This window comes from Acipenser ruthenus, chromosome 37, assembly GCF_902713425.1.
Source record: "Acipenser ruthenus chromosome 37, fAciRut3.2 maternal haplotype, whole genome shotgun sequence".
Taxonomy (NCBI): Eukaryota; Metazoa; Chordata; class Actinopteri; order Acipenseriformes; family Acipenseridae; genus Acipenser; species Acipenser ruthenus.
Genome location: NC_081225.1, coordinates 8508998 through 8630893, shown reverse-complemented (window position 1 = coordinate 8630893; position 121896 = coordinate 8508998). Strand labels below are relative to the sequence as shown.

Here is a 121896-nt window from a genome sequence, read left to right as displayed (position 1 = left end):
CGATGTTAACAACATTTTTGGGGTTAAAAAACGACGAGCCACATTGACCAAGCTTTGTGCTATAGCAGTAGGAGCAGAAAACAATTTGGGGAACTTGTTAATAAAAGTTAGCAGCCTGCTAAAAGCTTCTGCTGTTTTTGTTGCAACGTTTATTTTACAATAGGGATACTTTTAGGACTAAGATTCTTACTTGCATGCATTAATGTTGTAAAACTGATTTCTGGACTACCTACATTGCTACTGACAATTTAGATTACATTTATTAACACTGATGTTCTTGTTTAAAAAAAAAAAAAAAAACAGAATGCATTACTAGGAGCTGTCATGTTTTACTAGGCATCTCTAACAGAGCTCTTCTGCTCCTGTAGCTGGGGGAACCAGCTTGACTCTTTGTGTACAGAAATGATCTGCTTCCTTGAGGTGACTCTTACCTGTTCTCTGACCTCCAAAGGACCTAAACAGAGGGCTGTCCTGCAATCTTTCGGCACATCTTTTGGCTTTTAATTCCCCCCCCCCCCCCCCTCTGCCTCTCTCTCGCTCTCAAAACAGATTCTACCTTAATCTTGTGCCTTATCTACCAACCCAGGCTAAACTCCCAATCAGTGTTTTCATTGCAACAGACCGTTTTATAGAAGAATTGGGCCAGCTTGGGTTTCAGACCCCCTTTTTCCGCAACCCATCAGAAAAAGATATTTAGGCATATAATTACAAAAGCAAACAAGATAAAAGGAAGACACACTGGGACATCAAACCAGGGGTCTGCACTGACCTACAATTTGTTTTTTGAAAGTTTGTTTTTTAAGCAAAGAGAAACAAATTATATTTAAGGATTTTTTTTTTACACAGAGAGCCACATACCAAAACCTTATAAGAAAAATGACTTTCATTGGTAAATGCAAAGCAGAAGAAAGAAATCCAGTGATGGTGCTTATTTTAACAATGGCGTATTTATATCAGACACTGATTAGACCAATTCAATACAAATATCAGAAACTATTATTACAATAGACAGGCACATGGAGAGTGGAAACTGTGTGTTTGCACATAATGTAGGTTTACATGTATTATATTTACAGAAAAATCTGTTTAGAAATTTACTACACCAAAACTATCACAAATGATGCGATGATTTTTTTTCTTCCTAGATTGATATATTAAAAGGTTATAAGAAATATTAGCATCTTTCAAATTCAAGTTAGTTTTGGTTTGCATACGAAGTAGCGGAAATGTATTAATTTTTTTGTGTGATTTCTGAGGAGTCAAAAGCTTACAATTGTGTTCACGATCGCACACAGAGTAATGGATGTAATTGGCTTGCCTTTGATGGTGCGGGAAGGTCAGAGGGGTCAGGGATGGAGGGCAGAGTAACTAGACACCTCCAGAGACAGCACTTAAACACTTAAGCAAATAAAGTCCAGCTCCTGTTTCCACTCACCTGCACACACTGACTGTCACCAGGTTCCAAAGCAGGTCATTACAGCAGCCATCTCCTTTGTCACGCCAAAGACATTTAACTAGATTGAGGGGGGGAGAAGAAAATGTCACTAGCTTTCATAATTGTTTCAATGCCTTTTATCTTATTACTTCACAAATAAGGGATTGTTCTAGTTACATTTTTCGCATACATCTTAGACGTTTTGTACATTACTCCTATGAAATCCAGTTGGATTTGCTTGTAGAATGAAATAAGCCATGCTGGTTCATATAGAGAAATCCTGCAAAGCACTGACACTGAATTCGATGAATTTTCTTTTGGTATTTCTAAATTGACCTTTCGTATGAAGTGTGGAATTCGCATGGCATTTGAGGTAAGTTTTACATTTGTTTTACGTTCTTGGATCACTCATGTTTCTTATTTACATCAATGACTTAGATCAGGGGATAATTAGCAAACTTGTCAAATTTTCAGATGACACAAAGCTTGGGGGAGTAGCAGACCTGCTTACAGCTACCCTGGAAATCCAAACAGATTTGAATCACATACAGAACTGGGCAGAAACGTGGCAAATTAAATTCAAATGTCAACAAATGTAAAGTGTTACATACCGGTAACAAAAATGTAAGATCCAAATACCACATTTGGGGATAGATCTAGAACAGTCTCACCAAGAGCAAGACCTTGGTGTGGTAATAGACTCATTGCTGTCACCAACCACACAGTGCGGGGAAGCCATCAAAAAGGCAAACAGAATGCTTGGGTATAGAACCAAAAGCGTAGGGTACAAATCCAAGGAGGTTATGATGAGGTTGTATAATGCACTGGTGAGACTGTACTGAGAATACTGTGTCCAGTTCTGGTCACCACAGCACCTAAGGGACATTGTGGCCTTGGAGAGAGTCCAAAAAACAGCAACCAGACTAATTACAGGACACACAGGACGGAGCTACAAAGAAATGCTGAAACAGAAGTTATTTAGCCTGGAACAAAGAAGATTGAGGGAGGACATGATTGAAGTCTTTAAAATCTTAAAAGAAGTTGACATAGTTAACCCAAACCAATACCAAAGGACACAGTTGAAAATGAAGTGGAGATAGACTGAAGGGAAGGAGACACTTCTTCACACAGAGAGTGGTATGGAATGGGCTATTTAGTTTTTTCGGAGACAGAAACACTTGGGATCCTTTAAGACTCAACTTGACAAAGTTCCAAGATCAATCGGCTACTACGAACCGGACAAGCTTAGATGGACAGAATGGCCTCCTCTCGTTGGTAAATTTTCTTATGTTTTTATTCAGTTAATTTATTAGCTTTACATCTTACATCAAAGCACTTATGATTTAAAATAACGTTCCCAAAATGTATCTCATCTACCACCTGTTATATGACTAAGAGGTTGATTTAATTAATATAAACCCTTTAGGATAACCATGGCTTGATTAATATTTTTTTTTACGGTATCAGGGAATCCCCGACTTATTTTTAATGGTAATCCTGGCAAACAAGAATATGTGTTTTGAGCTACAAATCTAGCTGCGGTTTAACAAATCAACCAATCATGAACGGCTGTTGTTAAAGCTTGTAGCTGTTTCTTAAAGAGTACTTGATAAAATGGAGTGAGGTCACCAATCAGACAGTAAATGAGACATTCTTAGCTGCAGTCCAAGGCCGTTGGTGCGCGTGGCTGTGTGTGGAGGGGGAGCCCATTGCAGATAGTTACTGTAAGCTGCGGTTGGTTGTTTTTGCAAAACTGGTGCAGCTGTGTCTGTGCAGGAGTTTGCCTCAAGCAAAGATAAGTGTATTCTGATCAGGGGTCTGTTGTGTAAAAAAAACGAAACCTACTTTTATTTTCTGTCTGCTGTCTTACAGGTAATTGGCCAGTCGCTTATTTTTCTGGCTTCTCTCTTTTAGGAAAATGCAATCTTTACTTGTAATAATAATAACCAACGACTGTCTTGTACTCAGTCAGAGCAAGCCATAATATTCGTCTAATAAAATATACCATGAAGGTTTACCACGGTGAAAACTTAGTAAAGTGTAGGGGAGCATAGTGATGAGTAAGGTATAGCGTTGTAAAAAAATACGGTCAAACAAAGTATATTAAATGTGTATTATAAGGATATAATAAACATTTATAAGCATATGTTAATAAACATTTATAAGCATATGTGCAAGTACATATCCGAGACCAGGAAACTAAGTTCATCTGTGCTACCAGAAGCTGACTCCAGCCCATGCTGCCCAAGTTAATGCTAGTAAAGTAACCCATTACACCACCCAGCATCCCTGATTTGATTTTGGACATATCAAAGTTGCATATCCAATCTGCAAAGACTCAGAAGTTTTCACACCTAGTTTTGTACAGTTTAATAAGACTATTCCTAATAGCTGGGGTGAAATAGTTCATTCCAGAGAGAAAGGGCTAATTATTAAAAGTCATTTTGGATACACTAACAGGTACATTAACCACACTGCTTACACTTTTGTTACATTATTTACAATATGATCGGGACAATAACATGTTAATGTATGGAGTTCCAACCTCACAATCACAGAACTGTCGGCTAAAGGAACTATCAGTGGATAGTAACCACAGTCTAACTACATGTTGTTAGTGTATCTGTATTTTGAAGTGTATCCTAAATACAGTAAATATTAAATTTAGTTTGAAATATCATAAACATTCTGCTAGGAGACTGTCGGCTGTGCAAGGTTCTAACTAACATTGCAACTTTACTGAAACACCCTCTCCCTCCTCTTCCCATATCTGTCAGATGGCAGTTCAGCTTAAGTTGAGGGGTCCACAGCAGGGATAAACACAGGCTGTCTATCACAGTGCTTTGCCAAGCCCTTGGTGGTCACTGTCACATTCCTATTAAAACAGCAGCCGTGTTAATGGACGCAGGCAGGGCAATCACAAGAAGAGGGGTCCAGGGATCCTCTCATCTACATAAACCAACACAGGCTCCCCCAGACCCCGGATAAACTGGAGCTTTAGATGAACTGTAATCCAGTGGGCAGTATATATGAACTGAATAGGGAGCCATTTGGAATCCCAGTGCAACATCATTAAGCCTTTGTGAGCATATGAGAGCTATTCTGAAAAATATTCCAGATCACAAGAGGCTTCCCAGAACCCAACTGAAAGCAAAGCCCATCTATACTGGACCATCCTCTATAGTCGTGTAACTGACCCTACTTTCTTTGTGATTGTTGGACAATTTAGTATAGTGGAGCTAGAGTACACTGTTATTACACATGCTGACGATATCAATGGTATACTGTAAAGATATTATTGGGATACGTTTTTAATTACATGAAAAGATTTCAAAGTTTACTAAAATACATCCAAAGAACGCATTACATCTGCATCTGAAACCTTCCATGGACATGGTACATTTGTTACACTGATGAGTCATCAATATCAGACGAGTGGTCAATTTCCAATAATTAGTTTGAGGGAGAAATGTACTTCTCCAAAGATTTCATATAGATTTCTGTGACAGTTTTTGCACGGCTTATCCAGTAACACTAAAATAAACTTTCTTTTATTATTGCTATATTTACTACCATGGAGTGTCTTTATAAGACACTCAGTAGTAGGGTTGCCACCTGGCCCCTTAATTCCGGAACCCTTTGGGACGGGACAGGGTTTTTAAGTTGCCCTTAAACTGAAAGCAATAAACACTTGAATTGAGCGCAAAACACTCGCTTCATACATACTGCTTCTTAATTATCCAAATCATTGTGATAATACAAATCTTACAAAATAAAAAAGCCTCTTTAATAAACATGTGTGTGGGTTTATTCAAGATATGTTTTTTTGTTTTGTAAAATTAGCATTTCTGTTATCAATATTTAAAAGTTGTTATTTATATCCTGGTAATTAGGAATATATAGCCCATAATTTACACTCTCCCAATTCAATAATAACACTGATCATGTGTACACGCTGTCAGTATTAATGGTTTGAGTAGGAGAAACTATGAAGAAACTTTAAAATATATATTTTTAAAACTATTAATAAAATAAATAAATATTGATGATTATTATTATTTATTTCTTAGCAGACACCCTTACCCAGGGCAACTTACAATTGTTACAAGATATGACATTATTTTTACATACAATTACCCATTTATACAGTTGGGTTTTTACTGGAGCAATCTAGGTAAAGTATCCCCCCATCTGGGATTGAACCCAGGACCCTCCGGTCAAGAGTCCAGAGCCCTAACCACTCTCTGTATGTCACTGCTGATGGTAGTTATTTATGTATTTAATTTGTTAAAAGCTATTATTGTATTGTCATGCTGCCTCGAGATAATTAATCAACAGAATCAATTTAGCAAATTATAGCACTCAATTCAAGTGTTGATTTCCTTCAGTTTATAAGCAACTTCAAAACCCTGTCCTGTCCCCATTATGGGGCCAGGTGGCAACCCTAGTAGTAGTATATATAATGATGGATTAACTATCTTAAACATTCATTTCCTTAAAATGGTCCATTAAGAATACTTGCCTTTTCTATATTCTTTTGAGGAGGCGGGGGTGGTAATCTTTGTTCATTCCCTTATGTTAAGAAGTCGTGTTTCCCACTATAGATAGTCAGATTCCCCCAAATGATGTTTTTTTAACAACCAAAATTACAAGAGAGCAGAGAAAAGGTAAATGTGAACACTATAGTTGTACATGATTAATATTTGGTAACTCAGTATGAATATAATGTATTTGTTATTTTTTTTATTTCAAAATAAAGTATAATAATAGTTTATAAATGTTGGCCAGTTACGTAACAGGAACTTTTCCATGGATTTATTTCTTGAGCGACATCCTAGTTGCTTTTTAAAATTTTCTTCTGGGCTAAATATCTTATAACCAAATGAAACAAAAACTATGATAAAGTGATTTTTTTAAATGCAGTTTTTATTATGCGTGTTCTCATTAAACAATTGCAAACAGAAATCATAGTTTTGGTAATTTGTTACATTTTTTTAAATAGTTATAGCGATAAAATGTAATCCAAGCATAAGTGTTTATTTATTATTTTAAGTGAATAATAATAATAATAATAATAATAATAATAGTGTTTACATATTACCTTCATATCAAAGACAGAACAGCTATTAAGGGTAGTTTTAACCCATGATAATGTTTTTCTTTAAGCAAATAAATAAGCAAACAAATAACAAAACAGCAAAGAACCCCTGCAAGGCTCTTTTTTAAAACTCTTCCAGCGGACACTTTGTTATTCTCCAATACACACTGCAAATCCACAAGACACCTGTACTGTGAAAGGAAGGTGACAATTAAGTCCAGTTTAAGGCATTCGACATAACTAACCACCCAGTGGTCATCCACGGAGAGACACTCCTCCCCCAATCTGTCTCACTCTGTGAGCAAAAGTGTAAATCTGAATAGGAAACAACAGGGCCTATTCAAAGCCCTGTTAAAAACAATGAGCTCCTAGTGGCATGGTTTTGATGCCTGGCTAATTGTTTGCTGGTATTTAACACAGGTTTGGGCAGTGTGAGGTGGCTATGCAGCTGTGAGTAGCCTGAGGGAATACAGCTGCAGACAATAACTAGCTTTGCTGTGCATTCAGGTGCTACAATGTAGGTACACTCAAGAGGATTATTAATTCTACAGGCACTTTCAAACTGAGGGCTGGACCAGCCTTTTCTCATTGAAAGGTGCTTGATGAAAACAGTTTCAGGTATTCCCAGACTGGCGACAAAGGAAAGGGCAATTTCCTAAATTATAACTTTGAAAACCACAGAATTAGACGTTGGCTGGCTGGTTGGCTTTTACTTTTGTCCCCAAAGTAACTTGATCTTTTTCACCCGGCTCACCGGCCTTTGTTTCTTGCACACTATAATTTAGTATTATCTTTTTTTTTTTTTTTTTTTTAAATCAACCAACTTAAAATTGTGCAATCTTTCCATTATCCAGTGTGCTGTACCTATACCAACACATAATGATATATTTAAAAAAAAAAAAAAAACACAAAATTACGGCGCACCCTACTTTTTATTTGTCAATACTTGTTGGTCTCTACGTACTTTGCACGGATAATCAATAATGTTAGTCTGCTGAGATTTCTATATTTTCCAAAATGTTATTCAAAAACGGCAATACGGTGGCACTACAGTAGGTATGCATTAGTCCAGCATTAAGTGGCAATGCTGCCATTGAAAAGCAATAGCAGTTGGACCAGTGGAATGGTCCCACAGTGGCGGTATACTGCATTTCATTTTTTGACTTGCCAGTGGTGTTCTAATAATGAACCATTGCACTCCGATGATGCCTTGAAGTGCTGTGGTATTGTATCAGGACTGATGTACTGCCTTTGCGTTGGAAACGCTTTGGGCTGCTGATGTTTCGGAGAGTGTTTTTTTAGGGTAATACACTGGGTATTATATTTGGATACCAATTTTAGTTATTGTAGTATTCTCAAACACATATGCGGGATTGACCCCTGTTTCTCTTCTCAAGCTTTTGTCTTGCTTGAAGGTGTGCAAACCGATCCTTTAAATAAAGGTACGTACTCTTGTTAGCGTTTATAATGGTCCCGCTTATCCTGCAGTTATGTGAATATTTTAAAATGCAACACTATATATAAACTGTTGCATTCTGCTACCTTTGGTTTTGTTCTGAGTGTAGCTGAACTGCTGGAGTTTGAACATGATGAAAGGATTAGGTGCCAAAAAGCATCTTTTCTATAGCGTTTGTATCTGCATGTTGCAAACTGAAGCATACAACCAAAGAACTACAAAAATTCTACTACAGCAGAAAAAGGGGGGACCAGTGATACTACAGCTGATACCAATAAGAACATGGATTTTAAAACCTTGGTTTGGCATTCCTTTAAGTGGTTAATAAAATATTTTGAGGAGCAAAGAGTTCACATCAAAGGCTGAACAGCCAGAGTGTAACAGTGGTGAAGCACAGACAAATGTACGTGCTGTAAAATTTAACAAGGTGTGAATGCCCTCCAATTGCCCTGTCTCTGCAGGGCACAGGCTGTTCAACTTATCAACAGGGGCACACTGAAAGGGACAGGGCGCCAAACCTGGGAGGTTTTGAGACCGTTTCGAAACTCTTTTCATGTTTTGAAAGGAAACATCAGGTGCTTGCATTGAACACTCCTGCTTTATTATCCACTTTATTTTATGATCTATATTTTTAACCCCTTAACCTCCAGCCATTTGTGCCATAGCCGACGGCCAACACAACTGTTATCAACACAAAAGTATCCTGCGTCTGCCTTCTGTGCATCGACTTTGAATAGAAAAAAAAAAAAAGAACTCGCCTCTTGCTGATCCTCTGTTTTCCAGACTTTCAATTTGACTCTGCGAGGTCGTTTCCTGAGTTACAGAGAATTACACTCCACCTGTGCCTTGCACTGGTGTATCGTACTGCACATAGGGGGGTCATGATGTTATATGCAACACAGGAGGTGAAGTCATTACAGCAGAGTAAATGGGCTTCGTCCGAGTCAAAGCAAGAAACAGAAGAAAAGACAGCAGTCATGAGATTGCTAGGTGAACGAGTGTTAACAAATTATTTTTAAAGCCTTGGCTGTTACACATTAAATGACTGCACGAGTGTGTTGGAAGGTTCTGGTGTGCACAGTTCTAAAGATTAAAAAGGAGAGCACTAATAGACTAGCTTAACCACATTTCAGAATCAATGTTCTTACTGTGTTCTCCTCCCACAGACCTTCACCTATAATCCTGGGAGGACGGGAACCCAACCTCGATGAATCTGTCACGGGTAGCACAAGCCAACAGTGTAATACAGGCAAGATTGCAGACTACTTTATGCAAACGACTCAACTGGGAGTCTTGACAATGGATCATTCATCCGGAACTTCAAGCACTTAATTGCAAGATTAGTGCTAAAAAATAAATAACATAAAACAATACAATTAGACCATATGTTATATTTGTTTTATTACCAAGTTTTTTTTTATTTTTTATGTCTACTGAAAATATATTGTAAGAAGTCATTTCAACTTATCGAAGAATCTGTTTCCCCGGAGATGCAGAGCTGGGATGTGCACAACATCTCAATGTGTCCCTGGCAGCTATGGCAGATGGGCACTACTCTACCAGTGGCTCATGCTATTGCCCATTACACCCTTGTGATGTGTACATTCATTACTGGTGATGTGCTTATATATGAAACACCAATACATAAAGAAAAGTGTTCTATCCACAAAGCTTTAACTTACAAGTTTTTTTTTTTTTTTTTTTTTTTGTAATAGTTAAATAATTTTGGATGTTTATGAAATTATACTAACTAGACCATGAACTTTAACTAACTTGGTTTCTGTCTTGCTTATCAAATTTTAATTAATTATTCCATCAAAACAACATTGTATATAGGGCCCAATATTGGGTGCATGAAAAAAAAAGAAAAAGTCTGGAAAACTAAAATCTACAACAGGGTCTTGCATGAAAGAGCTGACAACGCTTTAATTTCTGGTTTGTTCCTGTAGTGCCAAAAGTACGCATTTGGTTACTTACTGGAGAATTACAAAATTGTTTGCAAAAGCAGCAAGGGCTAATTTAATACAGCATTTTCTTAACTCCACTGTGAGCTTTGCACACCAACAGCAGATTAGTAACAGATCCTGTCCACATAGGGCTTGCTTTAAAAATCATGCATGCCACCTCCTCCAGCACTGCGATATGAAGAGATCGAGTTCTGGCAGGCTGCAGTTTTATCTGGGTCTGTCACGAGCCCCAGTCGAATGGGATTTGATTTCAGTCTGCTGTTGATGGAAACAAACTGGACTGATTTCAAACTGCAAATAGAAGCATATCAATTTCACACAAATACGCACATTTAGAAGGCGTGCTCTTTGTGACGCACAGAACTTTCGGCATCACTACCTGTTTAATACATACAATTTAATATTTTGGTTCGCACGTCAAGTAACCACAAAACACTCACTAACTCTGTGCTGTCTCCTCAGTAAAAGATAAACCCTTGTCTGCTAGGCCCCTGGTGTTAGCACCAGCTTGCTGTGGACATTATTTTCTTAACCCTGAAAAATGTTAACAGGGTAGACTGCGTCTTTATGGGGATTTTCCGTGAGTGTCCCTAGACGCCTGTCACTGTCAGACTGTGGCCTGTCATCAGCCCGCAGCTCCCCTTTAAACAAGCCCCATTCGGTGCCACCATGAACGCCCAGCAGGCCCACTGTTCTTCTGATAACAGGTATGAGCGAGAAGGGGGGGGGAACGGGTTTAGGGACCACCCTCTCGGCTTCATTCCACACCCCACAGGGGACTTGTTTTTGTCCCAGGCCACACAGGAGCAGAATAGAAAAAGACTAAAACCAGATAAGACAGACAAGTTAAGATACTACACATAGAATGTGAGTGACTGCTGAAATTGTCTGGGGCTTGCCAAGATCAAGGCTCTGGTTCAGGAAGGACTGATGTCTACACTAGGCAAACTGGCATGGTGAATAGAGGCATAACTTTAAATCAGTTAAAAACTCACCTTTGGAGATTTCAGAATTAAGGCAACTTTAGCAACATAAAATATCAGTGATATGATGCAACATATCACTAATAAAAAGGTATTTATCATACAGAAATGGCTACGTAGCTACATTAAGAGTTATACACATACTATATGGGGCTGCAAGATGCCAGCTTGTGTTATGCAGAACACTGTATATCCTATATGGTGAGCAACTTAAACAGGAGTACATTTGCAACCCTCCTCAAATGTTATATAAGACGACATAAGAATAAAATTTTCCAATTTTCACAGAAGTAGAAGCAATGTTACAACAGCCAAGTAAGACAAGGATAAAACTGTATTGCTTTGACTTAATTGTCACCCCATTAAATCATTAACAACTCCACCAGTGCCCTCTGCAGTGCCAAGATGGAACATCAGGGAAAGTTAAATGAAACACAGTAAACTTTGTATCGTCAGCAGAAAACAGACACAGTCATGTTACTACAAACTCAATATCGTTAACGGCACAATATAATTTGAAGAGATGTATGTTCAGTTCCAGTAAGACATGCATGTTTGTGGAATTCCAGATGCAGTTTGTAATTAAGAGAAAACAAACACCCCATTTAACAAGATGATACTTTTATTACTCTTTTTTTTTGGTTAACAACTTAACACATGGAAAACATGCTCAGCAAAAGAGCTGTACAATACTATTAAATGGAATTAGAATTACTGGATAGCAAGACTAGAAAACAATTGAAACATACAAAAGTCAGCCGGGGGGGGGGGGGGGGGGGCTCACTGTAGAATAATTTACAGAACAACAAGTTATGTTCCTGGTCATCTTCCATGCAATTTGCAGTACCTATTTCATAAGAAAAGGAAAGATATGTTTATAAAAATCTATAGAATGACACTGTAAATGTAAATAATGTATACCGTTGTATGTAGTTATGTGGTTGACAGTGCCAATAAAAAAGTACTAGATCTACCTTGCTTGACAGGTCTGAAAACTATTTTTAATGCGTGTGTTTCCCGTGCCAATAGCATGCTGCTGTTGCAAGAGACAGACGAGTACCTGAAAGACTCAGCAACTACTTCTTCACAGCTGGTTTCCTTCCTCTTCCTTTGCCCTAAAACATTCAAAAATAAGTTATCTTCTGCGATACACAAGAGACACAGCAAGGCTTATTACAGCCAATGCAAACTGAGGCACGGAGGCCTTTACAATTGGTATTCAAGTATAAAGCAAGGTTTTTAAAAAAAAAAAAAAAAAAAAAAAAACAGCTTATTGTGCTAGGATATGGTTTACGTAGACAGAGAGTTCAATCAGGTCAGGTGCATCAGATGCATCAAAAGACTAATTGTTAAACTGTGCAAAGATTCATATTCTCTATAGATCAGTAACGTACAGATTGCTGGTCTTACCTTTTTAGGTGGGCTTTCTTCGTCCTCCGAAACCATTCTTCATTATGCAAAGAACAATTCAATGTGTCAAGCCAGTGGGAACCATAAAATATACGTTGATCATAGCACATGTACAAACTCCTACATTTAGCTTGATTAAAATATTTCAACAATCAAGCCTACATGTGCATACTTACACACACACACACACACACACTACACTGCCCAAAAGTATACAAGACACAATGTTAAAATATCTGCAAAAATTATTTGATAGATGGAGGTGGTCCCTTCTAAAAACTCGGTATCTCCTTTGCCATTAGGCTGCTGAACTTGAACTAATTAAACCTATGACCAGCTCTGACCTAAACTTACCTCTGATTTTGTGAGATCATATCTGGGATTGATAAATCTATTTCTCCTAGATACACACATGCTTTGTGGTAGTATCCCAGAATCAAAAGGCAAAGCTTTATTTATAATGAATTACAGTGCTGGAGTAAGCTTTATTAAATCTCCTCCCTCATGCAAATACAATACTTGTACCAATACAAAACATGTAAAATCCAAACACGTGTTAACATTGGGTCTGATGAAGACAGTCCCTCCCCAACAAATACTTACTCCTCTTCCTCCTCATCATCTTCCTCCTCCTTCTCATCAGTCTTCTTTCTCTGAGGGGGGGACGGGGGACGGGGGACGGACAATGTCCAGACAAATGACATTTATGTGAATAAATGAAGCCCTACAGGATTTACCACTTGATTAGATTAATTCGAGCAAAATAAGTATTAAATCTTCAAATCCGATGAATAAATAACATGAGACATGCTAATAAGCGTTTGTGAACTTTGTGGGACCACACAGTTGTAACTTGGGGTGGGGGAGGAGATATAGGGAGAGATGACATCACAAAGTGACAAAATCCCAGGGTTCAAAAACTCTACAGCTGCATAAACAGCTTTTGCAAAGGAATTCATTCAGACCTTGGCTGGTGCAGATTTTTTATTGGAAGCTGCCCTCTTTACTGGTTTGGGAGGACTTTCCTCAATTTCCTCTTCCTCTACTTCATCCTCCTCTTCACCATCCTCTTCATCAAAGGATAAATCTTCCTCCACTGCAAACGCAAGTTCAAATGCATTAAAATACTGCACCACACACAAAACACGACAATGTACTGTGATGAAACTAACAATTCTCTCAAGGACAAGTGGAGAACCATCCACCATATTCTAAAGCAAAACACAATGTACACTGTAAAATATCAAGATCCTGGACTTGGAAACAAAAAATAAAACCCCACATATTAAAAGGAGGGACAGGATGCGGAGGTACAGGATACGGTGATGGAAATGTGCAAATACCTGATAGGCTATGAGCTGGTTGGTTTACATACACACCAATATATATAATGGACTGGAGAGGAGGACTATAGTGGAAAATTACTGACCCAACGGAAGGCTTGTTACCGACAGGGGGCGAAAATGCCCAAAGCTGCAGTATTTATTTAATATGTCAGTCAAAATAATGAGAGGCGCAAGGTTGAATAGGAAATATGACCAAATACTGTAAAGCTGCAAACATTTTTGGCACGAATATTAGTGCTGTACATATAAGTAATATACCACTACTACCAGAGCAACAGGTAGCCAACATTTCTGGAGCAAAATAGGTTTTATTGTTGTGATTCAAATATTTTGGTTGCAAATATTTAAGGCTTTACAGTATTTTGTTTAAATATAGCCGACACAGCATAATTAAATAATACATAAATAACAGAAAATGATTTTGAAGTTCATAACGCACGTTTTTTTCTTTTGTGGTATGTTTTGTAAATAATTTTCCATTCAGCAGCTTTTCTTTCAGCCATTTTATCTTGTTGTTTAGGAGTGGAGGTACAGGGCATTCCTTTGAAAAGGGACGGGACTGACAGTGATGTGAACCAATCACACGACAGACATAAGAAAGTTTACAAACAGGAGGAGGCCTTTCGGCCCATCTTGCTCGTTTGGTTGTTAGTAGCTTATTGTCCCAGAATCTCATCAAGCAGCTTCTTGAAGGATCCCAGGGTGTCGGCTTCAACAACATTACTGGGGAATTGGTTCCAGACCCTCACAATTCTCTGTGTAAAAAAGTGCCTCCTACAGATACTATTTAATAAAATCTATTTTTGCTCCTATGGTGAGGTTAACCAATTACAGGCCAGAATTTCCAAGCACCAATTAATTATATATATATATATATATATATATATATATATGTATATATTACTGGGACGAGCGCAGGAATTTCACTTTCGGATATTCCCTCAATTTAAAAATATTGGTTTGGATATTCATTAGTTTTTCAAAATAAAAAAAGCCATTATATTGCTCAGAACGCAGGCAGAGACAGCGTAGCAGCAGGGGCAGGGGGGCGTGGCCCGTGTGTGTGTATTTTACAGCAAGACCTTAGACTATGTAACATGTTAGAATAGAACATCCCACAAGTAAATAATAAGTTGTAATGGACTTACTTTACCCCAGTGAATTAACTACAAAACAAAAGGATGCCAAATAGCTATATATGATCTATACAGTCCATATAAAAATCACTACACAACATTTTCAGGTAGTTGGGTACTGTTTAAGCAAGGCATTTCAGAATGACCTGCTTGCCTTTCTGTCCCATGGGATTCTGTCTTGCTCTAAAGCAGCACAATGCATTTTTGTCCCAGATGGCTTTCCACAGAGATCACTATGAGTGCATGCACATAACCTAGTTTGTTTACTTTTTGCTGTCTAAAACTTTTAAATATAGGCTCAAGAGCTGCTGTGTTGATTAAATTAAAATATAAATAAATAAATAAATAATATATATATATATATATAATTTTAATCTGAGCTCTTTTTCATTTGCCATTTTTTAAAACTGTTGCGTAAATTCTGAGGCAGTAAAAATACAAACATTTGACTTCTGTATCCAAATGTGTCAAAAAAATATTCGTTCGAATATTTGGACACTTGTCCCAGCACTAATATATAAATATATATCCCAACTCAAAACACAAATAAATAAAACACAAACTTTCTATAAGAGAGATATCAAATTCCAAACACACTTACAGATATGTTGTCCACTGATATAGACCGGGCCCGAACCTGCTTTAAGTCTAAATGTAACCTGAGGGGGGAGTTCAATTCCTGATATAGTCACCTGCAAAAAACAAACAGAGAGAGAGAGAGAGAGAGAGAGAGAGAGAGAGAGAGAGAGAGAGAGAGAGAGAGAGAGAGAGAGAGAGAGAGAGAGAGAGAGAGAGAGAGAGAGAGAGAGAGAGAGAGAGAGAGAGAGAGAGAGAGAGAGAGAGAGAGAGAGAGAGAGAGAGAGAGAGAGAGAGAGAGAGAGAGAGAGAGAGAGATCATTAAAAGACAGTTTAATAAAACTAAGGGTAACTGACAGGGACAGAGCTGCACATGTTTAACACGCCTTACCGTTGGCATTACCGAACTCTTCAATGTTGCAAGGGGGACTGGCTTCGCATCCGCACCCTCTCCCTCGTCTGGCACGATTTCTACAACATTGAATTCGTCTTTGGCTTCTGCGCCTAAGCAGATCTGTAGCGAAAGAACAGAGTTGTGTGTCGTAGCTTAAACACGTTACGCTACATTAAAATAAAATACGTTTACAAGTTTCGTGGGTATTTGGCCTACAGACGTACTCTTTGCAAAAACCGTCACAGATTATGTTGTGGTAAAATAATAAATTATATATATATATATATATATATATATATATATATATAATTTAAACCATACCGTCCTCAAAGCCAGTTGGTGTTGATATTTTGTATCATCGGATACAAAGGTAGCCGTCTTGTTTTTTTCATTCAATTCGCACCCTATGGAATTGAGAATATTGTTGATATACCACACACACACACACACGCTACAAAATTGTGAAAACAACCGACAAAAAAGTTAACTCCCAAAGTTGTGTTTGAACACAGCGACCTTACAATTACTTTGCTAAAATATTTGTTTGCGCCGCCACACCAAAAAAAAACAAAACAAACACATTGCATGTCCAACTCCAAGCTTATTCAACAATTCCTATCCGCCTACCCCATATCAGAGAAAGAGGTTTTTCAATTTTGCTGGTGTTTGACGTCATTATCCTCGAGGTAACTGCAATGCAAAACAAAACGATGTTTAAAAAACACAGCGTGCGATTTACTGTTCCATTAATAAATAACTCAGTGTAACAATGCAACTGAACAATTAACATGTGGGTTTAAACGGAGGGAAAACAACCTGAATAAATGCAGACGTTGTATCAGAACTTGGCAAACACAAACGTGTTCCTTACACTGCAGCTGGCAAGAAAAAAACACACGTTGACGCTAATTGGGGGTCAGTCTAATTAGCCCAGAATCGGCGGGAAACTTTTTTTTTTTTTTAGTGACTTATGCAAAAAAGAATTGCGGTGTGTCTCTATAATCTGCTATAATACGTGTTACAGATTTAAATAAATAAATAAATGTATTGCATACTTTACAATAGCTACAGATTGTGTACCTGCATCACGACATTTACACAGTATTTCGGTCTGAGAAGCCTGTGTCTTGAATGTGGGTTTATCAATCGGCTGTTGACATTTGACAAAGTTATTTGCGTCGATGTTAACGCCAGGAAGCGCCGGCACCCAGTGATTCTCCTCTGGGACAGTACAGACAGGCTTGTCCTCATAAGCGTCGCAAGCAAAATCTTCGTCTTTGATAACGCGTCGAACGACATCTTGGTCTGAAATAGACGGGCTCGAAACCACCTTTGTGTCGATGCTACTGAGCTTCAGTTTCAAATTATATATATCCTTGGCTGTGATGCATTTGCCGGTCAGTGAATTCAAGTAATCCTTCACTTTTGCTGGAGAAAGATTGAGTCGCAATAGTTCCTCTGCTTTTTCCTTTTCGGTCTGGCTTAGCCGACGAGACTGCAGACAAAAAAAACAAAAAACAAAAAAAACAAACAGTATTTAAGAAAACCTTTGGGTCGCAGAGAGCATACATTGTTGACACGTTTGTTTACGTCCTCCAAGGTCGTTTTTAACCCATGGGTGTCCAAAGTTGGTTCTTCCATCACTCCTGGTCTTTGTTCCAACCTGGTATAGTGTTAGAAAGTGGTACATCGTCAGAATGTGGTACGGGTACCAAAACTTGACCCGTGTAATGTCAGAAAGCAGTACATTGTCAAATTGAAAGTGGTGCGCTGTCAGATTTTGGTACAGGTACAATCAATTGCGATCTGATGGGTGTTTTCCTGTTGTCAAACAGAGGTACATTAACCATTGCACAAGATAAATATTTGCATACTGTTTTCATAATGGTGGAAAAATATGATACATTACATTAACAATGATGTAAAAGACTGGAAAAATATGATAAATAAATAAAAAAAAAGATGTAAAAAACCGAAAACAGCATAAGGTACCAAATTTGAGTGGACGCTTCCCTGCTTTCTTAGCGGAAGTTGTTTAGGCATGCACAGTGAGCTGCGTACCACTTTTTACCTTATACCTGAAAATAACACTATACCGGTTCTAAATTGATTAATCGAACCAATTAAACTCCCACCCAGACCCTGAAATAGTTAATTATACAATTTTTACCTGTCAAACCTGGAGTGGAATGACCCTCCAGGGTCGTGATTGGACACCTCTGTTTTAACCATCATGCTTACCTCAGGATACTGGTTGTAAGCATCTGCACTGACGTCATGGTTGTGAGTAAGACAAGATTTGGAGATCACGAAGCAGTCCTTGTGTCTGTCAGCATAGGCCAGCACACGGGCAGGGCAATCCAATTTAAAAGACCTTGAATAAAGCAATTCAAACATGAGGTACACTGTGCAGACACCTGGGGTTAAAGTGCTTCAGCAAACAAAACACTCGAAACCGTACCTGGTGTGCACTTCCATTCGTGGAATCAGTCTCAGCGTGTGCAGGTTTCACACAGACACATTAAGGGTTATATAAACATGCCATATCTAGTGCACTCTTGTGAAAATGGGCTGACCCTGACGTTATTGATTAATGTGTTAAGCAAATTACAGCTATGGCATTTGCTTATTTGCTAAACTAAACTATTGAGCATGGTGTGTGTGTGTCTATTACCTGCAGAGCAACATGGGAGGCACTCTATATGTTGTTCAGTGATGTCCACTGCTCCGCTCACTCCACTGGCTCCAGTTCAAGACTCTTGTACTCGCCTACCGATGCCTTGACCAGACTATACCCAGTTTCCTCCAGACCCCCATCTCTTCCTACACCCCCACCCAAACTCTCCGCTCCGCCTGCACTAGAAGACTGGCTGCACCTCCGCTACGCTCACCCGCCTCCAGAGCCCGCCCCCCGCAGTGGTGGAACGACCTTCCTACGGATGTCAAGACTGCCCAGTCCCGGACCACCTTCCGGAGCCTCCTCAAGACACACCTCTTCAGACAACACCTGTAAAACTCATCTCCAGCACCTGCCTTTAATGCACTTCAACTTGCACTTATCTGCTCCCTAGTTTACTGTATTTAATCCTGTACTTAACCCAATCCGTAGTACCTTGTATTTCACTTGCACTCTTATCTAACCCTGATGTATCTATCAACACTTATCTGCTCTCGAACTGCCCCGATATCAAATCGTACTGTGTTTTGTATTTGCTCTTATTAGGACTGAAGTCACTGTATTTTGTATGTTGCTCTTTTATTATTATTTGTTTATTTAGCAGACGCCTTTATCCAAGGCGACTTACAGAGACTAGGGTGTGTGAACTATGCATCAGCTGCAGAGTCACTTACAACTACGTCTCACCCGAAAGACGGAGCACAAGGAGGTTAAGTGACTTGCTCAGGGTCACACAATGAGTCAGTGGCTGAGGTGGGATTTGAACTGGGGACCTCCTGGTTACAAACCTGTTTCTTTAACCACTGGACCACACAGCCTCATACACTGCTCTTAATTGTACTGCAATTCTTTATGTATTTTTTGTATACAACTGTAAGTCGCCCTGGGTAAGGGCGTCTATAATAATAATAATAATAATAATAATAATAATAATAATAATAATGTTCTAAACATGAATACAAATTATAAGGGGGGGGGGGATACCCGTTGTTGATCTTTTGCTGCCCTCTTGTGGTCATTTGGCAGTGATGCGCCACATTACCATATGCAAATACGGTTTAAAAACATAGATATAGACAAGGCAATCTGGAGATAATTACTACAAATAGTTTAACTTGTGTTTAAGCAACTGTAGTTAAAATACTGTGATCTCAGATTACAATACACCCGATGTGGCTTAAAAAGCCTAGGCTTTTAAAAAATGCGTGTATTGTATGTACTGGTTGGTATTACCTGTAAAATGTTATTATTAGCATGCAACAAAGTTAATTAAAAAGACAATTATACTTTTTTTTTTTTTTTTTTTTTACATTTGTGTTCTGTTTCTTGAGCTATAACATGCCTTGGAATGGGCATTTAAGCAGCAGAAGCAGAATACCTCAGACTAAAACTACCGTTATGAAACGCGAACAGACTGACACAGCGTAAAACTGATCTGAACGGTGTAGGGGTGCAACTTACTGCGACTGCAACATGTCCAACAGCACATGTCAGTTATAAAAAATGATTAATTATGATTCAATGCAAAACTATGGGCGTGCGTGTTTCCCAGAAACGAATGCGCTCACCCGTTGACGAGGCTGCTGCTGTATTTGTAAATCAGTTATATTTAAAACAAAACACACACACGCAAAAAAATCCCCAAAACAAACTAAAAAAAAAAAAAAACCCTACCTTTGATTTGGCCGAACGCCGAGGCCTGGTCTTTTTCTCGCTTGGCCATAGTGTTTGCAGGCAAAAGATACGCTGGTATAAACGAACTTGGGGTGATACGCAATATTCTTCATGGATAACGTCTTATTTCTCGATTCAGCCTTCCTGCTTGAACCAATGACGAATTTCGCATGGGTCTCTGCTTCCAATTGTCTAATTGCGTTTTGAAGCTCGTTAAAATCGCTAAATTGTTGCCCAACTATTAGTATGTTTTCCATTGTGAAAATACTACTGTTGAGATAAGTTTAAAATTAATATCGGTTCTTTCCTCATGCAAAAGTACACACCTTTTATTTTCATTTGAGGTAGACTATCCCGAAGATTGGTAAGTTTCACCGTGCGAATAAGGAAAACAAATGCACATTATTATTGGCACGTCAGATGAATTTTATCGACACGACAGCGAGCCTGTGAATAGAAGCTCAACACCAAGCAACAGCGCCCCCTATTTCAATGAACTGTAGTTGCTACTTATTTTGGCACTTCCGGTGTTGCTAACACTAGTGTGCAGAATTTACGAAAACTACAGCTTAGTTTTGACAAATGTGACCGTTTGCGTACAAACACAGCGATTTAAAGTTCTACACACCCGTGTGATCACATTAAATTGCAGGATTTCTTTTTTTTTTTTACACCGGAAATAGTAACATTTTTAACCGGTGAAAGTTGAAAGGAGAAAGTTGAACGTTATGGATTTGGAAGGACTGCTTGGATCTTTGGTGAGAGAAAAAAAACATACAATTATTAATAATGAAAAATTCTGTTGCTTTTGGCTGTGGACGATCCTAATACATACATTTGGCAACGCCCGCGTTTGTTTGTTTTTTCGTTTGGTTTCTAATTAAAACTCAATGTGGGATACGAATTAGCCCACGTGTCGTATCTGTGTGAAGGATTCTCTATTTGATCATTAAAGATAGCACATATTGTTATGGAGTGCGTAGTATATTTCATCCTATAAAATCCAACACACAAACATCTGGACAAGTTGTTTATATTTGACACTGGCAGTCAGTGATCACATATTCCCCCCCCCCCTCCCCTGTGATTCTTTAAGTTTGCTGTCCTAAGGGAAAATTAAAACTAGTGCATGTGTTTTTTATTCGTAGGATGCCGGCGGGGCAGTGTCTGCTGCCGGTGCACTGTCGCTGCCTGCAGAATCCTATGGGAATGATGTAAGTATTTATGTATTTGGCATTATAAATTACATCCTTTATATTTTATGCACGACGAGAACCCATTGACATGGTGCATGCAGTGCAAGGTGTAGGCAGAACACGAGAGGTTGTTTTATTTTTAGTTTATTTTTCAGACGCCTTTATCCAAGGCGACTTGCAGGTGTTACAGTGCAAAACCCCCAATATTTAAATACAGTGTAGTTTACAGTAAGTGCAAATACTTCTACAATACAACTTGAGATAAGAAGTAGCAATTCAGGGTTAAAACAATTTGTATCTACAATGACATAATAGTGCACCAGCTCAGCATCCAGTAACGTGGTGCTGAGGTCAGACAAGTCCAGTGCAGGAGGGGTAGATAAAGAGATCTACAAACGCAGCCTAAACAGGTGGGTCTTCTGCAGAAGGCAGTGAGAGACGGAGAACGGTAGCTGGTTCCACCACAGAGGGGTCTAAGGAAGACAAGGAATACTGTATCACGAACAAAAGCAAAGTTTTTGATGTAAGAAAATCTTATTTTTATTAATTTATTTTTTAACAATGTGACCCGTTTTCAGCCTCAACTGGAAATGATGTGGGCTAAGAAGGCATACGATCACGCTGAAATCTATTTTAATGTAAGTTAAATCATTTATTTTATCATTGGATACAAATTAAGACGTGCAATATATGATAAAATGCTTACGGTATTTTAGTGTAAGTTAGACCCACGGTGTGGGCAGTGGAGGCAACTGTAGAGAACTAATGATCCAATTGTGTTAAAAACTTGGTATGGACATTCCTTAGCACAATTCTTTGGAGGGTATATTAGTGACCTGCTGTTCTAGCTTCCGATTGGTTGGGCTGATCATTGTCTTCCCATCAACTGAGGCATTGTGCCTTAAGCAATTTTACAGCTCACTGTTCATCCTGTGTTTTGTACTAACCTTGAGGAACCTGCACATGGTATTTATTGGATTATTTTCCAGGTGCAGTGACGTAGGGTACGTGGGCCTGTCTGTATTGGGATTCTAACACCTGTTATGGGCAGGTCCACAAATTAGGCAACCTCAGAGTCAACATTTCAAAATGATCCTAATAATGCATTTAGGGTGTCATTTTGAAGGCAATGATTTAGTGTTTTGTGATCTGGGTTATTTTTGTAAGAATATACAATAGTTACAATCAAGGAGGTAGACTGCTTCTGTTGTAGTGTATTGATAAGGGTCTGATCTAAGTACACGTAGAAACAATTGTACATAAGTCCTCAAACATCAGATATTTTGATACCATCCCAGCGTGGATGAAAAAGTCAATTCGTCCGAGTACGTCTGACACCATGGTATTTTATGAACATTTCTCCCTTATCAAGAAAGGTGGACAAATTATTTCTATCTGAATTAGTCCTGATCCATTGATATACTGTGCCCAAGTGAAAAGCCGTGATTATAATAATCAGAAATGTGCGTCAGCAATTGTGGAACTGCCCATATGTTACTTACTTACATACAGTTGCATGTTTTATTTTAATTTGCAGCTCATCTCATCAGTTGATCCCAAATTCCTTAAGCTCACAAAAGTCGACGACCAGATCTTCACTGAATTCAAGAAGACCTTCGGTGACATGAACATCAACGTCTTGAACCCAGAAGATCTCAAATCAGAAGAAGCCAAACAGGTGAGGTTTCCAGTGTCGCTAATCTTTAAACCATTACAGTAAGCTTGTGGACATGACATGTGGTGCAGAGATTTTAAAAGTACGTTTCATTTGCTTTCTGTAGAAGTGGAGGCCATTCTGTCTGCAGTTTGATGGAATCGTAGAAGACTACAACTACGGCACACTGCTGCGGCTGGACTGCCAAAAAGATTATACAGAGGAGAACACAATTTTTGGTAAGCAGCCCTGAGTGTGTGTGTAGAGCTTCAGCGATCTGGTTCATTACTTTCTGAGCAGGCTTTGCTAAAGAGGCCTGTGCTGATCTAGGATTAGTTCAGGACACATGCAGGGACTACAGTTCCAATACAGCATGATGGCTAAGGGAACAGGATTTACAATCGTCAACTGTGGAATGGAAACTAGTAAGAAGATTAACGATTCTTAAACTCCACGTCTGTGCAAACTGTCTGTGTTAGTTAGTAACGTACATCCCTCTGCCCCACGTCTGTAAATGAAAAATCGGAGCGATCAGTATTTTGAAAAAGATGACCTAGATCCTCCACAGGCAGTTGTACAAATAGTACAAGCACGGATGATAAGGGTCGATCGTAAGTTGTCTCCAATAAGTCACGGGTGAGATGGGCTCGTATGCAGCTATGGTGAAAAGTTTTGCATCACCCTATAGAATTAACTAATTTAGCTTCATAAAGCCTAATGAAAATTATGTTAAATACAATATCTAAATTATGTTCATATAGTTTTTTTTTATAATTCTCTCAGGACTACAATTCTAGGTAATGCAAAACCTTTGGCCACAGCTGTACACGGAAGCCTTTTTTTAAATAAAGATGTGGGGGCAAAGATATTTAAAAATCTCTGCATTACTACACAACAGCAGAGTAAATTGTGCTCGTAACATTGATAAAGACCTCGACATTTTTTGATAGATTTTTTTTCTTTCTCTGCAGCATTTTCTAAAATAGAAACACATGCTCTATTTCATGTACCTGTTTGCCCTGTTATACTACAGTTCAGCTTGTCCGAAATAATTAAGAATCGTAATTAAAAGCAAGTTTCTTTTCAGCCACCAGGATCCAGTTCTTTGCAGTTGAAATCTCCAGGAACAGAGAGGGCTACAACAACGCTGTGTATGAATCCACTTCCAAAAGCAAGAACCAGAAAAAGAGCTGATCCCATCCTCGAGAGGAGAACTTTTCTCAAGTGACCTTTTTGATAAAGACATTTCTAGTTCATTCTGAAAGAAGCCGGTATAATGCTTTGCACGAAATCCCCGAGTTGCTAATTAGTATCTTTGCATTTCTTTTCAAAATCAGCGGGCTGTATTCACAAAGCATTTACCGCCATGCCAAGTTAAATGTTTTTTTTTTCTTCTAGAAAGAAAACAAAACATTGTTAGAAACTTTAAGTTGTTAACTCACACTAGCCCTACACCCAGACATGTTTTACAACTCCCCTTCTTTTGTATATTATTGAAATGATCAGGCAAATCTATGAACTGATCACACTTCTCATCGCATGGTGAATAAGTCTCACCTGAATAAGTTTACTGTTAGAAGTTGTTTATGCAGCTTTATTTAATCTGATCACACTTGTTCAAATAATATATAATAATAAATAATATGAACTCTTAAGTGCACCTTGGTTGTTTTACAAAAAGGATGCAGATTTAGCTCAGTAATCATTTGATTCGTTGGACACATTTAACACTTCTCTCCATGCCTCAATGCTTCATAAGTGAATCAAGAGCATTTTTTTTAAATCAACTGTAAAAGACCTTGAAACATATTAAATGTCCAATTGAACAATTTGAATAAATGATGTTAATTGAGAGTTTAAGTTGGAATAAAAACCAGAAGACCCTGCAGCCCTCGAGGACTGGAGTCTGACACCCCTGCTCTAAGATCTTGCGTGCCGCTAGACACGTCGGTCATATTATGCAGTTTAATGCAATGTGTTATAAAGGCCCTGGGGTGGTTGGGCTACAATACAGATACACCTCGTTTGGTGAAATCAACAAAACAAAGGAAAAAAATCGTTAGCTTGAGAGCAAAGACTTTGTAACTAACAGATATGATAGTTTTGTGATATGCAAGTCAAAGACTTAATATAAAAACATGTTTCTTCTGTCTCTGGTTATTAAAGTAGTTATAATGTTCTTGCCCTCAGCCAGTGAAATTTAAATTACAAGGAAGACAGTACTTTGCATATCTTATAATAAGTGACAGTGTCTTTAACTTACAGCAGAGGTCACTGTGGTGTTAAAAAGAATAGTGAAACAAGGTGTACAATACAATTATCTATAACAAATGATGCCATGTTAAAACTTACCAGCTGGTGGTTATTAACTTTACATAATAACATTATAAACCTAATCAAGACTACAGCTGCACCAAACCATGATGCATCCAACAGTGAGAACATCAGATGTCAACGTGACACAGCTCTGTTGTCCTAATAAGAATACATTAAAAAAGTTTAAAACTTTGTCAAAACTGTAGTGTAATTATTAACATTTTTAGGGTCTTTCAGAAAAAAAGGACAGCCTTTCATATCCGTCGCACTCTACATGATGAATTTTAACTGACTTGATTTTTGCACTAAACCTTTATTAGACACTCCTAGCCTTCTATTGCTGTTTCAGAATGCATTGGTCTATAATCTGATAGAACTTTTATACAGATGTGCTTAACCTTTGAGTTACTGCGTGATTACTATGAGATTATAAAAGGACCCTCTGTATGTCTGTGCAAAGCCACCTTTCCCTAATGACATGCACACACACAAATTTAATTTCAGTACAAACCATCAGCGTTTATTTGCAGTCACAATGCTTACACTATATGCAGCAGACACCCATACAAATCAGCCAGCTATCTGTTCACTCAATGGATCCACCAACACACAATCAACCAAGACAGACATTCACATCAGGGAACCAAAAAAAAAAAAAAAAAAAAAAAAATACCCATGAGTGTTGACATGGTTAGGAGGTGAGCTAGTCTTCACAAACAATTAGCAGCAACAGTTCTGGAGAATGGTACAAGTTGCTAATATCATTCTTTCCTTGTTCTTAGATCTACCTTAATTCTCTTTTTCAGAAATATGCATTCAGTAATTCAAAGTGTGATTTGTATTTATTTTTTATTTGTATTTAAGATTTAAATAAAAGTACCAGTGACTTCTTGTTAGAAAGATCTTTAGTAAGACCCTCAAGTCTCTCTTCTGGTTAAAACAGATGGACATGTGAATTGAGGGTCCAAGGCCTGAGTTAATGGAAGCTCTCCCTAACAAATTCAGCTGTACTTCAACTGTAAGGGTACTACAGGTTAACATTTTGAAATGCATTATTTTTTTTTAATCCCTCCCTCCTCCTCCACCACCCCCCCCCCCCCCCCATGTCTCTATCCAATTTCACTCATTCTCAATTCCAACATCAAACCTTATTCATCTTCATATTCTTCACACACATACATAACCCCTCACTTAAGCATTGTTGAACTACTAGACTCTGTAAAAATTTCAATCACACTTTTTCTTCCTTTTTTTGTTTTTTTCAAATTGAAATTATTATAAACATTGTTCAAAATGTTATGAAAAAATGTACACATTTTTACAAGGCAGGCGACAGCAGGGCACTATTCCACCTCAGTCCGTGGACCCCAAAGAACAAAAGCACCCTGCCCTTTTCTGGGGGGGGGTGGAGGGAGGAATAAGGGGAAGAGGGAGAGAGGTTTGACCTCTTTGGGTAGCGGAGCAGCGCTTAACACCCTGACCTCTGAAGTCCGACTTTAAGAGAAAAAGGCGGGGTTGGAGATCAGAAGTGAACGCTTTGGAAACGTGCCCGTCCCTTCTCAGCCAAGCCAAAGAAACACTGCTCTGTACAGACAGGATCTGGGGAATGTCAGCTCATCATATCGTTGCTGTTTACACCGTACGTCGAATTCTTCATGGAGTCGTTTACTTCTCTTCTAAATACTGAAAGGTTCTGTGTAAACCTGGGAAAAAAATAAATAAGGCTTAGGTTCGGGAGGAAAGAGTGCCCCCTAAACACATAATACATCCTCTAAATTAGAGACCACAGTCAAGCGAGAACGTACCACTTGGAGGAAGTGATTGCACAGTGAACTGGCAGGGTAAATACATTTACAAAAAATATAATAAAAAGACCACTTGCTCAAAAATAACATGCATCAGTACATTTTCTAGGACTAATACTTTAATAGATGCATTCTACTACACCTATTCATTTGTCAAAGAAGACACATTTAAAACATATTTTACTATATAAAGATGGCAATGGCCTTTTCAAGGTGTATCGGCTGAATTAGAATTGGGATTAGGCAGGCACAACTCAACGCGTTGCAATCAGCCTTTAAATAATCCACACACACACAGCTTTTACGTTTTATTAGGTTTATTCTTCCTTTCCCTTAACTTTTATTAAGTTTTGTTTTTAGCAATAACTCAAAACATTATTTTTTGTAATAGTCTGTGTTAAGGGGCTTTTGAAGTCTGGGAGCTGCTCTTTGGTTCTCCTTGCCTGCTTTAGACACCTGTAAATGTACACAAGTTCAGCTAAAAAGTGTCTTTACACAGTGTAAGTAAGCGTTAGCACCATCTAGTGCACAGCAGTGTATTGCCAGCAAAACAAAAGATCACTGGGTGGTGCTGGCTCTCACTTCTCTACAGACCCAGCTCTAGCCTGTGTTATATATACAGGCAACTAGAACTGAGGAGAAAGCACCTTAGACTTACCAAAGGAATTTAAGCAACACAGTATGAACAATTGCTAAAACGAACCACTTTATCACAAACATCATACAAAAGTAATAATTTAATATGAAGCAGCTTACTTAAAACTCCATAAACTTAAAAGGTAAGTAGTACAGACCTGTCTCTGTTTTTTGTCAGTAAGTTGCGTTCAATGCCTTCCATAAGATTTTCAAAACATAAATGCATGGCTTGCTGCTTTTCTGGAGGTTGGCTGTTCACTATACTGTTTCTCAAATCAGCAAAATACTAGAAATGCATACAAAAACAAAAAACCAAGGTTAGTACAAAATGCTTCTCGACAGCCAATTCTGTCTGCTTCTACGTTCAAGTGTTCGTAGCTACACAAAATCATTGTATTAAATCTGTTGTGCACTTCCATTTGGTCTTGAGTGTGCAGTTCTGAAAGTTCTGTAATAGTAAACCTGCAGTTTCATTTGGAAACGTATCTGCTACTACAGTAGTGCATCTCTGTTTGCAAGCCATGCTTTCAGTAAGCTTTGCCCTTCTTTGGTCATTTCTCCTGGAGGGTGAAATGAGGTCTCCATCCCTTCAACGGTTTCGTTCCTGTCATTATGCAACTGGCTGCTTCCTCTATTGACTGACATGCTTCCAGTAGCTTGCCACATTTACTGACATGATTTGAGGTGAAATGACCTAATAAGTGTAACAGATTTGAGTTTTCGTTAACCCAATATAGCATCGGATGTTTTCAAATTAAATGTTTGCTTGTGTTTCTTTTAAAAACTTCAGATTTGAGACCTGTATAGATTAATGGAAGTGCAAAAAAGATGCACGATGGGATCATTTTGTTAGCTACAGTCACTTTTACCCAAAGTAACACATCTTTATGCCGTCCATACAGAAGCTTAAATACTGATGAAAGCATGCTTAGGGCAGTATTAAAAAAACAAAAAACAAAACACAAATCAGATGGCTATTCACATCTGATAACATTAGCAGTCCATTTAAAAGTGCCGCAGCCCCACAAAACTGAAATCTTGTTTTTGCGTTGAATTTAAACAAATATTCTAACAGTCGATCATTCTGAATCAGCTGGAATTCGTTCCATATTACAATATAAAATCTCTCGGGAGTAAAAGAAAAAAACACCTGATACCCCATCAAAATGACCCCATTAAAGAAAGGAAAGATAGTGTATATCATTTTGTATGGTAAAATGCATGTTATTTTTTCAGATGTCATTTAAGCATTGGTTTACTTTGCAGGATATCTTTTTCACAGAACGGATATGAACAGGGCCATTTTTACCCAGTACATTTCAAGCAGTGCTTGACTGTCTATTTGAATGATTGTCCCAGCACTGTGGACAGGTGCATGTCTTCCAGGGCAGCAGTGTGGAATAGTGGTTAGGGCTCTGGACTCTTGACCGGAAGGTCGTGGGTTCAATCCCAGGTGGGGGACACTGCTGCTGTACCCTTGAGCAAGGTACTTTACCTAGATTGCTCCAGTAAAAACCCAACTGTATAAATTGGTAATTGTATGTAAAAATAATGTGTAAAAAATAAATGTATGTAAAAATAATGTGGTATCTTGTAACAATTGTATGTCGCCCTGGATAAGGGCGTCTGCTAAGAAATAAATAATAATAATACTCCACAGCTGTGGAATTGTATCCCTTCATGGAAAAACAACATATGTAATGATTACACTTCTGTGCTGGTTGAAACAGTGTTTTTATTATTATTATTATTATTATTATTATTATTATTATTATTTATTTCTTAGCAGACACCCTTATCCAGGGCAACTTACAATTACCCACCATACAGTTGGGTTTTTACTGGAGCAATCTAGGTAAAGTACCTTGCTCAAGGGTCCAGCAGCAGTGTCCCCCACCTGGGATTGAACCCACAACCCTCCGGTCAAGAGTCCAGAGCCACTACTCCACACTTTTAACAGTGAACCAGGTTTCAAACCTCAAAGGAATGCAGAGATAGATTACCTTCTCGTTTAGCAGAATCAAACCAAGCAATGGACGAGACATTGACCACTGATTTCTGCAGTCCTCGAATATTATAATATTGAGTACAGTTGACAGCATCTGAAATGAATAAAAAATGTGATTGTACACTATTTCAGCAATATACAAAAACGGAAGAAATAAACAAAGTCACTGTTAAGGATTTGTCGAACTTCCAGTACATCTTACGTCCATAGAACATAGGGCACAACATACTAGTTCCAGAGGTAAAATCTTCATTTTTATAATAAATAAACTAAATAAAGTGTGATTATAGCGCTGAATAACTATCAACCAAATGCAAAGGAAAAGAAAGTGGATTTTCTTGGTTTAAAAATAAATAGGCGGAGTTTGAGAACTTCAGTGCTCTTTAGTATACTTCATTTGTTTTTCATTTCTCCAGTAATATGGGACCGACAGCTCCGACAAAATAAGGTTAAACAAATAAACCAAAAAAAGTGCCGTCTTCCTCCTGACCTGCTGTATCATTTCTGGGTGCTGTTGCATGATGTGCAGGAACCTGTCGCTCTCCTGTGCCATTGGGGTTGACCTCTTCTTTGTGCTGCGTGACAGCTGCTTAAATAAATATGTAACTATATGGTCTAAACTGGAGCAGCACCCTGTGCATACCATTGTGTCTAATGAGAAAGAAAGAAAGAAAGCAAGCAAGCAGTACGATTAACACAGTATTTCTATTACAATAACATGTCGCCATGTTACAGGCGTCAATACCGTGAAAAAAAGAGGTTCGCCAACAAATGAATAGTTCCATTCAAATGATAGTCGACCCCAATATAGTCGTTGACATCCAAAAATGTTTTGACACTATGAATAAGCAAGTGCTAACTAAAGGCTTTAAAAGCCTTACCTCTTATTAGCATTAGCAACACTGTCACATCTTTTTAGTTTTTTTAATGTTTTAATTCAAATACAACACCATGGTAAAAGCTGTTGCTGTTTCCTGTTACCTACCTACTTCCTGTGCTGTAGGTAAATATCACTCTGAAGGTTTTGCTACAATGTTGGCAACAGCAGAGGAAGTGATTAGGTACAAGGAAAAAGACATTTTTATTTATTTGCATCTATTTAGAGTGTTCAAAAAACACACAAGCACGATTTAAAAAAAATAAAATAAAATGGGCAGCAGTGTAGAATAGTGGTTAGGGCTTTGGACTCTTGACCGGAGGGTTGTGGGTTCAATCCCCAGTGGGGGACACTGCTGTTGTACCCTTGAGCAAGGTACTTTACCTAGATTGCTCCAGTAAAAACCCAACTGTATAAATGGGTAATTGTATGTAAAAATAATGTGATATCTTGTAACAATTGTAAGTCGCCCTGGATAAGGGCGTCTGCTAAGAAATAATTAATAATAATAATAAAATACAATACATCGCAATTATAGGGGACCAGTGATAAACATGTCTAAGTATAGCAATACAATGTTTTTAAAGCCTTGGTTATCTCTCCTTCTAACAGCATGTCTATGACTGGTATGTGGGATTCATTGTAATTACCAAGTGCCGCGAGTCCTTCAGAGATGGAGGAGAGAATGTACATGATTACATGGGGCTCCAGGCTGGCAATGAAGTTCATGTGGTCCTGGGTGAGAACTTCCAGCAGGGAATAGTACGACTGGCTGAGTTTGGGGTAATCCTAGATCGGAGGGAACAGCACATTACACTTCAAAACCTTCCTGTCTTTTAAAGCCTAAAAATGTAGGGCTGGGTTCATCTGCATTTTAAAAATATTTTTAAATTATATCTATTATTAATAGATATAATTACTAAACTAAATAAAAAAGAAGTATATATAGCTGTGTTCGGAAATTATTAAATCTTGCACCAGTTTAAAAAAACAAAAAATCACTGATAACACGTACCCCACCGTACAATAGCTGTAAATAAAACATTAGAGCCATCAGTACATTGATAAAGTAAATCACCATGAACTACACTAATCACATGTAAAAATGTAATATTCCCCATGTTTCATTACAATTGGATAAGCAGTTCTCTAGACAAGTAAAAATGTGACAAACAGGCAGCCTCCATATACTCCCTGACTCTGATACTAACTTGTGCTAAAGAACGCTTCATTGCAATTGGATAAGCGGTTCTGTATATTTTTGTTAAAACACAAGTGTGACATACAGACAGACAGTCGCCTTACCACGTTTCACCCCAATAGGATAGGCAGGTCTCAAAATACACACGTACGACTCTGAAGCGTGACATACATGCTTAACCAGCGGGGGAATAAACACGCTTCTCATCATACTCACCAGTAAGTCACTGTGAGGGATTGATAGGAGGAGCTTAATAAACGTCTGTAAGGCGTTATCTAGTGCGTCGTCCCCGTAAAGCCGAAAAACGCCAAAGTTCACGTAATTGCCACTTAGCACGGCTTTTAACATGGAGAAGCAGATAGAGATTCCTTTGAGTTTTAGTGCATACACTTGATCCTTCGGCACTTCTCCTAGTGTTAAAATACGATTGCCTAAGAAAAATAAATTTTACATAAAGAACAGTTAGGCTATGTGAAAGGGTTAAGAATACATTAAGCTTACAATTATGTGATATAAAAATAACTATGAAATATTTGATTAGTGATGTTAAACACCCCCCAGAAATAATTTATTAATTACATTAATCCTAAAACTGATTTTTTTTTGGTGTATAAATAATGCAAATATATGACACAATTATCAAACACATCCAGCATTTACAACAGTGTGTGCGAGTCTGAGTTTGAGTGAAAGACTTACCATACATAGTAATTATCTTGCTGGTTTCCCTAAAAAGGAGGATTCCATTGGGAGATGATACATCAAATTGTAATCTTTGAGACCTGCAAATAACACACACAATGATGTCAGTACCATGCATCCCGCCACGGCAGTAAATTAGAGCCATTAGTGTGATGAAAACGTTGATGACCGTGACATATCAACAGGATGTACAGCACAGTATAGAAGAATTACAAACGAAATGTTTCATTTGAGAAGTGATTCTCCAGATCTATGCAAAAATGAAAGCGTGACATACATACAGACGGTCCATTTATACTTCATGTGTCAGGTTCCAACTGATTTTATATGAAAAAATAACATTACACAACATGCACTGTTTAAATTGAATACATTTTATTCACAGTAAAAGCTGGTTTAAAAGGCACTGCATAGCAACGTGACACTCGGCAGTGCGTCTCCAGCCCTGCCCCACCCTTTCTTCGCTGTATTAATCACATACATCTGAGTCGTACATACTGATACATCCATCTCCTGATCACTCCCTTTATTCACTCCTCAATAATGACATCCTAGTCATTACTTTATTCCTTTAACATCTCAAAAAAGCTTGGCAAACGTCCGCGATTTTCTTTGAGTGCTGGATGTGTCTGTGGTGAAGGGACGATGCGTATTGCTCAGATCCTGTGAATGACACCTTTTTCATGGTCGGACCTGGTCCGACATAGGACCACAAAGAGCTAATGGGGCAGTTAAGAGCAGTTTCAGTATAGCTGCAGACACACACACACACACACACACACACACACACACACACACACTTACCTGTTGTGAACCAGCTCTGCCATTAGCTTAAGAACAGGTGTAGTGCAAGCTGGGTCATGGTACCACAGTTCGATAGCTCTTTGCAGTATCGGCATGTAGGCTGGATAGCTACAGGGCAGAAGCTAAGGAAAACTGAGTGAACGGACAAAGAGGCCAGACAATGTCCCTCGATATGCTGCTGATAACAGTACGGAGAAAATATCCATTGTGTGACACACAAGTCCCTTCAAAATATCCCCCCCGATTACGATCCCCTTAACCTCTTCAGCTCCAGGACATACGCATTGTACGTCAAGACAGAGCACCTGCAGTACCTTGCCATACCTGCGTACGTCAAGGTTTGCCATCTATTCTGTGGGGCTTCTTTCAGCTTGTCAGTATGCGTGCTGTATTGGCTGTGGTGGTGCTGTGGAATGTTAGTTTTGCAGTCCGGGGGGGTGGGGGGGTGGGGGGGAATTAGGGGTGTGTCCGGTGACGTTTTTATCCAATCGCATTTCGCACAAACATACCTTGCATCTGTGAGTGCAAAACTGTTAAGACAATACAGCAGCAAACCGTCGGCGATCTAGAAGTGTATATATTGTACTTACTTTAATTTTGGTACAGTTTATTTGCAATATTACTGGTTTACTTTTCTTTATATTGGTACAACCTGCTTGCTGTTATTCCAAATAAAAAAAAACGTTAACATACAAGATTGATTGAGCCACTGTAAGTAAAGAGTTTGATGCATGATCTAATTAATAGTATTTACAGCAATTTCAGGAGTAAAAATAGCAATTCAAATTGTTTCAAAATCTGGTACGTGGCATTCACATTCCTTTTTACATCTTGAGTTGAAGGGGTTAATAGCTTATGATCAGAAAGCTGTACGTTTTTGCACAACCGGATAAGCGGTTCTCTAGAATAAAGTTGTTTTGCTTTCTGAAATTTTGCCCGACTATTAAAACAGTATGAAGGATACATCCAGTCAAAGAGCATCATGAAGCTGGTCTTGGCGTTGAAAGCAAAGGCGATTCCTCTTAAATCTCTCACCAGACCCACCAATGTACTCTGTAAAAGAATGAAGCAAATCAGCAATCAGCCTATGCTCAGGGGCAGGCGATGTTATTACATCTTGTGCTTTTATACAAGAGATCACATATAAATAGATAATTGATAATTTAATAAGAGACGCCCTACACACAATGTACTACCTTATTATAAATCACTAATGCTGTAGGCAAGACCTACTACTTTGTACACAGAATAATATGTATTGGAATTTGGACAAATTATTGGTTGGTTGATTCTCTCAGGCGTGGTTTATAATTGTGTAGCCATGCAATTTTTCTTTCTAATTTACAATAAGTAAATCCGCTATGCTGCACAGTTGGAGCAGCCGAAGACAATGTAGTTGGGCATTGTCTTAGATGTCACTTACTTTTGCTTCTTGTTCGTTGAATGTGTTGGTACTAAACATCTGGGCCACAGTTTCGAACGCTGCCGTTAAAGGAAGCATGAACTGTTCAAATTGATCCTCATCTTCTCCTGCAGTTCAAGAACATATAGGAGAGACAGCAACAAACACTAAGAAACACTGTTACTAAGAGAATACTACAGCATAAACTGGTTGAGATACAAAACCGAAATTCGCAACCCATTCACCAAATCCCAGATAGCACTCGAGTATTCTGCCCTATAGATGATTTGCATGCTTTTGCCAAGTCCAACTGGATAAATTCAATGAATTGGCTGGGTCCAGATACATTTCATTATATTTTAATATAAGCTGAAATGATTGCATTTAAAATCAATGTTAAACAAAACAAACCACAATTTTAAAAACAAAATTAAATATATACTACAGCAACGTTGTACTTGCAATGCATGTAAGATCTATGATGATGTTAATTTAAATGGTACAAGTATGCCAGTAACGTACATTAAACAATCTAAATTAGAGCCATCATTAGGATGAAAGAGATGACATACCAACAGCATGTACAAAACAGTATAACATAAAATAAAAAAAGACTTAGCCACAGATGTAGCTTTTCATTAAAACATCCAATAATTAATAAAAATAGTAAATTTAAAAGTCAGTTACCGTTACCTAAATCCACCATGAGCAGCCTTCCCAAGGCTGTGTAGAAGGTGGTGCGGCAGCGCATGTCACTCAAGTTTGATTGATTGTTAATGCCCAGAAATGAGAAGTGCTCACTCTGACGAGAAAAAAAAAAAAAAAAAAAATGTTACTCCGAGACAAGAACCGACCCAGGTTAGAAAATAGTTTACAGAAAATATCACTTTTAATGCCCCCCACCCCTACCCCACTTTTTACGATTTTATAAATAAAATCTCATCCATCTGATATACAGTATATATAAAAGAAACCAGTTAATTCAGACAGGCATACTATAACATGATAGATTGTCTAAATTTATAACCAACGTTTTTATATATATATAATATATATATATATATATATTATATATATATAAATAAATAAATAAATAAATCTGCTTCATTTTAGAACTTTTTTAATCATTTGCTTGGGCACCCCCATTATTAACAGTCAATACTGTTACTTCAATAGCCAAACACTGAAACAGTTCCGTTCAATAAGGTTCACTTAACACAGTCCTGTAGTGTAAAGCACTACATTTTTGTTAGTTCTTCAGTATTTAAAATGGTAAAGACGTGTAGATACTTACAGTGTGGTTATTCAGCATGAACTGAACGGCGCTGAGTTTCACTAGTTTTCTAACACTGCTATAAGTGCAAAGAAAGTCAAGGAAAAGGGCAAAACAGAATGCAATACAATGCTGAAACAAAACAAGCCTAAACAAAAAAAACAAAGGGAACAAAATTTCAACTCTATCCTAAAACTTACAGAATCTCACTAAGGTTCATGAAGACATTTTGCATGAAGGAATCCTCAAGCCTGTCATGTATTTGTATATAGAGGACACCGGCAACTACGAACACTCAATAGTGCTGAATTAAAAAAAATACATAAATAAACTTAATAAATGCAATGGCAAATATTGAGACAAAAGTCTTTGGAGTCTTTGGAGTGTGGAGTAGTGGTTAGGGCTCTGGACTCTTGACCGGAGGGTTGTGGGTTCAATCCCCAGTGGGGGACACTGCTGTTGTACCCTTGAGCAAGGTACTTTACCTAGATTGCTCCAGTAAAAACCCAACTGTATAAATGGGTAATTGTATGTAAAATAATGTGATATCTGTATAATGTGAAATAATGTATAATGTGATATCTTGTAACAATTGTAAGTCACCCTGGATAAGGGCGTCTGCTAAGAAATAAATAATAATAATAATAATAATAATAATAATAATAATAATAATAATAATAATAATAATAATGTCTTTATGTATACAGACTACACCCTGTGCAGTTTATATTTCATGGACGACGGTAATGGATTTAGAAGAAAAGGATTGTTTTTTTTAATAAAGGATATCCAATAGACAGATCATTGAGAAGCTGCAGAGTCTTGGAGGTGATAGGTTCACATCGTCCCCAATATTTCAGGTTGGTGATTCTTGAGGAAAAAAAAAACCAAAACAGTTATTTTACAAAACATTTATAAAAGGCATTTTAAAACAAAAACTGTGCAGGTTTTACATAGCTATCCATGCCAAAGAAACTGTAGGGATCATTTATAAAAAGACATATTTAAGGTATAGTAACCTGCTCTTATAATTAAGTTACATTTTTAATTTCTAATGTTTTTCATTTTGAAACATTTATTTTTTTAGGGCTACACAGCTATGGCCAAAAATTTTGCATCACCTAGAATTTTATGACTGAGAAATAAAAAATGAAAAACTCTAGTTATTTTTAGTTAACATCCTGAATTCAAATACAACTACAAAATTATATTGCTAAAAGTCTATCCAAAGCAATAATAGTAGTACAGTATTTGAGGTTAGATTTAGAAATGTCACATTTTAGAATTTTTTTCAGTTTTTCATTAGGCATATTGAAAACTACAAAACGGTATGTAATTTCAATCCATTAACGTAACATTATTCAGCAGGTTTCATTAAACTTTATGAAGCAAAATGAGTTAATTAACATGATGCAAAACCTTCGTCTATAGTGTAGAACTGACATATCCTTACATGAAAGATGTAAAGTGTAGCATAGCAATACCTGCAAGGGCAGATCAATACCTGTTCTTATAAAATTACCATTAACAAATTCCCCTTTACCATAAGCACATAGGACAATGCGAGCCATACATATTGGGTACGATCTTCTTACTTTATACCTAGAGACTACACCTTTAAAAACAGGCCAAGTTCAGTGTTACAGCTAAAGCAATAGAATAATAAATCCATCAAGAAAAGCAGCACTTCGCAGCAGGTTGCTTTCTTGCCTGTGAGATCAAATCCTACGTACATTTTCCCAATGAACACACTCAGGACCATCGTCTCGTCATTCAGCCCCAGAACCTCAGACAGACGCCGATAAAGCTGCAGAATAAAACACAAAAATACACGAAAAACAAATTCAACATTGATGAAAGCTAACTCAGGGATGGAAATAAGACTACCATTACATAGCGCTTTGATTTATTCTGGGTTTTACTATGAGCTTATTAAGACACACATGAGCTTGTGACCTATACACTGTTGCTGGTATTAAAACCTGGAATGGGTGAAACTGCTAAGCCATACAAGTCTTATTTCCATCCCTGTAACTGCTGTTTAAATCACATACTTGTGTCAAGCACAGTCAACACCAGTTAATTAAGGCGATCTAACTAAAATTTCTACTTTTTAGGAGAACAATGACAAAGTTAGCAAACAAAGCTATGATGAAATTGACCAAAAAAAAAAAAAAAAAAAGGTAAAATGGAACACTAGAGTTACACTGTATATTTCAAACCACTTATCTTGTTAGTCACACTGTCAAGGACTCTGCACAGTATAAAGGAAAGTTAAATTAAATTCAGACAATATTTCCAATATACAAAGTGCAAAAAGATTGCAAATTTGTAAAAAAAAAATAATAATAATTACAAGGAAATTTCAGCTCAGTTTCCATTGAATCAAACAAATAACTAGAAGAGCTGTAATTGATTTGCAAAACAGTTGTTCCATTTTGTCGAAACACCAATATGTTCTGCTGTTGTTTTTGGGAAATGTATAGGCGTGTGTGCTTATAATTGGTTATATCACAGATGTTTGAATGATATTGTTATAATATAATATCAGAGCATGTTAAAGTGTGGACACCATCCTAGGAAAAAGCAAGCAGGCAAACGCGCCATTCCAGCTGATGCACTTTCTTTGCGTAGAGAAGCCCAGGGTAGGTGGTACTACACAAAGCGGCATATTTTCTTACTCCAAATATTTTAGATTCAGATTAATTGAGCAAAATTTAATTGCTGAAGCACTAATTTCAATGCAGGTGGAGAGACCAATCATTTACATGGGATTCATTTATAACAACTTGAGAATCCCTGAAGGAATAAATGCTTGTTTTAAAAACAAAATCAATTTACTAGCATATACCAGACTATACTTTTAATAATAGTTAAAAAAAAAATAGTGTAGCCAATCTTAAGGTGGCATCATTTCATATGATACCAATGATCTAATACCACTATCTGATACAAAGAAATATGGCTGTATGACATCAGTAGCAGGGTCTACTATATTACATATGGTACAATGAAACATAATGCTCATGTGTTACTATGAGCAAAGATAATGATACATTGTTATAATAATGGTGCAGATGGAAACAAGGCATTCTTTCCTACACTGCCTGTCAATTTGCCTGTTCACAGCAGTCTTTCTATCACAGACTGCTGACAGCACTAAATTACCTTAGAGGATTTTTGCACCTGGTCTCCGATGTAAATTTTCCGGAACTGTTCGAAAAAGCTGAGCATGGCCAGTTCCAGTTTTTCATTTCCTGCCTGAGCAAGACGAGAGTCTGTCAGATTCATCAGCTGCAGTACTCTGAAAATGAAAACGTTCACAGGGTGAGGGTTGGGGCACTACTTCTGTTACAGGTAATGAATGCAGCTTTGAAACCGTGCACACCTCTGTGGTTCAATTCACATGGCAAGACAACAAGGTTATACTTTTTTTTTTTCAGCACAAGCATTATTATGGCTTATCACCATTTTTATACCTTTTGTTTCTTTCTTTAACTGAGATATTTCAGGTACCTAATCATGTTACAGTTAAAAAGGGATCCGTTTAAGGTCCCACAAATGAGATAGAAAATGAATTTGAAAGCTTCGTTTTAGCACTACTTTAATATGTGTTGACAATTCCAACGATTATATACATTGCATCGGACACATATATGTTTAAAAATAAATCCAGTAATATAGCCTGCCTGTATTCTACAAGGTAAACTAAAGCCTTCCTCACACCAGACTATTTTTATATAAATGTGAAATGGATCTTTCTCTCTCGCTCACTTTCATGTGGAAACTGCAATGCACGAGGAGGTAGTCATTGTTGCGTTTGGTGTTACTCCTTGAGTAGAGGCAATTCCTTGTGCTATACGTCCAGTGTGAGGAGGGCTTAAGCTGGTTACTGTGGGTAAAAAAGTAAGCAGGTTCCTATTCTTCAGCCTCTGGAACACTTACCGACAGACAAGCTCTCCATCCATTGCATCTTGTTCATCAGTACTCGCAAAAGAAACTCTCCCTCCGATCACAGCGCCGATGATGTACACCAACCAGGTCAATCGCCCTGAGCATATTGAGAGAAAAAACAATACAAGCATTAACTACTTTAGACTGGCTGCTGTTAACTTTGTGATATTTAAAGGAATAGTGCTTCCCAAGAATGGCATGCACCAGAGAACAGAAACACAAGAGAACAGAACCACAGCTTAAAATACTGAGCCATCAAACATGCAAAGGTCTGCAACTTTGATTCCATCCCACAAGCTGTGTATGTAACTTTACACAGTACTGTACACAGGTGAAAGCACCTTAACACAGAAAGAAAAAGCACAGTAATTGAGTGACTACAACATGAACCACCCAGAATAACTGGAAACTTTGCGATTCACATACTGACACTACCCAGATGCAGCAAGCCTTGCACTGCCCTTACCTTCCTGCACTGCAATGTCCATCGCGCTGGCGTTACTCGACTGCAGTAACTCCTGATACGACTGCGCTGACTGGTCAAAGAGCTGCACCAGCAGAGCACACGTCTTCTCGTACTCGCAGCGGCCGATGGTGGACAACTGATCCAGCTGCTGCTGGACGAGGCCAGTGTCATCCAGGGGATCCTCCAGGCCATCTCTGGAACAGATACCCGCCGCCAAGCCATTATTAACAGAAGTCTATCAAAGTGTGCGTTCCTTGTAAAAGGTATGACCAAGTAGCTTCCAATGTGACTTAAATCGCTTTCTAACATTCCTTTTTTGCATCATTCTGCTCCAATATCAAGTTACCATTTTATCTAAACTGCCTTTGGATTTACAGGTTGGACCTCAAAGAAAATAATAATACAAAGAGATTATTCACGTATACAATGATGATAACGATGCATTAAGATGTCCGGTGTCCCCCTTACCGCAGTATGATGTGCACAGACTCCAGTCGAGAGGTGATGTATGCTTTAGTGACCTCGGGCGTGTATGTCTCGAGCAGGTGCGGTTCTGTTGCTTTCACGTATGGCACGGAGGCTGCCAGCCGCTGCCAGAGGCTCAAAAGGTAATGCACGCTGTTTGGGGCAAACTCCCAGTGCTGAAACAAATAAGAAACTTCTTAAAAGGAGTTTTAAGGATATATATTTTTTAAAAATCACTGGTCTCCCTTTTTTCTGTTGAAGATCTTTTTGCTGTTATATACATCGATATGGAAGATTTTGATATTTTAAAAAAACAATGTTACAGGTAAAGTTTCTGCTGCTACCTGGTGCCTCCCTACACCCCCTCCACTCTTCTACAGGTCAACTGGTCATTCCTACACTCCACTCTACATCCTTCTTTGCCCGCTCCTTCTCTTCCCCAGCCCCTGTGGTGGAACCAGCTACCAGAGGACTTCAGGACTGCTCTGTCTCTCACTGCTTTCCACCGCCTCCTCAAGACCCAGCTGTTTAGACTGCACTTGTAGATCTCGATCTACCCCTCCTGCTATGGACTTGCCTGATCTACGCACCACGTTACTGGAGCCTCAACTGCTGCTGCACTATCGTTGCACTATTGAACTACTAATATGTAATTGTAGATTTAATAACTTGTTGTAATCCTGTAGTTTAAGACTTTATAACATAAACAAATTACATTGTGATTAGTTGCAATTATGTGCTAGTAATTAGTCCTGCTTGTGCAATTTTTCCTGACCAAGTCTGCCTGGTTAACGAATGGTCAAACAAATTGCATTAATTCATGTAAATAAGGTAGACAAGAAGCCACATTTTCTGTCCATTAGACTCAAAAGTTTGTGCTTCATTTTCTTCCCATTTTTCCTAGATCACAGGCTATTGAACGCCTACCTGCAAGCTGGTCACTGTGAAGTTTGCTATTAATCGAATGACCTCGGGGTAGTTCTCCACCTTGACCAGCTCTCCCAGCTGGTAGTTGCTTTTCAGTCTGGCCAGCAGCCTGCAGAACTCGTGGTAATTGTTGGGATCCGACAAGCTCTGAAAAAGAAATTTACTGTAGGCGGAAAACAGCTTGCAGGACATCCTTGAAAATGATGAGATGATCTCAAGAACACCTAATCATGATATTAAAATAAATAATTGAACTGATACAGGCAAGGTTAGCTGATGAATCATGCATTTGCTCAATCCACAGAAAAGGCTAAAATGTGGTGTTTTAAAAGAAACACATTATAGAAAACATGTAATTTCATTTTACAACACTAGGTTAAAGAAAGTTCTCAGTTTGTTTGTCTTATTTGCAAGGAATCTATTACTTCCTAGGTCATTTCACCTGTCATCGAGGTCAAAGCAAGTCAGTCATCACGGGGAGCGGCAGCAGATTGATTAATAGACAGGAAATAAGGCTCTGAAGGGGTGAAGACAATTTCACTCTCTATTCAAATGGCTGAGGAAATGCAAGAATACCTGAAAGCAGGGCTTGCAAATAGATTTCTTGTGTAGTACCAGATATCATGTTTTAAAATGAAAAGACATGTTTCTTTCAAAATTGCATATCTGAGACATTTATTTTGTTTGCTGAAACCACTTCAAAAAGGTACCTCTGTCATCATCACAGACTACCTTACACACAAGACTTACCTGGGGGTTTTCCAGTATCCTTTTGACTCCGTCTACTAGATGCGACAGGAATTTAGCTCTCTCCGCATTGTTGAACAGAGATCTTCGAACTGAAGCGATTTGCACCAAGCAAGACAAGACCTGAGAAGCCCAAAAAACAACAATGTTCATTTTTTAATATATCCATTTACTAATGAAAAATATAAAGCTTGGGACAATCTATACAAAGTAAAAAAAAAAAAAAAAAAAAAAAAAAGATTTAATTTGCCGAGAAAGATATCAGCAAATCATATTTATATTTTACTACAGCGATAGAAAAATGCTCTAATGTGGACGGGCGGCATGGGATAATAATAATGAATTATTGCAAACTCACCAGGGGTGAAAGCGAGGGAGGAATGGAATGATACAAATCAAAAAAGAGCTGCAGCGTTGAAGAATCCAAAAATGCTGCAACAAGACAAATAAAAAAAAAAAAATTAAAACACACACACTAAACCAGTTTTTAAATACTAAAAAAATGACTAAAAACATTTGCTTATTACGATGTGCTCAATATTCTTCCGGATCTTTGTTGCACATTAATGCTGAGATTTTCTGGTTTAAATACAACACCATGGATGAAAAGAACACTCCCACTGCACAGCTGTTTGATCCATTCCTGGCTTTACTATGAGTTTAGTAGGACACACCTGAGTTTGTTACCTATAGACTATGACTAATCAAGCTCGTAGTAAAACCTGGCATGGGTGAAACTGTTATGCTATAGAAGTCTTATTTCCAGCCTTGCAACACTAAAGGTGTAATTAATACTTCCTAGTACACTACCTAATCACTTTCTATATTGTAGAGAAATCTTACTGGCATAAGCCACCCCTAAATTTGTACACAGCATTTTACATCACTAGTGAATTTCCCCCACATTCCATCAGCTACCCATGTTCAGGAGGAATCCGGGAATAGCGGTGGATCCTCAGGGTATAGGCTGAATCAACACCCAAGTACTACAACTTAGCAGGAAAAATTAGTGCTCAATACATGCAAAACACTTAAAATTGCCAATGTCAATTTGTCAAACAAGTTATTTATTTTGTACACAATTAATAATGAATTTAACAAGCACATCAAAAAGTTATTTCTTTAACTATATTAATAGTGGGGATACGACATGTTGCTGACTATTAACAAAGCATGACTGAACAGCAGAAGGAATTCATCCTCACCTGATCTCCAGCTGGTTGGAATTTGTACCGTGCACAAGTCATCTGATGACTCATCGGTTGAAGTGCCAATGAAGTCGAAGTTCAGACAGTTGTGGGAGAGTTTGAGAAGCTGCATGAGGAGACCATGCTGGCTCTCGTCATTCAAATTCAGGTTCTTGCCCGATGCCTGGAATCATATTACACAAGATTAAAGCTGCCGGAGTCAGATTGTATACCCTTTTCACTCCACCCTTTGACTACAGAACCCTACTTAACAAGTTCTACTCTACAACAAGGGGCTAAAGAGTTAAACCCAATAAAGCATAATTTCTACCCCTGAACAGAATTTTTAAATTAGGTTAAACACGACTTCCCCTGCAAATGGTGTAAAAAACGTGTTACAGAGTAGCTGTTTAACCTGACAGATCCCTTTACTGATCGATTATAAATCAGTGACACTTTAAATCTTTTTTGCAATCAATAGAAGTATATTAAGATGATGTTTTATTTGTTATGACACACTATAACCTGATTGGCATCTAATCTATATCTGTATTCGCAGAATAAAAGCCTGATTAAACAGAACTCAGTACTATGCAGTAGCAGGGTTGGCGATTTTTTAAAAAAAATCAGATTTGATTAAAATAATAATTATTATTATTATTTTTTAATTATGGATTTTTTTTTTTGTAGTACCGTGAGTTACATTGCACTGTGATCACAATACAGCTCTAACAGTTTTAGTTTATAGACAGTAAGAGTTTAAGAGGTTTGTGTTAATAAAAGATTTTTAAAACATACTTTTCATGTCTTTTCCTTGAGAAACTATATAAAATAGGTAGTAAATGAAACAATGATTTTAAATCAATGATTTTATGAAAAAAATCAAGTGATTTAAACCATGGCAAACCCTGTGCAGTAGTGACTCAAAAATATTCACTCCTGTTAGATTGTGGTGCATACAGAGGTTTCACGTTAATGCTGTACCAGTTCTATTGTGGAGGTAAAATGAAGAACAGATCTAGTCATTTTGTAATGGAAGTAAATTAATTTGGGGTGCTCCTGCACTTGTGGGATAAAATGCTCTATTCGGAAATACCGAGATAGTGGCAGTTTGATGTTAACCCATCACACACATTGCTTATTTTGCAGAGCCCTGATTAACAACACTTACCTGTTTTAATAAATTGCATGACAGTGTAAAGATATCAAAGAGCGAGGAGTCTCTGAATGAGGAGGCAATCTTCCTATGCTTTGTGAGGGGGTGTGTTGTGTCCGCCTAGAAAACAGAGAAAATAAAACCCAGCACAACAATAAAAGTTAACCTGGTTTTGCAAACCATTTTTTATTACTCCATTTAGTTTTACAGTGAACTCTCAATTCTCCATGGGCAGATAAATGTGCTTGCAAAAAAGGAACACAAATACAGGTGTGCGGTAATACTTTACCCATTGTTTAGGCATGCACTGGTTCTATTATTAGGTCAGTGACTCTGTGCCATTGTGACTGCACACGTCAGCAAGTAAACGCAAATGTGTTGCTTACTGACGGTGACATTGTGAAGCGTGTCCAAGGACAGACAACTGAGTCGAGTGAAAGTGAAGGGGAGGGGGAAGAGACGATTCGGGAGGATTGCATTTCTCACAGTACAGGCCCGCACCCTGCCTTCAAACACTGCTTGATTACTTCGAGCAGAAAGATGACTAATCGTTGAACGACTAATTATTTCCACGCACACTACAGATAAATATTTGAAAAAAGGAAAGCCAAATCGATGAAACAATCCAGGATGACCGACTACTTTAAGAAACTATAAAGTACAGTGTTTTTTTTTTTGTTTTTTTTTTTTTAACAGGTTTTGCATTATCCATGTTTTAGTTTTATCCAGCCCTTCCATAACCCTGGATAATAGAGAGTTGACTGCACTATTACAGTGATGCATTCTTTGGTTCATACTGGGTAACTCACAAACCACAGGGAATTAAAACAAAAAACATTATTACAGAACATAGGGTCTATATTCAGTTGACCTAAACTGAAGCTGATCTAAATAAGGCATTTGACTTCAAACAACGGCATGAAGTTAAAGTCGCTTCAGACTTCCATATTTTTAATACTATTTTAAATGATGGCAGTATTTAGATCTGTCACTGTCGAGATCACTTGAACTGAAACAGTCTTTTTCATTTCATTAAAGTCACGGCACACAGGAACACATGCTGTGCTGTTAAATATCTTTGGTTTGTCTGGATCACAGAAGGCCTCTGCTATGAGCAAGCACTGCCCATGACTTGCTAAACATGAAGCACACACGCTGATCATGTGCTTCTGTTTGTAAAGAAAGAAAAATATGTTCTGTAATAAGCGTTTTATTCCCAGGTGAACTATGCAACACTGCATAAACAATAAGGCATATTAATGGGATGCTGTATATGGGGGTGAAATTCTTGTTTTGTAATGGTAGACTTTTCAAATCCTCAGATTCCAGGTAAACACACACAACGGCAATATCTCCTTAGCTCTGTATATTTGCTATTCACAGACTTTAAATAATGTTTATATAACAGGGGCGACTGAATACGGGACACTGTCCTTGTCTTTTTTTTTTTTTTTTTTTTTAATCACAAGAAAAGTGCTGCAGTAATTCTATGCTAAATTGAATTAGGAAGACTGCTCTGAAAAATGACAAAGTAGCAGAACGTGATTATGTTTGATCTAAAGATTCAAGCCACAATGCATTATATCCTGCAACACTATAGTTCATAACTTAAAAAACAAACAGACAGAAAGCCCACTTGTGAGTAGCCCCTTGTGTAAACCTAGACTTTTTGTATCACAGACACCTTCATTTTTTTTAGTTTACTTATTGATTTATTTTTAAAACAGTGCAACACACTGACTTAACCATACAGTACTCACTGTATACACAGTGTGCATATTTTATTTTCAAAAAGGCCATATGCAGATGCTGAGCAGTCATGAAAAAAGTATTTGTGTGCTGAATGGCATGATTAAAAAAATAAAAATAAAATAAAAAAAACACACACATTCAAGTATCTAAATCTTACCTTGGCCTTTCTCTTTATTCAGGTAGGTCAAAGTGACTCTCACAAGAGAACCTGGGCTCAGTCTCATTACTTAGGTGTCATCTGGAGCAAACAGCAGAATGCAGTTTGAAATTATACTGTCAAAGCCCCCAAAAAAAAAAAAAAAAAAAAAATAGAACTGGGGAAGGCAATTGCCCCACTTTCTCTTGTCTACAAAAATAAAAATAAAAAAAGTCTGTTCTATTTGCTTCAGATGGCAGGATGAATTCTGCATGCATGTTTGATTGGGCTTTAAATAGTAAACAGCTTTGATGTGCCATGTGTTTTTTTTTTTTTCCTTCCTATTTCCATTTGTACTAGTTACTCAGCGTTTTGCATTTCTCCAATATTTCAGGCCTTTTTAATATCCTTAGATCAAGAATATCATGCAAGTTTTTGACCTTTCAACTCTGCCTTTATAACTTCACATGACGTTCTGTAATGAGGAAATCGAAGGCAGTGAGCTCCACGAAGGGACCCCAATTGAATGACCCTTTTTACCACCCCTAGGAAAAAGCACTTCTGTAAGTTTACATAATAAAAAAAGGGAGGAATATTTACTATGATTTAGCCATCACACCACTGTCCCAGTCTGCAGTAATAAAATAGAGGCAGCATGTAGATCTGCCACTGTTTAGATCATTAAAATAAGACATAATAGGCCTAAGGTTGGTGGTAGTCTTTGGAGAGCCGGTAATTCACACCCTTGCCATCCAAACTATCCAATAACGTAAAATCATTTGCAGAAAGCGATCGTGTCATAAAACTATGCTACCTCTTCCAAACTCACAGCACAGCCCTTAATTAGAAGGCTCAAAGCCTACAGATGATTAAAAATACCAGATATACATCTGAATGGGATGGTATAGAAAGAAATGTATACATTTGGAAGCCCCTGTGATATAAGACATTACAGTATGCTGTCTATAAAGGAGATTTAAAAAAAAAAAAAGATTCCAAAACATAATGCATTGCCACCATGTTGCATGTTTAAGTACTACATCTTTGGAAATGCAAGCATTTTAATGTGACAGCTACATCAGAATTTGGGAATCCAACTGTAACGTACGCATTTCAGACAAAATGATTTGACGAGAAGTGATGTTGCCACCACACACACACACATTACCTCATGGACTTAGGATTTGCTGGCAATGCATGTTCATTTTTTCAAATACTCTATATATCAATTTCTGTTAACACACTGTTGCGCCACTTTTTGCACAGCTGGCAATTCACACAATGCAATTATTAGATGTAGCCAAGTTAGTGAAAAAGTCCTTTACTTCTTAATTTGTCCAAACACTATTGGCAGTGCATTGTAACGTAAAACTACAGGTCACATGCTGTCTTTACATAGAAAAAAGGAACCATTTGCACTGCCACCGATGGAAATAAGACTCCAATACGGGCTTGATTAGCTACAGCGTATAGGTAACAAGCTCAGGTGTGCCTTATTAAATCCAGGACTGGATCAAACTGCTATACAATGGGTGTCTTATTTCCATCTCTGATTGACCCTTATCCTATATTTGTGGTAGCCTGCCTTATACTGTATGTTCATAAAAGGTCATGGTTATGATTGTATTATCTGATGGTTGCTTTTTTCCCTAACAACAACTTCCATAGAAATTAATCACTTGTTGACTCATAGTTTCCAAAGATTTGGTTTAAATGTATTTTGTGAAAAAAACAAACAAAAAAAAAAAACGATGGTGATGAAGTTCAGCCTCTCTCTAATTCCTATACAGAGAATTCATTTTGTTTTGGGGAACTAACTAAAATTAAGTAAGCAATGCCCACCACCCCTCACACTTTAGGGATAGAGGGAGGTGTTATATGCTATGTAATTAAACTGACCATCGGAAAATTACTTCAATTAATCCCCCCTTCTGTTGTGGGAGAGCACAGTGATATGGCTTTATATTTAAAAGCCAACAAGCAAACAGTAGACCGATAAAGAAAAGCGTGTGTGAGAAAGAGAGAACTAGGGATAAAAAGTCATCAATTATGGGAGTTAAATTACGTTTTAAGTGATAACTGAACTATAAACTGATACTAAAAAACTTTTTTGCATGTGTTTTGGTAAAATTTCTCAACATTATTTAAACAGTGTCATTGATTTGGCCATTGCTTTTATAGTTTGAGCAATGACAGGAAAATTAGTGAGCTGCAAAGCAACTATTCAAGTACTCTTTGGAAAAAGAAATTTAAAAAGCCCTTACCCACAAAGCAGGCCAGCAAACACAAGCACACACGAAAACCACAAGAGAAAATGAAAATGAGACACTTACTTCACTGAAGAACGCTGAAGCACTTACTTGGTTTATTTCATTAGTTAACTGAGACAGAATCGTTACTCCTATGATGCAGTGTTCAACACTGTCCTGAAAATGCAGAGAGCGCACAGTTAATGATGTATAATAAATGATCCATGGGACGCAGTGGTTTTATACACTTGTTTTTCAGCTCTGGAGAACAGTTTTGCTTAGGTGACATGATGGGAAGAAAGCCTGGTGGACTTCACATCACGCAACATACACCGGCCCAGGCCCACAGCTGAAAAGCAGAGTTGATGGATATTGATTCAGTCCTACAGGATTAAACAGGGCACAGATTTATGAAGCAAAGACGTTTCTGTGGCTCCCCAGAGACTGCTGGGTGTAAAACTTCTATTCGTCAGCAGGTTCACTTTCAACAGTTTGTAAGCAGGCATGCACAGAGAAAAATATGTATATATGTATACTCTGGTTATTGTTGTAGAACTATAAAATGTCTATTTATTAGTGCTGGAACAAACACAGGATTTTCATGTTCGCTTAATTTAAATAAGTGTTTGTTTTCAAAAAGTAACCAAAGTCATTATATTACTCAGAACGCAGCCAGAGACCTCATAGCAGCAGGGGCAGGGGGGTGTGGCCCCTGTGTGTGTGTGTGCCTTTATTTTAAAGCAAGACGTTGCACTATGTAAAACGTTAAAGTAAAAAAAAATATCCTAGGAGTAAAGAATATGTTGTGTAGGCCTTACATTACCCCAGTGAATTAACTACAAAACAAAGGATGCCAAATAGCAGTTTACGTTAAACGTTGTTTTGTTTCTTCACAAAATAGTACATAAAGTTGACACTGCATTTTACTTTTTTTTCATTCCTTGCCATTGCCATTTCTTCACAGTAAACAGAGGCCATCGTAATGTTTTCAGAAAGTAACAACATGAGGTTTCCTTGTGCCTTTTTGTAGCTGAACAAGCAAACTAAAATTGAAATTTAACTTTAAACACTTCGAATAAAACAAAACGTGGAAATGGCGTTGTAAAATGAAGGTTAAAAAAAAACTCACCGTTTTGGTTCTTGTTTATTACATTCCACATAAGTTGCAACAAAAAATATATAATGTATACAATCTATATAAAAATCACTACACAATATTTCCAGCAAATTGGGCACTGTTTAATCAATGCATTTCAGAATGACGTGCTTACCTTTTTTCTGTCCCATGAGATTATGACTCGCTCTAAAGCAACACAGCGTTTTTTTGACCCAGATGGTCTTCCATAGAGATCACTATGCGTGCACGCGTATTATCTGGTTTATTTACTAGTCTAAAACTTTTAAATAGAGGCTCGAGCTCCTGTGTTGATCCTGTGTTTTCCAAAATAATCATCTTTGGTCACGGCTATACATATTGTAATAAAAAAAAAGAAACACTGCACCATTGAACCTCAATATGAAATGAACAAAGGGGGAGAAGCTGAGCTTCTAAGTTTTCCAACGATACCGCCCGTTTCAGTCTAGCTGCTATGGAGCAATAGACTCAAAACAAAACCTAAGCTGTGAACTCTGTCACATGATGAGAGGCTTAACTTCAGGCAGTCGTAGTTCCGGCTAGAAATACCGCTTACACACACTGAATACGTCTTTGCAAAGCCCCAAGTCTGTCATTTTAAACAAGCCATGAACCAGGTAGGTGGTTTTTACGGTGCCTAAGTAATATGTGCGTAACCTTCGGTGCGCTGGAGCCACAAAATGAATGGGGCTGTGTTTTAAGAGTTAAAGCGAAAGTCACCGCTTGCAAAACACCTAGATAGACTTAATATCGTATTTTTTTTTCAAAACTGTTTACTTACTGCGGTGCGCAGAGTTTCTATAATGCTTAAAGATAGCGGCCGAGAATCACGTACGAGAGAATAAAGTCTTGCGGCACTTAAAATATCCAGCACTACTTTGATTTATTTATTTATTTTAACCAGAACTACTCAGAATGCGGCTCATAGTGCTTTCGTCACTGACACCCACTTCCTTAGAGACTGTTGTAGCGTTTCAGGCATTCTGAACTGGGTGAAAAATACAGTAGCTTGGTGTCTTAAAATATCTCTGCAGGATTTTCCCACACTGAAAGCTGCAGATATGCGGGAGCAATTTGGAAAATGCACGATTCTCGTGATCCCACTCTGAAATTCAAGCCCTGCTACCCTCTGTTCAGATCTTGTACTCCGCCTCCAGTCATGCCCTTTTGTCTGACTCGCTTAGCCAAGATGAAGCAACTGCAATGTATATTTCAATACCATGTTGAAAACTCATCTACCTGGAGGAATCTTGTCACGTCCACGATGACATTCCTGAAGACGTAATCTTCTTTCTGGCAGTCGAACCAGCCCAGCTTGGTAATTCTGGCATACAACTGGATAAGAGCCTGCGTTACAAAGGCTGCCAACTTCGGCCTGGTCGCAAGATAATTAAGAACATAATTCCCTGCAAAGAGAAGGAGAAAGAGAGAAAGAAAGAGAGAGAGAAAGAAAGAAAGAAAGAAAGAAAGAAAGAGAGAGAGAAGCAACACATAGTAAATTCAGGCATTCGAATAGCATGCCTTGAAAATAACACAAGCACTGCACCTGGTCCTGGGTTTCAGAACTCAATACATTATTTGAATGATATAGCTGCATGAAGAACTTCTGTAAGTAAACCTACAGACAGATTTATTAATGCTGTGATAAGTGCAATCAGTACAGAGCACATTTAAACTTCAATAATATTCCGAAACAAAGTTCCCCTGGAATAAGGAACTGTAAAATACAATACAATTATGTGTTCAGTTTAAACCAAGGAACTTTCAACAAAAACTCAACACCCAATAGCAAGGATATACAGTACGCATGTATTATGTATTATTTATTTTGTTTACTTACGAATGTCAACGCGGTGTTCCAGGGGCAGAGGATTGCTTGTGCGTGAAATGAGTTTGGAAAGACAAGTGGCTGCCAACAGCTGTGAGTAAGATGACTGCAAGAAAAAACAATAAATAAATCATCACCACACTGCAGACAACTTATGATACTGGGGCTTCATGGATTACAAATAAAAAAGCTGGTATATATTTTGCAATTACAAGATCCACGTTTTGGCATCTGAGGATCTCAACCTACTGTTCAGTATACAGTAGTGTGAACCACAACACAAAACCACATCTCAGATATTTGCCAACCACACCCACCTCGTTTTAAAAGAGAGAGCAGGAATTGGATAGTCGGATTCAAAGCCTGAAGGTGGATCTACACTGGAAGAGAGCTATGCGAGCGAATAACATAGAAGTGACTGGAATGTATTGGGTGTGTTCTGTTTTTCCCACCAGTCACAGTGACTAGCGTGAAACAGACCAATCAGAAGCAAAGCCAGTTCCCAACCCACTCGCAAAACCACACCCAGGAACAGCTTGAGCCCCATTTCCAGGCACAGCCCCAGGGTCAGTCCTAATCCCTGTCCCAATCCCTGCCCCAGTTCCAGGATAAGACCACCTGCAACAGCTTTAATTCAGTATGGACTGTAGGGACTGTGGGAGAGGGAGGACGAGAAGGGGAAGTTATGTAAATAGTTGTTTGTGTACTGTTTTGTGGACGCTGGGGGTATTTTGTGTTGTACTATTGCGAGCGTGGTTGTGTATGTTTTACCTCTTCCCCCGTCAGCAGGACCTCTCTCTCTCCTGGGGGTGTGGCGACTTTGCTCTCTCTTTGGTGTGTGCTGGCTTTGCTTGCTTGTTCTGTAGTCTATATGCTGTGCGAGTGGTGTTGCACTTTCTTGTTCTGTAGTCTACATGCTGCGTGAGTGGTGTTGTGAATGGGCCACCTGTGTCTTGTGTGGGATTGGGTGGGAAAACAGCAAGAGGGATAAGGACAGGGTCACGTGACAGTTTCTGCTAAAATATTTGCTTTTGATGATTTAAAATTTGTTCGCATAGCTCGCTTCCAGTGCAGATCCACCTTGAGAATCTCCACTTGCTGATCACCATCACCCCTCATGGTGAATGAGAACCTCAAGTACTTCTGTAAGCGGAGTCTTGGGAGAACACAGTAGCCAAAGCACAAGTTACCTGTCACATCTACAGCTATCGCCAAAAGTTTTGCATCACTCTATAGAAGTAACATACTTCACAAGACTTTTGGCCATAGCTGTATGTTGTGAAGAATCTGCGGCAGGAAACTTTAAACTTCAAGCAAACATTAACACTGCATAAAAGTGAAATGTTCTGAGGTGAAAAGTAGCTTGATGGGAATTGGTAGATAAACGCAACATTGTAAAATCAGACATTAAACCACAGATTATCAAATTGCTGATTTTTTTGGTGTATAAAATATGGAACTGGGTTCTGCTAAGATTACTTAGAGCATTGTACAGAACCAGGAAATCCACCCGGATTGAATTAACTATAAGGGATAATCGGGGGGATACCATGGATAGATACTAAAATTCAGATAGTAAAGACTATAGATACAGTGTGGATTTCCACAGGAGGACTTCAGTGTCCAGAGGCTTCCACAAAGAAAGAAGAGAAATTTCCGAGGCAGAAAGTAAACTTACACTTCCTCTTTCTAGCAGTAGCTGGCATTTACTGAGGCAGTCGGGGTTGTTGGTAAACTCCACCAGAGCCTTTTCTGCCTGCAGTCGTGTAGTTGAGTCAGTTGTTTCGTAAAGTTGCTTGCACAGGATCTCTAGCTGGGCTAGGCTCTGCAAAACAAACGTGTGCTTAAAACAGATCAGCAGCCTTGTGGACACACACAGGAGGGACCCTACGCAAATCAAATACAAATGTCCAAGGCACATTTTCAGGGAGGAACAGAATAATATATATATATTTTTTTATAAATTTAGTCGTTGCCAATTATTTTTATTATTTTCTCCCAATTTGGAATGGCCAATTATTATTTGAAGCTCAGCTCACCGCTACCACCCCTGCGCTGACTCGGGAGGGCGAAGACAAACACACACTGTCCTCTGAAGCGTGTGCCGTCAGTCGACCGCTTTTTTTCACACTGCGGACTCACCATGCAGCCACCCAAGAGCTACAGCGTCGGAGGACAACGCAGCTCTCGGGCAGCTTACAGGCAAGCCCGCAGGCACCCGGCCAGACTACAGGGGTTGCTGGTGTGCGGTGAGCCGAGGACACCCTGGCCGACCTAACCCTCCCTCCCCACTGGCGACACTCGGCCAATTGTGCACCGCCCCCTAGGAGCTCCCGTCCACGGTCGGCTGTGGAATAGCCTGGACTCGAACTCGCGACGTCCAGACTATAGAGTGCATCCTGCACTCCATGTGGAGCACCTTTACTGGATGCACCACTCGGGCGCCCCCTGAACAGAATAATTCTAACAGTATATACTGTAGCAAGTGTCTTCCCAGAAAAATAATTCAACTGGTTTTCCTGCAACAACGTTGTTATTTTAGTTTCACTCCCTTTTCACTTGCTTCAGAGCCCAGCTAATCGTTTAGTAAGAAAATGGAAGCGTGCACCAAAACAAAATAGAAATCAATAATAAGCCAGGCTTCACAATTAGATTTCGCAAAACTTATAAAACTGCTGAAGCAACGGGAGTCTTATTTCAGAAATTCTTACAGTATGCAAAACTTCTCATGAAGTAGCTTCAAATGTCATTGTAATTACATTACATATAGCAGAGAGAGAGAGAGAGAGAGAGAGAGAGAGAGAGAGAGAGAGAGAGAGAGAGAGAGAGAGAGATGGGTCTGGCAGCGTGGAAGGGCCATAGTGTTACATAATTAGTATGGAACAAGGAAGGCTGTCCCAGGCAGTTAAATACAGATTTAAAGAATAACGATATTGGAGCAACAGAGCCCAGAACCACTCAGAATAAGTGCAACCACCATGACATTTGAAGCTACATCTAAGTTAACAAAACACATCTGTTACTGCTATGCTACTTTAATACACTGGATGAGAGTATTTGACCTCCTCTCTGTGAAAGATATAGTGGTGTTAACGCTACAAAAAACAGTAAAGCACAACCACATAAAATGGTCATCTGGCCTAATACAATAAGTACTGTGTGCTACAGCAGACAGATATGCTGCAGAGGACATTGTACAATTCTAAAAGTAGCCCGTAGCAACCCTGTCGGCTCTATCTTAAATGGGGACTGTGCTAACCTGAATATGAACCTGTGTGTGCTACATAGCACTCCAAACCAGAGAGGGTGGAGACCAGCAACAGGCTCACTTTTTAAACCACAGAGATAACTGCACTACTAGAGTGCGCTGCCCATGTGAGATAAGGGCATTGCCTCTGTTATAGGACAGGGCATTTTACCACAATTTGGTAGCTCTTTAAAATGACAGAGTTCCTGAAATATCTTCCAAGCAATAAAATACAGCAGTTTGTCAAATAATTTAAAAGCAATCTCTCTATTTTAGCAAATGCGGCTCCCTGATATCCGGTTGGTGTTTACAATTATATATGTCAATTCTTATAAAATACTCAAGTTAGGTCTTTGGGGAGAAAACAAAAAAAAAAAGGATTAGGGTTCTTGAAAATGTTGCAGCGATGCCATACTAGCGAGTGAATTAATCTGAAGCGTGGAAGATGTCTACGAGTGGACCCTCCTAATACATGCTGTCTAAACAAGCCTTGGGGGCATCTGTTAGCTCAGGTAATGGAGACACATGTCCTCTGAAGCAACGCAGGCTACGATCAACCAACACTCTTATCTGCTTAAAAAGAAAGAACCACGAAATTAAATAAATTGCCTCTTTCAATGACAAGTGCATGTGTTCAGTATTCTGACATATATTATAACTTTACTTTGACACTTAAAAGCCAAAAGTTATAACAGCAACCCTCCCAGAGGGTACAGCACACTTAAAACTTAAACGACGCAATACCACAACACATATCTCGATACATATTTTAATGGACTACTGTTTCATATCATGTGTGTTTCTTTCACATAAATATGAGACTGATGAAGTGGCATTATTCATATTATTTAATATTACTAATTAAGTGATTTGATGATGGACTATTTTGTTAAAAGTCTTAACTGAAATGAGAAATAGCAAGTACTGTATATAGTAACCCTGGTTTCCTCGGCTTCAGCAAGGAATGGACTTCTGCTGCTAAGCTAAATTTCAGCAAGTCATGCCATGCACTTTTAAAATAACACTTATCTGGTATCCACACACTGCCACTTTCCAGGAATCCAGCCTAAATCTCGAGTTCCTAAAATGCAGCTCTTAATCCAATTCCATAATAAAATCAATATGTTGTTTTTATTGTAAATAAATAAACAAAAAAATTGGCCCAATATTTTTTGTTGTTGTTGTACTTAAGTTGCTCATGTCAAACAACATTGTATATGTACCGTAAAAAATAAAAATCATATGGAAATAAATGTATATTTTGCTTTCTGAGCTGAAGCTGGAAGCCTTGTGTGGAGTATAACCTGCTCTACTGCTGTTGACAGCAGCAGCTAGTTCACTCACAGAGAGCAACATAAGCCCCTTAAACACTGGCACGCTCGACCCGGGTCAGGACCTGGTGTCATGTGGGTCGGCCACGCGATTTCACACTGCTTTTGTTAAAGCAGGGTTGACCTGGGTGACAGATGCAAGTACACAATGCGTGTATCAATGCCCTGGAAGCATTTTGTTACGGATGCTTCCATCCAAGCTTCTCTGGATTGCACCGTCGGCCCAAAATATTGATTAGAGCAAATGTTTCTTCATCCCTGCTGCAATCTAGCTCATAGTGTGCCTCAATCAACAAAAATATGGCTAAACAAAATAAACAGAAATGTTCCCTGCGGAAGTGAAACCTTCACGCAGGCGTGGCTGTTTGCTATTTCATCGGATTACGAACGGCCGTCGTGCATTTTGTCTCACTCAACCCGGGTCAAAGCGTGTCGACCCACATCCTGAGGTGGATCGCTGCGACCCGGGTACGACCCAGGTATGTTGTTTCACACTACGCAGGATTGTGGCCTGGGTAGCCAGAACCAGTGTGAAAGGGGCTATAAGGGCATGAATTTTTTAAGAGGAGGGAGGAAGCAGGGTCCTTACAGCGCAATCTACCCATGAGGAATGCCCTGAATGCATGCACAACATAGTAATCAATTTGCCTAAGTCTTTCATGATTGTGTGGGACAAATGAATGCAAACATCACAGCTTCCTTCACAGTTCCGAGTTAAATATTACATCTGCACTTTCTGTCCAGCACAGAGAGAAATGGGGACTCTATTACAGAGTATTGCCAAGCAAGCACTGAAAATGAAACAATAACATCAATGGAAGGTTACTGACGCATGTATGTATGTATGTATGTATGTATGTATTATTATTATTATTATTTATTTCTTAGCAGACGCCCTTATCCAGGGCGACTTACAATTGTTAAAAGATACCACATTATTTTTACATACCATTACTCATTTATACAGTTGGGTTTTTACTGGAGCAATCTAGGTAAAGTACCTTGCTCAAGGGTACAGCAGTGATGTCCCCCACCTGGGACTGAACCCACGACCTTCCGGTCAAGTGTCCAGAGCTCTAACCACTACTCCTTATGTATAAGGGAAGGGAAATTGATTTTCAATCCATATGACTAATGACAGAAAATACAAATACATTAAGGGTAAGAACCTAATCCAATCACTTTACATAACTTCTAAGGTTTGTCTTAATGACTTGAGTGGTATACATTTCAACATAGACAAGCTAAGAGCAGTCAAAACAATAGGTTTTACTGTACTGCTCCCTGTGATATTATTGTTTTTGTGAAGGTTTTCTTGGTAGTGCATTAGCCTAACTGCTACTCAGTTTATATCAGTGTAACTGCTGGACTGCATAATATTTATGTGCATTAACACTACGGAAATATCTGAATATATGTTTAATTTTTACATCATTTTGCTGTGTCCTTATTTAACTGGGATCTCTTTGACCTTACTCGCTGTCTTACAGTCTTGCTAACGGTGAGGATAAAAATTGCTTCATGTAGACTACATATATATGTGTATATATATATATATATATATATATATATATATATATATATATATATATATATATATATAATGTGTATATATATGTGTATATATATATATATATATATATATATATATATATATATATGTGTGTGTATATATATATAAAAATAAATAAATAAATAAATAAATAAATAATCTCTTAAACAAAGTGTTGAATTCTGACAGCATTAACATATAGCCTATACTATAACATTTAATACAACTTAAAGTTTAAGATTTAGGGGTGGTTTTTTGGTTTCATTTTTGTAAAATATAAAATTTCAAGAGCTTTTATATTCATAATGACACATTGAAGGCGACGGTTGTACAGTAGTGATACAATCCACTCTAACGCTGAACGACGCCAGCACAACCCACGCCTTCTCGAATCTTACTGCTCACCTATTTTTATCCAAACAAGACTAGACGTTTAGTTCCGAAAAAAATAAATAAATAAAAACGTATTGTACTAAGCATAGCTGTCCGTTTTTTTTAACTATATAAGAACCTAATAACATACAATCCATATTATTATTACGCAATCGTGTTTGATCACTGTTTGAGCACCTGTCTGTGGTAGTGTAACAATTATCTCGATCACCATACTTTCACTTACATATGTTTGCATAGCATCATTTTTATTATTTGAATACCTAAATCCAATATTTAAATGTTCATTATTACTAGAGAGCTAGCGCTAGTAGGTGCTACAGTCTAGCAGCATCACTAGGCTCAAGCGATATGAGTAACTTTTCTATATGAAATAATATGCTCATGTTAAAAACTTAATTTCTTAAAATAAATAACTAAATAAACATTGCATTAATTACGATGCAAGGACGTTTTGTAATATCCTATATACTGTACTGTATATGGCGGGAGATACAGACCACAAGTTCTCCAACAGTTCAGTCTGAACCGAAACTGAATTGAGTGAGATAATTAAAACGCGCCGTATCCACACATCATCATCATCATCGGCGCATTTTTTCTTTTTTTTTTAAATAACGTAGACGAAATAGTTGAAAGCCGTACAGTATTATTTTATCCAAAAGTAGAAAAGTTTAAACAAAAAAAGAGAGTGAGAGAATACCCCAAATGTCCAGCAGGCCAAACCTGGCTATGTCTGTTGTTTACTTGCAGAATCGATTTCTCTGGCTGCACAACTCGCTTGGCTTAACGTCCCAATCAGAATAGCATAGCCGTGTTAAACATTGGAACTAATTTAGAAATACTTTGCTTTCTTTGAATTCCCTCACTCTCAAGTGAAAACATGCACTGATCATGATTTGACAGGCCACAAGTCAACATTCCCGTAGTAATCCTAATCGCATCCACAACAAAACATGTAAACGACACCGGATATCTGTTTCCCGAATGCACTAAGAAATATTTTTCGCATTACATCCTCCTGCGTTCAAAAAAAAACCCTGAATGAACTAATTGCATCGTTAAAGATCTGTTTTCGTAATTCCAAAACATAAACCCGGGTTACCTGCACATGATCCGCCATTTTGCTCCATTCATGCTCCCCTCACTCCCCCAGACACAGAGCATGCGCGTAATTGCCCGAATTCTATACAACACTTACGCATTTCCCGCGTCTGGTTCGCCATCGTTGTCAAAGGAACCGGGAACTGCGTATTGTTCCAGAATAGCAGATCCAACTACTTTCTCACCAAAGCCAACAGCGGGGCTTTGTTTACACGATTCTTAAAGTGAAAGTACACCCCTGCAAAGAGCAGGAAGAAAAACTTCACTTTCATAACATGTTTTCCTAATTTAAGTAACGTATTACTTTATTGCAACCCCGTATCCGATAAGTAATTAGGCATGATATCGGTAATCTAAACAGAAAACACGTTTATAGGCACTGCGTTTGGTTTATTTACAAGACTTCAATTAAAAAACATGTTCTAATGTGTGCTTTACGCCGTACTGTGCATGTAACCTTCAAAAGGGTTGCCTAGGTCTGTTTGTATTGTTATTTACAAATGTATGCGCCCTGTGTTAATGCAGCTGTATTGCCATTAAAGCTGAGCTGTGTATTTTAAGCCCAGTATTGCCCTTACACACAGAGCAGGCCTCACAACAATGGATCTGTTGAATGCCAAATGCTGTGTTAACAGCATAGCATAAATGAAACGACGTGCATGGTACATTCTAGACACATCTATAGTTCTTGGAGCAGGCATTTTATACATGTGACTCATGGAGCGCCAGATGAGTCACATTATTATTATTATTATTATTATTATTATTATTATTATTATTATTATTATTATTATTATTTATTAGCAGACGCAGTTATCCAGGGCGACTTACAATTGTTACAAGATATCACATTATTTTTTACATACAATTACCCATTTATACAGTTGGGTTTTTACTGGAACAATCTATGTAAAGTACCTTGCTCAAGGGTACAGCAGCAGTGTCCCCCACCTGGGATTGAACCCACGACCCTCCGGTCAAGAGTCCAGAGCCCCTATTATTTGTTTATTTAGCAGACTTACAGAGACTAGGGTGTGTGAACTATGCATCAGCTGCAGAGTCACTTACAATTATTTTATATATAGTCTAAAATGTGTTAAATGGTCATTAAAACTAAAAGGACATTATATAGTGTGCTTTCATCTATTGTGTTATAAGTAGCTATAGAAGTGTGAGTGAAGTTTTGTAAGATAATTCTATCTTCCACGACCCTTCCCGTCCTATTAACTCCATTCCATTTGCTGCCAGAGTCACTATTTACACTGGGTAATATTTAAGGGATTAAACTGTATTCAATTAATTGATCCCACTTGAGACCACAGTGTTCAATTCCTGAACTACTACTGCCACCTCGTGGCGCAATGCTGTAAGGGAAATACACTGCGCACGTTTACAGATGTAAAATCTGTTGTTATTATCAACCCCCCCCCCCCCCCCCCCCCCGTAAATTAAAATCTGTATATAGCCTACCCTCGTGCATTGATTTGATTTACAAATATGCAAAATATAATAATAATAATAATAATAATAATAATAATAATAATAATAATAATAATAATAATAATGTAGCCGTCTAAAACTATACTGAATAAATACTGGTATGAACGCTATAATAATAATAAATATATTTTCGCAATAAACTATACACTTAATGATTTTACAATTTACTTTTATTACACCTCTACTAACCATCTGTTTCACTTCTTGAATTACTGGTTAGTGTTTGTTTGTTGCTTGGCCATTTCGCATTCTCTTAAAAGTGAAAGATGTTTGTCAAGTCAAGAGATAAGCCTACAGAAAAAAAGAACAAATGTTTACAACTGACTACACAGACATGTGCATCACAGCTTTCTAAAACTCTCAGCAGTTGGGGGTAAATTATCTACACCGCCTTTACCTGGCCGCACCACAAGTTGTGAGACGGCTGAAACAGTTAAACGTGAGGCCCTACAGGCAAGCAAATGCTGAAGCCGCAGCTGGATACCAACGAGGGCTGTTCTCAATCATTTTGTCTATTAAAACATACCAGCATTTATCAACTCAAGATGCACTACCTGGGAAAGCGGCGGTTTCAAAGGACCTGAAGCCTGATCTGTGTGGGATTAGCTTCACTACTGTCTACAGCACGGTATGATTGGAAGACCCCTTCTGGCATTTCTCACATGCGCGTCTCTCTCAGTTTTCTAAAGTTACCTTGCTTTAGACAACAGCATGAAATGAAGCGAAGGAGAATACCTGGAGCAAGAAACGTCGGAGAATGAGCAGAGGAATTCATTCTGAAACATAGAGAGAGCAGGCTGTTGGCTACAATGGTTTATTGCAGACTGTTGTTTTTTCTGGTTTGTATCTGTCACGGAGACAGTTTCCCTAACCCCGGACAGGGCGATGGCTTTGCTGTAGTCGGTGCTGAACAAGATGATGCCACAGATTGCCACCCGTGTACCCTGGAGCTTTGCCCAGCAGCTGTAGACTGCAGGGCTGGGCTCGTATTGGACCGCTGTGGTTGTTGCATGGAGTGCGGTAATATCGAGGCTCAGCCGTGTGATTTGGACAGCACCAATAGTTTTTACGGCCTTTGCGGGGACAACCTCGAGTGCAGGATGGACATCTCGGTCCTGGAGCACGGGGAGGTGCCCGAGCCGCAGTGTGTGTGTGTATCTCAGGAGGCGGTGTGCGGGTCAGATGGCAGGACCTACGAGAACTTCTGTAAATTTAAAGAAGCGGCACTCGGGCAGACGAGCGTTGTACGCACCGGGCCATGTTTCACAGGTAAGCGGTACTGTTTAAATACATGTTATAGACACCACTGCAAACTAAATAATAATAATAATAATAATAATAATAATAATAATAATAATAATAATAATAATAATAATAATAATAATAATAATAATAATAATGCTGTACGGTCCAGTGGTTAAAGAAAAGGACTTGTAATCAGGAGGTCCCCGGTTCAAATCCCACCTCAGCCACTGACTCATTGTGTGACCCTGAGCAAGTCACTTAACCTCCTTGTGCTCCGTCTTTCGGGTGAGATGTAATTGTAAGTGACTCTGCAGCTGATGCATAGTTCACACACCCTAGTCTCTGCAAGTCGCCTTGGAGAAAGGCGTTCGCCAAATCAACATATAATAATAATTTAAACATTTGCAAAAAAAGTTGATGCATCTCATCCAAAGTGAAAAAAAAAACATTTATACAACAAAGACAACATCACTTATTTTCAACAGTCCTAGTGTCTAGATTGTTGTTGTTGTTGCAAAAAGCTCAATCAGTTATGTATGTATTTATTTTAGAAAAAAAAAAATGTAATAATTAATTAATGTTATTGTCAAGCATGATGGTATAGATTAGCATGTGCATTATTGTGTCACTGGACTGGAGTATTTCACAACTAAAAACATATGTGCTTAAGTTTTGCCCAGATTTGAATTAGTGTCACTAATTGATTCCATCTGGCGTTGGAATCTCTAACAGGATGTGCAGGTATTTACTTCTGATTCAAAACACTCAGTCTCTGAATTCAATTGCAATTCAGGGGGTCCTGGAAGACAGCAACAATACACAGTCACACACCATCTGTTATGAAAAAGATGAACTATTCACTAAATGATAAAGAAAACATATATAATAAACCTTGGGGCAAGATTACATGTACTGCAAACAAATCCAATCCAATTCCCCTTCATACTGTTGGATGCTTGTACATATCTTTCTCAAGGGAGCCTGTGTTTGAATCAAAATGTTGGAGGTATTTATAGGTTTTTGACGGCATGACAACTGCTTGTTATTGTTTATATTCAAATCCATGATTTATTCATACATGATGTAATGGTGTTCTATATATTGCGACATCATTTTTACTTATATCTTTAAGTCTGTATTAATTCTAATTAACATTACTTTATATAAACTTATATTTATATTATCATGCAATGCTGGCTCTGAGGATCAGCCTTGATTTGGCCTCCCCAGCGCATCAGCACGCACAACTTTTGAATGAATTTTGTTTTTTTATTTATTTAAATGTTATATATTTATTGAAGTTAATTAGTTCATTGTTTTCTGCTGGCATAATCGTGTTCAGTCTATTTATCCATTTACTTTCTTTTATTCTTCTGTATGTCACATTGTCTAATTTGTTCTAATACTACATACTTTACATCATTTATGTCATGTCCTTGACTGGTGAAGTGCTGTACTATTGGTTCACTCATTTTTTTATTTCTAATTAATAAAAGGTGGTTCTGAATTCTTTCACAGGCTATTCCATACATATAAACAAATGGCAATTCCATTAATTAATTCAAGTTAATTCTCTATATAAGTAGGATGAATTACAGAAACTGTTTGGTATATTATCATAACTCCCCAAACTTGCTGGTAATTGCATTTCTTGTTGTTGTCATTTTTAATGCCTAACCAATCATTTTTTTCTTCTTCACAATTGTTTTAGAAGTTTCTGTGAAAAAATGTGCTCTTTTATTAAACATCATATAATCAAAGAAACTACAGAATGATATCGGAAAAGTCTACCAGAAGCCATAACAGTAGTACGGTATTTCATGTTAGATTTCGAAATGTCACATTCTTACATTTTCTGTTATGTATATGGAAAACTGCAAAGCAGTATGCCATTTAATATATTAACATTACTCAGCAGGTTTCATTCAGCTTTTATATAATTCTATAGGATGATGCAAAAATTTTGGCCATAGCTGTACATTTGCACATCAACTAAACATGTGGATAATTTGAGTAAAAAGAATTACCGTAGAAAGGAAATACTGCATCACCATTTACATAATCTAATGAGGTCCTTTCTGTATCCTACCATGGTTTTGAAAAACAACACCCACTACATAGTGCATAAGAGTCGGTCCCTAGTGTCACTTTGCAAAACACCTGCAAGGCTTTCATTTTAATGATGTAAACCGTTAAGACCATTAAAGTGGGGGCCCAATGTGTTCTGCAGTATACATCCGCTCAGCACTTACATAACACAGTCCAGGCAGGCAGACATTTCCTGTTGCTGACCAAAGTAATAAAACAAACCTCAGTCTGTGTCAGGTTATACGCTGCAGCTCTGCAATGCTGCTTGGTCATTTCCTGCGAGCTTACCACTGCCTGTGTCCAGCAAGGGCCCTTTTCTCATGTGTCTGATGTATCTTATCAGAACTGATCCAGACTGAATCATTACAGCGTCCACGGGGGACTGCAGCTTGGATTACAGGAACGATAGGTATTATATAAAATGATAATACGTACGTTTCATATTTACTGTATGAAACATGTCAGTGCGTACGCAGAATGTATGTTTTATTTTTAATGCATAACTTCAAAAACATTTTATCCAAAATGATAGGTATAACAGACAGACAAGGATCTTTTATGTGTTCTAACTTAAAACGACCACATCATACAATATGATGAATGGGTGAGTGTTTAGTGCATTCTATCATAGTTTAGCATACACTGAGAAATCAGGCTTTGTCGTTTTACCAGTTTGTTTGAATTACCTAAGGTAGTTTTAGCAGCAGATATACTTTCTCTTTACTTTAAGCTTTCTGGACACTGAACTGTAACAATGTAACAATTTTTATTATTTGTTTATTTAGCAGACGCCTTTATCCAAGGCGACTTACAGAGACTAGGGTGGGTGAACTATGCATCAGCTGCAGAGTCACTTACAATTACGTCTCACCCGAAAGACGGAGCACAAGGATGTTAAGTGACTTGCTCAGGATCACACAATGAGTCAGTGGCTGAGGTGGGATTTGAACGGGAGACCTCCTGGTTACAAGCCCTTTTCTTTAACCACTGGACCACACAGCCTCCTACAATGATTCAGATGTGCCAGAATATATTTCTGGTGACCACAACAGATTTCATTTGAAATGTTTGGACATAAATAAACATTCAAAGGAGCTGGATAAAAACAATAGAAACAGCATTGATGATAGGATGTTATTCTGGAGGTATACATTCCTCAATGATTACCGCCTCTAGTTTCTTCAGGGACCATGTGGCTCACAGAATGGCACACAGTGGCGTTGATTCGGAAGCACCTACCATCCAAGCACATGCAATGCCTTTAGTGTGTCAAACATGGAAGTGCAATTTGTATGCATTACAGAATACCTGAATCTGTAATTATCTATGTCCGAAAAGTGTGTGCAGGATGCTGCAGGTGTTTCCAATTATGTGTATTGCTATCTGACTCAATCATATTGCTGGGAAACTTGCTGGCTTATTTAAAACAGTGATTATCAAGTCAATTAAGCTTAGTGCAATCTGCAGATCATTAATCTTCCTTCCAAGCATATGGTGGGGTCAGTTTAAGGAAACTTGGTAGCTAGGCAACTTGGCAGAGATAACTAGGATCATTAGTACTGTCAATCCAGCCCCTTTCAGAAACATTGGAAAAAAAATGGGACATTTACTTTGAACTCAGTCCGGTGCGTAAGAAATTAACCAAACTGCTGTATTTTTTTCTTCTTTTCTTCCCAACTCCTGTTTCTAAAGTGCCCCGTATAGAGCATCCACCCCAGGACCATGTGAACGTGACAGGCAGTGACATCATCTTCCTGTGTGAAGTCTTTGCGTTTCCCATGGCCGTGATAGAATGGAGAAAGGATGGCGACGACAGCAGTCTCCCTGGCGATGATCCTCACATCTCTGTGCAGGTACACAAAAGTATCTTTGGAAGTATAAACAGATTTTCCGTATTCCATTGGTGCTTTCGATCCTTGTTCGCGAGGGGAGTTATGGGATCTCCATAGAAGTGCATTGTAAATTAGTTAAAAATCCATCTAAAAAGCAATTTTTTAAAATTCCACACAGCATGTTTTGTTGGTTGCACCTTGTTAAATATTGGTAAATATTGTATTACATTTCAAGTTATATTTGTATAATGTATAGTCGACCATCTTGTTGTTAGATATAAAATCTCTGGCCTAGACCATTATATATATAATGGGGCAGACAATACACATATCACGCTTTAGAGTTTTTACTGAGACTATCAGAATCCGGGGAGACAAGGAGATGCCTGTCAGTCTGTCTTGAACACGCCGGAACACTGGAATACACCGGAACATCGTTCCGATACTTTTTTCTATAGGCAGACCTTGTCTCTAGAATTAACTTAATAATCTTTACCAATTTGTTATGAAAATGTTTATATGGTGCCCGACCGGTCTAATTTCGGTGCCTTGCCACCACTGAAGCAATCTATTTTCCACGGGAAATCAAATTAGTATTTCCATCAAATAGGCACTAGGAACAAAAAAAATCAGTGTCTGTTTCCCTACATACCAGTTTTGATGGTACACTCCGTATGGGAGTCTCTGATACCAGTGTATATTTTAAATGTTTTTCAGAGTCATGAGTCACACACACTCAAAAAGATATTGAGGATCAGGAAAAATTGAAATATTGTATAAGAACATAAGAAAGTTTACAGATGAGAGGAGACCATTCGGCCCATCTTGCTCGTTTGGTTGTTAGTAGCTTATCGATCCCAGAATCTCATCAAGCAGCTTCTTGAAGGATCCCAGGGTATCAGCTTCAACAACATTACAGGGGAGTGGTTCCAGACCCTCACAATTCTCTATGTAAAAAGTGCCTTCTATTTTCTGTTCTGAATGCCCCTTTATTTGATCTCCACTTGTGACCCCTGGTCCTTGTTTCTTTTTTCAGGTCAGAAAAGTCCCTTGGCTCGACATTGTCAATACCTTTTAGAATTTTGAATGCTTGAATCAGATCGCCGCGTGAATAGATTCAATTCTTTAAACCTGTCTGCATATGACATGCCTTTTAAACCCGGAATAATTCTGGTCACTCTTCTTTGCAATCTTTCTAGAGCAGCAATATCCTTTTTGTAGCGAGGAGACCAGAGCTGAACAGAAAGTACATAAAATACAGGAAGGCTGAGATTAAAAAGAGTATATTCTAATATTAGTCCGTGGTGTCTTAGAACGCCTATGCTTAATTTATGCTTGTTGAAAGAAAAAGAGACGGCGAAGGACAGAAGTGAATTTTGTAAACGGGCATTGAGATGGGTTAATAATGATTGGGAAGATTATTGTAAGTTGTTTACAGATGGGTCAAAAAATACAGGTAATGGCAGGGATGCAGCAACTTATTATATAGCATTATTTGAGGTGGGAAAGCATGTTCGTATTACAGGTGATGTGTCAATTATGACAGCAGAACTGATAGGGATTATATTGGCATTGCAATGGATTGTAAATGTCAAGGTGAATAGAGCTGTCATCTTTTCAGATTCCTTATCGGGATTACAGGCGATTAAAAATGGAGGGGAGGGTGATAGAAGAGATTTAGGGCATTAAAGGAACACCTGTATAGAACTGGAGCGCATGAGAATGGGTTACGAATGGAATGTAGTGTAAAGGAAACAGTGGAGCATCTGATGGTTGAATCTGTTTGATCTAGGAAGGTGAGAGAAGATATGTGGAAAGAATTAAGGGATTGCAATATTTGCAATATTTATTTTTTTAAATGGGTGATGGAAGAAAAATAGAAAAATGGTATTATTGGATGTATTGCAAAATATATTGGGAAAACTGGAAGATTCAAGAATATTTATCAGACAGAGATTTTAAAAGGTTAAGTGTCCACAGCAGTTTTAACAGCCGAATCTGAACAGTAGGTGGCGACAATAAGTTTAGACAGAAACTTGGTGGCCATTAACACCACAGAAGAGTCGTCACACACACCTCTACTCTACAGCAATTGTAATATATATCGGTCAGTGCGGAGACCCGGGGTCTGGCACGAACGACTGCCCTTGCTTTTAAGATTTAATATATATTACAAAAGCGTAAATAAGTGCTACATATTTATTTAAAATATTTTAAAAAAAAAAACACTGGTAAGTAATGTTATAAACTATTTATGTATGTGCTTTGCTTGTTTTTTTTTCTCACAATTTACAGTACCACAACCGCTGTTTTTTTATCTGATCAAATGCGACAGGTCCAGGAACAAAAAAAAGATATTCACAATGTAGTGTAAAATTAATTTGACCAGAACTGTCGGCAGATAAATTCAAAACAGGTTGTCTTTAAAAATAAATTAAAAAACATCTGTACTGATACCGTTTTTAAATTGGACACGAATAACAAATAACCCGAGCGTGTGTGTGATTCGTAATTGTATTGAATGCAGAGCTCCAGAAAGACGTGGGGAGGACTTGATACACTATGCAGGGCATCGTGGTGATTGAAGTTCTGCGATGGCGATCACCTCATAATCAAAAAGAATAGAAAGAAAACATGCATGATAAAAATAGCCAAAACAAACCAAACCACCAAGACAACATTTACCCGCTAGATGCTTTCAAAACAAACCAAATTTGGCTGGAAAAACGCTAATCTGGCAGCACTGATCAAGAGTTAAGGCCCTGTCCACCCTACATAACCAATCTCGAACCATAAACAATAACGTTCTAATTAATCCAGCACAAAGCATCCACACTAAAGTACCGATTTATGTTTAGTCTGGTTTAATGCGTCCACACACCATTAGAATAGTTCAGTTACAATTCCCAGCAGCGCAACGAACCGTGGAAATGAATCATTTCCACGGTTCGTTGCGCTGCTGGGAATTAATACGATAGTATCCCACCATGCACTGTATTGTATTTTAAAATAATGTGTTATGCCCCATATTGCTAAAAATAAAAATAAAACAAGTATTTTGGAAAAAGTTAATGCAAACACACAAGTAGGGCTTGATGTCTTCCGGTTTTATTTTTAATCAGGTCACGTCCCTTTAAACAAATTGAGCTGATGCTGTTTCATAATTAAACTCAGAAAAATCTGTAAATTACAAAACAATCTTTGTTTTTACCTTCATATCTTGCCTGAACCTAATTCTGGTCCTCATAATTGCAGTCGCCTAATTTAACGTTGTGCTTTTGTTATTTTCCCCACTAGTATAACAGAGATGTCCTGACAGATTTTTTTACATTTTTTTAAGCATCAAAATTAATACCCAGTGCAGAGTGTACACTAATAGCAAGTCCTTCAGGTGCCTGCTTTCGCCAAACATATCACAAAGCATTGTGGTATATTGGAGGATACACAAAAAATGTAGTTTGGTATTACAGCGTCCACATTTATAAACCACACTACCTCCTGCGATCTAATTTAGAACCGGACTCGAGACTAGCCCTTGAGGTGGTCTTGAGTCCAGTTCTCAAGTACGGTATTCAACGCTGCGCAGTGTGGACAGTTGTGAAAAGGCTGTTGTAGCAATGAGAGATAATAATATGTTGTTTTGAAGGTTTGATTTTTAGTCCAGTAAGACAAACAGGAATTTCACGTTGAATTCAAACTCTTGTGGTTGGTTAAAAAAAAAAAAAAACTTTTGTTTCTAGTCCAGGGGCGGTCCCATGAAGTACGAGCTGTCAAGCTGGCTGCAGATCGAAAGAGTTACAAAAGAAGACGCGGGCACTTACCGTTGTGTTGCGCGTAACAGACTGGGCTGGATAACAGCCTCGGCTGTGCTGGCAGTCCTTGAGGAAGGTAAAAGTTTTTTTTTTGCTTCTCGGAGCTTAAACAGGATCAATCAATTCAAACTTTTCTTTATCCAGATGAGTCACTTAAGAACAAATTCTCAGTTACAATGACGACCTGGCAAGAGGCTCACACCACCACAGCAAACAACGTAAAACACAATACATAAGTAAATGAGTAAAAAAAAAAAAACACGTAATCAATCATAAAACAGGCTCAGATGTCAGTCAGCAATGAGTCGACCCTATGGCTGAAAGCAATCTCAGAAAATCACCGTTCTAATTTAAATTTGTTTTGAAACTCATTCTAGTCATTGGCTGCTGCAGATTGATATGCATGACGAATGATGGCTGTTTAATTCACAGTGGCCAGAAAGTTTCAAGGTGGGAGAAGGCGTTGGTGCGTGAAGCTAAAACGTCCTTAGATCATGTAAACAAACTGGTAAACCAACAAGTTTTTGATTACGCAAAGTGCACAGAAGGTTACACCGTGGAAGAATCTAGGAAACATTTGCCCATGATTGTTGGACACTTTAAATGATAAAAAGAGGCAGTTTTAGCAATGTCTTAAACCAGGTGTGGTGTATATCAGCTGACTGTATTTCACAAGCACTCCCAAACAGATCATGGGATTATTGTACAGTATTTAAGTGAAGAACTTGCTCTAATTTTCTGTTTTTTTTTGTTCCAGATGTTGCATCTTCTATTTCATCTGCAAATACAACAGAAGCGGTCATCTCTGATCACACAGAAGATTACTATGATTATTAGTATATTAATGAAGAGTGACATACAGCTACAAACCATTCCTCATTTTAACTTCAATCATATATATATATATGTATATAAACCCACAACATTTTTCAATAAGAAACACTGAGATCATAAACATCATAAAAGGTAAAGGGACAGGAAAAAGATTAGAAAATGTATCTGAAGCTACTTATTCTTTAAAACAGTGCTCTTTGTATGCCAAGGCTATAGAAATCTAACAATACATACAAGTCTATTTGGTGTACTGCTGTCTGTAACATCTCATATGTACAACGCCAGTAAGGACACCATTTGAATGATTAGAACAGCGGTGCTATTTAGATCACCCATTGTTTAGATCAGTTGAATACATCCCAATATATTTTGTGGAGGAAATAATGTTGGGGTTTGGGATATTTGGAACCTACACCCCTATACTGAAAATACAGCTGAACCAAGTGTGCTTTTTTCACCTTTTTTGATATGTTGGATTTGACATCCAGTCATCTCGTCGACACAGGGAGAAATTTGGCAACCCGCTGACTTACAGTCAAGAGCACATGTTTTTAGTGTGCTCTGAAGTTTCTGAATGCTCGGAATGCTGTCAAAAGTAGAAAGAAGAAAAAAAATCTGCTTCCCATTAAGGGGACGGCAATTACTCATGACTTCAGCTGACAGAAATACATAATTTATGATCTGGAAGCTTTGTAACATGCGGACCATTCTCAACGCTTTTTAAAAATCTTTTTTTAACTTTTATTTTATTATTCAAGGTGCGCACTGATAAAAACAGACCACATTCTGTTTAAACTGCTTTGTGCATGAGGGCAGAGATTTATTTATACAGCCATTCACAGGATGACAGCTCACAATAAAAAACAAATGAAAAGAAAAGAAAAAGTAGGGGGCTTACAACTGCAAAGGTGCAGGGACATTTTCAAAAGACACAAAACTATTTTAACAAAGTAAAACTATCAAGGAATTATTGCTCAGAGCAATAATTTACCTGCTCATTACTAAAACGGTCCCTAGGGGTTGCAAAACAGAGAAAAAATACCATATTAACAAGCATGTCAGTAAAATACATCCCCGCCACAGCTGGAAATGAAAGATTAGAGCTATTAGTATGGTGAAAAGGTTGATGGCCATGATGTATATCAACAGCAAGTACAGAACAGCAAAAACTATATATATTACATATATCAACAGCAAAGTACAGAATAGCATAGACCAACATATCTATATGCACCATCATATATATCCATACAGATGCACAATGTAATGAATTGGCATTATTGAATTGAATAGAAAGACAAGAGCTGGACATGAACCACATATCATAGGGTTAAAAGACAGGTCTTACCAGAGAAAGCTCTGTAGTCAAAAGGCAAGTCTTATGTTGATATCAGTATTAATTGATCAGCTGATAGGAAGAGATTTATTACAACAGACAGAGACACACCTCCACATGTACACCCAATTCCGAAAACATACTACACAGTGTTTTAACAACTGGATAGGTTGTTTTTTTTTCTCTAGATTTATGGAAAAATGTAAAGTGAGACATAAGGATGGAGAACCATTTAATGTTTGGCGAGCATTATAACTCAAATGCTGAGCAAATGCTTTTTTCGTGCTCCGGATGCCTATTCATTTTGGGCATGATAGTTCTAGGTGTAAGGTAGGTGGCGCTGTGGTCCTGTTGTAACTGTAAGCAGTGTGCTCTCTCACAACATAGAAGCGTGTCTATTGTTGTGACTTTGAAGAATCAGAGGAAACAGGAACCCAGAAGTTTTCTAGTGTTAAAGATGTCTAGTAGCTCATATAATCCCATCTGCGTTGGGCACAATTGTGTAATTGTTATTCTTTTCATTTACAGACTGATTTTGTAAAGCGTCGTACAATTAAAGTTATTGTAGCTGACTAACTAATTCCATACATTTTCCACGCCATGCACATCCATTCACTGAATAGGGCTCAGATGTGAGTTTTGGAAGTTTTTTTTTGTTTTAGCAATCATTTTAAAACATGCTGTCTGGTATTATTCTAGGTTAAACAAATCCATGTTTGAAGTTCTTGCTTTGAAAACAGCTTACACACTTCCTGGTCATTTCATCTGGAGAGTAATCGTGTCCCCTCCCCTTTCCTGCCAGTAACCAATCAGCTGCTTTCCCTAATGACTGCCATGCTTTGCAGCCAGTAAGATCCTTTGACGTCAGACACAGCTCAGGTGAAAAGACCAAGGAAGTGTACGACACAGAGGGATGTGAAATAATTGTGAAATCATTGTATTAGCTACAACCTCTTAAAGGAATAAGTAGTGGGGTTCTGAAAAATCTAGCATTACACGCCCCTACTTGTTGCTACAACTTTAAATACCTGTCATTTCTTGTTAACATCCAGACAACTTTTTACACTTAGAACTTTAAAGTCTGTTTCAAAGCGCTTTTCAAAATGTCCATTCTAGTGCTCAGATAGCATCAGGATTATTGCCCACATTGTCAAACAGGTAACACAGCAGTAACGATCCATGATGTGGTACGGAACAGAAAAGCCAGAGCACCTGTCCTGTTTTTTTTAAATCCCTCTTCCTTTAGCGGACAGTGTAGGTGTTTTACCTTTGTGTAAGATGCTTCACAAAGTCTTACGTTAATTGTGTTTCAGTAGAGTAGTTTTTATTCAAGCAGAAGTCTTCATGGTATTACAGCACATTTAGCATAGCATGCTGGGTAAACTGCATGGTACAGAGAATTACAAAGGAGTCCCCTTTTCATTTGATATGTATAGTCACTAGCACACAGCCTACACCCCAGGCTCCTCCAATGGTTACATACTTATCAACATAGGGGCGCATATAGAAAAGACAAACTTATACTTTAATAACCCTACAGACTACACGTTAGTCTTTGCTCTGATCTGATAACATGGGATGCACTCAACAGAATGTTCAAGAACACCCTGCTGTGCAAGCAGAAAAACACAACCCAAGCACCTCCGGCCCCGAGCAAACTAAACGTAAGAAATAATTTAAACTGAATGGAATCTTACCCAATATACCAATTTCACTTATAGTCAGATCCCAAACCTTGATCTCAAGCACTTGAGCTGACATTTTGAAAAGAACTTTGAAGCAGGCACCCACTTCCCCTTTCCTAACCGTTACTTGCTACTCATGACTGCAATGACAGGGTAGTTGTGAAACAACGTGACCGCAATCGAAGCAAGACGTGGGAAAGACACTTGGAAGGTCCTACACTTGAATCAATTAGTCATTAAATACTAAATTAGGAAAGGGTCCAAGGTATTAAGTCGAATAAGTATTAAGTGCATGCAACTGTAGCTTATTGTCACTAAAAATATGTTAAATAAGGTTCATATTTTAAGGGTTTTAATGTCAACAGTATTTAGATCTGCCAGGGTTTAGATAAATTGTATAGAGACCCCATATATCAATGGTCTGACAACCCAGTTTTATAATAGCTAATGCAAAATAGCTGAATCTCTTTTTTTTTTAGTATTTGTGTGGTGTAAAGCCCAGATACACCACAGTGTGTGATAGAGATGGCAGCTGTTATCCATTGTTCCACAACCTCTTTACCTTTCATAGATTTGTGTATAGTATGTATCAATTGTGGTATACCACAGCTTTGTGTATAGTATGTATCAACTGTGTTACACTACCACTACTATGACAACTACTACTCCCTATAATAAATGCATACAGTAGGCACCAAAAGGTTAAGGTTTGGTTCAGAATGACTCTGGAATATCTGGCCATTATCTGTATGTGTGATATAACCAATTTCACTTCCCAGGTTCCCTCAAGTCACTGTGTGTCTGAATCTGTGATAAGTGCAGACAATGGAAACCAGATTGGAGGACTTGTTCCCAGAAAGCTAAGTGGGGAATTAAAACTACATTAAACCCAGCTGGGGCAAATAGTGCTAGTATAGAACATACTGTAGTTGTACTCGTTTTATAGGTAGTTATCTATAATGTAACACGTTGAAAATATTTAGATTAAAAAAGCAGTGGGCTAGTCAGATTTATATTGGGCAGGGCTGGCCCAAATCAGGCCTGGTTGTTAACCAAAGTACTCAAACAGCTGACCCTAGTTATCCCTTTAATTGGGTTGCGTTAACTGGGGGGGGGGGGGGCGGCGGCAATAACTTTTTCACACCTGAAGATTGCATGTTTGATTACCTTGCACACCAAACAAATGAAAGAAGCACCAAACTTTGGTGTCTTTTTTTCTCTCAGACTCCCTCTATATATACTACAACCCACAAAAAAATCTGACCAAATACAATGTGAAAAATGTGCAAAAATGCAGAAAATCAGACGGGGCAAATACTTTTTCACAGCACTGTATATAAAACCCTATGGGACACAACACCACTGTTTTGAAACGTCAATATCTAATATTTCCCTGAAAGTTAAAGATGAACTAGAATATAAATGTAACTTTGAATATGAATTTACATTAGCTGATCATGCAGTTTTGTTTGAATCTGCAACAAAACCCTCTTTGAACCCACATTTGTTTATTGCATCCATCATTGTTATTACTTTAATCTGCAGGGACAAATTTGAATTTACTCATCACCTGGGTATCTTTAGTGAACAATGTCTGTATTCTAGTGGGAACCCTACTGTCTCTCCTGGTAAGGGCATAGCCACAATGTTTGCAGGGCGAGTCTTACAGTCAGAGGAGCACACACAGGCTTATTATTATTATTATTATTATTATTATTATTATTATTATTATTATTATTATTATTAATAATTTAGTAGACAATTTTATCCAAAGCGACTTATAGAGACTAGGGGGTGAACTATCAACAACTCAGCAGAGTCATACAATAGTACCTCGATTTTACGTCTCTTCCTAAGGACAGAGCACAAGGACGTTAAGTGACTTGCTTAGGGTCACACACAGTCAGTCAGTGGCTTAGCCAGGATTTGAACCGGGAACCTCCTGGTAGCAAGCATTTTTCTTTAACCACTGGACCACCAAGCCACCAAGGTTTGTGTCCTGACTCTGCACATTTCCTGATCTTCTCTGATAATCTTGCAATCCAATTGAGCATTTTGAGATGAACTTGAACAACACATTCATCACCATGATCCTTTACTTACCACTGCACTAACTGGCAGATTAACATCCCTAGACACCTTTCAGCACGCACTTACCAAAAACTGTCCAAAATCGTTTTAATTCTTGGTCCCAGTAGAGATTGCTGAAGTGTTATAAATGTAATCTTAGCCTGTAGGTTTTAAATAGAAAAATAGGTTTACACAATCATACCATGATCGAAAAATACAGATGTATGCAGAGAACGTATGAATGTGAAAATGGGTTTTAATTGATAAAATAAAACTTTTGGTGTGCGGAAGTTTAATTAGCAAAATGAAATTGAATCAATTCATCACACATGCAAAGTAAGAGCTAATGAATCACATCATGATTTCTGCAGGTGTACTGCCACTGTGCTTAAAGGGCTGAAAATGTTAATGCAATTGGCAACTTAACATTTTCTAATGAGGTTAATTTTGGAGGGACTCCCAACAGGTTTGTAAATTAAGCCAATATTATGCTTGCAATGAGATCAGCAGCTGAGGTAACTGATTGGAAGAGTTTTCAAGATTCAGTAGGCTGAGTAAGTGCAGACAGTGCTGGCAACACACAAAGACTACTTGTTTAAAGAGTAAAATAAAAAAAGTAAAGTATGTTCATGCTGCAACTAAGATATTGCCTGTTCACTTTATTCAGATCTGTCTACCTGATTGGATTTGGCATCGCCCTGGTGTGGGGCATGCTCTCCTGATATATATTCGGTCCCTTGATTACTCTGAACGAATGCCACCCAACAATATCCAGCCCAACAATGCTGTGTATCCTGATGGCGATGGCTGTTTTCAAAATGGTATTGCACCCATCCTCTGCGCCATAATTGTGAATGATTTGAGGGGCAGACATCTTCCATGGCAACACAACCCCCCGGGCTTAATCCAATTGAGCATGTTTGGGAGGACCAAACGGCTGTCTTGTGAAATGGTGATGACTGAACGAATCCCTTGAGAAACCTTCCACATCACGTGAAGGCTGTGATCAGGGCAGACGGTGGCCCAACGTGTTATCAGTAGGTCCTACTCTAAGCGTCCAGGCAGTGTATGTATTTAACTGCTTGTATTTATTTATTTAAATTTCCTTTTCCATCAGCAGGTTTTTACTAGAAAACCATTTTTAACTCATAACTTTTCAGTGACATAGCTTCAGTGCCTGATACTGAAAAATAAATCAAAAGAAGGATATGTTTTTAAATACATAAGTATATTTGACTGGCCGGCTGTTATGAGTGGAGTTATCTTTCCTATTCTACTTGAGCGCTCTGAAGTTTGAAGTGGAGTTATTTCTCCCAGACCAGTAGACAGGTCTGTATTGTTGAAAGATTTAAATAATCTGTTTGCCTTCTGCACATCTGACATGTAGCTTTGTTCTAACTTCAGAGTTCAGCCCAGATCTTTGACAACTGCGCTATTTCACATCTAAACATACAAGTCACTTATTTCTCCCCTAATTTGTTCCGGTAATTTATCAGGCTTGTTAGGTGTCAATCTCTCTTTTCCTCTGCCAGACATTTGTGAATCAAATTTCGTGACCTCATGAGCTAAACTTTCACGCTGTTTGGTCTGCTGATTTGGATTTTCTCTTCCTTCCCACCCCCCCCCTACCCCCTTTGCTTTAATATCCACTGGGCACCATTTTGTCTGAGTGAGTCCTGGAATCAAACTGCAGGAAATACAGCCAAACACTTCTACTGTCACTTCAAAGCGACTGAGTTTAAATCTCGACAGTGAAGGAATGGACTAAATCAGTTTACTAATAACCTGGCAAAATAAGTGTCGGGGCAGAGTCTTGCAGGGGGACAGGGGGTTAGTGATAACAACCAGGTGTATGAGATGAGATGACTGAAGCAGAAAACTAGATACAAAGTGAATCTAAGCAAGAAGAAGTACATTAGTTAACTGGTGTTTTTTTTCTTATCCTTTCAGAAAATAATTAAAGGCTTGCTTGAGTAAATGCTTTGATACCCCAAGACATTTTGGAACACTAAGTTTATAAAGAAATATGCAATGTACAGAACAAAAAAAAATGCAATTAATATTGCACATCAAAGCAAAATGGCATAACCTATTCTTTTAGCGCCGCGAGAGTTGACCGAAATGTCAGGCAGCTACGCTTCGGATGAAATTAAATGAGAACCCGAGAGCTTGTTCTGCTCCGAGCATCATGTTTATTAATAGCCGAAGACAACAGCATTCTGGCGATGCTCCACTGCTGATATATAGGGGATAGCTCAGAACCTGTGGATAATTCACAAAGACTGGTAACAGACAGTACCCTTCCCGTTTTATGATGTTTTGCATTCTAAAGTGGTTTTTATTGTAATTCTCTGGTAAGTCTGTGTTAAGGTGCTCTCATCTGAGTTCAGGAGCTGCTCTTCAGTTCTAGTTGCCCATGATAGACAAACATTATATCAGCCAAAGTCTTAAGTAAGAGCCATCTAGTATCCTGGCACACTAGATCAAGTTTCCTTTAGTTTTTCTGGTGTGCACGAGAGAAAGCTGGCGCTTACTAATACACTTTGGCTGCCACTTTGTCTGGCAAGCAATTAGAACTGAAGAGCAGCTAATTGTACAGGTAGTGGACAAAAAAATGGAAACACCTGGGTAAATGAGGGACACCAAGTATATTGAAAGCAAGGGCTTCCACACAGGTCTGGCTCATGCGTTAATTAAGCAGATAACATCCCAGCATGCTTAGGGTCATGTATAAAAATGCTGGACAGGCCTGGTTGCCTATAATTATGGCTAGCATGGCTGCAAGAGGAGACCTCAGTGACTTTGAAAGAGGGGTGATTGTTGGGGCGCATTTGACAGGAGCTTCAGTGACCAAGACAGCTCAACTTGCTGATGTTTCATGAGCAATGGTGTCTAAGATGATGTTGGCATGGAACTCTGAGGGAAAGACATCATCAGCAATGGGCAACAGTGGGCGGAAGCGCATACTCCAGGATCATGATATCCGTTTATTAGTGCAAGGCAAAACAGGCAAGCAACTGCAGATCAATTGACTGCAAATTTGAACCTGGGGCGCGAGCAGCCAGTTTCATTAAAAACGGTGCGCCAAGAACTCCACAGAGCGGGATACCTAGTGGCCCAACGCCCTATTAAGTGACCTTACATTGGTGGTTCCATTTTTTTGTCCACTACCTGTATCTTAACACAGGCTTACCAAAAAATGAAAAAACACAATATTGTGCATTAAGATTAGCTGGAGTGTTAAACATAATATAAAAGAAGAACAGTATAGAGTTCTGTGTAAGATGGAAGCTCAATTTGACCCCACTCAAGGTCCAAGCAGTCAGAAAGCCACTCGCGGACAGCTGCTCTTCACTGTTGTGCGTTGGATATCAGCTTGTATTGGACATCACCCTCCTTGATATTCTATATGTAATAATACTAATAATAATAATAATAATAATAATAATAATAATAATAATAATAATAATAATAATAATAATGAATTTAAGCTGCAGTCAGTACACTTCAAAATATATGAAACCCACATTTTGGCTTGCTCAAATATATTAACCCTATTGCGAATCTTATGACAAACCATGGGAAACTGAAATATGAAAAAAAGATATTTGGGGCTCCAAATACCAAGTACGAGTGTTTGTTATGTAGGGGATGTTCAGAAAGATAATATTTTCCGTGTGTTACATTTTTTTGGGAGTCACCACAGACTGTTTTATACACTTTAAAAGACTGAAACAGGACCGGCTTCAATACTTATGAGTACAATGTGGGTGTGTCTGTAACAGGGCCGAGCAAGTCACGAAGCAGGAAGGCAGAGACTCTCAAAACAAAATGGCAAGTTTTACCAGATTTAGTTTAATTTTTAAGTCCAGGCCAGAAAAACAAACAAAATAAAACACTTAAAAAAAAGAAAACTGTTGACACACCCGGCAGATCTGCCACAGACCACTACATGTATCAAGCAAAAAGCTTTACACATTAGGTACATTGTAGTTAAGCATAATAATATTGTAATGATATGTAAGCACACATACACAGTAAATTAGAGACACTTAATGTAAAGGGTCACCAATGGAGTTTATGGTTATACAGTATGTTCAGCAGTTGCAGGTGTAAATGTTGTGTGATTCTGACCCTGTCACTGAGTAGACATTGCTAAGAGCTCCTAAAAGGAATGTTTTCTAACCAACTCCTAGCAAAGCCAGTATGGGCAGCGATAGTTCCAGGAAGTTGTTTAACTTGAGATAACCTTTATCAGTGAAAAAGGAAATGTGTCTCTTAGAAACAGACAGTGTTGGTTTCCCACAAGACTGTGAAACAAAAGACATTTAAGAAGTGGACAGACTTGTTTGTAATGGAGTTCTTTCCAAATACCTTTTGAAAACGAAGTGTCCTGTTTTGAAGGAAACGCAAAGCACAGAACTAAAGCAGTATGAAACTACCACTAGACAACCTAGTTGCAGGAAGATCCAGTCTTGTGCATTACTGGCTGTTCTGTATGAGGCACTACTGTAACAGATTCTGACCCCTTAGTGGAGAGATGAGGGTACAATCCCACTAACTGCTTTTGCAAACAAGTGTTTTGTGCAGTGGTTAGGGTGCTTGCTTGGGGAGTGCATGGACCCCAGATCTCTCACAGCCTCTGTCCAGTTAAATAAGCAGTTTCTTGCTAGTTTTACACTAATGAAATAACTATTTTCCCCTCAAATGCAATTTATTTAATGATATAACCAGTGGCAGATTTTATTACTGAGTTTATTTGTCACTAAGCTCATTTCACTGTATTCTGTCTTGTATGTAGTAATATTGATAAGTAGGTTTATAAATATTCCCAAGGGGAAAACACCAGCTGGGTTAGTATAGAGTTTGAAAGTGGCAGTGTTCATCTCCACCACTGTTTAGATCATAAAAATAGATACCATCCTTAAAAAAAACATTCCATGATGTTTTACCTCCTGTGCAAGAAAGATGGCAGAACCTGTTGACGTTGTTGACAGTGCACTTTGTTTTTATATTATAAGGACTCAATATCTCTTTTCCTTGGTGCTGCATCAGTTAGAAATGTGATCTTTCAATGGCCTCTTCAAGTTCTGATGTTGCTATGGCCACACTTCATTTAATTTATTTATGTATTTATTTATTTAACCAGGAGATTTACCCATCGAGACGGAGGCCTCCTTTACAAGGGGGTCCTGGAAAACAATACAAGGACAATAGCAAAGTACAAACAAGGAGGCTGTGTGGTCCAGTGGTTAAAGAAACGGGCTTGTAACCAGGAGGTCCCCGATTCAAATCCCACCTCAGCCACTGACTCATTGTGTGACCCTGAGCAAGTCACTTAACCTCCTTGTGCTCCGTCTTTTGGGTGAGACGTACTTGTAAGTGACTCTGCAGCTAATGCGTAGTTCACACACCCTAGTCTCTGTAAGTCACCTTGGATAAAGGCGTCTGCTAAATAAACTAATAATAATAATAATAATAATAATAATAATAATAATAATAATAATAACAATGAAAACATGTGCAGTTCAAAGAAAGGTTATCAGATTTCATCTTCATGCTATGATGGAAACAATTCCACTTCTTTGGGAGTTAATATGCAAAAGCTGATTCTTTAAAGCATTTAAAAAACTTAAACGCAAAACAATACCAAGGTAAAATCCTGCGGTTCATAAGTGAGAGCCAGACTAGTTGTATGTAGCAGAGTCACTAACTTTAACCTGCTAGATTGTGAAAAACGTCTTGTGTCCTAATTTTAAAACCAATTTATCAATATGGTAATTAAAAGATGCTCATCAAGCCATATTCCTAGATATTTATAAAATGAAACTTTCTCTAGTAACTCGCCGTGTAAATTTAACAGGAGTATTTGCTTGAATGATGTTCTTGTTTGTATGTTAACATTGTACAGGAAAGACATATAGGGCTGGTGTTTTGAACTCAAACTTTTAAAGTATAGCCCTTCTAAATGTGTGAAAAAAAATGAAAAAGCACAAATAGGCCGCAGTTTGTTTAAGTGGTGAGTAGACTTCAGTCTTTTAGACAGAACAGGAAGTAATGATCGATATCAAGTGTGAGAACAGAAAGCTGTTACTGGCAGTGAGAGACACAAGTGGCAAAAGAACAGCATCCGAAATAATCTTTCACTATATGAAAGGCTTGTTGATCCACTGAAAAAGCAATTCTATGAAAAGGCACAGTGTCTGTAGTACATAATAAGCAGACATTTCTCACTCAGCAAAATACAATAGCAATGCCAATTCAAATTTACCAAAGTAAAAGCATACCGAAGTGAAATTGCTAATATCTGGACCTACTTGTACTATACTAAATTCTAGAAGTACTTTGTAACTATGCATAATAACATTGTAATTATGTGTAAGTACACATGTATTCACGAAGTAATGACTATGTGATTACACAATACTTAAAGACACCTAATGTAATGTGTTTCCTGCATTACAGACTACCAGTGCAGGCAAAACAAAGAAATGTGCAGTCACCACATCACAATATGGGTGTTTTGACTAGTTTTGACAATGTGTGGGACGGAGTGATTAAGCATTGGGTCTTGTGATGCTTCGCTATAAATGTTGCAGTATATACCGGAAGCAATTTGGCATCTGGTTGATTGGTAAAACAAGTATTGAGACTAGGCCAGTTTATTAGCAATGAACCTAACCCACAGCATGAGAGAGAGAGAGAGAGAGAGAGAGAGAGAGAGAGAGAGAGAGAGAGAGAGAGAGAGAGAGAGAGAGAGAGAGAGAGAGACAGGAAGTTAGAATGTCAGGCGTCATCTTCGGATACCACATAGCATACTGCTTATCTAGGGTATGAACCAGGGAGAGGTGGTACAAACTGCTTCGACATGGAGGAGGCAATCAGGAAGCAGGGAATGTTGTATTTGCAGCAGCAGAGGTTTGGGAAGGTAAGTAAGACACGGTCATCATGGTCCTACTATCGTCAAGTGCTCTACCTGTAATGGCGCTGACCTAGTTTGTAACTATGTAATGACTTTGAAAGAAAGTTTCAAATATGGAAACAATGTGCCAAAAACTAAATTGACTGCTATGTACTGTAATTCCAGGAGTCTCTGGAGTATTCATGTACCTTTAAAATATAATTATAGGCTTTTTGGAAGCACTTTGAAATGTAGATAAACTAAGCTGTAGTTACATAGTAATTACTTTATTCTGGAATTTGCACGGACATAGTTATTCATAGTTGATGTTATAGAATGCAATATAACATTTAATACATGTGTAGTTCCAATGAAGGTAACAAACCTGTCTCTTGATGTGAATTAATATTTTAGGATCCAGTATTTATGTATTTTTGGGTCGGATGCCTTATTGTGATTGTTAAGATCTAAAGTAAATAGTATGCTTGAATTGAATTGAATCTGCATGGATTCCAAATAAAAATGTGAAGGTTTGCTAAAATAGACAATACATTGTGAATTCTGTGTTAGAATTTTTGTCAAATTCAAGTTGGCAGTAGTTTTTGATGATAACTGGTGAATGCATTGAAGTTTCTTGTAGTTTGACCTCAGTGTACTGAGACAAGACAGCCGATGTATCATTTGGGGCTGGAGTAGAAAACATTATACATTTTCAATGTAGTCAATAGCCAATAGTGCTGTACTCTCCACAGAATGCTAATAGTAAATCTATTGGTCTGGAAACTGTTTTAGTTCATTTGGGAAGCTAACTAGTAACACAGTCTAAAGACTGAGCAAGGCCCATTCGATTATTGGGCTTTACAAAAGTGTACAGCCATGGCCAAAGGTTTTGCATTACCTTATAGAATTAACAAATTTCGCGTTGTAAAGTCGAATGAACCCTGCTGAATAACGTTACGTTAACATAACGACTCACATACTGCTTTGTAGTTTTCCATATACAGTATTAAACTATGACATTTCGAAATCTAATATGAAATACTGTATTGTTATTCTGACTTCCGGTAGACTTTTGCAATCATTTAGCAGTTTGTTTTTGATTACATGATGTGAAATAAAATATCTAAATGATGTTCATATAGACTTTTTTTATATCAATCCTAACATTCTAGGTGATGCAAAACGTTTGGTCATAACTGTAGTAGTGAATACAAACATGTAGTAACAAAGTTTATTGATTTTTACATGTTTTGTGCATTAAGGCATTAGGAATATAAGGTGCAGGAAAAAATAAATAAATAAATAAAATAATTGTCTTTATATAACTATATTATATGCCTGAAATGGTGGTGATTGATTTTGAAACAGTCAGGTTTTTTTTTTTTGTTTTTTTTTTTAATTCGGCATATGTTCAGTCTATCCAATAACATAACATCTATTTCAATAATTTGTAATCATTTATATATTTTATCATTTACATATGAAATCATTATTTTTAATGGGGGGGGGGGGAGGTTGCGCCTGGCGAGTTAATTGGGGGGTACCAATTAGAAAAAGTTAACTAATGGCAATCAATGTAAAACCACATAATAATAGCCATGGGTACTCTATTCATAAAGTGTGTACTCTTTCCACACCAAGCACTGGATTGTAGCAACCCGATGGCTTGTAGCAACCTTGTTTTGCAATCCAGTGTGGATTCCCTGGTACTGTAGAATGCTAGAAGAGTTAAGCAATCATTCTGGTGCGCAAAACAACTGTCTGGTTTAATTAGACATTGATCGTGGACTACATGTTTACATTTGTAAAACTGTTTTTATGACTGTATATCTCAGATTGGTTTGTTCTTTAGCATTGCATAGCCTACAGCACAAACAACAACATGTGTAACTGTTTACGTTGTGCATCAGTAAGAATGACTCACTGTGGGTGGAACAGACACTTACTAAACAATCACGCTTCCCCGCAGGCTAAAGTGGATCCTGGAGTAACAGTAGCCTAGATGATATTTTTCCATTTGTTATCTTTTTACTGTATGTAACATTCTAAAGAACATACAAATCGACTAATCCTATTGATAAAGCTGTAGAATGCATTGACTGTGGATTAAGGAACAATTTTCCATTTGCAGTGTCAGTTAATAGTGTGATTTTATTTTATGATGGATTAATATGGGCAGCAGTGCGGAGTAGTGGTTAGGTCTCTGGACTCTTGACCAGAGGGTTGTGGGTTCAATCCCAGGTGGGGGACACTGCTGCTGTACCCTTGAGCAAGGGTACATTACCTAGTACCTAGATTGCTCCAGTAAAAACCCAACTGTATAAATGGGTAATTATATGTAAAAATAATGTGTAAAAAAAAAAATGTAATTGTATGTAAAAATAATGTGATATCTTGTAACAATTGTAAGTCACCCTGGATAAAGGAGTCTGCTAAGAAATAAATAATAATACAGTTTTTTTTTTTAAATGGGACACACAATTATGCTGAGATGGGAAGTAAATAGTAACGTGATAAACATTTACAATGTTGACTATTTGGGATTATTTATAATAACTTTGCCAAATAAAGAGCGAATATGTGTGTTTCCAATGAGGTTCCTCAATACCGTCTTTTGATTCTGAGCATCCAAAGACTTGTAATTCAGAGTTTTTAGTATGACAGTTTGGTATTCTGTCCTAAACCAGCAGTTTGTCAGTTAATCAGATTATTCTGCCTTTTATTGCAGCTGTGGTACCATTCAGTAGAACCAAAATTGTAAAGGGGTACTTGAGCTGAAATCTCCAGACAGAAGGGGTACAGTTTAAATAATAAAAGGTTGAAAACAACTGGAGTAATACATTAATTAAATGGTTGTTGTGCTCCTGTTTAGTATTACAATAAAACTTTTGCTGCATTGTACAAGAAACTTACCTCTGCAACCTGGCATTAATCTCCATTCTGTGGAGAAACAGCATAACTCAGCTGAGATGTGAAAGGGTTCTACATGGATAACACAAATCATTTGTGTCAGCTTCTCTAGTTCTCACATACATGTCTATGCAAAAAAATCACCTGTTTTATTCATGTAGAAAATCAGAAAGTTATGCCTTATTTCCCATAGAGCTAAAGGTTCAAGGGCAATGCTACAGGAAAGAGCTGCAGACAATTATTTTTCTATGAAGGGCATGTTATCAACTACTGGTGTCAACTGAAGTCAGTGAGTTAAAAAAAATGCCTTAATCACATGTAATAACATTGTGATTACACGGCACTACCAGTGTAATTAGCTTGTTTTTGTTTAAATACTGTTGTTGTAATGTTGATATTTTCTTTTTTTTCTACAAGCATAAAAGAAAAAAAAAAAACAGGAAATACAAATTAAAACATCAGCAAAATGGCATTTCACATAATCCACCACAACCCTAAATATATTACAGCAGCATTTCTTCTTCCTCCATTATGATACTCCAATAAACAACCCAATCATTTGTAAGATCTCCAGTTTGTATGGTAGCTTATTCAACTCATGTGGCATTTTGTAGACCATGTATTCTTGTCCTTGGTTGATGTAAGAATTAATGTAATAAGATCCCCAGTTATATTGGAGCACCAATACAAGGACAACTACAATATTAAAATCGATACAGTGAGAAGGATAACTACACATGTGCATAACAATAATTCAAACTGAAATCATTGATAGCATTGTAAGCTATGTTAACACGATGCACGTTATACAGTACTGTATCCTCCATGGTGTATATACAATAGTTTAAAATGTGTTCTAGAAGCAGAGCCGTAAGAAAGGAACAACGACCAGGCTGTATAAACGAAAGGTTATGGTTAAAGGAACACTAAGAAAGTAAAAAACAAAGGCACAGATGACATTTGGCTCTAAGGCCTTGCAGACAAGAACCCCTGAGTAACCTAGCAACCTTGCTTTATCTCTAGGCCAAAAAAAGGCAGCACCGCTGGGGCAACGTTTTTAACTGCTGTTTTTCTTTCCGGGTTCAAATTCACCCTCAACCTTTAGTCCCGTACGTCTGTTAGTTTCTTTTTTTTTTTTTTTTTTACTGTTTATCGTACTGAATTGTTTAACTAAGAGATGGGAATAAATTGAAAAAATGGTTTGGGGAAAGTCACGCTGATAAAATCAATAGGGTGCGACAAAAATGACTCCACTGCTGCAAAACGAAATAAATATAAAATATATTTTCATCAATCCAGGAATAAACTATAAATCACTTAATCAGTTACAATGCCTAATATGCAAGAATTTTTGTTACTCTGTGAACTGTCACCAACATATTTACTTCAGTAGGAGTTTTTAAATGACAAATTCAAGCTCTGTTTTAGCTGAGTAAGAGATATTGCCGTGCATGTGAAGGTGTGCTGTCCGATAATGCTGTAAAAATGTATTTATATTATTATTTATAAAATCAGTATAACACACACAGCAAACGCAGATATAATACTGTTTTAATGTCATACAGGGGTGTGCAATCTTTGAAAAAAACTTGTTGTCCAAGGGACAAAATGCTAGAAAAATCTACTTATCCTTCTTAAAAATCTACTTGCCCCTCCCAATCTCACAAAACACACACAAAATAGTAGACTATGACTTGTAGGATTTGGGTTTTATTTAACAGTGAACACAATCAATCAATTAGTGATTAACAGGGGCGGATGTAGCCTTGTAACTTGATGGGTTCACTAAATTCTTCAAGATACACAAAAGGTTCCCTGCCTCACCTCAACAGATGTATAACATACTTTAAGGAAAGGTTCCTTTCAGTGCAGTTTGGAACACATTTGCCAGTAAATGTAATAATAAGAGTACAACTATAATATCTTGGAGTTATTCAGATATAAAAATAGCTTCTGTCTGTTTTTTTCCACACTTTCTCTATAAGCTGAATTCAACTCCTGATGTACAGGCACTTTAATTTGTTGCATCACAGAATCGAAATCATTGCCAACTATTACTGCTGCTTTGTGGAATTCTGGTTTGTCTTGATGTTCTTTCACTGCTTGTGGCAGTGTGGCAGGGTTAAATTCTTCCCTGTCAATATGCATAGGAATGTGGCTGGAGCCGTAAATTGAACAGCCACAGGTGTATAAAAAGGGTGATCATGGGGTGTGAGTTTTTAGAGTTAGCGTTGTTGAAGGTGTTTTTGCGGTGCTGTTGATAAAGTGAGAATTATCATTGGTGTTTAGGGGAGTTGTGAAGCCGTGTTAAAATGGAAGCAGCAGCCAGGTCTAAAACCACGGTGTAGGAAAAGAGTTTTCTGTTGTTTTTTGTATAACTGTTTGTTTTGGCCCTTGTGTCTATTTTGTTCATTATTTAGTATTAAACATGCACAAAAGCAGCTTGGGTCTCGGGGTCTCTTTCCTGCTGAACCCCAGATTTTTAAAGGACTTGTGTAGAACCGGTCAAGTTTCTCTGCATTTCTACTGTTTTTTTTTACCAAAATGCACGCAGTATTTATAGTAGGCGCCATTAAATTCTGCAAAGACAAAATATGTTTTTTCTTTTGTTTATTTCTATGATACATCGGTACTTATTTTCTTTAAAACAGTGTACAACATTTTACAGCTATTTTTCCTCCTCTAATCTCTTGTCCCCATGATGGCTAACTGGAACACTGCTGCAGCAGGGTGACCATGGTTTCATACCCATTTTTTTGTTTTGGGAGATAACAGTCTTATCCTGCATTACTCTCACTGAAAAATAAATACATAAATGAATTAATACATAAACACATTGCAGTGAGATTGACTGTCTGTATTGTATTTTAAAATAATAAAATATTGTTCAGATAATCTCATATATATAAGCATTTCATGTATATAATTTTATGCTAAACGTGGTAAATGGCAAACGAGGTTAACAGCACTCAAATCGAAACAAAAAAATTAATTCAGTTTTTTGCCACATCTGTTGAAACATCCCAGCAAGTACACGCTTGACCCTTAGTAGACTCAGAAATAATTTGATAAATTACACAACATGATTTTTTCAAATCTGCAAATACCTTAGCGACTGTGGTGTTTTCTTTTGTGTAACTTTACTAGATTGCTTCATTTAAATGTCAGGTTCATGTATTGGAAGCAGTACAACTTATTTGCTAATTTACAAAAAACATAAATAATACCTTGTTTAAATTAGCCACTAGAAGACTGGCTGTACCTCCTCTACGCTCCCCTGCCTCTAGAGCCCGCTTCTTCTCCACTCTCCCCCGCAGTGGTAGAATTTTCTTCCTACAGATGTCAGGACTGCTCAGTCCCTGACCACCTTCCGGTGCCTCCTCAAGACTCACCTCTTCAGACAGCACCCGTAGACCTCCTCTTTTCCCTCTGGACACTTTATCACTCTTCCTTAATGTGCTTTCCTTGCTCTTATCTGCTCCCTATTTTACTGCATTTAATCCTGTACTTTAGAGTACTGTAATCTGTCACGTGTTATTTAATCTGTAGTATTTTGTATTTAATTATATCCTGATGTAACTATCACTGACACTGTTATCTGCTCCGTTATTGAATCATATTTTGTCGTATACTTGTACTTGCTAGAACCGAAGTCATTGTATTTGATCTTGCTCTTAAATGTACTTGTACTGTGATTCTTGAAACGTATTTTTGTTTACCACTGTAAGTCGCCCTGGATAAGGGCGTCTGCTAAGAAATAAATAATAATAATAATAATAAAATATTAGTCTGTGCTTTGCCAGAGGCTCTCTTGACAGCCATTTATGTGTGTCTTTGTAACCAATAGAAGATCAGCTTTTTCCACAGGTAGCCAATCAGAAGTGATAGGGGTGGGGCGTAAACACTTTTAAAATGTTTGTGTGTGGAGGTGCTAGACTTCCGCAATTCAGTTTTTCTAGTAACAGAATGAACAGAAGACAAATAAATAAATAAAAACTATTTGTCCAACAGGAAAGTATTAACGGCAAAACTTGTTGTCTCTCACACAAATCTTGTTCTGTCTTGGGCATCGGGCGATATGAATTGTACATCCTGGTCACAGTTATAACAAAGCTTGATTATGTCTTTTATAACCTCCAACTGCTGCATGAAGAAGCAAAAGGGTGCAAGCAGGTTTCACCAACAAATGTGAACAAACTTGACTGTCAACCAGGTTTGCTTTCTAGATAGGTAGGCTACACAAACCATGGAGTAGACACCACATAATTACTCCATGATTTTAAGTGTTAAATTAAACGCAGAACACTTCAGATTTTAAATACAGCCTCGCTGACTTCATTATCATTCTTATTTTTACACAGAAATGGAAAAAAATGTGGTCGATTGTTTACGGAGAAAGCACCTGCTCCATTTCTCGCATGGAGTTCTTTGAGTTCGACAAGAATCTTCGCAAACAGGAGAATAAGAAAGTGATCAAACTGAGTGACTGTATCCGAGTGACGGATGTAAAAATGGATGGATGCCCAAAAGAATCCATCCCTTTTCTTGTGGAAACAACAGAGAAACTGTTTGTGTTTGCAGCGGAGAGCTCAGAGGTTGAAGAATGGACACAGACTCTCTGTGAAGTAGCTTTTCCAGTATGTATTTAAAAAAAAAACAACTAATTTTTGTATCAACTAACATGACAAAAACACTTTCTCAGAAAAAGCAAAGGCATTTTTATTGACCATTTCACCACACCTCAGCAATCACACTAATAAATATAGCTCTTCCTTTTTTGTGGTAGACAACAGTATCTGGGTTTCAAGGTGCAATCTCCTGTATAGTTTGAAAGATAGTTTAACATTTCCCATGCAACCTGATTTTTGTAGCTTTTCAGTGTGATAAAAAACACCAAGTGGGAAATCCACTTTTATAGCTATAACATAGATGATACGTTACATTTACCATTCCTGTTGGGTTTAAAAAGTGCTGTGGTGGAAGGATTTTGGAAATGGTGTGTGGTAAGACACACAGAGTTTGGTTAAGTGCGACAAAAGCATTTCCCCAGTCGCAAATGAACTCCTAGTTAGAAAGCAGAACACTGCACACTAATGTTAAATAGAATTGTATGTTTGGTTCTAGTTTTGTAATAAACTTAGGCATCATTAAAGACTGAAGGTAGTGGTTAGTTGGTGCAAAACAAATGGCTATGAATAATTGAAGGAATAGAACCAATATTTGACAATTAAACCCAACCCCCCAGTGGCCCGTGATATTTCAGCACCTAAAACACTAATGATAAAACAGTGGCATAAAATCTCTGACACACGTTCTGATTGGTGCTGTGATAGCAGCCATATCGTTTATTGCTGCCACAGTACTTAGGAAACAAGCATGCCAGTGACATCCCTTGCAACGGCATTTAATTCAAAATTAGAGCCATCAGTGACATGATAAAATAGATAAACTATTATACTATACCTTTATATTCCCTGAGATCTTAATTCATCACAATAGGAGAAGCGTTCTCAAAAATATGTCCGCTATAAAAGTTTCCCATAGTAAAAGCATAGCAAAATGAAATAAAGCATAGTGAAAGTATGGTAAAGCATACGTATGCACTGTAAAGAATAGCGAGGTGTGATAACGCATATTAATAAACATTGGAAACCAGGGTACACTACGGTAAATGCATAGTATAATCATGTCAAATATGTGGATAGGCATTTTTAAAATGTTCATACAATAATTCACTGAGCAGAAACCACGTAAATAATGATATTAGCTGTGATTCAATTGACTTTTCTGAAGCCAAAAAATGAGTGTGAAATGTATTAAATAGTTCTGTATTAACAATGCTTCCAGGCGTTTGATATATTCACCCCTGAAACTGTCTCTCTGCCAACTGTTTAAGCCACTTCATTGCAAGACTTGCAAAACTCAAGATGACATGCTCTTGTTCTAATGACTTCACTTACAAATAATGGATATATTTCCGAAATAGATACAGGGTGATTCATAAACAACACACAATATTAAAAAAAAAAAAAAAAAAATTACGTACCTATAGGAACCCATTGCCAGGTCATTGGATGTGTAGCAGAGGCCCTGTGTGCAGGCTCCTCGCTCACCGGACTTGACCCCCTTGGATTCATTATTGTGGGGTCGTCTGTCCTGACGTCAGTGCATGTAAAACCTTTTGCTGAGTTACAAGGCAGAATTGTGAAAGAAGCTGCAAACATCACACCCACATAACTGGAATTAAATAATTACCACCTGCTCACAAATGCATCAAAGATGATTTTTTAAATATAGTGTACTTTTAACACTAATGGTGGCATAAATATGCCTTGCAAGTATATCTTCCATAATATAACTCATAGATATATTTAATATCTGATCCCAAAAATACATTACTAAAACTGAAAATTAATCAAATATATTTTCAGTATATTTCCGATATATTTTTCATAGAATGCGACCACAGTGATACAGATGGTTTCTCAATAGTACGCACCTCTACACACTAGGAATGGGAGCCTATCCATAAGAGTGTGCTGTTGTATCAGGATCACTGGGCGACTCACACAGAATGCTTTTTGTAAATCAGATTTCTGCCTCTGGGGCAGATTTGATGAAAGTGCACAGACCAGGCAGATTTTCCACTCCCAGGCGATTTCGTGTTTGAAATCCATTGTGTTTATGTGACAGGATGGCAAAGGGTTAGAGAGACTCAGAGACAGTGGCTGCGGGTTTAAGCGCTGGGACGCGCATTTATTAAACAAAAATAAATGAAAAACACTGCTCGAAGAGTAAAATAAAAAGATTAAACAAAACAAGTCACGAACAGTCAATCAAAAACAGCTCAGTGGCCAAAATAAACAGAGACATTAAAGTTTTAAAGTTTTTTTTCCTCCTTACTTTCTCTCCATGCAGTTCTAAAACCTCTCCCAGACTGCTACAAAAACTTATCTCTTTTCAAAACACTCCCAAACAAAGGATTTCCTCCCCTTATATCCCATATGGCTAATTAATAATCAATTATTCAATAAAGGCTCCAGCCACATTCTCACATGTTTTTGGCAGGGGTAGGAAATAACCCCATCTCTGGCAACCACCACCACCAACACACAAACCAAACACTATTTACAAGCAGGGCTCGGCCCTGCCACAATTTATAAAGGGTAGGATTCTGGGCACAATGAAAAGACAGCGCTCGTGGTATGTAACCGCTTTGTAAACCTATGCAATTTACTCTTGATATACTTAAGGACACCTGCAATGATCTGACACAGTGGTGTATTTGTTTCAATGTATTGCCATTGTGGTGACCACGCAGCATTAATTTGTGGGTCATTTTTCTATCAATTAGATGAACTGGACTGAGCAGCCTTTGGCTTGCAAGAGGGGCAGTCTACAGAAATCATTTAAGGGACAGTCTGCTGTGGCGATGGAGGAAAACTCCCTCTACAGCACTAGAGGAAGTGGTAAGGAAACAAGAATATTAATACATCTATATTTCTATATAGCTATAGGTTTTTGCTCAAAAGAACTTCTCAACATTTCAGTATGATTGAAAACAAACAGTGGAGGTGTAATACCCTCAAAGGTGGAGCGTTACAATAATTACCAAGGATAACCCAATTAGGTGAAGCCGCTATTGTACATGATCTAATTTATTTCTTCTAAAACTACAAATTGTAGGTTATTGTTCATTTTTTGTAGTGTTGGTTCATATCCTTTTTTTATTCTTATGTTTCATAAGTGATTCTGTATTCTTTATATGTTGTACCTGTCACTCGTACATATTTTATTTTGTTACATTTCTGACAAAATATACCATGAACAAGGTTGCTAGTTTTGCACAACGAGTTTCTTATGACTGAATGTCTATTTTCTCTATTTGCGATTTCACTTTTATCTTTACAAATGTATCTGCATACTTTCCATCTATATGTATGGAAATGTAACTACTATGCTACCATTCTACCTGTGGCTCATACTTTTGCACGTGTTCCTGGACCACAATATTAAAAAGATAGTCGCTAGGGTGGGATAGTCGGAGACAACACAATAGGCATTGACAGCTTTAGAGGGGGTTATTTTTTATAAAACAAATTAAATGCATCAAAGTCAGCCCAGCACTTTGCCGCATGGTAAAACTCTTTAGAAATATGTCACCCATTGCATCTTATGTAGCTCACACCAATGCCTCTCTCCTTCTTATGTACACCCAAATAAAATAATACAAACTGGGAGATTTTCATCCAGATGGCTTCCTTCTTATTAGATATAGAGAAGGGAAATCCATGTGGGCAGATTTCACCTGTCACTGCTTATCGCCCCTGCTTGAGCGAATGGCAGATGGTACTTGCACACTTGATCGGAAGATAATAAAGTAAGTGGAAATTAAAATGTGAGGCGCTATCTTCCACGTAGCCACTGTGGTTATTAAGCTATATATCTGGAGGCACATCTCAATTGAATTTCATTAAATATTTCATGAAACCAAGGAGATAAGGTAAAAAAAATAGTCTCCAAATCCTCTTCTCTTTTTCTTTATTAAATCTGGCAGAATAATAAACCTGAAAAGAGGATTCCTGACTTACTTGGGTGTGTGTGTTTTCTTAATACATTTTAGTGAGAAAATGACATTGTATTTTAGAATTTTACTGTGGTGTACGATTGTAAATAAAACATATGGAAAGTGCATTGAAACACGTGGTAAAGGACAAACCCCTAGTCCTACAAGAACTTTTGAAGATTAAAACCTGAAATTTCAGCTTCTGCATACAGTGACAGTTGAAAAAGTGGTGTCTACTTCAGTGGGATTGTTGAATGAGTTTTTGACCTAAATAAATCAAATCCGTCAGTGTCTAATATATAATTACAACACAGGGGAAAGTAGGGCCTGCACTGTTAAGTGCTAGAACAAAGACATGCTCAACAACGTTTTAGTACGGTAATGACAGTCAAAATGCTACAGTACAATATAATGCTTTGCTTTCCATTTTTTTTATTGAAATCAATTCTTGACAGTTTCATGACACCCTTCTGACCGTGCTTCAAACTAGGTCAGCTTATTCTAGTTCTTAAGATTCTACGTAATGGAAACAAGTTATGTGGCTCAGTTATGTTCCTGTTCTGTGGCTGTGAGAGCTATTACCACAGTTAAGCCCTGTAACTGACCGTAGAATAATAATAGTTTTCACACACACTATTATTTCCTGCACGTCTCAGCACCCAGCAAATTATCATAAATTTTGACTGCTTCTGCAGCATATTTAAACTCTTTCTAAAAATGTATGTATGCATATTCTGTAGAGTGTAGGTTTATGCATGGTTAAGCCTGTACTGTTTATTTCTATATAAAATCTGAAAGAACTAAGGCAGCCTGCAGACGTGTATGCAAAAGATAAACTGTCTACTTTAAAGATAATCGTCTCAGTCATTTGACAATGCATCAATAGAACTTAAACCACTAAATGATTGACATATATCTGGAATCTATGCATATACCAAAAGCAAGTAAGTGAAGTCGACAACTGTGTTGAAGGCACTAGCAGAAATGTTTGCATACTTGGTGAAGACTAGGTTGCATGTAATTAGAGACTTGCCTTTGTTATTACTTTATAAATAAGTGACTTGGGTATTTTTATTTCTTTGTGCAAAAAGAGTATTTATAGTTGCTGCGGGAAAGGCCTATTGTACGTAATGCAAAACCATTTTGGAGATCAGATTGCATTTGTTCAGCTAGGTGTATATGAAACAAAAAGGCAACTAGAAAACAAAGGGGGAACCAGAACCGATTCACATCTCAAAGTTATATTGTGGTTTCATTTCTTTTTGTTTGCACCTGTTTGTAACTCAAACACAGTAGCAGAGACATAAACCACATACGGAAGTTATTGAATCTATTTTCTGCACAGGGGAGTACTAATATAGCGCTCAGCCTTGCAGGAAGGAAATTGGGTGCTGTTTTTGTGGAAGGGCTCTAGATGGTATCAAATTTAGCAGCTGCATTTATTCAAAAAGAAAAGACTCCAGGTAAACGATTTCTGTGGCTTCCCATCTAAAAGAAAATGTTAACTGTTTTCAAGCGCTATTATTTACGCAGCTGTGACAAACCTTGCTTTCCGTACTGATCTTCAGTGCAGCGTAGTGAGACTGCAATGGCAATGTTTCCACAAAGGTAGCTACGATGGTGTGAGCACCTGGTAGAATGGTACCACAGTGGCTTCATATTTTGATACAATGCAATTGTGTGAACCCATTCATATTGGCAATGCAATCATTTGCTGTAGTTGATCTTGGTTGTGCTGGGTTTTCTGGTGATGGAAAACTAGTATCATAATGGCAGCAGTGTGGAGTAGTGGTTAGGGCTCTGGACTCTTGACCAGAGGGTCGTGGGTTCGATCCCAGTTGGGGGACACTGCTGCTGTACCCTTGAGCAAGGTACTTTACCTAGATTGCTCCAGTAAAAACCCAGCTGTATAAATGGGTAATTGTATGTAAAAAATACTGTAATTGTATGTAAAAAAAATAATGTGATATCTTGTAACAATTGTCAGTTACCCTGGATAAGGGCGTCTGCTAAGAAATAAGTAATAATAATAATAATAATAATAATAATAATAATAATAATAAGGATATCCAAAAAGGTTTTCTGTCAGGGTAAATGAAAAAAATGCATACAGCGGATTTATTAGAGAAAAGGGGATTTGCTCTGAAGCTTCCAAACATTCCAGTAACTAATATGGTTTTGCCACGGAACATTGCACCACATATTTATAAGGGATATTGGACTACAGTTGCAAACACATGTTCCAAAAGAATACAGGAAACAGTATAAGACAGTGGGCTAATGCACAACCTCTGTCATCTGGCTCAGGTCAGATGAGAGGGAGTTTGTTAAGTTATCTCAGCCAAGCCCATGGTAGACACTAGCCTGCAAAGACAAACCAGCAGTTTAACAATGTACCCTGCCTGTCATTGTAGAAATAAACAACCAAACTCTATTGTATAATCATGTGTGTCAAAAACCTCTTGACAGAAATGCTGTCCCAAAATGCAATTGATAACATCTAAAGCAAACAAAGATAGAGCGGAGTTCAGCGTTGATTTCTTTGTTTTTATCACTACGTTAGGGACAGATAAATATTTCTTGTTAAATGACACATCAATTTTAGTTGAAGTAGCAATTAATTAAAACTTTTTTTATACATTAATCAACACTGACAACTTTATAATTAGGCTCTTGAGAAGATATAGTAGAACACATGGCATTGTTTTCTTAGGCTAGGTTATGATATGGTTGCAGTCACTTCATGCTGCTGTTGTGTCAAGCTTGGCAGACGGAAACACCAATCACAAAGTGACCTGAAGTTCACATGAATTTGAATGGCTGATTTATTTCAGATTTATTACGTTTCTTCAAAGTAATTTATTGAAATTGTTTTTTTTGTCGTAATCAGCGAAGGAGTTTGTAGTGTCTGTACGAAAGACCGATGCAACAGAAAGATGCCGACTACGTGGGACATACATCCTGAAAGCAGAAGATGACAGCCTGGTTCTCCGAGACAAGAAATCGGGAGAAGCCATGTTCATGTGGCCCTACAGGTTTTTAAGGAGATTCGGACGGGACAAGGTAAATATTTTAAGCAGCATAAAGCAGAGGTGCACAAATTCAGTCCTACAGGTTTATAGATATCTTTAAATAATGAACTTATTAAATCTGGAAAGAGGTTAGTCTCAGTAATTTAGGGTACAGGTGGAACAAAGACAAGAGGACTCCGGACCTCAAGGACCAGCATTGTGCCACTCTGGTTAAAACGTCACATACCGCTTTACTTTACATTTTGAGTTCTGCCTCTGAGATCTAATTCAAAGCTCTAACATTGAGATCATTTTCTCTTTGCACTCATTTTAAAGATGTAAATAGTCTCTATAAGGCTTTGAGGCTTTTTAACCTTTTATATTGGCCTCACCTGTTCTGTGCTATGGTTTAATATCAAAACAGGGGGACTGAAACACAGCTGAAAAGCGCTTGTTTTGACTTTGTTTGACTTTATACGACAAGCGTGGGTATATCTAGCGTGGGATACATTTTTGTTATTCCACTTAATACTGTCACCGATATGAATTTTGTAATTTCTAATTTTTATTGTTGTTTTGATTTGGACTCCAATTTCCTTGAGATCGAGTTTAGTCAAGAAATGCCAGTTACTGAGGCTGCAAATTGACAAGACTGAGTTCAAGGTTTTAAAAAGACATTTGCAAAGAGGCCAAAAACAGGGTTTGAAATTAATCTGCGTCGAAGCATATTCTGTTCACAATGAAAGTAAAGATCTGCATGGTTAAAAAATCCCTGAATTAATTGATTTAATATAAAACATGCATTGCTATTTATTTTAAAAATATACTTGTCGTATAAACAGAAAATGAAATGATGGTTTGTGGTGTACGTTTTTTATTCGCCACAGAAGGATGTTCCAGTAACGACTTAAGATCATTCAGTATCCTCTGTATATCAATTTCATATCATTTTACTGCAGTGCATTTATTATTTTAAGGTTTGCTGCTGTGACCAATATAAAAAGTTTTTACTAATAGCTTAAAGTATACTGTGATGTTTCTTTCCTCCTCTCTGTTAAGTTGCGTCCCCCTTTCAGTTGAGAAATGTTTCTAATACAGTCATTTCAAAGCCCAATATAAAGATGTTGCCTCGCCTATTACTTGACTGTGTTAGCGTTCATTCACATGCAATATGTACAGTCTTACAATCTTAGCACTAGTCCTTCCTGTCTGGACAGTTATGACACCCATTTGAAATATATTTTCCACTCTTGTTGAACACACTTTATTTTTAGCAGAAGTGATAACTCTACAGTCTAACAGGATACAGCTTAATTTTCCATGTGCAGATACTGTGCTCTCTAAAGACTGCTACACATTCTTTATCTAATGCAACAGGTTACATCTTACCTTGAATACTGTGTCCAGCTCTGGTCATCTACAAAAAGGGTGTTATTGCACTTAAGAAAGTACAGAAAGGGGCAGTCATCCTTTATCCCTGATCACAGAACTCATTTACATGAGCTATGAGGATACATTAAAACAATGAAGCTCTGCAGGTTACCAGAAAGACAGATAGGAGGGGGTTTCATTCCAGTTTATAAAAAGTCCTATACCCAAGTCACTGCTTCAAACTTAGCACAGTAAGATGAGACTGCACAAATAGATGCAGGGTGTTCCCGGTGGTAAAAGCATAGCAAAGTGCAATAAAACATAGTGAAAGCATGGTAAAGCACTGTAAAGAATAGTTAGGCATGGTAAGGCATACTAAGAAACATGGCACACCAGGGTAAACTTTGGTAAATGCACAGTATAATCATGGGGAAAGCATGGTAAAACTGCAAAAATATCATGCAAAAATAGTGGTAGACTTTTATAAGGGGCTTACCAAGTGAAGTACAGTAGAAAGCCAGACTCACAAACGAACCGCTGAACCACTCCCCTTGTAGCCGGAAACAGGGTTCCTGGCTATTGTAAAAGATGTGAAGATTAGCAATTATAATAGTCAAACTAATGTAGCGACATCTAAAACCCCGGGATCATTCAAAAGATATTTACTGTAGATGATGTAAGATCACCTTTGATGGAGCACGTGGTGTTCTGGCACAAGGTGTGCTTCGACGGGCTCAACAGTTCAGTCATAGTCCCAGTCTTCATGCGCAGTGGTGTTCCCAATGTCTCCTATGTTCATGCACATTGCAGCTTGTGCTGTAAATGATCAGGACCAGCTTTGGAGGAGCACATTATAAGACCCCTTCTCCATTCACTTAACACACATTATTCAACTTACTCCTGTCAGGCAGGGCGGAACCATTACAATAACATTGTTGTCAATTGCCATTGAAGATATCGTCAGGGGAACTTGTCATGTGTCTATGTTGTCCAAAAGAGCAGCACAGGCAGACAAAAAGACTAGCAACACATATAGGAAGACATACAGCCCTAATGATTGTAGAAGGTGGAATATAACACACACATAAAGTATATATTGTAACAAGTGAGCCAGCACCACACTGTTAATAGAATTACACTGATAATCAATACACATATTTCATGTCCTTTTGCTGCGGATAAATTTATTTTTGATGGATTTTTAAAGCAAATGTATTTAAATCATGGCATATAGAAGGGATTAACCCCTAATTAACTCTGTTGATTCGCAGGTGACGTTCTCCTTCGAAGCAGGACGCAGGTGCGTTTCCGGAGAAGGCAACTTTGAATTTGAAACCAAACAGGGGAACAGCATTTTCCAAGCCATCGAATCTGCCATTGACGTGCAGAAAACGAGCATAACAGATCCCAACTGGCACTGTGCTTCATCTGAAGGAGACCTCCCACCACCCCCTAGGCCTCCTCCGGTGGGGGACAGTGGCTTCTACAGCACAGTAGGCCAGCCAACGTTTGAATCTCAGATTCCTAACAGGGCCAGGGGGAGTGAAATGTCACGCGAGACCTTGCCTTCAGGAGTGAAGAGCTTAACTCTTGACCCCAAACCAAGGAAAGCACCAGTCAAGAACAATCCAAGCCTTCCGTTGTCTTCAGACCTGGCCTATTCCCAGATTTCCAGGATGGTGGTGGACCAACCAAAAGACAAAGCAGCCGAGAAAAAGCACGCAGATCTGAAAAATCCAGATTGCGAATACGCGGTCCCATTTGACACCATTGCCAAGAATCTGATGGCCTCCGGCTTTGGCGCATTTTCCCTGCCCAGCCTAGACGAGGCATCTTTTGAAAAAGAGGAGCCATCCATTTCAACTCACATCCAAGTCGCCGATCCACTGTACGACTCCATAGATGAAAGAGCAGTGCAGTCAAGGCGGAAAGGCTCAACTTATAAAGTGGAACACATCTACGACGAGCCAGAAGGGTGTGCACTGGCTGCAGCTGCAACTTCTCTGTACGATGATCCTGAGGAGGTACGAGGCCATGCTTGGAAACTCCAGGGTACTGCAGATCCTTCTGGCCATGAATACCCGTATAACCCACACATCGATGACTATGCAGTTCCTAAGCCGCCCAAGAAGGCTTTTTGTGAAGATGAGTACTGTGAAGATTGTGACATAAGGGAGGATGAGAGTCTAGATACTACATACGATAATGTCATGGTGAAGCTTATGGCCAAGAAAAGCACAGAGTGAGATCATTATCTGTATATAGTGGGTTGCCTCTATTCCGACCATCAAAAGGACAGAGTAAAATGGTCTTAATGGAAAACTGATTTCAACAGAGGTTGGAGGAATGGTGAGCTGGTCCCAAGAGTGGAGTTTGTTGAATAGGGATTTTCTTTTAACCGCTCAAATTCCATCAACTTTTTAATGTGAAAACAAAAAATAAGTTATGTTTTGAAAGTGAACTATTTGTTGTACACAAGCTGCTTCTTTATATCACATGTATAGGCCAGTTATTTGATTCCCGAAACAATATCTGTCTGAAAGTTATATGTATACATACAGTACACAACTTCACAGGGAGCACAAACATTATTGCTGTTTTCCCACAAAAAAAACAGATTTAAAGTATCTGATAAGGAAAGTGTAGTATGCATCTTAGTTATAGCATATAAATTGCCAGGCCATTGTCGTTACAGCCTACACAGTTACAACCTAGTATTCCAGATGAGATTTATGTTAATTATGACTATTTAAAAAAGAGATATGGGCTAGAGATATAGGGCCTGGTTTTCCACTGTGGGAAAGTTGCCCACTTCATACATTTGCTATGGAGTGGGCAATTTGCCTGCAAGTTGCCCACAATGGAAAATATAGGCCATAGTATATACAAGGATACAAGGCAACCTCTTGGCCACAGAAAATAATGTACCGTAACATGCAGTAGTCTCAGAAAATGAAATGAAATAAGGCAATGAAAGACTACCTGACCAAACGTTTGTCTAAATGTAGTATACATTTATTTTCAATTCTGCTGTGAAATGTAATTGTCATGCTGGAGTGTGATAATGACAGCACAGTCAAAAGATGTTTTAACATTTAAACTGTATATAACTATTGAAAATGTATGAAAATGCAAATAATTTAACAATAAAAAAGTAGCATGCTATGATTGCTGTTCTTGTGTGGTCTGCTGGGCGATTTTCCTTAACGACCGGGTCGATTTTCATGATCTAAACATGGGAGGATCTCAGAACAGCTACCTTCAAATGAAATGTTTCTCTGATCCCATTTACCATATTTTATTAATGCATGTAGGAATATTAATAGGTGAGTAAATAATCCACCCAAGGGCTATTAAGATCTGTCGCTTTTCAGCTCAGTGGTTCTTGAGACCAGAATGTTATTCCGGCAATTGTCAACTTGATTTCTTCAATACAGGTGCAGTAGACCATTGCAGCCTACTACTGTGATCTTAATCTCTTCCATTGTGCCACTTCATACTGTAAATCTGCCCGTTACTGACAATTGAATTGAAAAATGAATCATAAACCATATGTATCTTCAGTTGTGAAATTTCATAGTTACAATGCTCCTGCCCTCAGTCAGCGAAATTATAATTTGAAAGCTTAAATATGGCTTTTTCAAGAAAGTACACAGCGTGGAATTTAATGCGTGTTGGGCAGTGCAATCAAAGCCTACGGTAGTGATTCATAGGATCCTTTTAAAGTTTTACTATACTTCTCACTTACTTTAAGACAGCGAACCTGCATTAATGCAGTCATAGCTTATCCAAATAAAATGATTTTACAGCCCTTTTTAAATTATAGAGCCACAATCTTGTGTTCATCCCTCAGAGTTTACTAAAGCTGCAGGCATTTGATTAATTGGAATTGGAATTTCGCGTAAATTAGAAAGATTTATAATCCAAAAATAAACGAGCGCTTATTAAGTACGTTACACGCATATATTAACAGCGTCATTAATCAATGGTGGAGTGGCTTGATAGCCTTTCAGTGCTTCATATCCTGATTAAATAAATAATAAGGTGGTTGGAAAGCAAACCGACATGCAAATTATTGTCAACCTGGCAGTTGGTGAATGAAGTTGTGAGAACTCTTTGTTCATTTATCAACGCACTATGTGTGCTGGCTACAGAGCTTTTGATATACTAGCATGTCAATTTTTCTTTACATAAAAGACATTCTTGTTATTGTGTGTGCACCACCATGTATAACTAGAAAGGGGCACAGTGTTTAGGTGTTTATACATTTCTTTCCTGGTATGTTTCTAGAAATTATTATTTTGAAATAATGTATTCCTAGATAACTCACTTCTTAATAAGCTGTTGAAACATATATAACCCACAGGATCAGAATATCCTGTATTAATCGGATTAGAGGTAAGAGCTTGTGAATAAAATACATTTTGATCATCAAAAATCATTCAGACTAAAGATTACTTTAGTTTCTTTCTAATAGCACATATTGTCCAAAAACGAGTTTTCCAAGCTATCAAGGCAACAAAAACTGTTTTCCCTCCCCTTTCCCCTCTTAGTTCTATTTAACACATGGTAATTTACACTTTCAAGTAGTTTTATTGGCCAAGAAGGACCACCCTGTCCTTTAGATTACCCTCTAACTCTCCTGTAATACCACCGAATCTCCTCTAGAGGGCAATGTAACTCTTTGATAGTTGATCTGAAGATGGCCTTTTTTGTCTGTATTTTACAGCGTAGCATGTTTATACATACCAATAAGGGACGAGTCTCTGAAATGGATAAAGATGCGATTTTCACAAATGTATTTACAAATGCAAAACAATAATCAAGAAAGATTGGATAAGAGCTGATAGAAATCACTGCTAATTTATAACATTTTCCTCAAGCATTCCATTGCTGAATATACACCTTTGGAGAGCAAGAGAGCCTAATAGAACACAGGTTCATTTCATCTGTACAACTTGGAACTGCCACAGTATTACAAGCAATGGCAGCACAATAGATTTGGAAAAGATATTGCACATTGATCTACATTGCGGTCCACTGTCTGTCTGCTACTGACAGGATACTGATTAGCAGTGTGTACTGGGTACCACTTCATATCACTGTGGTACCAGTCTACTGTACCAGTGGCAATCCCTTACCACTGTGTTACCATATGCTACCTCTCAGTACAGATTCACTGCATTGTCATTGTAGATTTCGCTTCAGGGCAGTTGTAAGTTACTACTTCTGCATGCTTTCCTACCACTCAGTATCACCGTGGATGAAATATTAAAGAGCAATTAGCTTTAAAATTCCTTTTCTTATGTATTTCTTTGTCCTGTGTCCTTGTCGCGCTGTTTGCAATCATTTTGAGTGGTTCTTATTGCAATTACTTAAATACTGTTTGGCTAGATCAGCCAGTGTTAATTCACAACAGTTGATTCCCAGCAATACAAAGCTTGACCCGAAAAGTCAGGTCACCAGATGGCGCTGGCTCTTGCTTATTTGAGAGATTGCATTAAGAACCACTCAAAATAACTGCTAACATCACTGGGTAAGGGAACGGTAATAACAAAAAAAAAAAAAAAAAAGAAAGAAATGGAATTTGAAGCTACTGTGCTTAATAAACACCATTGTCTTCATAGATAAAACCACCAATGTGTTACATGCCTGCTTTTCCAGTTTGAGAGTGAGTTCCTGTGATCTGCTGGAAGTCTGACTGACATGTTTACACTTCCATGTTCACAGCTGCTGTCGTATTTCCGCACTCTGTTTATATTCACGCTGGGGTAATGTTCTGATGTTCAACAGAAAGACTTCTGCAGTAACCGGCGCCCCTACAGTTCTGGATTGTTTAAAGAGAAGAGAATTCTAGAACAGAACAAACCACCAATCACATGTGAATCATATGGAGCCAGGGAAAAATCTGACATGGTCACACTGCCTACTGCACATTATTAACCCTGTATTCCACACTACATGCTATCTGGATACTTTATTAGGACCTGTCCCACATATCGGGGTTGGGCCACCGTTTGCCCTGATTTCAGCTTGGATATGATTTTGATTTCATTAACACAGGCCGGATATTTATTTGCTAGAATATAATACAGTATACACATTCAAATCGGTTGAGAAGTTAAGTTTATTTGAAACACTTTTGTATTTATTTATTTATTTATTTATTTATTTATTTATTTATTTATTATTTATTTATTAAATTTTGTTTTTATGACTGAAATACATTTTTGAAATAATAAAAAAAAATGGTTTGGAAAACAATATCAAACTGGATTGTATTCATAAATTCTGATACTATATATATATATATATATATATATATATATATATATATATATATATATATATATATATATATATAATCCTCTTTGTAACCCTAACTCTGCAGATTCTGTCCCCCTGGATATTTATTTATTAATTTATAAAAATATTCCTGTAGCACAGGGGAGCACTGCTCCTTGTAGCGTTACATAAATTAGCAGCTGCACTGCCCTGAGAACTGTATGTGTTTACATTCTAAAGCCAGCTGGGTTAAATAACTACCCACAGGAGACTAGTTAAGCTTACAAAACAACCCAGGGCAGGGTGGCTGCTTTCTCACTGCTTTGTTTCCTTCAGTACGATGAGCAAGTGGCCTCGTCTCTCACTTTCATCCCTCAGTGTGCTTTCTGCTCACAACACTCCCTCTCTGTGGCTTCCCCTGTTCTTTCTTACTTTGGCTTTTTATTTGATTTCTGGCCTAACACCAAACTCCTTTGACCCACGCACAGACCTAACCCATGTAAAAATTGACCCCAGTAAATGCACATGGTTATTACACAGTGTCCTATGCCTGTAATATGCATTGACATTGCTATTTATAGGTCATTTTATAACCTCACTTTACTCATTTCTAAGACATCAACCCCTTTTGATCGTTTCATTGATTTATTATACTATAGAGCTAGAACTTGTGGATTTTCAAAGAAACCATTCAACAGCTCTACGCTGGCCAGTTCCACATATCTGAGCGTTTTTTTCTCCCTGTCGTATGTCCTTTCATTCTGTAAATCACGTTCATATACGGCATGTAGGTCATTTATTTAATTTGGCTAATTGATATTTGACACTTAAGGCTTAAAAAAAGTCGGAGGAAACCTCAAGTCAAGCAGACAAACGTTTCGGTGTGCTTGGTTGGCCGTTCTGAAGTTCAAAATAAATAAACAGAATATATTAAAAGGGTGGAATGTAAAAAAAAAAGAAAAAAAAGATTTTATTATGTGTAAAAAAAAAAGCATGCATAACAAAATAGTACTTCTGTGGTCCGTACCAGCCAATGACTTCCTCAGTGTTATGTTCTCTGTAATTTTCCATACTGGCTTATACTGTGCACTCAGTAAACCTTTAATAATATAGCAATGCCCAACCCTAAAAGACAAGGTCTCAATTTAAACAGGAAACATTTTAACGGTTGCACTGCTCCGGCTTGCTGCTGACTGATCAGACTTCTCTGTCTTGCCAGCAGGAAACATGCACTCCCAGATATCCAGCTACTTCCCTGGAGAGCCTGACTGCAAACATTAGAACTGCTGATGAACCCCCTGGCTTGCTGCAATATGTTTACATGGAATCAGCCTTCTGGAAGAAACTGATTGATGTGCATTGAAAATCTCCATTAACATAGAATCCCAACAATCCTCAATGACAATCCATTCCTTGTGAATTATTATTATGGAGCATTTTGGCATTGACCAAAGCAATCAGAATTACAAGCTTATTGGGCTATTTGCCAGAATGCGTAGAACAGAAAGCCAGAAAAAGATGCTTGGGAAAATAGGTTCAACTAATTGCAACTGTAACAAGAACTGTCAAGATTCAAGAATTCTTAAATAACTCCAACAATGGAATGTGTTGAAATATGTGTGCACATTGTTAATTTCGAGATTTGAAACATAAAAATGATTTGCATAAACCCCTTAATGAAAACCAATGTTCATGTCTTAATTTAAACCTAGAAAATACAGTACATACTTTACTAGATTAGTAGGATTGAAAACAAACCTTTTCTTGCATGCATTTTTTTTTTTTACAATCTGCCAGTTTGTTTAATATATTCAGTTTGCTATTTATTTATTTTTAACTTCAGAACAGCCAATCAAACACAGATGAAGGCAGACTGTGAACGTTTGGCTGCTTGACTTGAGGTTTCTTCTCTACCTTTTTTTAAGTATTTCAGTGTCAAATATCAATTTGCCAAATTAAATAAATGACCTTCATGCCATACATGAACATGAATTACAGAATGAAAGGACATACAATAGGGATAAAAAAAAAGCTCTGATATGTGGAACAGGCCAATGAAGAGCTGTTGAATAATTTCTTTGGAAATCCATAGTTTCTAGCCCTATAGTATAATTAATCAATTAAACGATCAAAAGGGTTGATGTCTTAGAAATAAATAATATCAGGCAATAGATTGTCTTCCCTATATCTTGTACGATTCCATGAGTTAAGAAAAAAGCCTTAAGGTGCCCATTATGTAGTATAGGTATCACTGACGTCATCCCTTTCAGTCCATTTTCTTCCCTGTTCTGTGTTTTCCTTGTCATTCAGAAGGCCTGGCCAGTTCCTTATTGATCAGGCCAAGAGGCATGGCATTTATTTTGTGACTCTAATGTAATTGTTAGTCATAAATCAAATCACAGCGAACGCATTTACAAAATGGTTTGAACATAATGCATCAAGAAGCTGGGAGAGGCCTGGAATGGGAATATCCATCAATAGAAGGCCAGCTATACTTATTGATTTCTGATATCCTTTGGTACAATTTTGCACAAAGCGGAAGCTAACAGAAATTCTCCCTTGCAGAAAATGTATAAAACTCCACTGGGAGCCCTTTATAATATCTGTGTATTAGCTCGCAGAACCATTTGCAGACCACAGCATAACCAGCAATGGCAATCAATTTGTAAGACATACTTTACAGTGGAGCAGATAGGTAGCACACGGCTTGTTACTGATAAATATTAAGACAGTTACCTTGTAATGCGTTACTTTTGTAGTATCCTGTGTTGTATGCTTTCAGTGCTATATTTTTCAACAATAGAGATTCTTATGGCTAGTTTCACATATTCTGATTCACACTCATCTTGGACCACCTTACCTAAGGTAACATTAGATAGTCCAAATTTAGTGTTAACCAGGGTCTATGAAACCAGTGTAAAAATTATCAAAAACAATTGGGATCATGCTGAAAAATATATCATTATGATGCCTACAACACAGGATACAGGTTAAGGTAAAGTAATGCACGTCTTGTAAAAAGTGATCTGTAAACATTTAACTCTAAAGCTTATTAAACACAAAGCCACTTTGTGGCTTGGAAGTTGGTTACAAGAGAGTTTCAGGCCACTGCATGATACAGCAGAGTTGCCTCAAACTAGGTCTCCTGGTCTTCTGGAACCAGGTTTCAAGCCACTGTTCCTCAACTTAAGAAACTGCATATAATTGCATAGATTGTACTGACCTGGATCTAGAATTGACACGCAGGTTTCAAGGATGGGGTAAGCATGTGTTTCTACTGCTGGTTAGCAACATCCATGACTCCAGGAGTATCTTCATATACATGTCATACCTTTAAGGGTTAGGTTGCTGTTTTGTTGTTTCTCTAAGCCTCCGAATGGCACAATGGCCTGGGCTTCCACTGTGTAGAACAGGGATTATATCTGGGGTGGGAACGCTACTCTTTATTACTTTTATTCACTTAAAAGCCTTAGGAAGCTCATTTTCGGGTTTCAATTTAAATTCCTTGCTGAGCGGAAATGCGTTTAATAGGGTTAACAGGGCTGAATAAATTGAAACATTTCAATTGTATTGTCCTTTAGAGAGAGGGAAATGGGCATGAGCAATTCCTGAGATTAATACAAGGATACATTTAAACGGAATATATGCCAGGAGCATATTACACATTTGTTACAAACCTTTTTCTTAAGAAAAGAGTAGTCAGGTTCTTCATAGAAGAAGTGTATAGTCGTGGATGTTTCCAAAGCCTTTTTCAGTGGAAAAATTGATCACCTGCATTCCTGCAGCAATAATCTTTTTCATCTCCAGGGTAGTACACAGTACACACCTGCTTTGATGTAGAAACCCATTCCTCCAGAAGAGAAATGAAATGAGCTGCACGTGAGAAGACTGCTTGGTCGGACCAGCATGGGTAATGAATGCCCCCTCATGGATACTGCCCCTCCTTTGATCCATGCTGTGTACTGGGTCAGCCTGCAGAACCCTTTATAAACCAGTGCTTCATTTACTGGGATCTTCCAGGGGGGTGACAGCATAATGGAACACTGTGATCACAGAGACCCAACAAGAACTTCAAACACATAATCATAAGATCTAAGGCCATATAAAACAGAGGCGAGAGGACGCACACGATGGCTAATGTCTTCATCAGTGTTACACGTTGTTTTGTGTGTTTTTTGTGCACTGGGGGGGATGTTTTTTTACAAAGCTGTTGTGTTATTCTCTGGCCTGGGTGGCACTAGCTGCAAAGCTGTTACAACGCTATCTAGAAATAATGTAGAATATTTCAGATTCTGTGTTGGCCTGCAGCCACAAATGTCATTGTCTGTGACTTTCTCCCTAGTTTATAGTTCTTTCTCACGCACTCTTTTTCTTTGACTGTCAATGCCCAGTTTAATTACATCACATTACATTCCCACTGTTTCTTTTTATGGACATATCAGCTGTGCACAGGAAATGAAAGGAACCAAGGGCCTGATTTACTACATGCCGCTAATTTGGCCAGAATTGTGGGAGAAAAATTGAGATGACTGTGCATGGTATTTCTCAAAGTGTCCTATTTACTAACTAATTAGTGTCCTATTTACTTTTTACTATTTACTAACTATTTACCAACTAATTAGAAGCAAAAATACTGGTCAGAAAATGTTAAGTGTACAAATTGTGGGTGGCAACAGGTCTGAAGTTGCGCACGGTATTTATTCTATTGACAACAGGTGAAGGAGCTTACTTACTGGTGGCAGCAGGGATACAAATATAAGAGATTCATCAAGATTCATTGTTACAATGTAACCTCTCAACTTCGAAAGAACCTACAAAAAAATGTACATTGTAACTATGTTTATTTACAGCTGTGATCTAAGTACATTGTAACTATGCAGAATAACATTGTAATTGTGTGTAAGTACACATGTATTTACAAATTAACTACTATGTAATTACACAGTAATTAGAGACACTTAATGTAAAGTGTTACCTAAAACAGTAGGTGGTGAGAATAGGTGCTCCTAAAATCAGGACTGCCTGTCATGACTAGGAGGGGGCTTCAATAGGCAGCAGTTAGAGTGCATCTCAAAGCTCCCCAGTCCCACCTCCCCCAGTTTCTATACTCTTAGGCAATAAGGACTGAAACATCCTACACAGCAGGGAATAAGCTATAAACACCAGGTCAAGATTAAAATCAATCAACAAACAGATATCATATAAGCAGTACAGCTTTCATCCGCTGTCACGTGGACTTCAATTGTCACAGTCAGGGGTCTATTTCAGACCTTCTGATAGACTGGATGATTCTGTTCCAGCTGGTTAGATAGCAAGAATGAAACTTCCCTTGTTCTGCAAATTTACAGCTTGACTCAGAATGTGCCAACCAGTATCTCAGAAGGACAAGGTTGATATACACGTAAATATCACTATAATCCCAATTACATTACTTTGAAGAAACTGGAGCTGAACCCATTAGCCGACCACAGAATTTCCAGAATGAAAACACAGTGAATCAAAGACTATGCCTTCGTGTCCGATAATGTCTGGTTGCGGCATGATACTGCATTGCAACTATGAGATACAATGAAAAAGTTACCACTATGTGATACCGCTGTCGCTTGCCTTGTGCATATCATTGCCTCTTAGGAAAGGACCAGTGCTGTGCCATTGTAGCGCCACTGCTGCATTGCCATTGAAGATCGTTCAGTAAGTAATTCCACTCAGGTTGCACCAGCTCAGTTAGGTATTGATTCTCAACTGTTCCGAGGCAAGCAATATCAATACTATTATCTTACTTCTATTAAAAGATTAATAAAGGGATTATTTTCAACAATTAGCATTACACTTACTTACAAATGTTTGTGCAAACAGTTCAGCAATTATGCAATAGAACCATGATCAGGGTGCATTACCATCTGATATTAATCTGCCATGAAGGCAGGACCCAAGCCATAGATGATGGGATAACGTACAGACAAGGTCAACTACTAAAGTAAAGATCAATAATCAGGATATTATTCCTATTACTGGCAAAAAATAGCCCTGTTGCTGTTTTAAATGTCTAATTTACAGGTTTATTTACCTTTTCTCGGTTTTCCTTCTGTTTCACTTTTGCTTCACCATGTGGTAGAGGCCTGCAATGGAGCTTCCTGATTGGTAGATGAACGTTCTGAGTTTCTTATTTAGAGAAAACAGTTTGTACATTTTTTTTACTATTTACATTTTTAAGATCAAGTTCTTTTACCTTCTGTGTATTTAAAAGCTTCCCTTTCTCTTTCTCCTCCCCCTCCTCCTCCTCAATCTCTGCGGGAGTCACCAGCAGCCCTGGGAAGTCGGTATCTTCTCTCTGTTCTTCCTGTCCTCAAGCCATCTCTCCCCTCAGAGCCTCCCTGAACTCTGGGGAAGGACAGCACCTCACCTGACTCACCACCCTCCCTGCCTGCCTCTCACAGAGCCAGCCAAGTCTGCCAGCCAGCTCAGCCGTGCCGAGCCAGCGGGAGAGCCCAGGTGCCATCAGGTGAGCCAGCCTCAGGATCGCAACCCTCACAAAGCTGGTCCACAGAGCCTCTGATTGCAGGAATTGTGCTGAAAATAGGGGATTGAAGAGCAGGGGCTCCTCTAACAACCTCTGGCTGGTCAGAGTTGCCTCCTCTCTATTCACCCTCGCCTTTTTCCAAGTCTGTAAAATACTGTGATAAAAAGACGGCAGGTCAGAACTATCCAAAGCACTGTGATTAATTAAACACAGGTCATTTTTAAACCTCAGCCCTCCGACTTTGCTTAAAAAGAGGCAGGCAAGTTGCTTCCAGTGGGCCCTCTCTCTAGTGTACAGGAGCCTCTGAACTGTAAGTAGTCGGAACGCTGCCACCCTAGCGATGCTAATCAGACCCTGCCCTCCCTGGTCACAGGGGAGATACAGCACAGCCGGCTTCAGCCAGTGCTTCCCTACCCAGAAAGACGCCACAAGGAGCTTTCTATAGGCTTGTCATCAAGTCTCTCTGTGGGTCCAGACACATTGACCTGTGCCATAACATTGATGCGTCCAGGTTGTTAATGATAAGGACCCTCCCTCTATGGGACAGCTGAGCCAGCAGCCCCCGCCACTGATCCAGCCAGCCCTTCACCTCTATCAGGCCCTCACAATTCTGCTCCATGTAGTTATCTGTACCAAGGAACACTCCCAGCACCTTTATCCCTGTCCTGCCCCACCTGAGCACCTGGGGCAGAACAGCAGAGCCACTCTCCTGACAGCTCCCCGACAAGAAGGTGTCACTTCTGGCCCAGCTGATCCCCGCTGATGATGCTCTCTGGAACGTGTCGAGACTCTGCTGCAGTTCTTGGATGTCTCTGTTACTGCTGGTGATAACAGTGATGTCATTAGCGTAGGCTGACACCTTCACTGTAGCAGTAGGGGCTGAGGAGGGCACTGAATGAGGAAAATTAGGCTGAACCTGAAGGCCTCCAGGGTTTCAAAAAGGTAGTGGTGGTCAACACGATCAAAAGCTTTCTCTTGATCTAAGGAGACCAGCCCTACATCACCGTTCTTGGCTAATAATAAAAAGTCCATAAATAAAAAGAGATTATCGAATATTGCTCTTCCAGGTATACAGTAAGTCTAGTCAGGGTGAATTATTTTGTCCATGCAATTTAGAAAAAATCTTAAAATCAGAAAATTGAGACTGGTCCCTTTTTTTGGGGCAGCAGACTGCTCACAGCCCTCCGATAGCTGAGCGGAAGCTCCCCAGCCTCCAGGAATGTCAGAGAATAGCGAGTCTGAGACCTCTGCTTCTTCTTCCTTGTCCATCTTCTCCTCCTCATACTCCTCATCGCCACCACTGTTGCTGTTTTCAGTTGTTCCGCTCCTGCTGGTTCGGCTGCTGTTTGTTGCGAGCCAGACAGAGATGGATTTGCAGCAGGGCCACATTAGACAGAATCACCTTAGTTACAGGTGTATCCTACCACCTCACTGATAGTGAGCAGGCATTCCTACACCGACAACGTGCGGGATCACAACGACAGCCGTGCCAGTGAGTCAGACCTGCCGTAGCTGTGCATGAGCTGACCCAATGTCAGCACAAACATAGCTACAGAAAATTTAACAAACAAACAAACAAATAAATAAACAAACAAATACATAAATAAATAAATAGACTAATTATTATAAAACTAAACCAGTAATGTAATAAATAATGTGCAAAGCCTTTCATGACCTTATTCACCTACCATGGAGCAGAAGGGGGTCCCCCGCTGTCTCTGATTGCTTTGTGCTCCGTCATTACTAATGTTAAGTGTTCATTAAGGTGCCGCAGAGCTGTGCTGCACAGCTCCGAATGGCTTGCCCTCGGGGTCAGGCTTTGTGTTCGTTCTAGCTCTGCTGGGGACCTCTTTTACTGACAATTACTACACAGTGTAGCTCAGCAGCAGCCCTCCATGGACTGTGCAGACTCAACCATGTCCACCATCTCCTAACTGACGCTTCCAAAGGAGTTGTCAATTACTGTCAATAGCTCACGTCAGACACTATGGCCTAAAAATACCTGACACATATATACACTAGTGTGCTGTGAGCTGGGAACATTGGAACTATGTAAACCACACCCCAATACCTTCTGCGTCCCAATACTGTTCCATTACCTTTACACCCAGTATTAAAACTGTTGTTTAGAACTGTAATGCCTTAAATTTTGTTCTTTTTAACCTGCATGCATCATCTTAGGTAACGGCCTGTGACAGGGTGACTGAGTGGTCTGACGTCAGGCAGAAGCAGGAAGGGAAACTGAACTGACACCAGAGAGTACTGCAGGTAAAGTAAAGAATCGGCTGGCTGCCGTCTTTATTAACAAATACAAAAATAAATAAAATATTCAAACAAAAACACACTGTGCTCGCAGAGCAAAATAAAAGGTTTAAACAAAACAAATCTCGAACACAGAAATAAATAATAATACAACACAGGTCAGGCTGGGCAGATTGCCTTCACTGTTTCATTTCTCTTTTCAATCGCTGTCTCTCTGCTCGCTCTCTCCTCAAACAAACGGTTACGCCGTCATCTAAACATAATAACAATAAATACAAAAACAAAACCTGCGGCGCCTCGCCGTCATATAAAATACAATACTAAATCATAATACAAAATAAATACAAAATCCACTGCACAGGGGGGGACTCCGTTCTAAAATAAAATAAACAAAACAATGTACAGGACACCTCTTCCTGTTACACGGCCATTATAACACAGGTTGATGCCCTCTAAAAGCTGACATGACTGTAGAATCTTGAAACTAGCTTTAAAACTAGAAAGACTTTCAAAGACTAGTTAAAAGACAAGGTTGGTTATGTACAGGGCAATGACCAATAGGTGTCTCAAAACCGATCGCAACAGTCAGTTATCTACTAGGTCAGAAATGAATACTGTTTCCAGCAGCAGTGAAAAATCCTCTGGTATTCAATAAAAATAATGTAGTAAGTAGTACTATTCAGGCCACATTTTGTTGGTCCCAAGGCCCTCCTTAAGAGCAAGGGTTTCACTGTATTTTTACTGTTGTGTGTGTGTTTTTGTTAAATATGCCTTGATGGGCAAGCACTCTGCTTTCTTACTGTGTTTAATATATGGATGGTAAATGGCCATGTATACATTTTTAATCACAGCCGGGTTTAATTAATGCATCTCCAAAGCTACAGCATGTGGAGCAGCATCACTTGTCTCTATGGACTGACTGACTGTGATTAGGAAAGGAGTAAGATAGGCTAGCAGCATATGTGCAGGACATGGACAAAATAATAGAAACACCTGCCATAACACTGTCATCAGGGAGTAGGACAGTCACTGATTTGTTCTTGAGGGATGGATTAATGAAATTAGGACCTGTCTAATTATCTTTGGCACTGCCTTTTGAAAGCTCAAAAATCTGTGCAGTCAGGGAATAGAAGCACCTACCAACCGAGAGTCTGTTATCTGCGCTCTATCAACATCTAGTAAACTGTTGCAACAGGGATATGCAACTTTTATGTATTACAGAAGAAACTTCAGTGGTTTGCAGAACAAATAAACAGTCAAGTGAGGGACAGCCCATTTACACAAAAGTATGTGCTACATATGGGAGGAGTTTTCATTTTTTTGGCCCTACCCATGGTGTAACAGGAGACACTATTGTGAATTAAAAAGAAAAGTTACAGTAGTGTGCAAATGGATTCAAACACCTCAAGATTTGTCATTTATATCCTTTATATACCTACCTGCATCAAAACCTCTGGGTGTGAGAATTTTTTTAATTTATGGTCAGTAATCAGCGATATAGAAAAAACAGGCACTCATGTGTGAAAATGCTTGACCACTTTGTGCTTTAATTAGACATCTTAAACAACTTCTACTTTACCATGTGGCTATACTGTATGTTAATGTTCTCTTACTATTTTAAATGAATTGCAAATGTGGCCTATTAAAGTCAACAATTAGATTAGACAATCACTAATTTGGACAATTTCCAAGATGTTCAGTTTGATTTCATATGTACAACAAATCAAAACAACAGAAGCAATGAGGTGTTTTAATACACTGTAGGGCAGCGACACCAATAAGTTAAACAAATTTGGAAAGAACAGACCTTTTTAAATGTTTTAATCAATACTAAACAAACTAACAGTTTGTTCATTTTGCCTGTGCTGCAAATATCCTTGCAATAGTTTTGAACTGACCATCTGAATTACTATGACCACGAAAAATCGGAATACAGCAGTTCCCCTTTCAAGTAGTTTTTAAATAGGAGAGTTTTACATAGCCCACAGTGCCACCTGATCATAAACTGTTGTAACTGCAGCTTGGAATATATAGGGAAAATATACATTATATCCACACATACAGTGTACATGTGCAACATACTGCATGTACTCACGTCAAGAAAGGAACTGTCAGAAAACTTAATAAATCCTGACAACCTCGGAGTTCATTTTTATTCCAATTAATTTTTAGCATTTGGACCTTTCCTTTATTTCACGGCAACAGGGGCACTAGCCTGCATTCTCTGTGAAATCACAGGAAATTATTGTGCACCTATTTCAAAAAGGGATTTTGAAACTGAAAAATCTGATATCAAAATTACCAGAAAATGATGTTTCCTTCAGTGTGAAATCTCATTGTGAAGACCCGTGTGAGTGAAAGAGGGACCAAACTGGCAGACAACAGTGGATATCTCAAGACCAGCTGTGAATTCCCATTCCAGTATCAATGGCAGTCAATACCAGTACTATAAAAACATGCCAGTATATGAAGAGAAAGATTCAGGTTTGACTGCAAGGGACATGCAATCGGGTCTCTGCAAGTAAACGCACTGTACTGTACATGTGTATATTATATCAGAGATTTATTATTTAAGATCCAATTTAATTTTAATATATGCTTTAAGTGATCTTTACAATCATTATTATTATTATAAGTCTGTTTTAAGGTGCTTTGACTATGAGTTCAGGAGCTGCTTTTCAGTTCTACTTGTCTGTCATAGATACATGTAATATAGGCTGGATCAGATGTTTTTGTAGTCTTAAGAGTAAGAGAGTAGGTAAGAGCTAATGATGCCACTTTGGATTAAGTTTTCTATCATAAATTACGAGACCGAAGGTCAAGTAATTTATAAACTGTCACAGAAACCCGAGATGGAATTGTTTTCCTGTAACTCACTGAAGAGGATATCTATTATTTTTTTTATAATACATGGATACCCTTGTGATGCTAATATTAAAGAAGACAAGGTTCAGCAGTACAGTTCTCTTTTTTTAAACGTCGTGTTTCAGTGCTGTACAGACGTTCTATGTTGTTATCCGTTAGTGCTTCAGCTTCATTTGGATGATTGCCTTTACCTTGTTTTAATTTTCCGTTCCTCTCCAGAATGTACCAGCATTACATCTTTTTTTTAACGTATTCTAATTTTGTTGATCATTAATGAACATTTCTGTACTGTGTGTGTTGTCGGGTTATTGAAAACGAGAGATTTTGTGTTTGAATTGAAAGTGATCTGGTCTCGAGGAGTTGAATGGGTCAAAGTTCAAGCATATTTTCCTCTAGAGGAATTATCACTTTTTGACGTCACTACTGTGGTATTATGCCTTTGTTTTTGCTCAGGATGCAAATATAGCCTTTATCCATGTATTATATATTTAATGTGATATATATATATATAGAGATAAGCAACTAGAACTGAAGAGCAGCTCCTGAACCACTCAGAATGATTGCTGGCATCAAACAAAGGCAACAAAATAGTAAAACAAAATAAGAAAATGTAACTGAAGCTACTAACACTTCAATGCTGCTTAGTGAGGTACTGAGGGACCCTGCAATGTGATGTTTTAACCCTGCTAGCCCTACCTCTTCTACCCTTCAGTTGATTACAAGGTACCTGTAATTTCTGGGTACTTGCCTTCCTCTAGATTGAACCACCGCCTCTCAGTAGGCCAAGCTGCCAACGAGCATTACAGCAATAAATATGCAGGTCTACATTCATATTGTAATAAAGCCATTGCATTATTCCCAGAGGAATAGCTATCCATTAAATGGGACATTTCATTGCTTGGTAGTACATACAGAGATTGTATTCGCATCGTGTCACAATGCATTCCATTCTGGGTTTGTAAGGAATCTTTCATTAGATCGTGTTCCCCTCAAATCTCTCCCTTTGTCGTTCTGAAAAGGCTCTAGTGATGGTGTCTTCACAGACTCCCTGACAGCAATGCCACTATGACTGATGATACTCCCTATGAGATCTGACAGGGGCTCAGCGATTCTGCTGGGGAACCAAGCTGAAACGTATTATCCGAAATCATTGCCATCCTGGGTAAGTGTGATCAAACACTACCAAGCAGGGCCAGAGAGGTTAATATTCAATAAAATATATCTGCACCATTGTGACAGGATGCAGACTGAGACTTGAAAGATTCAAGTCAAATAGGAATGATTTTCATTTGCTGGTTGCAAGTTGTAAAGAGCTTTGAAACAGACTTTAAAGTGTAAAAAGTTGTTAAGATGTTAACAATGAAAAGAAGCATTACAGGTAAGTTATTTAAACAGTTGCAGCAACACGTGGGGACGTGGAACGCTATATTTTTGGAACCCTGCTACCTACTCTTTAAAGGCGCAGTGTCTGCTATATCACATCCTGGTGTTCTGGTCAGTCCAAAAAGGTAACAGCCTACAGGTTTTGAGTATCCTCTCCGATCCCACTGTCAAGCCAATCAGCTCTTTTTACCCAGGAGCTCAACAGTGGATGTCAGTGACTCAGTCCCTGATGATTTTGCCTCAATGTAGTATCAAACAGGAAGGCAGAATAAGACCGCTGTTCGGCATGAGGTGTTCATGTGGTCATGATGTCATCACATAGTACTGCAGATTTTTAAGAATCCTTCAGACTGCAGACTTAATAAATATCTTCTGTCATCAATGGGACAGACGGGGATGAATCATGTTGCTGCCCTTAATGTTCATCAAGTCCTTACCAGAGAGCTACAGTGAGACATAATGTCTTTAAATTGGGACATTAGTGAAGACTGTGTGCGTAACGCAAGTACATTAATGAAATAATTCATACTTATTTAATCAGAGGCTGTAACCCCCACTCCACAAAGCAGACCCCCCCCCCCCCCCCCCCCCCGTCACATTTCAAAGCACAGACTAGCAGAAACAAAAGTCAGCATCTCTGAGACGTGATATATATTGCAATATTGCATTCCGGAGTTCGTCTCAATCCCTACAAGCAGGATTTTCAGGAAGATCTGTCTTCGTTCTTAAACAACTTCAGTGCAGTATGTTACTTAGAATGAGATGTGATGAATATTAAAAGGGATTGCTATTGAAAGATGGTGCTCACATAAAAAATGCATGTCAAGTAGGAAAAGTGATCTTAAAGAGCAATATTTTAGACAGATCATTTAATATTCAAAATCCAATTCTAAAAAATATATCCTAGGCTAGTTACATTAAATGCGAAACAACTTCAATAGTAAATATTTCATTTTTGTCCATTACTTGTCCCATCTATAGACCCTTTCCCTTTAGATAATACCACTCCAAGCCTTGAATGGTTGGTTAGAATATATTACTGAATGCTATTCTCTTCCTTTATGAAAAATAAAAAATGCAAACGTGGTGTTCTGTTGACACAGTTCCTTCTCAACCTTAAACAAAAGCAATGCAGAAGATTACAATCCTGTCAGCTCAGATCTACTGAAAGCAAGCGTACAGAGTACAAACTAAAGCCAGTCCCTTTCTCAGCTGCTGAAATAGAGAAAAAGAAAACAGTTTAATTGTTGATGAGCTTTCTGTCATGAGAGTGGCTTCATTAAAGGAACATTCTCATATATTCCGGGGGATGTTACCGGTAGTTTCATGTGTTAGCTTTAACAATGCAGAACAAAAAAGCTGCAGCACATTAACCTGATTATGTGGAAGTGGATACAGACACATGTGTACAACACCTAAGAAGTATATTATATTTGTTGGACCATGCAATACCATTCAGTTTTTTTAAAAAAATGAGAAAATCGACTGGAAGCAGACTTTTGTGGGTTTCTTATCACCAGTACAAGTTCTACTACCAGTAATGGTGGCCAAAATTGTGGAGATGCAAGGGTACCTGAGTGGCTCATCGGGTTAGGCAGAACTGGAATGGACTGTGTCTCCTCATTGCTCTACAGTGGAACCTACTGGCCAGGCTCCTGAAGAGTTTGGGCAGATGCCTGCAGAGCTGGCTTTTATCCTCCAGTGGCCAGTAGCTTCCCTTCTCGAGGGGATGAAGAGGCAATTGGCTTGTTTGTGGGAGGATTTACTGATCTTCTGCTCTCGAGCTGTTGTGGTGAATGGCCGTGGTGAGGGAACATAAAAAAGAGCTGTTAATAGATCTATGAGTTTTCATGGTTTTCTATTGTTCTCATTTTTCTCTAAATCTCCATTTAGATTATGGCTTAAAGGTGCTCTGAGATTGTCTGGAGTATCCTAATTGCCGGGACTGAACAGCATTCCTAATTCCACTCAAATCATGTGACAATGTGATTTTTAAACTCTGTCAGCCCCACCTACTGTAGAGACAGAGTTGAAAGGTTACACTGTCACATGATTTGAACAGACTTCTCCCGACAAGCTCAAAGCCAGGTTGTGGCGGTGTAACCCCGCCCCCTGTGTGCATTTTGTGTTATACATGGTGTGTTATTGTTGTTTGTATGTATGAAGTGGTGCACGGGATATAGTGTGGATTATGTAGCACGGGGGATTTAAAATGCATATTTGTATTTAGGCACGGTGATTGCACAATCACTTCACGTGCAGATTGAAGTGGGTATTTGTATGGGGGCATAGGGAGTGCACAATTAGTGCCGGGATTCAAGTGAATGATTGATTAGCAAGCGAGTCCTGGCACAGCTGCATAAAAGAGTCAGTTTTTCACGCACACAAGGTTGGTAGATTCAGAGGTGGAACGAGAGTCGGGAGGTGAAGTAAAAGAGATTCAGAAACTCCTAACAATTGCAATGCGTGCAATACCAGCGCGATACTTGTGTGTTCTGTCTGTTTGTCTGTTTATTTTGGCCAACGTGCTGTTTGTTTTGTGCTAGTGTTTTGTTCAACTGTTTTATTTGTTTATTTATTAAATGTGCGCATCAGCGCTTTTTCCGGGTCTGACATCACCACTAGCCATCCTGTTCACGCAGGTAAAGGCAGGTTTAAAGAACAATGGTATTAACCCAATACGGGAGCAACAGAACACCAAGACCAGAACGATGTCAAACACAATAAAACAGTAAGGGAAAAATAATAATAAAAAAGCAATTCAAATAACTCACTTACTAACAAGACAAGTTGAATTCACATGTGCTTGCCTCTGTTCTTTATTCTGTATTGCTTTTTAAAAGTACAAAGTTAGCATATTATAGCAAACCAGTTTCTGCTTTTAAACATTTTTCTCTTTGCCTTCTCGTCATTTTAATTCTGACAGGCAGTGATTGCTTACAGAGACAGATTCTTATTCTACCAGATCAGGATATCAGTCTAGAGGAATTGTCCAGTGTTTTCATTGCTGTCATATCTAGTTGAGGATATGCAACATTATTTTAGTCACATCACCATAAGCAGGAGTCTATGCGCCAATCCTTGCAGTTAAATTGCATTACCCGGATAGACTAATAACATTTTATAGGATGTATTAGAGGTGCCAAATATCATCCATAAACCTTGCAGCCTTTTAAAAGACCAAATATATGGCAATCATTGCTTGAATGTCAAATATAAATCCTTGGAGCATAAGTAAAGTGCTGTTCTATGGAAATCATATTCTTTGCAGAAAAGTGATGTTCATCTGTATAAAATGTATCTTCACTGGTGAATATGAAGATACATGAATTGGGTTTGAACAAAGGCTTTTTTTTATTTGGTGCCACAACAGATAGAATGTTTTAGAATGTATGAACCCACTCCATCCACTCCAAGCTGCCAACTTCAAATGGTTATATTAATGATATCAACATAATTTAGATATTTTATTTAACATCATGTAATCAAAGACACTGCAAAATAATACTGCAAAAGTCTGCCAGCAGCCCTAATAGTAGTAGAGTATTTCAAGTTAGATTTTAAAATGTGACATTTTTCAATAGGTCAGTTTTCCGTTAAGTATATGGAAAACTACAAAGCGGTCTGTAACTCAATATGTTAATGGAACATTATTCAACAGGTTTCATTCGACTTTATGAAGCAAAATTGGTTAATCGTATAGGGTGATGGGTATTGGCCATAGCTGTACTTTTTATTTCTTGTTTAAAGACTCAAGCAGTCATT

General features: G+C 38.2%; 5 protein-coding genes across 11 annotated transcripts; 3 read left to right on the top strand and 2 right to left on the bottom strand.

Moving 5' to 3' along the window:
- Positions 1-11543: 11543 nt before the first annotated feature.
- Positions 11544-20481, bottom strand: LOC131706867 (uncharacterized). Its single transcript, XM_059008755.1, has 12 exons — positions 20153-20481; positions 18043-18175; positions 16882-17296; positions 16429-16491; positions 16123-16205; positions 15799-15921; positions 15433-15523; positions 13315-13445; positions 12953-13002; positions 12350-12386; positions 12000-12054; positions 11544-11786 (listed from the first exon to the last, which is right to left on the bottom strand). Exons 1-11 carry the CDS (start codon positions 20407-20409, stop codon positions 12016-12018), a joined length of 1422 nt encoding a protein of 473 aa, XP_058864738.1. The 5' UTR covers positions 20410-20481; the 3' UTR covers positions 11544-11786; positions 12000-12015.
- Positions 20482-20700: 219 nt separating this feature from the next.
- LOC117397727 (protein PBDC1) lies at positions 20701-24657 on the top strand. Its single transcript, XM_033996545.3, has 6 exons — positions 20701-20910; positions 21301-21366; positions 21927-21986; positions 22886-23026; positions 23130-23241; positions 24090-24657. Exons 1-6 carry the CDS (start codon positions 20881-20883, stop codon positions 24194-24196), a joined length of 516 nt encoding a protein of 171 aa, XP_033852436.3. The 5' UTR covers positions 20701-20880; the 3' UTR covers positions 24197-24657.
- A 1154-nt stretch (positions 24658-25811) lies between these two features.
- LOC117962600 (exportin-7) lies at positions 25812-59746 on the bottom strand. 7 transcript variants are annotated; one of them, XM_059008748.1, is made up of 28 exons: positions 59657-59746; positions 53707-53853; positions 52041-52134; positions 51440-51606; positions 49150-49242; positions 44944-45048; positions 43791-43956; positions 42944-43017; positions 42589-42708; positions 41839-41985; positions 40915-41087; positions 40447-40640; positions 39972-40083; positions 39195-39330; positions 37760-37833; positions 36816-36896; positions 36048-36111; positions 35441-35555; positions 34775-34881; positions 34316-34404; positions 33352-33459; positions 32545-32627; positions 32062-32276; positions 31295-31433; positions 30258-30418; positions 29763-29861; positions 27918-28045; positions 25812-27021 (listed from the first exon to the last, which is right to left on the bottom strand). In XM_059008748.1, the coding sequence occupies exons 1-28, from the start codon at positions 59672-59674 to the stop codon at positions 26928-26930; spliced, it is 3303 nt and encodes a 1100-aa protein (XP_058864731.1). In that variant the 5' UTR covers positions 59675-59746; the 3' UTR covers positions 25812-26927. The 7 variants fall into 7 exon arrangements, with proteins under 7 accessions (XP_058864731.1, XP_058864732.1, XP_058864733.1 ...); XM_059008749.1 differs by having other exon boundaries at positions 35447-35555; XM_059008750.1 differs by having other exon boundaries at positions 39972-40077.
- A 1812-nt stretch (positions 59747-61558) lies between these two features.
- kazald3 (Kazal-type serine peptidase inhibitor domain 3) lies at positions 61559-72597 on the top strand. The gene is made up of 4 exons (XM_033996606.3): positions 61559-62424; positions 66181-66341; positions 70061-70208; positions 70890-72597. Exons 1-4 carry the CDS (start codon positions 61965-61967, stop codon positions 70967-70969), a joined length of 849 nt encoding a protein of 282 aa, XP_033852497.3. The 5' UTR covers positions 61559-61964; the 3' UTR covers positions 70970-72597.
- Positions 72598-82857: 10260 nt separating this feature from the next.
- On the top strand, positions 82858-101984 carry LOC117397694 (docking protein 2). The gene is made up of 5 exons (XM_033996484.3): positions 82858-82985; positions 90230-90505; positions 93223-93337; positions 97325-97497; positions 100088-101984. The coding sequence occupies exons 1-5, from the start codon at positions 82926-82928 to the stop codon at positions 101060-101062; spliced, it is 1599 nt and encodes a 532-aa protein (XP_033852375.3). The 5' UTR covers positions 82858-82925; the 3' UTR covers positions 101063-101984.
- The last annotated feature ends 19912 nt before the right edge of the window (positions 101985-121896 follow it).

Coding starts and splice junctions, on each gene's coding strand:
- LOC131706867 (XM_059008755.1), bottom strand. CDS start 20,409: ATGGAAAACATACTAATAGTTGGGCAACAATTTAGCGATTTTAACGAG. Junction 16,492..16,881: donor GTGTAAATGTCGTGATGCAG/GTACACAATCTG, acceptor TTTGCATTGCAG/TTACCTCGAGGATAATGACG. Junction 15,922..16,122: donor ACCAACTGGCTTTGAGGACG/GTATGGTTTAAA, acceptor CTTTCGCTACAG/ATCTGCTTAGGCGCAGAAGC.
- LOC117397694 (XM_033996484.3), top strand. CDS start 82,926: ATGGAGGAGGCAATCAGGAAGCAGGGAATGTTGTATTTGCAGCAGCAG. Junction 82,986..90,229: donor AGCAGCAGAGGTTTGGGAAG/GTAAGTAAGACA, acceptor ATTTTTACACAG/AAATGGAAAAAAATGTGGTC. Junction 93,338..97,324: donor CTACAGCACTAGAGGAAGTG/GTAAGGAAACAA, acceptor TGTCGTAATCAG/CGAAGGAGTTTGTAGTGTCT.
- LOC117962600 (XM_059008748.1), bottom strand. Junction 35,556..36,047: donor TCATGCTGAATAACCACACT/GTAAGTATCTAC, acceptor TTTTCTCGTCAG/AGTGAGCACTTCTCATTTCT. Junction 29,862..30,257: donor ACCCAGAAATGATACAGCAG/GTCAGGAGGAAG, acceptor TATTCATTTCAG/ATGCTGTCAACTGTACTCAA.
- kazald3 (XM_033996606.3), top strand. CDS start 61,965: ATGGTTTATTGCAGACTGTTGTTTTTTCTGGTTTGTATCTGTCACGGA. Junction 62,425..66,180: donor CACCGGGCCATGTTTCACAG/GTAAGCGGTACT, acceptor CTGTTTCTAAAG/TGCCCCGTATAGAGCATCCA. Junction 70,209..70,889: donor GCTGGCAGTCCTTGAGGAAG/GTAAAAGTTTTT, acceptor TTTTTGTTCCAG/ATGTTGCATCTTCTATTTCA.
- LOC117397727 (XM_033996545.3), top strand. CDS start 20,881: ATGGATTTGGAAGGACTGCTTGGATCTTTG. Junction 21,367..21,926: donor CAGAATCCTATGGGAATGAT/GTAAGTATTTAT, acceptor ACCCGTTTTCAG/CCTCAACTGGAAATGATGTG. Junction 23,242..24,089: donor AGAGGAGAACACAATTTTTG/GTAAGCAGCCCT, acceptor GTTTCTTTTCAG/CCACCAGGATCCAGTTCTTT.